Source organism: Acomys russatus, chromosome 10 (genome assembly GCF_903995435.1).
Source record: "Acomys russatus chromosome 10, mAcoRus1.1, whole genome shotgun sequence".
Lineage (NCBI taxonomy): Eukaryota > Metazoa > Chordata > Mammalia > Rodentia > Muridae > Acomys > Acomys russatus.
Genome location: NC_067146.1, coordinates 65,659,983 through 65,804,161, shown reverse-complemented (window position 1 = coordinate 65,804,161; position 144,179 = coordinate 65,659,983). Strand labels below are relative to the sequence as shown.

At 41.2% G+C, this 144,179-nt stretch overlaps 3 protein-coding genes and 1 non-coding gene across 5 annotated transcripts; 1 reads left to right on the top strand and 3 right to left on the bottom strand.

Annotated features, from left to right (window-relative positions):
- Positions 1-33,124: 33,124 nt before the first annotated feature.
- Positions 33,125-36,089, bottom strand: Lsm5 (LSM5 homolog, U6 small nuclear RNA and mRNA degradation associated). The gene is made up of 5 exons (XM_051151599.1): positions 35,979-36,089; positions 34,898-34,993; positions 34,590-34,617; positions 33,722-33,794; positions 33,125-33,328 (listed from the first exon to the last, which is right to left on the bottom strand). The coding sequence occupies exons 1-5, from the start codon at positions 36,022-36,024 to the stop codon at positions 33,296-33,298; spliced, it is 276 nt and encodes a 91-aa protein (XP_051007556.1). The 5' UTR covers positions 36,025-36,089; the 3' UTR covers positions 33,125-33,295.
- Positions 36,090-43,879: 7,790 nt separating this feature from the next.
- On the top strand, positions 43,880-90,902 carry Avl9 (AVL9 cell migration associated). Of its 2 annotated transcripts, none has more exons than XM_051152302.1 (16): positions 43,880-44,108; positions 54,763-54,883; positions 56,195-56,280; positions 57,383-57,454; positions 60,422-60,511; positions 61,780-61,846; positions 62,851-62,891; positions 63,759-63,797; positions 68,278-68,347; positions 69,016-69,554; positions 79,168-79,302; positions 80,810-81,029; positions 83,264-83,381; positions 85,905-85,958; positions 86,563-86,651; positions 90,191-90,902. In XM_051152302.1, the coding sequence occupies exons 1-16, from the start codon at positions 44,016-44,018 to the stop codon at positions 90,304-90,306; spliced, it is 1,950 nt and encodes a 649-aa protein (XP_051008259.1). In that variant the 5' UTR covers positions 43,880-44,015; the 3' UTR covers positions 90,307-90,902. The 2 variants fall into 2 exon arrangements, with proteins under 2 accessions (XP_051008259.1, XP_051008258.1); XM_051152301.1 differs by having other exon boundaries at positions 79,168-79,317.
- LOC127194968 (U6 spliceosomal RNA) lies at positions 67,407-67,513 on the bottom strand. The gene has a single exon (XR_007831344.1). It is a non-coding gene; the product is annotated as a U6 spliceosomal RNA (small nuclear RNA).
- Positions 90,903-113,431: 22,529 nt separating the features above from the next.
- Kbtbd2 (kelch repeat and BTB domain containing 2) lies at positions 113,432-135,841 on the bottom strand. The gene is made up of 4 exons (XM_051152300.1): positions 135,677-135,841; positions 124,555-125,035; positions 116,210-116,375; positions 113,432-114,991 (listed from the first exon to the last, which is right to left on the bottom strand). The coding sequence occupies exons 2-4, from the start codon at positions 124,722-124,724 to the stop codon at positions 113,456-113,458; spliced, it is 1,872 nt and encodes a 623-aa protein (XP_051008257.1). The 5' UTR covers positions 124,725-125,035; positions 135,677-135,841; the 3' UTR covers positions 113,432-113,455.
- Between the last annotated feature and the right edge of the window lie 8,338 nt (positions 135,842-144,179).

The following is a 144,179-nucleotide window of genomic DNA, read 5'->3' as shown; positions in this document are numbered from 1 at the left end:
TGAATAAACCCTTTGCTCCCCAAGTTTCTTTGCTCATGATGTTTCATCACAGCAGTAATAACCCTAACTAAGACAAGTTGTACCCATAGAGAGCAGAAGAAGATACTGGATACCTGTAACTGAAGTCACAGATGATTGTGAGCCACCACATGGGTTCTGGGGTCTGGACCCAGGTCCTTTGCAAGAGCAGTCATCTCTCCAGCCCCTTTTGCTACCATGTCAATCAGTGTTCTCAAGGCTTACCCAGCAAAATGATAATCTAATTTCTTTTCTTCTAGACAGATCTATGAGGCCCAAGTCATCTTCTCCCACTCAGTTGCATGGGAAGCATTATCATTTCAGGCAGGGACCAGCATGCCCTGTCCCTTTTTTTTTTTTTTTTTTTTTTTAATGTATTGACAACTATTTTCTTTGGCTTACTGTTACTTCTGCTTCTATAAGTGAGAAAAAATGAAAATTCTATAGAAGTTGAATTAAACCAAGATGAAGCAGCTTCCTATAGCAAGTTTGATGGTTTTTTTAAAAAAATATTCTTATAGTTTTATTTGGGGGTAATGCATGTGGAAGTCAGTGGACACTTGGTAGGAGTCTCCTTTTACCTTGGTGGCTGTGGTCATCAGAGTTCAGGCCAGGTGCCTTTGCCTGCTGAGCCACTGCTCAGGCCCATTGATTGTGTGTCAGTGTGCGCGCACACTCGCACGCACACCTGTGTTTGTGTGTGTGTGTGTGTTCATTCTGCAGGTTCTGATTATTGATAATTAAAGTCAATCAACAATTGTTAATACCATAGATAACATTCCTTTCTATCTCAATATGATTATCTATATTTAATTCCCTGGAGCCCTGGTTCTCACTGTATTTCAAGTTCCCCTAGTTACCTTTCCTTTCTGAATCTCATACTTCTCTTGGTTCACTGAAGCATACATGCCAGTGGATGTCATTTATTCCTTATTCTTTTGCCCTAAAGAAGTCTCATAGTAAAACTCAAGTCAAGCATCAGAGAAGCAGGCCCCAGGCACATGGAAAACTGAAAAAATAGGACCAATGAGTGTACCACATGGTACCTACCTTTACTTATACATAAGATGGTCAACAAATTGCTCAGCTCTTAGGTCTTTAATTTTATTTGGTTCTATTAATCACATTACTCTAATAATGAAATTACATCTTTGTTTTCTAGAAGGTATAAATATTCTTCAGACAAGGGAAAAAATAATAGCACATCTCTTTGCTCCTTTTTGCACAGCTAAAAGAAACTCCATATCTCAAATTAGAACCCTTTTAAATAAAAAAGATTAAAAGTACAAGATTACGGATTAGATTTAATGACACTATCATTGTAAATATTGACTTGGCTAATTCATGAGTGAATGACTAAAAATAGCACATATAAATACATTTATTTATTGAGGGATGGCTGACAAAACCTCAACCAAGGCTTTTCCTTTTGCACAGTAGAATATAAACTCAAAGACTATACAACAGAGATGGTACCAATCCAAGTAGCCACCTTGGAGGTGGGGGAACAGGTGGAGGCAGGCCTTTAGACTGGAGCTCCTGTTTAAGGCTCTATAGAGTGGGAGCCAAAAAGAAAGCAAATATGGTGACCAGGAAACAATGGGAGAGTGATATACAGAAATGCCCTGACGATATACATGTAAGACATGTCTTCCCACAGGAAAGAAGGCTTTTCCCATGAACCCAAAATAACTTCATGAGTTTTTATTTGAATATGAACTATATTCCCCCCATAGGCTCATCTGTTCAACACTTGGTCCTTAGCTGGTGGCCCTATGTCGGTGACCTGGTTATGGTGTCCACCATGTTGTAAATATCCTCATCCCTATCCTCCCCCACCTCCTTCTCCATTACATGTTCCACTATAGACCAAACCCTCTCAAACCATGAGTTAAAAGAAACTCTCCCTCCCTTAAGTTATGTATGCCAGGTGTCTGGTCACAGTAATGTAGAAGTAACTAACATAAGGGCCAACAAGACAGCCCAGCAGGTAAATGTGCACACTGTCAAAGGTGTCGACCTGAGTTTAATCCCCAGAACCCATACAGTCAGAGGAAAGAACCAGCAACCATAAGCTGTCTACTCTGACCACTACACATAAACTATGACACTAATCTTTTTTACACATACATTTATATTACTACACACATATAAACTAAGCTACATACAGCAAGAAGAGCCATGAAACAATCAGGAATTATACTAATGTTACAGTCATAGTGTTTTGGCTATTTGAATTTGGCAATCTTGAAGAAAGGTGGCTATCTTGGTGCATCTAAAATTCTGAATATAAATCATTATCTATCATATCTCATCTCTGTCAACTGAAAACATCTATCTAGACATAAAAGCATCTTAACCCCTAAACAGCTAAGCTTGATTGTAAAACTAAACTATCTGGTCTTCAACTCCATCAGAGACTTGAGAAGGAATAAAATTAATTACCAGAGTAAACAGGAAGTAGAGTTTAGCAACTTAACTTACAGAAAAGTAATAGCAAAAAAGTAGGTTTGCTACTGTGACTAAATGTGACTATATGATTTGTAAATCTTCAAAATTTGGGGGGGGGGGTAAATTTAGAAAAGTCTGAAGAAGCAATGACTCACTGCAATGAATATTTACAAATAAAGATGTGGACAAAAAGGGTACACCAAAGGAAACAGTGTAACACACTACAGCCCCCATGATATTTGTTTTGTTTCGTTTATTTTGGTTTTGTTTTTTATTTCATTGAGGGGGCTGAGGGAAAATACAGAGGATGGGGAGATGAATGGGATTGGGGTGCATGATGTGAAACTCATAAAGAATCATTGGAAAGTTTTTTAAATTAAATAATTAATTAGGAAACATCAAAAAAACTAAACCTTATATCAGGTGAACTTGGGGTGGGCTTGACTCTTTGTTCCTCTCCCCACTGTGGCTATATTGAATACGTTTTTTTATTCTCTTCACTAAAAAAAAGTTTTTAAAGTGTCTCCCAGTATTGTTTTCAACCGACTCAGCTGCCTGGTACTCAGAGATCAAAGCCATCAATGGTCCAAATAGATCCAGTTATAGTTACTGCTCGAGCCACAGCCCTTGATTATGTCCATTTGACGTTAGTTTCAGGCATGCACAATAGAAGAATTTGTGGGCCATGGAGACTCAAGGAAAGGCATAGAAATCCAGGTAATGAGTTGCAAGATTGGCAAGAATGATGTATGAAACTGTCAGGATTTAACCTGAGCTATAATGGAGGCCCAAGTATGCTGGAGATGCCAAATATATGGACTGCCTATGAAGGAACACCCCAGGCAATGAGGCTGTCTGGACTACAGGCAGCAAGAACAGAGAGGGAGGGCTGCTCAAGACCACTGGAGATCATATCATGGTGTTACAGTCTCCAGGTGCTGGACAGGAAGCTTCAGGATTAAATGTTCATATTTATACTTCTCAGTCATGCTTGGATCAAATCTCCCTTGCTGTTCCCATGGCCTTCCCTTTTGGATGGGAATGTCTGTATTTGGTGATTTTTATATTGGAAGTGTGTAACTTGTTTCTTGTTTAACAGTAACTCACACTGAAGCATTTGCCTTGGCCTCATAGCAACCTTGAACTTTGATTTTTGAATAATGCTAATAAAACTTTGGTGACTCGTGTGTGTGTGTGTGTGTGTGTGTGTGTGTGTGTGTGTGTGTGTGTGTGTGTGTTAGACATGCATGTGACTGCAAGTTCATGAAGAAAGGAAGAGGGCATCTTCTATTAATGACTCCTCTGCCTCATTTCTTAGAGCAGGGTCTCTTCCCAAAACCAGAGCTCAGGGTGGGGTCATTATGGAATTAACCTCATTCAAATCAATGAACATTCTTAAATATTAACTTCAGCTAGACTGGCAGGCAGCAGGCCCCAGATATCCTCCTGTCTCTACCCTCCACATTACTGGGGTTACAGTACAAGAGAGACCATATCTGGATTATGTGGGTGCTGTTATCCAAAATCAGGTCCTCATGGTTTAGTAGTACGCTGGATAGGTCTTTTTCAACCTGACAAAAGCGAAAATCATCTTAGAGGAGGAGAGAACCTCAAGTGAAAAAAGACCTTTATAAGATTGAGCTGTATGCAAGCCTGGAAGGCATTTTCTAATTAGTGATGGATGGGATAAGGCCAGCTGATTGTAGGTGGCACTGTCCCTGGAATGGGAATCCTGGGTTCTATAAGAAAGCAGGCTGAGGAAGCCATGAGGAGCAAGCCACTAAGCAGCACCCCTTAATGGTTTCTGCATCAGCTCCTGCATCCAGGTTCCTATCTTGTTTGAGTTCCTGTCCTGACTTCCTCAATGATGAACAGTGATACGGAAGTGTGAGCCAAATAAATCCTTTCCTCCCCAAACCCTTTTGGCCATGGTGTATCATCCTCACAACTGTAACCCTGGCTAAGACAAGCAGCAACTATTCTTAATACATTAAACTGCCTCTCAAGCCCTAAAACTTTGGGAGCTCTCGAAGATTGACTAAATGTAGTTCGCATTATGAGACGGCCCTGAGCATTTGGGGGCTCCCGGACAGAATGCTGTGGTTTGAATATAAAATATCTTTTACCAGCTCTTGTGTTAAACACTTGGTCCTCATCAGGTACTGTTATTTTAGGAAGCACTGGAAACTTTAGGATGCGGCATTGAGTTGCAGAAATAGATAACAACTAGAGGTGTGCTGCTTCCTGTGCCGTAAGGTGAACAGAGTCCTCCTCTTCCTCTTTCTCACTCTCTTCTTTTCCTGCTCCTCTCTGCCTCCTCCCCTCCTCCTTACCCTTCTCTCCTCCCTCTTCTTTCTCCTCCCCTACTCCTACTCCTGCAACTGTGATGTTCTGCCCAAGCACATAGGACCACACAACCAAGTACTGAACCCTCTGAAATGGTGAGCTAAAAAAAAATAACCCTTTCCTTTCACATTACTCATGGCAGGCAATCACACTAATTTAATAGCATCAAGTTTCTTTGAATCTGCTAGCTTGAATCACTATTCTTTGGTCATCTTTGAATTTTTTTTAAAAAATTTTAACATATGTATCTAATGGTACTCCAGATTTATTGTATATTTATAAACAACACTAATCATATATAGCCTTTGCCAAGCACCTCTGAGGTGAACTTCAGCACTTGGCTTATTGGTTAGAGCAGAGCTTCTGGTAATCTATGCCCTGAATTTGAAGCCCATTTCATGGGGATTTTTGTTTTGGTTTGGTTTTTGTTTTGTATGATTCTGGAGTGTATCTTGTTTCTCTACTGTTCAGGTTCTTATTCTGTAAAACAAATGAGGATAGTTAAAGGTTTTCTACTGAACTCCATAAAAGGTTGGTCCATGATGAATATCCACAAACACTAATACATGGCTCATCTCCTCTTATAGGGTCTCCAATTCCCGTTACCCTTAGTAAAGCAATCCATGCAGCTAGATTTTTCCCTATGGGCCTCAACCAAGCTGGATCTGTGAACATTTCCAAATACAAGTTACTATGTTTAAGTTGTAGCCAAAATCACAGGCAGAAGTTAGCCCCAGCCTTGAACCAAATACCTGAAGCACTAACATGAACTCTGTAAGTAGACTCTCTCATTATAGACACACATCGGCAGAACTCTCTTGGTCTCACCATCCACTACAGGAAATGGCTGCTCTTTGAAAATAGTTTCCTCTAACTCATGGCTGGGAATGGTTTTCCTGGTGCCTAGTATTTTTCAAGCATCCCCATCCCAATGTTACAGAAACTCCAGTGTCACCATTTTTATAGTTATTCCTGACATTGGTTTGTGTTATCACCATAACACAGTGAGGTCAGTATGTGTTAACCTCATACTGATTGAAGAAGGTTCTTCTGCCTACCCAAGTTAACAGGGGTTCAAACCTAGGTCTTTCTGACTCAGACCCACGCATGTTCTTACCCACAGTGCTAAGCTAACCTCCCACCATTTATCAAGTCTGAAGCATTTTGAAGATGACAGGATTATTTTAGATCCATGTGCATTTATTCTTCTTGTTTTGTCTGCTTCTTAACTTTTTAAAAACTTTTTTGCCAGTTTATCTGTAAGCTACTAATCCAGAATGGAAGTAATATCAAGAGTGGTGGTCAGAAAAAAAAAAAATCATCACCAGTTTGGAGCTAAAAAGAGGAAGCTGGTTCCCAGTAATAGAGAAGAAGGGGCATTTCTTAGGACAGATCTCTGTTCTATATACAACTACTCTCTAGAATTCACCCAGCAAAAATCCATCTTCACATCTCCCTGGCCAGAACTAGGCCATATGGCTGGTTCCCTAAACGATAACACAGGACAATGGAATCCCCTAAGTAGTTTATGACAATCCCAGTTTCTCTCCAGGAGCTGGAATTTTCCAACCAGATGAATTTGGCTTCTCTTAAAAGAATTAGGTGAGTGCCTCCCCTGGATAGGGAGGCCTGGTGGCACTCAGAGGAAGGGTAGCAGGGTACCAAGAAGAGACTTAATACCCTATGAGCATATACAGGGGGAGGAGGTCCCCCTCAGACACAGTCATAGCAGAGGGGAGTAAGGGGAAAATGGAAGGCAGGGAGGAATGGGAGGATGCAAGGGATGGGATAACAATTGAGGTGTAATATGAATAAATTAATAAAATATATTTTAAAAAAGAATTAGGTGGGTGATAAGAGCCCCATTGCCTACCACTAGCCTCCCTCCCCATGAACTTGGCCCTTGATTTATCAGAGCCACTTAGTTTGCACATAGATGACAGAAGAACTCTTAAAGAGAAGGGTAGCTTTGTGTGGCTACCAGTTTCTACTAATTGTGCCACTAAACTTCTTGCCACAAACACTACCAACAGAATGCAGGAAGCATAGATCTCCTTAGAACATCTCCTAACACTCACACCCAGGACCCAATAACGCATCTCAAAAATGGAATCCTTTGCTGACAATTCCATAGGCATGGAAACAAAGAAGTGGAGACTTTCAGCACCTAGCCCTCCAATTCCAACCACTCTGCCTCGAACAACCCTTCAGATCTGTTCTTCTGACTCACTACCTCCTTTCCACACCCTCCACAAAGTTGCCCTGATTAATCTGCCCTTGCCATCAGCTTACTCTGCCCACTCATCCACGCAAAGGTAACACTTCATGGATCTGTAGCCAAATATTCCTCAAGCAAAGCAGCTAAAACTGTCATCCTATACCATAGATGTTGATAAGCAGGAAAGCCAGAGACAGAAGTAGACACTGAAGTAATGGTTTCCAGTAGGGAATACTGCAAGGGGACAGTTGAGTGCAATGCCTTTGGATGGGCAGCCATCTTGGGGGTCACTCAAGAGGTAAATAACTTTTATAAGTAAAAGTCTTACCTTCTAGGATTAAAAGGGGAGAAGGGAGGAAGGAGGATGGGAGGGAAGGAGGGAGGAGACAAAGACAGAGAGAGAGAGAGAGAGAGAGAGAGAGAGAGAGAGAGAGAGAGAGAGAGAGAGATGTCTAGATGGTGCAATAGATAAGGTTCTGACTGCCAAGTCTAACAGCCTGAGTTCAATCCTTGGGTCTAACATGGTAGAAGAGAACTGACTCCTGCAAGTTGTCCTCCACATGCACACACAAACACACACACACAACAACAGCAACCAATTGATACAATTTTTAAAATGCATCTAAAGAGAGAAAATGATAAAATAATTTTGGCTTGACATATCCTATTTTTGTCAACTCTAATTTCTTGTTTAAACCTTTTTCTCTATGGATGTGAGCATTAACGATCAAGACTAATTGGATGACCAGACCTAATGCTTTAAACCTTGTGAAGTTTTGCTAAAATGAAACCAACTGTATAGGCTTCTGTCTAATAAGGACCGCCAGGTGTTGGCATTTTTGTAGAACCTGCTGTTCTTCGGGGCTTGCTGTGCTGCCTTCATCTCCAATGAGATCTGGCCAGAACAAGCAGTGATTAAAATAAACAAAGCACTGACGGATTTACTAGCACCATGTGCTGAGAGCTGGCCCAGAAGCCATTCACACGGAAGGAGCTCTTGCTACCTTCCCAGAGCCAGGAACTGTGGTTGAATGGCCTCTGTGAGAAGACTGACTGGGAAGTAAACTCACATGGGTATCCCTCCTGCTTCCCGCAGGCCCTGTGCTCCCACCCTGTGTGTCTTGCTATATTACACACACACACACACACACAGACACACACACACACACACACACACACACACACACACGCACACACACACACACACGCACACACACGCACACACACACACGCACACACACACACAAGCACGCACACACACACTCATACACATATGCGCCAAAACATTGCAACTTAAAGTGTTGGCGATTTCTCCTGCCCGTGGGTTCTTCTGCTCCGTGCTGTGTTGGCTGCTTCAGTCAGGCAGTTTACATGCCACAAGGAATTCAAGCAGTGCCTCACAGTCTCCTTCCCACTGGCTTTCTTTTCATCTGGTGTCTCCAGTTGTGGCTTCTCTCTCTGATCTCTCTCCAGTAGGGTAACCTTGATATCACAGCAGCATGACAGCTGGGCTCCAGCCACCGTGCCAGCAGACGGCACAGTGTACAACTGTGTACACAGCCTATGCTTATGTCCTGTCTGCTGATGTTCCATTAGCCAAAAATGGTCATGTAGCCAATATGGGGGATACTTCACAAGAGGCTGACTGGGACCCCACCATAAGGTCTATCATGACCTTCAAGCACTATTCGCTTTACTTATCTTCTGGGGAGCAAAACATGAAACCTGCAGACTAAACACTCTCTGAGTCAGTTAAAGTCTAAGATTGACAATGAACATTGATTTAAATTTAAATTCTTTTAAATGTATTTATTTATTTATGTATTCAGTTTACATCCTGATAGGAGCCCCCCCTCCTCTTCTCCCAGTCCCACCTTCGCTCCCTCCCTTTCCCTCATGCCCGGTCCCTGTTCCTCAGAAAAAGGGAGCCCCACGCCCACCAACTCACTTCAGCTCATCAAGTTACATCAGGACTCTTCCCCTGTGGCAGCCCTACTAGGGAGAAATGATTTTTTTTTTTAAAAAGCTGGTGACAGACTCCATGTCAGAGACAGTCCCCACTCCCTTACTAGGGCGCCCTCATGAAGCCCCAGCTACCTATTGGTTACATCCATGTAGGGGGCCTAGGTCAAGTCCATGTATGGTCCTTGGTTGGTGCTTCAGTCTCTGCAAGCACCTATGGACCCTTGTATTTATTTCTGGGGGTCTTCCTGTGGAGATCCTGTCACTTCTAGGTCCTTCTAGCCTTCCCCCAACTTTTCCACAAGACTCCCTATGCTTTGCCTTAGATGCCACAGGCATGATGGTACACACCTTTAAACCCAGCACTCAGGAGGCAGAGACAGGTATATCTCTGTGAGTTCCAGGCCAGTCGGGGCTGCCTGAGGACCTAGTTCAAACAAAAACAAACAAAAATACTTGTACTTAAATCCTGGCTGTGAACTTAGAGCGTGGTAGGCAATTTTTTTGGATTTTAGTTTTCTTCTTTGTAAAGCGGAAACACTAAAAACTTCAAAATATTGTCCAGTAGCAGAGACCTTGTGAGAGCATGGCACAATCCCTACTGCATACCATGTGCTCAACATGCACTGTGACAAGCTTACAAGACACAGCTACTTTTGCCTGGACAAGAAAGATTACCCAGAATATTGTGACATATTCTTGTGGTATCCATTAGCTATGAAGGTTTGCTGGGAGGGGGAAGTTTTTGTCCATTTGGTTGATTGTTTTTTCTGTGTTTGTTTCATGTGGTGGTTGCAGTTGTGTTGCCCTTTATTTTAGTATTGGCCTTAGTAAGATTTCAGGAATAGAAAAATAGAAGAACAGCATCAGCCAGATGTGGTGTAATCCCAGCCCTTGGGAGGCAGATGGACTAAGATCAGGAATTGAAGGTGGTCCTCCGCTGTATAACAAGTCAGAGGGCAGTAGCCTGGGCTGCATAACAACCTGTGTTATATTGTCCAAAGACTTAGAACTTCTTGACACACCCCAGTGCCAGCGGGGAAAAGGCCAAATATTCTCTTTTTTGTAGCTCCTATCTCTAAATCTTTAAATGTGAGCATACAACCTGAAGTAACTGCACAACCAAGACAGGAAAGAGGGAGAGAAGATGCTCTGGAGAGGGACAATCGAACACAGGTGCTATGAGGGGGGCATTGGATAAAAGGGAGGATGGGACAGGAAAGAGGAACTATTGGGAGAGAAGATGCTCTGGAGAGGGGATAATTGAACACAGGTGCTATGAGGGGGGCATTGGATAAAAGGGAGGAAGGGACTTTAGCTGAGGTGGGAAATGAAGGATAATAAAAGAAAGGAGAAAGGGAACAAACAACACTGAGGACTTTTGAAAATGCCACTGGGAAACATGATTTTATGTTTACATAATTACATGTGCATATGTACTCATATATACCTGAGTACTCAAAAATTAAATTCAAAGTGAAATTTGCATTTTAGAGTCCTTTAATAAAAGGCCTGAGGGAAGATCTTGCTTTGCTTTGGCTTACTAAAAACAAGACCCAGGAAAAGGAGCATGCTCTTGTTGGGCACCATGGATCCCAGAGCAGACTCTAGGAGCCAGGCCTGCTGGAAATGTTCCTCGCTCTTTCCACAGGATTAATTAGGCCCCAGAAGGGCTCTGTGACAAACAGGAACTGTGAAGTTCTTTTATTACAGGAGAAACACAACAGCAAAGCCCTAAAGCTGCTTGAAGTAGCATGGATAGAAACTTTAGACTCCTACCACCACCCTCCCCCCACCCCCACCTCGCCTCCCTCCTCCACCTCCCCCACCCCTCGCATGCACCCCCACCGACCCACAGCCTTCTCTGAAGCCCACGCACATGCACAGGTTCCCTCGCAGCCATAAAACAGGTGACATCGGTCTCCATCCGGAGGAAGGTAAGTATACTTCACTTTCCCCTAGACAGAGCCCTAATTTGTCTCCACTTTGCCACATAGCTCAGGACACACGCTTTTGAAATCAGTGGTGCTGCATTGTTTCCTGCTACTCACAAGCTCACCATGAAGACTGCCAGAGGAATAGTCAGCCTTGTAGGCCTGAGTTCTCTGCCGAGCTCCCACCGCGCTGCCTTCTATGGCGTCAAGAACTCTCCTAAGGAATCTCTCACCCAAATGAACGGTCTCGGACCTGACAAGAAGCAGTAAGCACACTACTGCTGTGGACAACTACGACTCAGGAGCACTAGGGATCCTGTGTGAGACTGGGAAGAGTGCAACTTAGAGGCGACCTTCATCAAGAAACGAAGATGGACTCCCTATCCACCAACCTCTGGACCCTTAGGAGTGGCTCCTAGGGATATCAGTTCCATAGCATCTCAGGCATCACATGCTTACAAGGCCAGAGAAAAGCTTTAAACAGAATAGTGTGCTTAAGGAAACAGCCCACCCAAGGCACAAATGGCCTACAGGGTAGGCCAAGAGAACATTGCAGGGAACAGTGACAGCATCCAGCACCATGCCCAGAATCCACGCCATAGGCAGACCCTTCCCCCCCAGTTTCCATGCCTTCAATATATCCTCTCCATGGTCAATGTGCGTGCACGGATGTCTTCTTTACATAGATGCTATCTAGATGCAAACAGGAGCACGTGAGGATCAGCTACTCCACAGCATACACTGAGCTGCCCCCAGTAATGCATCTGGAATGCAGGAGATCCATATCAATGTGTGACCTACAACACGTCAGATGATATACATGTCTTATTTCATGCTCAGAGCAGTCGTATAATGCTGACAGAGGAAGGTAGCAAGAAACTCAGGCCAAAGGGTAGCATCTGGTTCAGATTGCACTACTTTCACCCAGAGGCAAAAGGGTAGGAGGGAGGAATAGGGTCCCATTCCCATCCTTATTCCCACAGAAGATGATGAGAAAGAGCTTCGTCTTCCTTGTCAACCTTGGGCATGTGCCCTCCCCCCACCCCTTGTGCTTGTGAGAACACAGAAACTCGAAGTGTGACCGTAAATGGGAAATCAACTTTATTTCCCTGGTCCAACCTCAGAACTTCTGGTGACACTTCCTACTGCTGGCCACCGTTATGACCTGAACCCCTCTAAAGACTGTTGCCTTGCTTATAGACCTACTTTCACCACCAGTGATTTAGATGGTACAGATCTGCATGTTTCTGGGGAGGTGGAAGAGGAGTGTCCTCAAGATGGGCTATACTCAAACCTCAAGAGAATATGTTCCCTTCCCATCACCAATTTGAGGGCTCTTCTGTTTGGCTCCATCAGACCCGAAGCAATGCCCAATTAGCAATGCAACATGCCCCCAAATTACTCATTGAGCACAAGAAACCATGTTCAATGCTATGTGCCCTGCATGCTGTTTCCCTGTGGCAATCTCTGGGGCAGACTACGTCCATCAGTTGTCCTCTCTGACTATGAGAAAACAAACAGAAAAACAAACAAACAGAGGTTTCCAGAAATAATCAGTGGTCTGTTTCCTCTTCCCCAGGAATTTAGATCCTCACCCTCAGTGGACTTATCAGTGCCGTCACCAGGTCTCACATTATCTACATATGGAAGCTGAGAGCTAAAGAGGGAATCACACTCCTGTCTCAGACAGCTAAGGACAGCAAGCAACAAGTACAGAGTTAAATTCAAAACCCCACATCCTTCCCTCTAACACATGAAGAGATGTCACTGCATCTTCACCAGCTGTAAAGAATATTTCACACAAGGTTTGGAAGTTCCTAGGGAATTCACAAAGACATGCAGAGTGATATAAATCTGAGAATTGATAGAGCATATTTCACTAGTGACTAGAACAGCCCTGTTTGTGTATTAGTGAGTCCTTAATGCCTTAATATACCTGCCTACTGCAAACCCTTTTGCACGAGAGGCAGATCATTCGCTGCTTTAAGTTTACCTGAGGACAGTGAGGTGTGAAACAAGTCACAGGCAAAAGCCTTTACATGTTAGCTCTCAGCACAGGGCAGAGAAGAGAACTCAGAATTTGTTTTTGTTTTTTGCTTTTTTTTTTTTTTTTTTTGAGAACTCAGAATTTGTGTTTGCCTATCAGCGGAGCAGGTTCTATGACGCAGTGATCTCTTGTAAGAAAACTGTCCTGCACAAAAGATCTGGGTAATTTTAGCAAGATCACCGGCAGGTGATTTCCCCAGTGAGCCACTCTCTGGAGAAGACTCTGGCGTCCTTTCCCTGGGCACCACTTTTTCAGCTCCTGGAAGATAAAGGGGCCCTCGCATCATAAAATCTTTTTCCCTACTCAAGAAGCTTCTAGAATTAGCAGTTGTTACATTTCCAGGGTTACACGCCATTCATACTCCTCTCAGCCCTATGAAAAGCATCAGGCAACTAAAATGGTTATGAGTTTGTCCAGCAATCCAAGGACTTCAAGGGATGGATGATTGGCATTTCCTATGTGTGTTAAGTCTGACAAATATGGACATTTCTGCCATTGTGTTCGATACATATAGGTACCAAGAGAATGTCTGTTTCCTTCCCCTTAACATCTTCTGAAACACTCACTGTCTTAATTTCTCATATCTTCTCCAAACCCAACTTGGAATGAGACAGAATATGTTTTTAGATCAAGATAGATGTTTTAAGTTAATAGAGATGAGATATGATAGATATTGATTTTCATCCAGAAATTTAGACCCAACAAGATAGTCTAGAGGAAGACAGCTTCTAGCCTGAAAAAAAAAACCAGGAGGGAGAAGGGGGAGAGAAGGAGGGACAGAAGGGAGGGAGGGAGGGAGAAAAAGAGGGAGGGAGGGAAGAAGGGAAGGAAGGAAGGAAGGAGGGAGCAAGGAGAGAAGAAAGAAATTTTCTGTGGAGCATAGCTGGGCCAACTAGGTACCTTGCATTTGTATCTGGAGCCTCATCCATGCATTGACCAGGCCTGGAATGACACTCCGTAATTCCTAAGAGCATCTTGTTACTCTGCAACATCCACTTGTAACTTATTACCTGTACCTGAATTGGCCAGAATCTTGTGATGGGATACATAACCAACCACATTCGCCTGAAACAAGGGCTTTGAAATGTAGCCTTGGTGTGGTGTCCCATCATGACTTTGTAGTTACAGCTACCCAGAAACCAAGCAGAAAAATCATCTGAGCCCAGAAAGTCAAGGCTAGTCTGAGGAATTTTTTGACAAATTATCTCAAAAGAAGAAAAAAAAAAAAAGGAAAGGAGAGAGGGAGGGAGGGAGAAAGGGTGAAGTTCATTTGATAGAGTACTTTTCTTTTGGTTTTTTGTTTGTTTGTTTGTTTGTTTTGTCATTGTTGTTTTCATTTTTTGAGACAGGGTATCTCTGTGTAACCTTGGCTGTCCTGGACTCAGTTTGTAAACCAGGTTGGCCTCTAACGCACAGAAATCTGCTTGCCTCTGCCTCCCTAGTACTGGGAATAAAGGCATGCACCACCACCGCCGGTGGTAGAGTACCTTTGTACCATGCAAAAAGCCCTGGATTTAAGCCTTAACTTTAACCAGGCACAGAAGCAGAAATCAGTAATCTTAAAAATAAGGACTTGGAAGCAGAAGGATTAGGAATTCAAGGTCTCCTTAGATACATCATGAATTCGAGGCCAGCCTGGTCTTCATGTGACCATGTCTCCAAAAAAAAAAAAAAAGAAAGAAAGAAAGAAAGAAAAAGAAAAAGAAAAAAGAAAAAAGAAAAGAAAAAGAAAATGAAAAAAAAAAGGGAAATCTTTAGTTGAGCAACAATGCAAAAAGAGGGCAAAAACCAGGGGCAATGAGTCATTACTGCCTCCATGCCGAAGGAATAAAAGATTTTTGTTATTTTGTGTGTATACATGTTTCTTGGGATCCTTGGAATGAATTGATTGCTCAAAGGTAAAATTTTGCCATGGCTTTCTACAAAAAACACAGTGTTACTTTAACATCAGTATTATTGGTTTCTGCTGGTGATCTTTTACTGAGGTTTTATGGACATCAGAACATGGGTATGCACCTCAGCAAATACATTATCTCACCTCATCCCCATGTAACTTTAAAGTGCATGTCATTGGTGCACTTTACAGAGCAGATATTAAGGCTTAGAAATGTTAAATGACTTCCAGAATCACAGCACTGATAAGAGAAAGAAAAAATTCAAAGGCAGAGGCCCACTTCAACCCTTTACATTCCTTCCTAAGCTAGGCTCCTCCTCTTCCTGGTCCTCCCACACCAGTTGGCTCCAAAGCATCAACTTTTCTCAAAGTTCCAAGAGCTTGGGGATGGGAGAGACATCACTCCAAGGAGAACTGCTCCTTCAGGCAAGAGAAGGCTCTTTGAAAATAACCATGTTCATAGCTGCTTTATACATAATAGCCAGAACATGGAAACAACCTAAGTGTCCCTCAGTAGAAGAATGGACTAAGAAACTGTGGTACATTTACACTATGGAATACTACTCAGCTATTAAAAACAAGGAATTCCAGAAATTTGTGGACAAATGGATTGATCTAGAAATTATCATATTGAGTGAGTTCACCCAGAAGCAAAAAGAGACAAACGGTATATACTCACTTATATCAAAACACTAGTCCAAGGGATACTTACCATGAAAAACTTTACTTACCAAGAAAGTGGGTCAGAGGAGAGGACATTCTGTTGAGACTTTAGGAGAGAGTAGCATGGAAGAATGGGGAAATAGTAGGATCCACAGGGTCCTGGAAACCTACAAGAAGAACTTTATGACAGGCAGATCTGTGTCCTGGGGTCCTCCTCAAACTAAGGCACCAGCCAAGAAGAATATAGGCAGTAAACTTCGAACCCCTACCAAGACCTAGCCAACGAACAGGATATTCTCCACTGTTGAGTGGAGAGTGAGATCTGACTCTCACACGAACTCTGGTGCCCCTTTTCTGACCACGTCCCCTGGATGAGGAGGCCTGGCGGCACTCAGAGGAAGGATAGCAAGTTACCAAGAAGAGACTCAATATTCTAATAGCATATATAGGGGGAGGAGGTCTCCCTCAATCACAGACATAGGGGAGGGGAGAAGGGAGGAAGTAGGAGGGAGGGAGGAATGGGAGGAAACAGGGGAAGGGCTAACAATCTAGATGTAATATGAATAAATTAATAAAAAACAGTAAAAAAAAAAAAAAAAGAAAAGAAAAGAAACTGTGAGGGCACCTCTAGGATTCCATAGAGAAGCATAATCAGTTGCTCTTAGATACAAGTGGCTTTAGTCAGTTGCTGAAAAGGAAGAGATAATTTTCTCCAGGGCAACTCAGCCACTACCAACCACACTGCCATTACCAGGACACACTCCCCGGGCAACACAACCATAGAAATAGAGCTGCAGAGGAGGCTCCAGTGGCCTCAGCAATTGTCCAGCACAACCCATGAATTCCTTCAGCAAGGAAAACTCCCTCTCTGGCCTCTTATCTCTAAAGTAAGAAACTGGACATGAAGCTGTTGTGAGCTCCCTTCAACTCATCATGTGCTTCCTTTTGTTCCAGAAGCCACAGGTCCAGTGTGCTTGGTCCTGGTTGTCAAATTGGTTGGATCAAAAGACATCTAGCAATGTGGGGGACACAGTTCTATGCATCTCCACAAGACACTTGGAGAAAGATTCATCTGTGGGGAGGTGAGAGGGGTGTACAGACCCACTCTGACTGTGAGTGCCTCTTTTCCCAGGTTGGCATACTGATGAAAAGAAATTGGAGGAAAATGGTGTGAGCATCTCCAAAAGTAGCTCTCTGCTCAATGAGTGTTTCTGTCACTGTGCCACCATCATTCAATGAGGTCAAACACTAGATTTTTCAGTCTCTCACCATGCACTCAATATCAGCAACTCTCCAGAGAGCCTGCAGGCCTACAGTGATTGCAGAAATGGGACTATTGAAGAATCTTGGTGCAGGCAGTCTTGTTATCTGTCTCACCAGCATGCAGATAGCCAATGTTAGATGACCCAGCAAATCTGATAAATACCTTTTCATAATATGTTCATATGTTCTATTGGTTTTGTTCCTCTAGATAACACTGAACAAATGATATAATCCTCAAGCCCTAGTCACTAGAATATCAGAAGCCAGAATTCCTTGGATAAAGTGTTCCTCTCTCAGACTTACCATTTACTTTGCGCGATGTCAAGTATACAGGAGAAATTATGTACCCATAGTGGCTTTCTTCACAGTGGCCACCCCCTTCTTCTACAATCCCTGTCTTGATGATGTGCAGTCATTCTTGGTCACTCTGTCGGTGACAATATGTCTCTTGTCTGACTCAGTGTTCTCTAATAATTAAATATCACACTTCCAACTGCAATTACCAAGAGAAATTCTCCAGGCAATTCTGTAGAAGAATAAATAAGGCCCTTCCCGTTTCTCACTGCCCTCATGAGATGCTGATCGTGAAGCTAGTTAAAACCAATGACAAATCACAGAGTTCTAAAAGGAAGCATTAATGAGCTTATGAAGTCCAGGTTGGCCTTGGATTCATTACACAGCTCAGGCTGGTCTGAACTCTGATGATACCCCTACTGTAACCAATATGACAGAAATGAAGATATGCTAAAGAGACACTCAGGCCTCTCCATCAGATGATTAGAACAATGACCTCCACAGAATGGAAAATTTCCACAGGAATATCATTCTGGAAGAAGAGAAAGGTACCCTCCAGAAAGGAAACTTATTCCTCTGAAAGACATTTCATAAAGTTCTAGCATCTTGGCAGACTATCTTATAGGATAAGACTGGAGCTCAGACAATGAAGGGTCATTAGTGTAAGGACCACACCTCACCTGACACTGCTTAGATCAGCATATCTTTGACCCTCTAAACTTTGATCTTACCTCAAGATAGGCTTGGTCGTTCTCTAGATCTCGTTCCTCTACTCCATGTGACAGCATTGAATAAATCTTTCAACTTTTAATTTGGCTCTTTCAATTATCTTATTGAAGATGGGTTGCCATCTCTGACTTGGACAAAAGTTCAAGTATACTACCTTTGCCTCCCTGGTGAGGCAGGCTCCAGTGGCCTCAGCAATGGTCCAGCACAACCCATGAATTCCTTCAGTGAGGAAAACTCCCTCTCTGGTCTCTTATCTCTAAAATAAGAAACTGGACATGAAGCTGTTATGAGCTCCCTTCAACTCATCATGTGCTTCCTTTTGCTCCAGAAGCCACAGGTCCAGTGTGTTGTGCTTGGTCCTGGTGGGTGTCCACCAAACCAAATGTCTGCCAATTTCAGTTAGACATACATTTCTAATCTTAAACTGTCTACTCATTCTGGGGCTGCCTGAAAGGAACCAGGTCAAATGGAGATTGAAGGTCAGGCATTTAAGAACCATGATGGTGGCTGCTAATTGAGACTATCATGACAAGATACCCTGGTTATAAGATGAGGGTAGAAATTAGCCAGTGCCAGACACAAGAAAATGCATGTGGGGCTGGAGAGATGGCTCAGAGGTTAAGAGCACTGTCTGCTCTTCCAAAGGTCTTGAGTTCAATTCCCAGCAACCACATGGTGGCTCACAACCATCTATAATGAGATCTGGTGCCCTCTTCTGGCCTGCAGGGGTACATGCAAGCAGAACACTGTATAAATAATAAATAAATAAATCTTTTTTTAAAAAAAGAAAGAAAATGCATGTGCATCACGACTCATTAAAGGTATGCACTGTCCTCCTTCACAGCAACTCCCCAGAGAGGACTAATAACCTTAGAGGAGCCTGGAATGCTTTCCTTCTCTCTTTAACTGGCTCTGTATCAGCTACCACTGACTCTATCCCTTCCTTCTTTTCCTCTTCCTTTCACTCCTCATGGGTCTCAGGGACATTGAACTTGGGTGCAGGACACCAAGTTAATTCATGATGAGGGATAGGTTTCCCTGGCATTTATTGCTGGCCAGCTACCAAGAGTTCAGGCCATAGTGGCCCTCTCCCATAGTGACATGTAGCTAGGCATCTTGCTAGCTGGATCCACCAGCAGTGGTGGCCATTGTTTGATTGGCTGAGGGAGACAGACCTCTAGGAAAGCAGGTTGTCCTTTCTTAAAATAACGAAGAGCAGCAGTCTCTCTGTGAGAGTGGAGACTTCATGCTGCTGCACAAGGGACTTGGAGGGTTTATAGGAGAGAATATGGAACTTTGGGATCGACGATTCCATCTGCAGTTCTTGCAGATCTTTAACCTTGCAGTCTCAAAGTTATAACACCAGCAACGATATTTGTAAGCATCAGCACTTACTTACCTAGCCAGGGTTACTGATTGTGGTCAGAAGGAATCTTGACCAGGCAGGTTCTGAGTGGTCTCAGCAAGACTAAGGCTGAAGCAAGTTTATTCCAAGCAATCAGACTTTTTATACACTTATCAAAACATAACTCAATGATGGTTGCTATATATAAAAGCAGCTGCAAGATACACAGGGTATACAAAATTAATGTCTAAAGCTAATTGTTTAGCCAATTGTTCTCTATGCTTCACTGATTTCTAGGGAACACAGAGATACATGGGTGGTCTGAATGCTTCACTGCCCGAGAGAGTGCTTTCATTTCTCGGGAACTGAAAGGCCACGAGCCATGGATTCTAACCTGGAAAACCTATGAAGCTAGACCAGGTCTACTCCATGATTCCCTGCAGGTAGGTATGTTGACCTTCTTATGAGGAGCATCCCAGATCCTAATTCCTTGTAAGTATTATCAGTATGCCAATTTTCCTCACCTGGGGCTTTGGGTCATTAGCCCTTATCCATGCTATTGGGGCCATGACACTGCAGCCATAAAGAGATGACCACAGGTTCAAGACATATGCAGCTGTTGTTTCCTACAACGCCACCACTTCCTCAGGCTTTCCTCACTGCCAGGACTTTGAACACCTATCTTTATTTTCTTTCTTCTTCACACTCCTATTAACTTTGCTCTACACCTACCCACCACCATTCTGTTCACTTCTGAATAACCATATCTTTCCTGCTCTCATGTGCTTCCTTTTTACTTATTGGAGGTAGTTCCATCCCTAAAAGTAAGGACTTTTTCTACCATGAATAAAATACAACCATCTTCCCATTAACTGGTTTTTTGTTTGTTTGTTTTGCTTTGTTTTTTGAGACAGGGTGTCTCTGTGGAACTTGGCTGTCCTAGGACTCACTCTGTAGACCAGGCTGTCCTTGAACTCACAGAGATATGCCTGCCTCTGCCTCCCGAGTGCTGGGACTAAAGGCTGGCACAACCTCTACCCATTAGCACTTTTAATACAGAATACAGTCAAGAAAATGACAAGAATTGTTAATGTGACAGGCCTCTTTTTTAAAGCCAAACCTAACAGGGCCTTTGTAGAGTATCTAAAGAAAGATGCCTCTTTTTCACTAAAGTGAAAAGAAAGGACTTCAGAGATGTCCATAGTAGGGTCTTGCATCCCAGTGTTGCCAGACTTGGTCCACAGAAAGACAGCACAGCAATGAGCTCAGACCCAGGCATGAGTAAGACTAGAAGGGGTAAGATCTCTCTGCAGTGTTTCTAACCCTCCTATAGGTGACATTTGGTTCATTGAGGACAGCTGATAGTGTGACAGTGTTAGGGAAATTCCCCAACTGTAAAGCTTTCCTGAGGGCTCTGCATATGGACACAAGGTACGCCTCCCCTGCTTCAGATCCTCCACGTCCTGTCTTTCTCCTAGGAGGCAGTTCCCCTGGACCCGCCACTACAGTGCAGCAAGGATTTGGATACATTCGACCCCAATTTAAAAATAACTAACATGTTACTATGACACTGTCTGGCTCCAATGGAGGCTGGATGAAGAGAGATTTGGTCAAAGGATGAAAGGACTCACACTGGATCCTACTGCTTACACCTGTAAGGAGAAACAGAGACTCTTGGAGAAAGTTAGAAGGTCTGTAGTTCAGGGGGTTTTGTTGTTGTTGTTTTCCTTTTTCTTTTCTTTTCTTTCTTTTTTTTTTTTTTTTTTTTTTTTTTTTTTTTTTTTTTTTTTTTTCCTTTCAAAATTCTATTGGCTGCCTATCTGGAGCACTGCTTGGAATTATAACACCCTATCCGGAACCCATATCTCTAAGCTAATGGCAGAAAGCCACTTATGAGAGATGTAAAACTATATGGGAAAAAAAACCCCGTTAACTGTGTTATCATCAAAGAGGTTACTCAAGTGAGGGAAATAAACCCTGCTCTATTTCTCAGAAAGCCTTTAGAAAACTGAGGTTATCTCTGCTGACCTCCTTCTACAGTTTATCTTTCTTAAAAAGAGAAAGTCATATACTTAAGTCAAATAACACACTTTGTGTTTTCACCTTTTAAGGTAGCCTCAAGAGTGACCTTTAACTCCTGATCCTCCTGCCTCTACCTCTACAATGCTATAATTATGTGTGCATGCCACCATACAGAGTTTTGTTTTTAAGGGGTGTGTGTGTGTGTGTGTGTATGTGTGTGTGTGTGTGTGTGTGTGTGTGTGTGTTGGTTGGAGCATGCTGTAGTGCATGTATATAGGTTAGAGGACAGCTTTCCCCCTTGTTGAGGCAGGGTTACTTTTTCCACTGCTGTGCAGCGCGCTCTAGTCTGGACCATTCTCTTATATCCACGTCCCATCTCTTTTACAGGAGCACTTGAATTACAGACACATCCCACCTCATGAGAGTTTTTATATGAATTTTAGGGATCAGACTCAGGTTGTCAGATTTTCCGAGAAGCCTCTTTGACATATTTAGCCATCTCCTGGGTTGTGCTCAGGTTTAAGGAGTGCAGGTTCCTCTTTCCAGATGGCTCTATCTTGAATCGTGTTGACAAAAAATAAACAAACAAACACAAATTCCCAACATATATAAAGAAAACATACACAGATACATGTGTCTATAACTCCAGCACCAAGTAGGGATGGACTGCTGGGACTGGCTGGCCACCAGCCCAGCTCCAGGCTCAGTGAGATACCATGTCGTAAGAATAAGGTGAAGTGAAAAGTAGTACAGCAGGACACCTGACATTCTCCTCTGGCTTCCTACATACTCGTGTGCATGTACACACACACATACACACACATACACATGATAGACAGATAGATAGATAGATAGATAGATAGATAGATAGATAGATAATAGATCTACTTTGAAATTCAGCTTCAATGTAAGGATGGCTACCATCTAGACAAGTGGTACTGAGAATGTGGGGAACAAAGAAGCCTTACCTCTTCCCTCTTGGTGAAAGTATTAACTTGTGCAGCCACTATGCAAATCAGTAAGGAGTTTTTTGTTTGTTTGTTTGTTTTAAAAAGCAAAACTACCATATTACCCAGCTGTGTATGTATGTGTGATATATACATGTATGTAAAGGACTCTGCATCCCAGCCCCCACAGAGATCCTTGTTCCTCCATGTCTATTGCTTCCCTACACAATAACAAGAGAAGGGAGCAGCCTACATGCTCTCAGTAGAGAAGTGGGGTGAAAGCGAGGAATGTATAGATAATAGAATTGTTTTCACTGATAAGGAAAAATGAAAATTGTAGGGAAAATGGATATGGGTGGAAAATATTAATAGTTAACACGGGTGCAGAAGGACATGCACTGCATATTTTCTCTCAGATGCAGATCTTAGTTTCTCATCTTTGTAGGTGTGATGGCTCAGCAGGTGGTGGTGTAGGTCACTAAGCCTGAGCCCCTGAGTTCTACCCCAGGGACTGCCTAGGACGGAGAGAACTAATTCCTACATGCTTCCTCACACAAAGAAATAATGGAATAACATGTACTTATGTGAGTGAGTGTGGGTAGAGGTCAGGAAACTAGAAAGGCCCATGAGAGGGGGGAACAAAGAGGCCCTAAGGGAGTCAGTAAGGAGAGCAATAGAACACGTGGTGTTATTGATCACTCCAGAAAGTTAGAGAGCACCATGCTTATTAAGCCAATTAAGAGTATAGAGAGACCTTTATTCTGAAAGCCAGTGAATGAGAGCAAACAGGCTCCTGCCACAAAGAACTCCTGCCACAAAGCCAGGCAGGGGAGGGACTTTAAAGTCAAAAAGACTATAATCATATCACACCAGGTGCAGGCTGCAATGACTTTGTGTTCTTTTGTTTTGTTTTGTTTTTTTAATCACATAGTCAAAATTTATCTCAAGGCCTGTGAAAGCATTCAAACTAATCAAAATAGTAATGTACTTTTTAATAATACATGAACAATAGTTTTTCAAGTTTAGACAATTAACTAATCCCTGAACCACACACCATGTATTTCCAAAAGCAATGACTGTTTAACAAAATGTATGAACTCTCATACGTTTAATGAAGACATACTTAACAGCAAGCTATCCCACTAAACAAACACATTATCTATTTTTGCGTTTTTCATTTTTGTTTTTAGTTTACTTTAAATGGCCACTGATATTTAAGGTGTCTTCTATGTACAGGATTTTCAAATATAAAAAGTATATTTTCAAGGCTAGAGATGTAGCTCCGTGGCAGAGCACTTACCTAACATTTATAAGACTGAGTTCCATCCCTCACCACACCCCACAGGCACACACACACACACACACACACACACACACACACACACACACACATGCTCCATATATGTATGTGTGTTTGAAAAATTCCCTTCTACATATTTTAATATCTACCCTCCCACTAGGCAGTGCCTCCTCACCTGCAATCTGCTCCTAAACAGTGAAAAATGATTCAATGTGCTGCTGGTCGCAAAGCAAGCTATAATCCAATTTTAGAGGTGACTAATTTTAATTTTCTGCCAATATAAACAAAAGAACTCAAGCAGCCAAAAGTTAGAGCAAGAAGAAAACAAGGAAGTATAAATATATATAATTAACACTTTCTACATTTTGGAGTTACAGGGACTATTTAGAGGACATTAAATTATATTTAAGTAGCTATACACACAGGGATACACAAGCTTCTATTTGTTTTGATAACAAAGGTCCACATCAAGAAACAAGTCCTTCTCCTTCATCATTTAGTTATTAAATAGTTTTCCTAAGGGGAAAACAAGTAGTTATGGGTTTTCTTTAAGGCACTGGTATATTTAAGCATAGTGGTACACTCCTTTAATGCCAGCACAGACAGGTGGAACTCTATGAGCTTGAGAAATTCCAAAGCTATATAATGAAACACTATCTCAAAAATAAAAAGGAGGAGAAAAAGAAGGAAGGAAGGAAGGAAGGAAGGAAGGAAGGAAGGAAGGAAGGAACTATTGTATACAAAATAAGTAGCTATGCTCAGTTCGGTCTCACAGAAGCCTACAGATACAATTTCTTGGTTTATTATTTTCCTAAAGATGCAGTGTAGATCTTCACATGACCACTGTTCACACAATGATGAGGAGAATGACAAAGCTCACGAAAATTTTTATGTCTAGGCACAAAACAATACAAATACGGTGTGGATTTTCCTCCGTAGGTACTTTCTGTGTGGTGGCTTCCTGCAAAAGCCCTCTCTGTTCAGCCGAGCATGCTCACCCAGCGCACAAGCTTCTAACCCTGAGCGCTGAAATCCTCATTTCTCTCCAGCGACTTCCTCTTCTATCCACACTCACAAAGACTCCATTTCCGTTTTAAGATACTGGTTTTCTAGCACTTCATTCTAAGTTAACATTACATAAAAGAGTCTTGGTTTCTCAATGGATTTTTTTTTTTTTTTTTAGTACTATAGCTCAGTAGGATAGCCACCTTGTACTGTCAAAGTAATTCACAGCTACGACTAAGTACAACTTGAAGTGCAACTAAGATGAGACGTGGACGGATAAATACGGTGCCTTTCATCAGTGGCAATTCACAAATTTGTCCTTAGAAACATGGAAGAAATGGCCATCTTTGGGGTTTCAAATCCAGTCTTTGCTGTTGTTTTGAGTCCTCCTTCTCCTCTTCTTCGTCTGTATCGCCTGGAATCGCTGAGGTAACCAACAATGGCCACATTGACAATTTCCTCATAGAAGTCCTCTTTCAAGGGTGTATGATGTGAACTTTTCCACATTTTTGTAGGATGATTTCAACCTAATGCTCACCACCATCTTACGAACATCTCCACTCCCGACTTTCGGCCAACTATAATAAATGCCAGTGGACACGTTAGCTGGAAGATTGTCCAGTGCATGTTCAGGGAAATTGGCTGGGGGAGGCCACCGCGCTTGGAGCTGGGCCCAAGCCATTTAGTACTTGGGTGCACTAAAAGAGCACCTCCCCCTGACACTGTCAGCGGAGGCTGGGCTTCTGCACCTGCGGCGCCCAGTAAGTGAGGCCCCCAGGGCAGCAGGGACCAGCAGAAGCTGGGTGGTGGGTGTGGGACACCCTCAGGAGGAGTGCCTGCTTATAGACCTTACACCAGCCGCCAGAACTCTGTCTATGGAGGGGGTGGGTCTTTAACTACTGTGCTCTTTTTCCCAGCAGAAAAGGGAGAACCTTTGATCTCAGAAGCATCAGTTTTCAGGAGTGAGAAATCGTTTGTTTACATTCAGATTGTGGCTTCAGTGGGAAGAGGTGTAGGCTCAAGGTAACCTGACCCTCCTAAGCCATTTCAATGTGATCTGAAAGTGGAAAGGGGAACGGGAACACTGGAGGAAGAATAAAAGAGAGCGTGGGGAAGGCAAGGAAAAGGGCCTACCTAGGAGCAGGTGTGGGGGAGCTCAGCCAAAACTAAGTGTGTTTGAAAATGCTGTAAGGAAAGCCTTTACTATGTGTACTAGCCCTGTGTACGTGTTATTCTAAATAAAAAATATGACTACATTTTAATAAAAGGGGCTCTTTAACGGTAAAAAGCCCACACTGAGAGTTTTCTGTATACCTAAACTATTATGGATGTTATATAGTCTCTATCATCACAAGCTTTATTTTTCCCCAATTTGCAACTTAGAGAATCAAAGCCAGTAAGGTTAAGTGTGTAACCTGTCCAAAGCCATACGACTGGCAAGAGTTAAGATCTGAGTCACAACACCACATTCAGGCTGGAGTGAGGGCACTGAAAGTTCAGGACCAGCTTGGGATAAAAAGTGAGTTCAACCACCAACCAAAGAGCATGCATGGGCTAGACCTAGACCTCCTACACGTATGTAGCACATGTGCAGCCTGGTCAACATGTGGGCCCCTAACAAAGGAGTAGGGGCTCTCTCAGATTCTGTTGCCTGCCTCTGGATCCATTTCCCTTAGCTGGGCTGCCCTGTCAGGCCTCAGTGGGAGAGGATGTGCTTAGTCCTGGTGTGAGTTGAGGTGCCAGGGTGGGTTGGTACCCCTTGGGGGCCTCCTTTTCTCTGAGAAGCAGAGGGGGGATGGGGGAAGGGGACTAGGATGAGAGGAGGGGGCTAGGATCAAGCTGTAAAGTGATTTAATTAATTAATTAAGTAGTGAGTTCAAGACCAACCTCAATAACTTAGCAGTATCTTGTCCCTAAATTTAAACATATGGAATATAGTTCATTAATAGAGCACTTGCCTAGCAGGAAATACGGATACATGAATGAAAATTTGATTTTTCTTCTCTAAGAAGTGTATGCAGGGTATAGTGGTGCCTGCCTGGAATACCACAGCTCATGAGATAGAACTATGAGTTCAGGGTCAACCTGGTCAACATAGTGAGTTCCAGGTAGGCAAGGGCTACTTAATGAGACCTTGTCCAGGAAAAGAGAAAAAAAATGTGAAACAGTAGCATGAGTTAAATCTTTCCCTGGACTTATCTTGTGATCCAACAGTACAGAGTGGGTAGCCAGAAATCAATCAGGTTCCCCAGAGCTTCTGGGGGCCTGAAAAGTCCCAGGCTCCAGTTACTAACAGGCTAGTGCTATAGTGCCCTCTAGTGGTCAGTTGATGTCATGGATGATTTTGTTTTGTTTTGTTTGTCACTCACCTAAGACTGGCCTGGAACTCGCCTTTTTTGTGCCGGGATTAGAGGCAGAAGCCACCACCGCTGTGCTTGGCCTCATTTTTTTTTTTTTTTTAATTTGAAAATAAAACCTTGATAACCAGTTCAGTCAGTTTCACCCTCAGATAAGTAGATTTAGTCTGCTTTCCACCCACCTTGTTCCAGCAAATGTCCCCTGGCCTCACAGTTCTTGAGGCTGGGTTCACAGGACATGAACTGGGGGCATCAGGCTACCATGAGATCACTAGCTAAAGACCTCAGGTAATGTCTTCCTAAAGTGAGGTTCACAGGGCACAAGATCTGAACTGCTGACCTTCAGTTTACCCCAGAGGCAGCATCTTGATAACTGTGCCTCCCTGCACTGAAGGTCCATCAACCATGCCCGCAAGCTATGCAAATGCTGGTACTGCTAAGAGCGGCTTAACCTCTGAATTATAACCCAATAAGGGAAGAAGATTCATCTCCCTTGAGACCAGGACTTTGTGTGGATCCATGCTGGATGCTACTTTCCCAGAAGTGAACAGCTGTACAAGATTGGAAAAGCCCTTTGAAGTCTCCATGACCCCTCCATGTAAGCAATGAGTAGTAGTGGGAAGGGATCTTGAGGGACTTCCTGGAGGAGGGGATACCACAGCCAGTCATGAATAGAACAAGACCATTCCCCCAGAGGTATGATATGGATTAAGCCAAACCATGTGGAAAAAGCCAGCAAATTCTGTTAGTGGGTCGGCAGGTTCTGGAATCCTATTGGAAAGCCTGGGTTCATTTATAGATGATTGGTGACTGAAGGGTTGAAAAGCCAAAGTTACATGACTGCACTCTTCATTTCAGACCAACTATCCCCATGGCGGAGGGCAGTGGAAGACACGCAAGGTAAGGGCTCAGCCAGGAGCCTTCTGGCTTATAGTGCAGCAGAGACGAGGGCTATTGGTGTCTTGCAGGAACACAGAACTGGTAGTTTCTACCAATGAACTGTAATTAACTTCTTGGTATGAACTTTAGAAATTCTCAGATTTGCCCAACCTCAGATTCTTGTGTAGAAACAGATAGCCATGAAACAGCGAAGAACAGACCAGAATTCACACAACCTCCAAGCAACTCAATCCCAAGAGGAAAATGGAGTAAGTACGCCTACATTTCTTCTTTCTATATTTAATCAAATCAATCTGTGAAAGCAGAGAGCACCCAGGTGTGTCAACTAATCTTCCTTCACACAAAAGAAAACAGCGGAAGCGGCAAAGCAGCATTCCTCCCTTAGTTCTTGGGCTTTTGTTCTCTTCACATGCTGGACTGAACCTCTGATGACAAACAAGAAGAGGGAGCATGGTCTAGCATGAATCACTCCCAAACACCAGCTACCATTCGCTCAGTTTTCATGGGATCACTGCGATCACTGGAAGCAGTTCGTATTTTGTCTCAAGAGGCTTTGAAAGGGGTCAAAACATTACATGAAATTAAAGTAACTTTCAGGCTTCCAAACATTTCACTCCATTTCCTGTGCTGGGTTGTGCCCAGCTGGCTACATCATCTAAATTGGCATATCTGAGAATTTAGACCCATTAATAACAACAATAATGTGCCCGGCCTATATGATACCCTCTCAAGTTTATAAGGAGAAATTTTAAAATTGAATCTTGAAAAACAAAATCCAAAAATGTTAAATTTAACAAAACTAAAAATCTAAATGAAATGTCTTTTTTTCAGTGAGTTATAAATGCAACATTCTGCTTAGTGTGGTGGCTTGTGATTTTAATCCCAGCACTCTGGAGGCAAAAACAGGCAGACTTCAAGGCCAACCTCATCTACACAGAAAGTTCCAGAGCTAGATAGGAAGTCCTTGTTTACCCCCACGCCACCAAAAAGTTTTAAAATTCCAAAGTTCTTAGGCTAATGGCCAAAAACAGTATTCCTTGAATTCTTACTCTGTCACAGCGTAACCAGAAGGGCCTTTAAAAATATTTTTATTTACTCATTCATTTCTTCATTTGTTTATTTAATCAGTACTGTATACATGGGTTTGCATGTGGAGAAAAGAGGACAACTTACAAAAGCTGCTTCTTTCCTTCCCACCATATGAGCCTTGAGGATCAAACTCAGGTCAGACTTCTCAGACAGTGTCTTTACCCATTGAGCCATCCTACTCAAGGATTTTCATCTTCAGAAAGAGTTCAGCCCCTTGCAGTCCCAGCCTGAGTGGCACTCACTGACAGAGTAGATTCTTTTAGAGTCTCATTAAGTTACAGATCTCACATGTTCCAGAGTTTTAAAGTTGAGATATAATTATCATCTCACCTGAGTACAGTGAGTTTTCATACGTTCGCCAAGTTTTTTGGCTATCACCACTGATTCCGTGTTTGCACCACCCACAAATAAACACTGTACCCTTTAACAGTCACTTTCCTTGGCAGCCAACTACTGTTTTCCTTCTATGGATCTGCCGGCGCTGGAAACTTCACACAGATGAAATTAATTGCTCAAAACGAGTTGTTGCTTGACAGGACTCCATCCTTTTCAGAGCTGACGGTGGTATGGAAACAGGTTGCTCACACTTGGGGGGTTAGAACTAATGCTCCTATAGACATTCATGTGGCTCTGTTGTCAGTTAGCTCTGTCACGTACTCACTTTTTAACTCTGTGGCCTTGTCAAATAGCTTTTCATAGCGGCAGCAGCATTTTACCACAGCAATATAGTAGGGTCCAATTTCTTCCATTCCTCAACAATGTTTTTTGCTTTTCTGTTTTATCATAGCATGTACAAAGTAGTATCTCATGTGGCTTCTGAAGGAATTGGTATCGGCTCAGAACCCCCAAGACCAGGTTCTTAGCACAAAGGAGATTTATTTGTTCCAGCGGGACAGAGGGCAGGAAATAAGAGACACTGACAGGAGATGGAGGATGAGGGAGAAGGGGAAGAAAACAAGGGAGTGAAGGTGGGGGTATCTGTCCCAAAGGAGGACAGAGGACTGCCTTTGGAAAGGAGATAGACATGGCCCATACACAAATGGGGCTTATACAGGAAAAGGGGAAAACCCCACGTTAGGATAAGGTGTTTAGTTTTAGTTGGGTTGATAATTGAGCTAAAGGGTCTTTTGATCACTGGACTTCAATACTTTGATAGCTGGTCCTTGGAAACCTGCCTCAGAGGAAGAACTGGCACATACAGAAGAGCTCTTGGTGACTAGCTTTAGGAACGTAATCTAATGGCTTAGCAAGGTGGAGGGACTAGGAGACAAGGGCAGGGCTTGCCGGAGCCATGTCTGTCATGCTGGGACGGGCTGGCATCCCTTCAGCTTCAGTCTGCATTTCTGTAAGGGCGACACTGCCAAACATCTTTTTGTTTATTCATCACTTGGTGTGCTCGCTAGTTTTATGCTGATTTGTCATAAACTAGAGTCATTTGGGAAAAGGAAATCTTTACTGAGAAAATGCCTCACCAGATTTGCCTGTGGGCAAACCTGTGGTGCATTTTCTTAATTAATAACTGATGTGGAATGGCCCAGCCTAGTGTGAGTGGTGCTACTGTGGGCAGGAACAAGCCGTGGGAAGCAAGCCAGTAAGCAAGCAGTAAGCAATGGCTCTGGAGACCCCTAATACACATTGCAGGTTTTGATACCAGAAGGCAGGTGTGGTAGTTTGAATGAGAATAGCCCCGTAGGTTCATATATTTGAATGCTTGATTCCCAGTTAGTGGACTATTGGGAAGGATTAGGTGTGGTCTTGTTGGAGTAGATATGGCTTTCTTAGAGAAGGCATATCACTGGAGCAGGGCCTTGACTTTCCAAAGCCCATGCTCAATCCAGTGTCTGCCTCTGTCTGTCTGTCTGTCTGTCTGTCTGTCTAACTCTCTCTCTCTCTCTTCCTCCCTCCCTCCCTGTGCCTGCCGGATGTAAGATCTCAGCCCTAGGCCTGCCTGATTTCTGCCAAGATGATAATAGATTAATGTTCTAAAACTGTAAGCAAGGCCCCAATTAAATGCTTTAGTTTTATAAGTCGGCTTGGTCATGGTGTCTCTTCACAGCAACAGAACAATAATGAGGACATGGGGTGTTGCTGTGACAGACGTGACCATGTTGTTTGGGGAAGGATTGTGGCAGCACTTTGAAACTTTGGGCTAGAAAAGCCATTGAGTGTCCAAAGCTTGGTGAGATGTTCTGTGGAAGCTTGGAAGATAAAAGTGTTGAAAGAAATGCAAATGATGCAGGCCTGGCTTATGAAGCTCCAGAGGGAAGTCTGAGAGCCATTTATAGATTCTATTGGGACTGTCCTGTAGGCTTTCAACTTTTTCAAACCTACTTTATTTGGGGCTCTTTAATGCTTACACCTCCCTTCTAATCCACTTACCCTAGATAGGACAGAAAAGAGGTTAATAGGAACAGAAGAGAGATACCTTTTTTTATACTCAGTTCCTTGAAGCCATTCCACTGGCACAGATGGCAGGATTCCAAAAGACCAGTTAAACAGTAAATCAGCAATTCAAAACCATGTTTTCATCCACTACACTGTTGCATATTTGAGTCAAGATTCTGTGGTCCTTGTTAGATGGGGCTTAAGAATCAGCTGTGGGGAAGATTGAAGACGGCAACACCGATCACACACTGCATCTGATGAGCAGGCCAGCAGTGACTGCACAGCGACCAAAGGACCAAATTGAGAGCTCCAAAATACCAGTGCTAGTGTTTCCCATGTGAGAAGAGACAACACAGTGTGGAACACAGGTCTGGCCTTGGGCCACCCGGCTAATCACAGAAAAGTCCCTAGGTTGCTGTAGGTATGTGCACAGTCTCCAAAGTCTAGGCATCCTCCTGCTTGTGCACAGCACCTGCACTCTGTATATTACACTGAACTGTGGGCCATAAAACACCAGTGTCTGGGTCTTCTGGCCTGGAGGAGACCCCACAGTCTGGAACACAAGTGGATCTGACCTCAGGTTACCCAGCCAATCCAGAAACAGTTCCTGGGTCCACACAGGTGCAGGCATGGTCTCCAAAGTCTAGCCACCTGCCTGCCTGTGTGTAGCACCTGTGCTCTGTGTATCAGACTGAACTGTGGGCCACAAAACACCGGCGTCTGAATCTTCTGGCCCAGAGGAGGCCTCAGGTCACCCAGCCCATCAACAGAAAGTTACTGGATCCATGCAGGAGCAGGTGCAATATCCAAGGTCTAGATGCATGCCGGCCTAATTGCTGCATCTGTGCTCTGTATCTCAGACTGAATTCTGGGCCACAGAACGCATGTTTGGGACTTCTGGCGCAAAGGAAAGCTCATGGTCTGGAGCACAGGTGAATCTGACCTCACGTCAACAACCAATCCATGAAGAGTTTCCTGGTCCATGAAGGTGCAAGTGCAGTCTCCAGGATCTAGACACAGGCCTGCATGCACATTGCATCTGCTCTCTATATTTCAGACTGAACTGGGAGCCACACAACACCAGTGTCTTCTAGCCCAGAGGAGACCCCACAGTCTGGAACACATGTGGATCTGACCTCAGGTCACCCACCTGATCCATGGAAGATTCTCTGATCTCTGCAGGTGAGGGGGTACCAACCTATAACCACTCACCTACGAGCTGCTATCAAAGCCAGTGAAGGACACCAGAAACTACCACACAACACCAGAGACAGCAGATGGCTAAAGGGCAATGTAGAAACATGAATAACAAAAGCCAAAGTAACATGGCATCTCAGAACCCAGTTATCCCAAAACAATAAGGCCTGGACACTCGAACACAACTGAAACAAAAGAAAAGGACCTTGAATAAATCTTTCCTTATGAAGATGATAATGGAAGAAATGAATAAAATCTGTAAAGGAATACAAGAAGATGCAGCCAAAAAGACTGTGGCCCTTAGAGAGGCCATGACAGAAGTTTATAGAGAGGAAAAGAATAAGTCACTGGATGAAATTCAGGAAAATGCAATCAGGTGAAGGAAATCAATAAAATGGTTCAAGATCTGAAGATGAAAATGGAAACAATAATAAAAACACAACCTGAGGAAACCCTGGAAAGAGAAAACTTAGAAAAGAAAACAAGAGATACAGAGTTCATGTCTGGCAAAGGAACTGGGAAAAACAGCCATTGGAGGACATCAGATCAAACAGACTTCTTCCATCCCTCCTACTCTCAAGCCTCTGAGTAAAATGACTTACCCTGCCCCAATCAAATTAATATAAATGAGGAAGAAAATAAGCAGAAATCAATATGAAACAAAGTATCAAAATAACTATATTTGTTCCACTAGCTATTTCAACATAAAAAAATGAAATCACAGTTAACAAAAAAAAAACTTTATTTTTTAGTCTTAAAAAAAAAAAAAGACAAAACTCTCTCTTTCCCAAAATAACCATAATTAGCTTATAAAATTGGATTATAATTTCAAAGTGTTTCCCTTTAAAGGAAACTTCAACATATAGAATCTAAACATTAAAGGTTTAAGGGAAAAAAGACAGAATCTAGCATGAGACAAGGAAATCCATTCATACTTCAGGCCCTTCTCCTCCAGGAACCAGCTGCATTGGAGGAAAAAAAAGTTTATTAATAAGACTATCATAGCACCTAAAGACCCCCAAGTGTTCCTCATCGACCAAAGCCAGCTTTGTCTCTCCCCCATACTCCAGTTGCCATCATCTCCAGTTCTGAATATGTTAGTAATTCCAACATCATTAATTGATGCTTAACAGTTTCAGCAATGCTTCCCGATGAACTAAAGGCCATAAAGATTAAGAAGCAAACTAATCTTAAGGACCCAATGGTCTTGGGGCACTGATCACCAAAGGCTCCATTCCCTTCCTCAGCATGTCTAGGCCATGAATACTATCAACTAAGAGGCAGTTTAAGTCAGTTCCGTAATCCTTTCACCATAAAAGTAAGGTGATTTCAAAATAAAAGTTTTAATGTCTTACCATTGTTATATTATTTCCATTTAGTAAAATCTGATCTAATTTTGTAATCCTTCTTCCTTCTGGTGTAATTTCACTAAATAAATAGATAAAACGGAGTCAAGATGAACAAGTAATCAAAGGCAGTATTTTGGAAACACTTTCCCTCCTAACAGTTATCCCCGGGCTAAATCTCTAGCACCAAAGCTGTTATTCCTACCTATAAATGTGAACTTATATAATGAAAATAATTTTCAGAAATACAAACTGCCCCCTGGGTAGTGTTCATGTAAATATAACTTACTGTAAAGCTTGTTCACTAGGATTTCTTAGAATTTCAGGAATAATACTAAGATAATAAGCCTCTAACTCAAACCTGACAAATACCAGTAAATCAAGGTTCAGTTTTAAGGTGTTTCCAATAAGTAATTTTCTTTAGTCAATCATACTACAGTGGTTTAAATGAGAACGGTGAGAATGGCCCCCAACAGGCTCATATATTTGAATAACTTGGTGCTCAGTCGGTTGACTATCTGGGAATGATTAGGGGGCGTGGCCGTGTTGGAGGAGGTGTGTCACTAGTAACTTTGACATTTCAAAAAGTCTTAGGTATACCCACTTAGCTCTCTCTAGCTCATGGTTTGTCCCAACATATAAACGCTTAGCTAGTGCTTCAGCCCCACGCCTGCTTGCCTACTGCCATGCTCCACACCACGAACGTCATGGGCTGTAACCCTCTCAAACTGTCAGCAAGGCCCCAGTTAAATACCTCCTTTTATAAGATGCCCTTGGTCATGCTGTCTGGTCACAGTAGTAGAAAAGTTAACCAAAGCCCCTGTCTTTAATTAAAAAGAGATCCGCCCCCAACTCTTTAATTCCTAACTCTACTCACAATTCTGTGACGTCTTCCAACACCATATCTGAAATTTGACGTTAAGAAAATAAACAAGATCGGATTTATTCCTGCTTATGTTTTTGTTTGGTTTCAAATGTTTTCAACACAATGGTGCAAATTCAAAATGTTTGTTGTTGGCAAGAACCCCATCTTCTCTTAGCAAACACACTTAAAGATGCTACCAGGTTCCTGGGAAACAAGATTATTCTTAATGTAATAACCAGAAATACATCATCTGTCCACAGTTCTTACTTGTATAGTACGTCTTCAAAAGCCTGTACCATCGCCGCTTTTTCAAAGGATACTGACAAAGTCATCAAATCCCAGAAGCGTACCAACAATTTCTTTATCGCTCTTCATCACAATGTGAATTCTTGATCCTATACACTTGTCCACGAGCTCTGTGGGAGGGGAAGGGTTGTTTTATCCACTCAGCAGTTCAACAAACATCTGATTGCCTACTTGCCCTTGTCCTATCATTAAAGATAAGCAAACAGCAGTCACTCAATAACTCCATCATACACAAATCTCTGTCCAACCATTAACACAAATGTTTGTCCTACTCTCCACTTAGCTCTATTTTGCTGCGATTAATATGACTGATTTTATTTAATTAGTTGATTAATACACGAACACACACACACACACACACACACACACACACACACACACACACACACACACACACACACACACACACACACCCCTTGAGGTCGAGCCCATGGCTGTTTTTCCTCACTCGTGTTTCTACCGATGAACAGTATCTAGCATATACTGGACTTATCACTGCAAAAACTTTCAACCACCGCCACATGCACTATCGTCACCAGCCCCGAAAAACTACCGAGAAAAACTACACGGTTAGACACCAGCTTCGCTGCCACTTCTTCTCTCTCCTAACCTTCACCCTCTGTGATCAGAGACCAACGTGAACATCTCAGCACTGTTCAGCACGATGGCTGCCGGTGTGCTATGTGAAAACGGCGGCTGTAATTTAACTTCATTATTCAATAGTAGCTTGGCCCTACGCGGGAACTGCTGGCTGAGTTTATGAATAACGGGGCTAGTTTCCAGATTTCTCTTTTTAAGATTCACTGTAGACCTTGGCGCTCTGCTCACCCCACCAGGAACACTACAGGGTCTACCTAATCTGGAGAGCGAAAAGGCCAAGCTGAGAGTCTGGACTGGTCGCAGTGACATCTTAACTGGCGAGCTCAAAAAGGAGGCCGAGCATGTCTTTTCGCTAAATGGGAACTTCGCAGGCCATCAAAAGACAAAACTGTCGGTCTTCCAGCGACGCGGCCGGGCCGGGAACGGCGGCGACCCAGCCTCGGCCCCCAGCGTGGAACTGCAGCAACCCGCCCGCTCCCCAGGGAAGACGTTTACCTAGTGGCAGGAGCTGAGACGGGTTAGTGGTCGCGTTAGCCGCCATGGCCACGCCGGAAGTGGCATGAGGACACCCGCGCAGACTTTAAAAGAGCGCGCTTCCGCCCTTCTCCACAGCCAGCTCAGACGAGACTAATCGGAGGCCGATTCTGCGATAGAGAGGTAACTAATGGATCGCAGAGAGAGTCGGTAGAATGAATAGTTAGGACCTCTAATGGTGCCACCTATGGGACACACCCCTATGGTGCCCCTGAAATTTTGTTGAACTTCTGAGATTGTTTGCCTCCGGAAGACCACAACATATAAGATCTCTGAGTCAGATACTTTTCCCCCCAAGAAGGTTGCATCTCAACCTGGCATCTTTCTTCAGAGCAATAAAATCAATTCATATGTCTCACTATCAACTGGTTATGCGTTTTCCTCAACAACTACTCATTTTCTTAAGGAATCTGGTACTTTTAAGGCTAGAGAACTGAAAACCCCATAAGCAGCATTATTTTAAAAAATATTCCATACCAGATATTCACAAGTTTGGGCTTTTTTTTTTCTTTTAATTTTTACTACTTATTTAATTTCTTCTTGTCGTTTCTAGGAGTCGAATTTATTACAGGCTTTTTCTTTTCTTTTCTTTTCTTTTTTTTTTTTTTTTTTTTTTTTTTTTTTTTTTTTTTGTTTGTTTTTTGCTTTTTTTCAAGACAAGGTTTCTCTGTCTAGCCTTGGCTGTCCTAGACTAGCTTTGTAGACCAGGGTAGGCTCGAACTCACAGCAATCCCCCTGCCTTTCCCTCCCGAGTGCTGGGATTAAAGGAGTGGGCCACTACGCCCAGCTTTATTACAAGCTTTTAATGTCATGATCAGTTATTGATTTACAGGCAGCCGCAAGATATCATCACTCAATTTCAACCATATGTTGACATTATCACGTTTGGAAACCACGCTGTCACACTTCTGTTTTGGAAAAGGTTAAAAACTGCTGTGTGGCGTGTCCAGCAATCCCTGTGCTTGAGAGACAGAAAGAGGCCTCTAAGATGGACATCTTAGACCCTAACACAAAATAAGAAATAAACACAAGAGGGCTGGCATGTACTTCGCAGTAGAGTGCTTTCCTAGCATTCATGAGGCCCTGAGTTTGGGCACTAGTTGTTGAGGTTTTGATTTTTTTCTTTTGGGGTTTTTTTGACAGATAAATTATTTGCCTTTGTCTGACTCAAACAGTCTAAATATAGTATTTGCTAAGTACCTGTCATTCCTTCACTGAACAAACATATCCATCAAATACTGTTCCACTAGCACCTTGCTGGGTATTTAAAACAATGTACAGAAAAGTCTTCTACCATGTGAGTGGGTAGAAGGACAAATAATAAATTTTATGTACATAGAACTATGGGATTTAATTTATAAATCAATGCCTCCAAGTATCCTGGAAAATTCAATTCAATTCTCAATTTCAAGCCAGTAGTGGCTTTTCTCCCGCCACCAACACCCTATTCCATAAGTATTGTGCATCTACTAGGTGCCAAGGCAAAAGGAGAGAAAGAGCAAAAGTAGCTCTAGAGGAATTTTAATTCAGAACATGGCTGCTCTGGCAAGAGATCTCATCCAAAGACCTTCTAGGTCTATGTGATCCAGCTGGGACACCAACATGTCTTTAATCCAGGAGACAGAAGCAAGCACATCTGAGTTCAAGTCCAGTCTGGTATAGAGCGAGTTTAAGGTAAAGAGAAGCTGAGATCCAGGCATGGTGGTACATGCCTTTAATACCTAAACAATGAAGGTATAGTTAGCTTTTAGAGGGGAACACCAATGTTTGGAAGTGATGTTTAACTAGGTGGCAGAAAAGGTGATGAATCAGAGGACGATTTGGCAGAGTAGGATGCACCCAACTCTCACAAGCAGAGAGAAGAAAGGAAAGCTACTTAAGGGGCAACATGGAGAAATAGAGACAGGGGAGGCATTTTTACCCAGGCAAAAATACGTTGCTGAGAAAAAACATCCAGAGAGAGCTAGATTCAAGTGAAGACTGAATGAGCCAGAGAATGAGGAGCCAGAAGGTTATAAAAGATGCCTAGAGTTTGGTTTGAGGCTGAGCAGAGCAGTTCCGGGGGCCGAGGGAGAAGCCAGATTGAATAAGTCAGCTGGGGGAGAAGCATGAGCCAGAACAACTGGGTTGAGCCAGCCAGCACAGCACTCAAAAAGACAAGAAAGGGTGAGCCTACTAAGCAGTAACATTCTAGGCCTAAGTTAAATTGTATGGAGGCTAGAAGCTTCCAAGACTAGGCCTGGGTTAGCAGAGGTGGTAAGCATCCTGGACAACAGTTCAAACAGGTAAATAAAAGTTTCTTTTACAAGTAGCATTCCAAGTAAAGGAAATATTGTGTGCAGTTAGCATGTGTCACTTCCAATGTTCTCTTGTGATCTCGTCTTTAAACCATACACATTTCTCCTACATTTAGCATAAAATACTTGTCTTTTCAAGCACATTTTCTTAATAACCCCAGTTGACTGATTTTTTTTTTAATTTAGCTTTATGATTTTCCTCAATGTCCTGGTAAAGCTGTTGCTCATTTTCAAGACCCTGCTCAGAGATGATCAACTCTCCTGACTTTTGCAGTCTTGTTGGAGTCTATCACTGGCTGGCAGCCCTGTTAATAGGTGTCAAAGTTATTTGGGCATATTTTTATATAATTATTCAACAAAGCTCCCTCCCTTTAAAAGACTGAGTTCCTCAAGACTAAGAACATTGGTACATAGTGTAGTGATTAAATCCATTGGTTCTGAACTCAGTGACTTTTTCTTTTGTTTTGTTTTGGTTTTGATTTTGGTTTTTCTAGACAGGGTTTCTGTGTGTAGCCCTGGCTGCCCTGGACTCACAAAGAGCCACCTGACTCTACCTCCCTGAGTGCTGGGATTACAGGCGTGCTCTACTTTGCCCAGCTGAATTCAGTGACTTTTATTCAAATTCAACCTTAACAACTCTTAAAAGCTTTAAAAATGCTTTTAAAATTTCATTTATTTGTGTACACCATATGAGTGGACACATGCCTTTGTGGTGTGTGTGTGTGTGTACATGTATGTGTGTGTGTGCATGTGCATGTACACAAATGTGTGTAATAGAAGACAATTTAAGGGAATATGTTTTTTCCTTCTAGCATGTGAGTTCTGGTGCTCAACTTCAGGTCAACAAATTTGGCAGGATGCACATGAGCCATCTCACTAGCCCCACCACAATTTCTGCTAACTATTTGACTCATTGGTACATTATTTAAGCTTTTTAAATCTCAATTTATCTATTAAAACAGTGGCAAATACAATATTATCTTTAATTAATTATGTATATGGGTGTTTTATTTACATATACTTATGTCTTTGTCATTTCTGTGATGAGGCAACATGACTAAGGCAACAATTAAAGAAAATTTACACTCAGGAGACAGAGGCAGGAGGATCTCTGTGAGTTTGAGGCCAGCCTATTTTACAAAGTGAGTTCCAGGATAGCACCCCTCCCCCCCCAAAAAAGGATGGAAACATTTAATTGGGAATTTGCTTAAAGTTTCAGAGGCTTAGTTCATTATTATCATTTTTGTGGAAGAACATGGCAGCGTGTATGGCACTGGAGCATCAGGTGAGAGCTCCATCCCAGTAGCACACTTCCTCGAAGGCCACACCTTCTAATCCTTTCAAACAGTTCCACTCCCTGGTAACTAAACATTCAGACATATGAACCTATGAAGTCCATTCTTAGTCAAAGCACCCTACTGTCTGTATACTTCATGAGTGCCTGGGTGTCCAAGGAGGCCAGGGAGGACATCAGATCCCCTGGGACTTATGTTAGACAGTTATGACTCCCATATGGATGCTGGGAATCAAATCCAGGTCTTCTGGAAGGGGAGTCAATACTCTTAGCCATGCAAATCTCTCTCTCTCTCTCTCTCTCTCTCTCTCTCTCTCTCTCTCTCTCTCTCTCTCTCATGCACTTAAAAGATTATTTTAATGATTAAATGAAATAACTTTTGAAAATTGGTTAGGAAAAAATCTAGTACATAGCAAACTGTATTATATTTGATATATTATTACTCATTGATCTTTGTTTCTTAATACAGGTAATATTATTAATTGCTTGCAACTTTGTTATGGGGGGAGCAGCTAGTGAGACGGCTCAATGGATGCATGGTGCCAAGCTGGATAACCTGGGTTCAACCTCCGGAATTCGCCAGGTAGAAGTAAACCCACTCTCAAAAACTGTCCTCCTACTCCAACCTATGCACTCCTGCAGGCAAAATAAATGTAAAAGAAAAGCTATTTTATAACCGTAAAGCACGTGAAAGCAACAATTTGTCTGGTTTAGTGCACTAAAACAATACCACATTCCCAGGTGTACTATAGGTTCTAATCAATGCTCTTTAAATTTATTCTACCTCACTTTTGCCCATTGGCACACTCCTTAATCTTTGTAAGGTTCTAAATACAGAGTAAGGCCAAACTCATTTATGAAGTCCCTTTCTTTTCTGGCTTTTCTTTTCTATCTTTATTCCTGTTTTATTCTCATGATCAGAAAAAGACCAATGCATTCAATGCCTTAAGCCTCCCATGATGTGATTGAAATGAGAACTAGCAATTATCTCCTCACAGTGCTGAGGATACGTGCATACGGGGACACTCCTCTACCAGTGACCCACTAACATTTTGTTGCTGCTGCTTGTTTTTGCTTTTGTTTTGAGACAGGCTCTCTTTAAGCTACCTGGGCTGGCCTTGAACTCACTCCGTAGCCCAGACAGTCTTTGAACTTTCTCCTCTCCTGCTGCAGTCTCCCAATTAACTGGACTTAAAGGCCTGCACCACTGGGCTTGCTTGGCAACGGTAGCAATTTTTCATGCCGCAAAAAGGAATAAAATATTTTTATATGCTGAGAAGCAAGCTCGTAGCATTTGCAAGGTAGAACGAGCAAGATTGCTGGGTGGGAGCAGTTTTACTACACAATCTTCTTTCCTGAGGCAAGAAGCAGCCAGCCAATTTCAGTCAGCTTCAGAGATTTGGAAAGTATGCCAGAACTCCTTGTCTCAAGTGCATCCTCACTTTGGTGCTTCCTTACAGAGCAGGAATAAATGGTATTTATGAATCATCATTATCAAGTGTGTGCATCTAGAAAAAGCATCTCAAGATGTTATATATTCAGAAAGGTATTTTGAATTTCCTTTGAATTTAAATGTCATTATATAAACATAAGCAAAATTTCCTTTCAAAACCAAGTATAGAAATTACTTGGTTATCTCAGTCCTCTACCAGTAATCCCACTGAGTTGTGCACTCCTAACATTTTGTTGTTGTTATATTTTTGTTTTTTTTTAATTTTGTTTTTACTTTTTTTTGTTTGATTTTTTTATTTCTTCTCAGACTTGGGATTTCCTCCCCAAAACTTTTGAAAACATGAGACATTTTCAGTGAGGCATTTGTCCTTGTGAATAATATCCTGTTAAGGAATTTATTCTGTAGAAATGCAATTCACTTGAAAATTAATGCAGAGTCTGGAAAAATGGCTTAATTGGTAAAGTGTCTATCACCCAAGTGGGAAGACCTGAGTCATTACCTAGCACCTACATAAAAATAGCTGAGAGTAAGGACTCATGTCTGTAGTCCCAGTGCTGGGGAGGCAGACACAGGAGGAACCCTAAGACTTGCTGGTCCTCTTAGTCCAGCCAAATTGCTGAGCTCCAGGTTTAGTGAAAGACCCTGTGGATAATAAAGTGGGGAAGCAATTGAAAAAAGATATCTAATATTGACCTATGGCTTCCAGACACATGTGCACATACACATGAACATGTACATATCCACACAAAAATTAATATATAGTGGAGGTGCTATTAAATCACCAATTTGAAGACCATGATGTCTTCCATGTCTCTCTCTGCTTTGGTGTATTGTATCTTCTCAAACCCTGAGCTGTTCCTCCGTTAAGTCATTTCCTGTCAAGTATTTGGTCAAGTAGTAATTGAATACAGCATGACTTTAAATGATACATCTTTAAAACCTTTATAGTAGTTATAAATAGATGATTTAATCTCACATGATAACTCTAGGCATGCCTAGCTATGCCTCCTGAACAGTGATTTAAATATTGATGTTTACTGGAGACAAAGATCTACCCACACATTTCAACTAAAGGTGTGAAGTTAGACTTAATTTTAGCTCTGCCAACTGTGGAAAATATTAACACAAGTTACATTTTTTTTTAAAAAAGTAAGAGTCAACTAGTTAACATAAAAGGGTAACATGAGAAAGTGTTAATGTACTCTGTATACTGGAAACAGTATAGTTTTCATGAAGCTATGAGCACTGCCAAGAATTTTGTAATATAAAAAAGATACGAGTAGTAACATATTTAAAATGTTGAGTAATTTTAGAAGCATTTAAACAATTTATTGCTTTTAAATTAGAGTAGTACACACACACACACACACACACACACACACAATCACAGCATTGGAATAATCCTTTCACAGGTACAATGTATATCTTTATTGTTAATGATATTATGGCTCAAGGCTTAAATTCCTTCCAAACGCTTATATATAATCTGTGTATTTATTTTTTTTTTTTGGGGGTATGAGAAGGATCCCCCTGTTCACCTAGACTGACCTTAAACTCTGCTTTGTGAGAAATTTGTCTTTTCTTCCCAACAGTTTTAATAACCGTGTGCTTTCTTTGGCTCCTGTCCCTGCCCCATGTCCTTCATTAGATGAGTTCAGCCAGGTGTACTCAGTTTAAACACTGCCTGCTGTGCACTCTCCCGTCGTTCTCCGTTTCCAGCCACATTCTAAATTAATCTGATCAGGAGTAAACTGTGAGATTGGGATAGAAAAGTCCCCGCCCCCCCCCCTCCCCCGCCCTATCACCACCACCTGGTCATCCTGAACAGGTGTGCTTTCTCCTATGATTTTTGGACTATGGCCCTTCTGAAGTGATTGTTTTTATTTATTGTTGTTGTTTTTCGAGACAGGGTTTCTCTGTGTATCCCTGACTGTCCCGGAACTTGCTCTGTAGGCCAGGCTAGTCTCGAACTCAGAAATCTGCCTGCCTCTGCCTCTGCCTCTGGAGTGCTTGGGATTAAAGGCATTCAAAACCATGCCTGGCCTGACTTGAAGTTAAAAGCTTTGCTGGGTCACTATACTTGGAGTAGAGACCTTTTACAGTGTGAGCTCAGTTCTAACCAGTATGTAGCCCGGGTAGGCTTGAATCTTGCGATCCTCCTACCTCAAGTCCTTCAAATTCTGGCATTATACACATGCGGCCGGCTACTATATGGGACTGTATATGAAAAATTAAATGGAAAAAAAAATCTAGAGCAAAACCAAAGAAAAATTACGCAATTTAATTTAGACGTTGAATACAGAAGATAGCTAACGTCATTAATAGGGCGCCTTGTTAAACATTTGAAACACAGATTTTAGAAGGAAGTGATTTGACAAAGAACACAGGGAGAAAGGAGCATGTGTAACTTTTAGGCACAGAGGCTCCCTGGCCTCTTCTCTACCACTGCAGAGAGTCCCTGTGGTCTGCAGCTATCCTATCCTGCCCCGCCCCGCCCTGCCTGCCCCGGTCCCGCCCCGCTGGTCCTGTAGACCCCGCCTTCGTCCAGGGGCCTATTCCGGTAGTCCTACTCCTTGGTAGGCCACGCCCACTGCCGTACAGCCCCGCCCCGCCCCGCCTTCTTTCCCTTTAGTTCCGCCTCCTGGCCTGACCCCGCCTATGCCGCCTCGGGTCCCGCCTCGTACGGGTGCCTCCGGGTGCCTCCGGGTCCCGCCCCGCCCTGCCCGAGGCAGCAGTAGCGTCAGGTGACAGCCCGGAAGCTGCGGAAGCGGATGAAACAGACTGGTGGAGGCCCCGTGGGGGCTTCGCGGAGGTGAGGGAACTGGTCGGCGGCCCCGAGCCCGTGGCGCAGCACTCATGCGGCGCTCGGGTTGACATCTGAAGGGCGCCGCTCTGGGTCCTGCGGCCCGGCCTCGGCGTTTGGAGTCGCGGTGCGGGCCCTGCGGTGGAAGCCCATGGAGAAGGCTGGGCGTGAAGGGGACGGCGCCCCCTGTGGGCCTGTGCTGCACATCGTGGTGGTCGGCTTTCACCATAAGAAGGGCTGCCAGGTGAGGACCGGCCTTCCGCGCCTACCCGGTGCCCCGCGGCCTCCCGTGCGGCGTGCCCCTGAGAATTGCATGACGAGCAACGGGGTTTCGAGTTTAAAGCGTGACGGTCGCGCCTTCTGTTCCCATGTCAGTCTCCGCTGGGTGTCTGCCTATAAAGGAAATCTTAAGGAAAAACTCGGCGTTTGAACGCCAGGATGTGGTGAGCTGTGGGTTTCCACGCGAGCGTTCAAGTAGGCTGACGCACTCGTAGGCGCCGCTCGGGAGAATCAGCTTCCTTTGTTTATCTCTTGCAAGCCTTAGCGTCTGTAGTTTAGGGTTGGCGATCGGCCCCGCCCCCCTTCTCTTTCTGCTATTTAAGATTTGATCCTGTCCAGAGCTATTCTTTTGGTTAGGCTGACCCTCCAAATCAGTTGTAATAAAGAAAAATGTAATTTGCCAAGCAGATAGTGCAAATGGAACCAGCTTCTTAGTTGGCTCTTCAACCCACAGTCTGAAAGGAGCGTTTGCTTTGTGCTGAAGGCAGAAGAGCAAAATAGAACAGGGTTGTTCACTCTGAACAAACACTGGAAGGCAATGATGTCATAATGTGCTAATGGATGTATATTGAATACTTAAGGTGTTGAAAAAACCGTGACTACTAATTGATAAGGAAGCAGTTTTTTTTCCTTTCACAGAGAATATAACATTAGAAGACTTATTGACAGAAGTTCAGTTCGTTAGAAAATAACAAAAGTAATGAAGACAATGAAGAGGGTGTGTGTGTGTGTGTGTGTGTGTGTGTGTGTGTAGACTGTTACTTCAAGCCAAATGTGTTGGTACATTGCACATCCCAGCAAAGGGGAGGCCTAGGCAAGAGGATTATCTTAAGTTGGACGGGTTTTTAGACCCTGTCTCAAAAAAGAGACTTTAAGATACTATATTCCTTGATATTATATTCCCTTATCTCTGATTAGAATAACACTAAAGAGAAAGTAGCATTATTGTATGTGATACTAAGTTGGGGTTTTTGTTTTGTTTTGTTTTTTGTTTTTAGTATTTCACCACTGTAGCTTTTGAACTAACTACTTGCTTTATAAGATTAAGAGTAAAACCACAAGATGACAAAAATCTTACTGAAAAAAAGAAAGATTGCTGCGATCATACTAAAAAACATCGCTGGAATCAGTCAGCAGTAGTAACCGTGCTTCCTGTGCTGTGTGCTCATGTGTGTGTGGTACTAGAGTCATTCTGGGTAAAGACCGATGTGATACACTGAATGGAACTCTGGAAAAGAAAATGTCAGTATTGATAGGAGATAGAATCTCCTAATTCTTGCTATCATTTGAAACTCAACATTCTTTATGTTTTCTGCCTTTTACTGGTTTTACCGATGCGATATATCTGTACAGCAAGCAGGATGTAGCGCTGCATAAAGATTAGAGAACAGTGAACTCATTATAAAAGCAACGAGGTAAGAGCACCCTGCGTGCTCCGTCAGTTCTTTGTTTTGGCTTTTGGTTTCAGCACACAGGTAAAAGTGACTGCTTTTGTAAACTAAGTTCTGTGAGAAGTCAGGAGGCCTGTGTAACATTACTCCAGGACCAGCAAATCCACATAGCTTCCTAACTTGTCCTCCTTAGCTTTTTTTGCCAGGCAATATATAATTGCAATGGAATAAAAAGATCCTGGTTGAGGGTGTGGTGGGAACACAGTGCTAAGAACCTAACCCTGGACAGGAGGAATGTAGCTCAGTGGTAGACCGCTTGCCTAGTGGCACAGCGCCCTGAGTTCAGGGTGGGCCTCTCAGTTCAAGGCCAGGCTGATCCACAGAACAACCAGGGCTACAAAATAGAGAGACACTATCTTAAAACAAGAATAAAGATTTATTTGCTGCCATGCCCTGCTTTCTTTTTTTTTTTTTTTTTGTCATGAATGAATACTTAATTACATAATTTCTTTACCTCTTCCAATTCCTCTTGTGTCCCTTCCTCTCATCATTTCATCTTTGTTATTGCTACACACATGCAAGCATGTGTGCATGGGAGTCATTGTATACACACACACACACACACACACACACACACACACACACACAAATGTAATCTGCTGAGTCTGTTTAGTGTTCCTGGTATGTAAATGTTTAGAGTTGACCAGTTGGAATGGATAACCATAGGGACTTGTTCCTGCAGTAGATTGAGTCTCCATCTCTCAGCTCTATTTCCTGTAGTTCTTCATCTTGGGATGGGGGCTTGTGAGATTTCTTCCCATCTGCTTGGCCATATCTACTGTTCATGTATGCAGCTTACCTGTTTTATGCAGAAGATACTGTCTCACACGTGTCCTTGTCGTCTAACTCTTAGAATCTTTCCACCCCCTCTTCTACCAATGTTCCCTGAGCTTTAGGTGTAGGAATTGTGTTGTAGATATATCAGCTGAGGTTGGGTATGTTATGGTCAATTTTTGATCAGTTGTGGATTTCTTTAAAAAAAAAAAAAAAAGCTTCTTGGAGGAGAGCAATACTTAGCAGGCTGGGCCAACTTACAAATAAGATTGCCAAAATCCTTTGATAAATAATCAAGTATGTATCAGTCAAGTTCTTTGATTTTGTTCGTAGTTTTCAATTTTTAAACATTCAATAGAAAACAGTTATTTTCCAAACCTTAATTTGTGTGTGTGTGTGTGTGTGTGTGTGTGTGTGTGTGTGTGTGTGTGAGATGTGTGTGTGTGATGTGTGTGGAATGGGGGCATCGCCCATGTGTGGAAGTCACAAGACAGTTTTGTGGTGTCAATTCTCTCCTTCAACATTTACGTGAATTTATGTCTTCCTGCTTAAATTGTCAGGCTGCAGGCAGCTTTACCCACTAGGCCATCTCACCACCGTAAATTTTTGCTTTTGGCCTCTTTTCTGATAGAGCTCCTCGTCTGTTTATGTAGCTGGCAACTTCAGTTCTTGAGTAAACTTTTTACCAAACTGTGTTTCTTTTCATTATTCTTTGACAGTATCATACAAGTATGTAATGTCTGTATGTCATTTTCATCCCCTATTTGTCTCCTCTACTCCTGCTGAACCCTTTCTTCTCAACAACTCTTCCTTCTATCTTTATGTTTGTTTGTTTATTTGTTTTTGGGTATGACCAACTGCACAAGCGTGGTTGGGGAAGTTATTTGCTGGAACGTGGGCAGCTTAATGGCTACAGGCTTTCTCTGTGTAGCCGTATCTGTGTGTCCTGGAACTCACTCTGTACACCAGGCTGGCCTCGAACTCAGAGATCCACACTATATTTCTTCCCCCTCCCCCAAGATTTATTTGTTTGTTTGTTTTGTGGGTGTGTGTGTATATCTGAGTGTATATGTGTTAACCATACATTTGCAGGTGCCTGTGGGATCCAGAAGAGAGTTAGCTTTCCTGGAGTGGGAGTTACAGAGCTGTGAGCTGCTTGATGCTGGAAATGGAACCTGAGCTGTTTGTAAGAGCAGCAAGTGCTCTAAGCAGCCATCTCTCTAGCCCCACTCTACTTTTCCGGGAGAAGAAAAGCAGAATTGAAAGACAGTTGGAAGTTTGCCAGGGAAGTTGGAGTTTCTTCTTATGGGCTTTTAGACTGCTAATAAAACAAATTAGAAATTGACTCAAAAGTAAGTTTAAAGAACATTTGGAGCACAGCCAGGGCTACACAGAGAAACCCTATCTTGAGAAACCAAAACAAACAACAACAAAACCAAAAAGCCCAGCATCAATAAACTATAAGTTTTGGCAGGTGTCAGGGAATGGAGATGGAGAAGAAGCAGAGAGAAAGTTATCCCTTGTATTTTAACTAAATTCAATTTTATTTTGTATATGCATGGAAGTTTTGCTTTCCTTTTGCAATCAAGAGTCACAGGCAACTAATGGGTGCTTAGAGAGGGAGAGTCTGTGTTCTCCGGGAACAAGCCCTGATACTCTTCCAAGTACTCAGTCCTGAGCACATATATATCAGCAACACATATAAATAGATTGGTCATATTTATATGTATGTGAGCATGTGTGTGTTAATAATAAAGACAAAGCCTGTGTAGGCTTTGAACTTTTTCAAACCTACTTTATTTAGGGTTCTTTAATGCTTATAACTCCCTTCCAACCCACCTAACTTAGATATGAGAGAAAAGAAGTCAGTGGTAACAGAAGTAGACTCAGTTCCTTGGAGCCATTCCACTCTTACACACACACACACACACACACACACACACACACACACACACACACACACACACACACACCCCTCCCCCCCCCCCTTCCCAGAGTACGTTTATCAATTAGTAAACACCATGCCCCCACAAGAGGCAGTTCCTCATCTTCTGGACAAACATCACCTGTTCTCTCACAAGTCTGTTTCACACCCCACACTTGGGATCAAACAGAAAACATACTTACATCAACTACAACCCTGAGAGGGAAGGACATGGGAGGAACTAGAGTGGAGAGAAAAGATTAAAATTATGTGATTATAGTACACATGCATGACTTTGTTTGTTTGTTTGTTTGTTTGTTTTGGTTTTTAAGAGCTGGGCATGGTGGCACAAGACTTTAATTCCAGCACTTGGGAGGCACAGGCAGGTGGATCTTGAGATAAAGGCCAGTCTGTTCTACATAGTGAGTTCCAGGCCAGCTAAGACTACATAGTAAGACCTTGTCTCAAAGATGAATAAATAATAGTTTTAATAAATGGCAATCTGACAATTAGAGTTTATATACTGGAACAAATAAAAGTCTGGGATTTATAACCTGCGAATTTACTATAGAAATACATACATAAATTATTTCATGTCCAATAGTCTTAATTTCAAGCAACTTTCTTAAAAGAAACAACTTGGAAATAGTTCTGGAGATGTAAACCCAGGTCATTAGGTTTGAGGCCTTTGATCCTCTGAGTCATTTTATAGGTCCTGAAAGTCCTCCCTTTAGAACTAAAGTCCAAGAAACCAGGATGGTTCAGCTCTGGCAGTCAGCAAACAGCTATAAATGGGAGGGGAGGAGACTGCATAGAAAGTGAAAAGGCCCAGAGAGTCTGAGCAGGTGTGCTTATGCTTAGGGTTTTATACTACATCCAAGGAGGAAATAGAAAGGTAGAAAAGGAAAAGTTACGCTGATCGGGTTAGAACTCAGAAAAGCTGGCAGACTTACTAGTGCTGCTTGATGGAAGGGCTGTAAGCTGCTTTGCAGTGGGGCTTCTGGGAGATGAGTACATGATCTCATTAAGGGGATCATTTTTCCCATCTCCATAGCATGCCTTCAGGTGAACCAGGTGTTCTAAGGAACCGTCTTCTGGCCAGGTGATTGACAGACCAGGCACACAAGTGGAGGTTAGAAGACCGCTTGGGGAGTCAGGTCTCTCCTTCCACTACATGGACTTCAGGTTCTGGATTAATTCTTAAGAGAGAATAGTATATAATGTTCTAATCTTTGGAGCATATCAGAGTGCCATGTCTCCACCTAGGACCAGAGGCATAATTTAGATTCCATTATTTTGACCCAGAGAAAGTAGCTTTCCCTTAATGGGCCTCAACATAGCCTTCACCTTTTCATTTATTATTTTAAACCCTAAGGCATGGCAGTTGTGATGTTTCCTGTTAGGTAGCTAGATAGGAATTAACAGGCTTGGAGGCCACTGAGGATGGATCCCTCCCTTGTGCTCAGCTTTGAGCCCCACCTCCTGTTTCTTTTGTGACCACTAGAAAAAGGCACCTCCATGGTGTACTTATGTACATGCAGGCAAAACACCTGTACACATAAAATAAGAAGGAAAAATTATTCCTTGTGATTTAGAGCATCACTATTGTCTCCACTGTTTAAAAGTCAGCCAGTGTTGCCTTCTTTCCTGCCAACACCACTTCATTATAAATTTGTAAAATAATTGGAATCAGGGTAGATCTGCCCACACTAATTGGTTATTTAAAGAGAGATACGTGAAAGTTTCTTGGCTTAGCTTTATCCTTTAAGGGGATATTAATATCTCCTTCACACTCGGATGTGTTAATGCCTTACCCTATTTTTTGATCCCTAAATTTCACTTAGATTTTGATCCATGAACTTCTAATACTTACTAGTAGATCATAATCAGTGTTTTGTTTTTTTAATCTTTGGAAGCTTACTGTGTATGTTTGATCTCAGATTCTTACCTGTTCTTGAGACTCATTATTAACTACCTTGAGTTTACATCAGACCCTATAGTTGAAGGGCTTGATTCCATAAGACTTATTACCTAGATGTCCCTCAACTGAAGAATGGATAAAGGAAATGTGGTATATTTACACAGTGGAATACTACTCAGCTATTAAAAAAAAAGAAGTCTTGAAATTTTTGGGAAATGGATGGAACTAGAAAAAAAAGAATTATCCTGAGTGAGGTAACCAAGATCCAAAAAGACATGCATGTTATGTACTCACTTATAAGTGGATATTAGCTGTAAAGTACAGGATAATCATACCACGGTCCACAGATCCAAAGAAGCTAAGTTATAAAGAAGCTGAAGGGAGGATGCTAAATTTCACTCAGAAAGGAAAAATAAAATAGGCATTGGAGGTGGGGGAGGAGAAGGGATGGGGAGGGGTCAGGGGTACAGATTAGAGTAAGGAGGCAGGGCACTGGGTGAGAGAATGCAAATTGGAGGTGGGGGCATCTCTAGGGTTTGCTAGAAACATGAGATAGGGGAGGTCCCAGGAAGTCTGTGGGGGTCACCCTAGTTGACACTTCTTCCTAGTACCAGGGACTATGGAGCCTGAAGTGGCCACTTCTTGTATCCAGGCAGGACTTCCAGTAGAAGGATAAAGACATCAATCCACTACAGAACCTTTGACCCAAAATATATCCTGCCTATAAGATGTGCAGGGACAAAGATGGAGCAGCAATTGAGGGAATAGCCAACCAAACACTGGCCCTACTTGAGATGTATCCCATGAAAGAGAACCAGTCCTTGATACTATTAATGTTACTCTGCTATGCTTATAGATAGCAGCCTAGCACAACTCCTCTGGGAGGCTTTACCCAGCACCTGATGGAAACAGATGCAGAGACCCACAGCCAAACATTAGACAGAGCTCAGGGAGTCCTGTGGAAGAGTTGGGCGAATGATTGAGGAAGCCGGAGGGGTCAAGGGCTCCACAAGAAAACCTACAGAGTCAACTAACCTGGGCCCATAGGATCTTATAAAAACTGGACCACCAACCAAAGATCATATGCACAAATGTAGCACCTTGGTCTTCATGCAAATCCCCCAACAACTGGAGGGGTGGCCCTATTTGACTCAGATGCCTCCCTTTGGAACTGGGCTGCCTTGTCTGGCTTCAGTGGGAAAGGATGCACCTAGTTCTGTAGGGACTTAATGTTCCACAGTGGGTTGGAACCCATGGGGGACCTCCCCCTTTTCTGAGGAGTATGAGAGCGGAGGCTCAGGAGAGGGGTGTGCAGGGGCGGGGACTGGAAGGAGAGAAGGGAGGCTCAATCAGGATGTAAAGTGAACAAATAATATTTAAAAAACAAAAACATAACACTTATTAGAAATGTCAGTTACAGGGGCCAAGGTTCCAGGCCGCCTGAACTTCTGTTCAACTTTCCCAACAACCCTCCACTGTAGGATAGCTAGGTGAAGAGAGTGGTACATAAAGCAGAATATGACAAATAGACAGGGAACATTCATCCCTCCCTGCATCTTCAGGTACTTAGCAACTTAGGAGCTCTCCTAACCCCACTGATAAGGGATTTAAAGGTGTCATTACATAGGCGCGATTGATTAACGCGTTGGCCGTCAAGGCATGGTCTTTCTGGTAACCAGCCCTTATCCTAAATATAGCTTTAAAATAAGCTTGGATGTGTTAAGACCTATTGCAGATAAGTTATGACTCAGAAGTTCCAAGGGTTTTAGTATCTTTGTAGGAACCAGTAGTATTTTTATTTGATAACAATAGCTCATTTATCTGCTGAGTGTTTCTTCACCACTTTTCACTCCTTTGAATGCTTATTATATATAAAACACACATATATATCATATAGCATACACAAATAGTGATTAGTCTTAAACACTGTACTGTTTTTATATACTTTTACCCTTTTAATTCTTCTAGGGATACAGCAAAGAAAGTTCCTGTTTGTGGTGAGGAAACACATCCCAGAGATTGAGAACACTCTTGGCATTCCATAATGTGTAGCTTTGCTCTAGGAGTAGAACCTGAGCTCAGTCAGGCACTCTTGTTTTCTCAGCTGGTGTGATGGATGGGTCCGCTGCCCAGTGTGGTGAGAAGTTCAATCAACTCCAGGAAGTTCAATCAGCTCCAGGAAAGGCCCCCTGGTACACCGTCCAGGAATTTGGATTTTCACCTTCTTAAATTTGCCCTAGATGTTTCACCTCATGTAAAGTTAAGGTTCTGCTAATTGTAGCTGCATAGATAATGCTTAAAACCACCTCACCTATCAGATCCATAGCTTATGGCTTCCCCATCTGTTTCAGGAGTTCTATTCTAAACATAAAATAATAAGAGGATTGACTAAACAAACAAATAGTACCGTGTAGCTATTAACATTGTGTGTGTCCATGTAGAAAGGAGGTAAACTGTTTTGAAATTAATTAGCAAATTCAACTAATTTTCAAGTACAGATATCCATTGATAATAACTGTACCACCAGGAAACAAGAATTCTAAAACTGCCAACATAAAGCAGACAGGTTTCAATTTATGAAAGAGTTGTGTTTCCAAAATTATTTATAGCTATTTAAAGTGTGAACCACCTAACTGGAGGTCTGTGTGTAAAAAAATGCAACTGGACCCATATTTGTCACCTTGCACAAAACTCAAATCCAAGTAGATTAAAGACCTCAACATAAAACCAGAGACACTAAGTCACTTAGAAGAAAAAGTGGGAAAGAGCCTGGAACATATTGGCACAGGAAACAACTTCCTGAACAGAACACCAATGGCCCAGGCCTTAATGTCAACAATTAATAAATGGGACCTCATGAGGCTGAGAAGCTTCTGTAAGGCAGGAGACACTGTCAGTAGAACAAAGCGACACCCTACAGACTGGGAAAAGATCTTCACCAACCCTTCATCTGACAAGGGTCTAATATCCAAAATATATAAAGAACTCAAGAAATTAAACACCACAAAACCAAATAACCCAATTGAGAAATGGGGCTTGGAACTAAACAGAGAATTCTCAACAGAGGAATATCAAATGGCTGAGAAACACTTAAAGAAATGCTCAACCTCCTTAGTCATCAGGGAAATGCAAATCAAAACAACTCTGAGATTCCATCTTACACCCATCAGAATGGCTAAGATCAAAAATTCAAGTGACACCACATGCTGGTGAGGATGTGGGGAGAGAGGAACACTCCTTCATTGCTGGTGGGAATGCAAACTAGTACAGCCACTTTGGAAATCTATCTGGTGCTATCTCAGAAAAATGGGAATAGGGCTTCCTCAAGACCCAGCTATTCCACTCCTTGGAATATACCCAGAAGATGCTCCAGCACACAACAAGAAAATTTGCTCAACCATGTTCATAGCAGCCTTATTCATAATAGCCAGAACATGGAAACAGCCTAAGTGTCCCTCAGTAGAAGAATGGATAAAGAAACTGTAGTACATTTACACTATGGAATACTACTCAGCTATTAAAAACAAAGAATTCCCAAAATTTGTGGATAAATGGATTGAGCTAGAAATGATCATAATGAGTGAGTTAACCCAGAAGCAGAAAGACTCAAATGGTATATACTCACTTATATCTGCATACTAGCCCAAGGGGCATGTCCCACAAAAGCCTTCACTTACCAGGAAACTGGGACAGAGGGGAGGACATCCTATTGGGACTCTAGATGAGAGAAGCATGGGAGAATAGCAAAGTAGAAGGATCCAGAGGGTCCTAGAAACCTACAAGTAGAACATTATGATAGGCAGATTTGGGCCCAGGGGTCCCACTCAAACTAAGGCACCAGCCAAGGACAATACAGGTGGTAAACTTTAAACCCCTACCCAGATCTAGCCAACGGTCAGAACATTCTCCACAGTTGAGTGGAGAGTGGGATATGACTTTCTCACGTACTCTGGTGCCTCACATTTGACCATGTCCCCTGGAGGAGGAGACCTGGTGGCACTCAGAGGAAGGATAGCAGGTTACCGAGAAAAGACTTGATACCCTATGAGCATATACAGAGGGAGGGAATCCCCCTCAGGAACAGTCATAGGGGAGGGGAATAATGGGAAAATGGGAGGGAGGGAAGAATGGGAGGATACAAGGGATGGAATAACCCATTGAGATGTAACAAGAATAAATTAATAAAAAAAAAAAAGAAAAAAAAGTAAAAAAATAAAAATAAAATAAAGTGTGGACCACATTTTCCCATAAAAACTGTTACAAACACTGTGAACCCAAGTCATCCTAGCATAGCTTTAATTTCTCTTAACAGAATTCTTGAGAATATGTAGCGTCTAAGCTCTACTTAAACATGCTTATGAGTAGACATCTCTTTGAATTACAGTTAGACCCTTTAAAGCAGCTGTGGTTGTCTATAAACCTTCCCATCTTTCTCCACTTCTGTGCATGAGTTTGCTGATGGCATCCTTCGGGACTCAAGAGAATTACTGTTTGTCGGTATAAAATCCTTCCTTTGATGCCATTTGGCTAACATTCTTTTCCATTTTAGGTTGAATTCTCTTACCCACCACTGATTCCAGGAGATGGACATGACAGCCACACCTTACCTGAAGAATGGAAGTATTTGCCTTTCCTTGCCTTACCAGACGGGGCACATAACTATCAGGAAGGTATGCTGTCAACGAGTAGACCAATGACTAGGTGCAGTTTTGGAATTATTTTAACAACAGTCTTGAATGCTTGGTAAATGAAAGCCCTTGGACCTGCTGTGATTATTTCCAAGATGTCTGTGTGGTGTCTGGAGGTGAGGCCTGCGTAAGAGAAGCTTCAGGGAATGCTGGCCCTATTTCCATGATCAGTGACCCCTTGGCTCCCCTCCTGCCCTGACCTGTCAGGTATAGCCAGAGCAGGACAGCTGCCATGGGGGCATGCCTTCAATTATATCACGCTTGAGACTCTACTCAGCGGCAGAAGCCTGCGCCAACCACACATGGATTGGAACACTATAGTTTCAGACTTACAAGGTTGTCCTCTAGTCCTACAATGTCTGGATACAGTTGAGATTGTCTCTCTGACTCTGTAGCCATGGCTGTAGCCCTGTACTTGCGGAGGTGCCTGCTTACATGAGAGTGTTTGTGTCTTCAGAGAAGAGCTGGTGATATTTTCACTGAGTCTTCTCCCACCATATGAGAGTGCTTTGCCAGACTTAATGAAGGACTATTTTACTTTGATTAAACCAAATTAAACACAATTTGCTACTTGTTTTCCTAACTCATTATTTAATATTTCCCTTATAAAATAAATCAAATATCACCATGAAGCTTAAAATAGGTTTTATCACAGGATTTATAACCTCAGAAATTTGTTTCTTCCTAACTTTTTTTTATTATGAATGTTTTCAACCTGGTGAAAAAGTTAAATTAAGATTATATGGAATATTTTGCAAGTTTCTTTTATGTTCATGTGTATGTTCAGTTTTGACAACTTTTTGTTTTAAAGTCATTTGGAATTATAACAGACACTTGTCTTCTAAATAGTTAAGTACATGCACCCTCTAAGAATATAACCATTCCCCAGCATCTGGTTGTATTATCACAGCTAAAATATTTAACAGTTGTTCCATAATATCATCTCACATCCAGTCCATGTTCAAATTTCCCCAGTTTTTCCCAAAATTGTTTGAATCCACTCAATTCGCATGTTGCCATCAGTTTTTATGACCATACTTTCCTTTAACTGAAATAGTTCCTTATATATTTCTATAATTGTACAGTCTATTTGACCTGTTATCTTTGACATGCTTAGGTTCTGTGACAGACATGTGCTTTAAGGACTGGAAAAAGTCTGATGCTAGAAATAAGTGTCACATGGTTCCTGGATGTCATCATTTTTGTGTTAATGACTACATTAAGACTTCACATTTGATTGTTCAGTAATGAGTAGTTAGCATCACTATTTATATTTTTCTGTGTATCTCTTAGATACTGTGTTTTTTCACTTGCCACCCAGAAATGGAAATGGAGCCACAGTATATGGTATCTCTTGCTATCGACAAATTGAAGCCAAGGTATGGTATTTGGTGATGAGTAATATCAGGAAAAGCTCCTCAAACCCATTCTTAGGTGTTGGTCATTTGGGGAATCACAGTCTTCACCTCTCATGTGGTACATGTGTGCCTGGGAGGTGAAAAGAGCGTGTGGAGTTCCTTAGAACTAGAGTGATAGGTCAATGTGAGCCACCTGACATGGGTTCTGGAAATAGAACTGGGGTCCTCTGCTGAAGCATGTGCCTTCCTAACTGCTGAGCCATTGTTTCAGGTCCTAGTTTTTAGGTTTTTGAGGAACGTCCATACCGATTTCTATAAAGGCTCTAACAATCTGCACCTTTACTACCAGTTAGTAAAGATTCTTATTCTTCAACATAAGAATCAGCATTTGTTATGATTTGTTTGGTTTTTGTCATGCATTATTTTTATTAGCAAATTTAAATTTACATATGAGAACTAATGAAAGATAGAAGGCATAAACATCACAGTAAAAATTAAATTCAGTAGCAGTAGTTAAATGTATAGAAATGTACAAAGAATTTTACAGCATTTTCAGTAGCATTACTAGTGAAAATAGGAAATATATCCAGAGTTAAATTTATTGTTCATCAGTTCCTAACAACACATTTGTGGTGGCCTTCTTTGTCTCTCCTGACTAGTTTTAAAGTCTACTTTAACAGCTATGAATCTACCAACATTAGTTTTTTGAAGACTCCTATTTGTTTGGTAGATTGATTTCTATCCTTGTGACTCTCAGTTTTTGGATGTCTGACAGTTATGTTTTTTAGGAGACAGCAAACCTTGTTTTTTAATCCAGTCAGTTTTTGTTGGTTGGGTCTCACTGAATGGTTAGTCTGGTGTGTGCCTTGTACATAAAGTGCTTTGCATCAGCCTGTAGACTCTGGGAGAGCAGGAACTGTCCCTTCACTATTCTACCTAGTGTCTAGCTTCTGATGCTCAGTGCAAGGCTGCTAGGTACTTGTTCAACTAGCATATCTGAGGTACACTGTAATGTTCTTTAACTGAATGCAAGACATTTTTTATTTGTTATGTTCATATAGAAAACTGTTTTGTAAATGCTGCTATGATGTATTTCTAATAAATAACTCTTTGCTCATATTAGGCATTAAAAGTAAGGCAAGCTGACATCACCAGAGAGACTGTTCAGAAAAGTGTCTGTGTCTTGAGCAAGCTGGTAAGAGATCTACTAACTTACTTCCACATAAACATTCAAGGCTGAACCTTTTTAGAATATGAACTGTGTGAGAATAAAGACTTGCTAACATTAGTCAGGGGCTTCCTGATATGCTTTGTGTCCTCTGCTTCCAGCAGTTTGCTTTCATTTGTACTCACTGAAGACTCTAAGATGAGCAAGTTGACATTTGACCCAAATGATGCAGCTGTTGTATTTCATTTATCTATTTTTGTTTGTTCCCAAGACCTTGCATAAATGCTATTTTAATAACTTAAATATATCCCAGTTGTTCCAGTTTTATTGATAATATAGAAATTCATGACTATTGTAGTGAAGAAATTTAGTCTTACTATGTACTTTACATTTCAGAATGTTTGAAAAAGCCAATGACATGGTACAACTGTACTAAAACAATATTTCAGACTTGTGTTTCTTCTTGGTGCATAGTTTTCAAGTTGATATTAACAATTACACATTTAAATATATATTTTATTTTTAAATTGTACTGTTAGAGTGGAGAGAGGAGTACATGCCACAGTGCACAGATGGAAGTCAGAGAACAATTTTGGGGGGGATCACTTTTCTCCCTCTGCCTTTATGCAGGTTCCAGGGATCAAACTCAGATCATCGTGGTTGAATCAAGTTACAAGTACCTGTATCAGCTGGACCAATGCCATGGCCCTATTTTAACATCATTTTGTTTTAAAGACAGGGTCTCGCATGGCCCAGTTTGGCCTGGAACTTTTTATATAAGCTAAGATCTTGAAGTCCTGATCCTTCTGCTTCCACTTCTAGAATTACATGTTTGTATGATCACACTTACTTTAATTTGCTTTTTAAAGAGAAAACAAGTGACTAGGGCATTTATCATATGCAAGTCCTAGTATTGATCCCCAGCACCATGAAGGAAGAATTGGGGTGAGGGGTCAGAGGGGAAGGAAGGAAAATACAAAATACAGTCATGTTTTTTGGTTTCGTAGCCTCAATTGAATAATTTACAATATTTCATGTCCATGATAATGAATGAGATAGTGACTTCTTTATATCAAATGCCTAATTCTACAGTAAAATTTAGTCCCCTTCCCCCAAATCTTCATTGTATGGAATAGTCTATATCAGTATCATATTATCTATATTTTATGATTATTATCTTAGTCATTCAATAGTTCCAAGCAAAAATTGAGAATGTTTTACTGATCCAATTACCAGATATATGTAGGTTTCATCTGATTATTTCTTGGGTACTTACCTAATTACCTTATCCACAGGCTGTTTAAATACTATATGTATATCCAGACATGGTGGCACACACTTTGAATGTCAGTATTTGAAACAGAGGCAAGCAGATCTCTTTGAGTTTAAGTGCTCTCTGGTTTGCATGATGATTTCAGGCAACCAGAGTTACATAGCGTGACCCTGTCTCAAAACAAACAAAAAGCTTTGCAGAATGTAAGTCAAGATTTGCAAGATAGCATTTACTTGGGATTTTATAGCCAAAAAGAGCAAGAGGAGAAAGAAGAGGAAAAGAGAATGGAGAAATGGTAGAGAGAAACTTTGAATAGTAATAATTTTTAATAATATATAATATACATTTTCTTCTTGCATAGGCAAACAGGGTCTAACAATTGTACCTCTGGCTGGCCTTGAACTCACAGAGCTCCTTAATCCACCTGCCTCTGCCTCGTGAATACTGGGATTAAAGGTATGTACCACCATGCCATGTCATATCATAATAACTCTAATCATAATTTATAATAATAGCACATATTTTTAGAAGGATAGCCTGAATAATATACCTCAGTTAATTTGTATACAAGGCCAGTTAACCAGAATAATATCACACGTGTAAGTACATAACCTGATGAGAGGCTTCCTGCTGGGAATAAAGGCATGTGCCCCCATGCCAGGGCAAACTCTACCTACCTTGCCCCCTAAAACAGGGTTTCTGTGTAGCCTTGGCTGTGCTGAGATTTTAGGTGTGCACCACCTCACCCAGCTCAGGTATTAACTCTTAATTTTATATAGCATTGTCATTTTCATTTTACTATCATTGTTGAGATATTTTTGCTAGTCTCATTTTGCAAACAGATATAGTTTAAAGTATCAATATCTAATTCTCATATATGTGATACTACTAAAGATAAAAATAGGGTAAAAATCCAGTTTTGTCTATATCTAAAACAAACTGAGGATTGAGAACAGCTTATGTAATCAGAAAAGTTCAGTTGTTCCTTGTGTATTATAATGGATGCTGTACTTAATGAATGATTATCTTCTTCACAGGGATGGGGACGAGTTTAGTATTAATTAGTTGCACTCAAGTGACACATAAATGAGAAAATGTCTCAAGAATGTAAATAAAAGGGTGGATATGATCCATCTTGGGTAGAAGAAATAAGGAATCGCTTTATTCAAGTATACAAAATAATACGGTATAGGGCATAGACTAGGTACTCTCACCCTCCAGAGATAATAGGAGAGGACGTGAGTTTTAAATCAAATCATGAGTGTTCAGCTTCAGGTAAGAACCACACCATTTAAGGATGATTAAATGTTACCACAACAGAATGAAATCCACTAGCTCTTGACATTCTTGCTATGTGTCAAAGACTGTTAAGCTCTTTATCTATTATTTAGTCCTTAACACAGCCATAGAAGTTGAACATTTTGTGTACAGGGTCAGCCTGCTGAGGAGGTGTGGAAAGGTTAAGGGCCCTTAATTAAGCAGCTGAAAGATGGAGCTGGGCCCAGAGTCTGGGCCTGACTCACAGTCTTGCCAAGATAGCTTTCACTTGCTGCCAAAGAGTGAGGATAGGTGCTCTCCCAGCCTCTGGTTCTGAATGTGGGCCCTGCACTTGGCAGTTACTAACTTTCTTCCCTGATAGCTTCAAATTAAAACCTATATGGATTTGGTTGTTGCTCTTGCTTACTGTGATCAACCTAAGGATGATTTCTCTTTTTCTTTAGCCTCTTTATGGCTTACTTCAAGCAAAACTTCAACTCATTACACATGCATATTTTGAAGAGAAGGATTTTTCCCAAATTTCCATTCTAAAGGTAACTAATTTCTGTACAGATGTGTTTGGCAGCTGGTAGCTTGTTGTAGAAAATAAAAATTGGCTATTAAAGTTTATTACTAAATCCCTATAGTTATTACAGCGGTTATTATTAACCTGCTACCATGTTAATAAAAGACACAGACACTTGATAGAATTTTAAGTAAGCCTTATTTCACCTAGGGCTGGGCAGATATTACCCGCTAAGCTACCTTGTTAGCTCTCAGCCCCACGTCCCATGCCATTTGCTTTAATCATTCCTATCTGGGCTGCTTCCCATCCAGTGTCCCCATAAATACTTGCACATGCTTTCTGTTTGAGCTGTTTTTCTCCAACACCACCTCAGAGTGTAAGACTGTCATCAGGAGAGTCTATTCCGGCAAGCATCAAATGAGAGAGACAAAGACCGGGTAGATGCAAAAGCTAGAGGTTTATTGTTCCAGCGCGCTGGGGTCTACCTGCACACAGGAGTCAAGTGACCCCGAACAGAAGAATTTTAGGGTTTTTATATTCTTAGGCTGGGCAGATTTTGGTCACAGTTCCTGGAGAGGTGGGATAGGTGAGGCTGTGGAAACTTCACAGTTCCTAAGGCAGGTTGGGTGGAGACTGAGTCTCCAGGGAAGTTGTTTTATTTCAGCTAATCACTCCAGTGGAGATTCTGCAAACTGCTAGCAGGTCTAGTTTATGGCAGTGTGTGGTCATTCCTGGAACATAGGAAGAAGTAAAGTCACCTGGAGACAAGTTATCATACAGAACATGGTATTAAATGCAGAATATAAATTACATGTAGGATATGGCATTGATTTTGCCCCTATAGTAAATTTCTTCCAGCCATGTGGTTCTCTCCATGCTAACCTATGGCTGTTCTACTTCCTCTTTGTCCCATACCTGTCCCTGGAACCTTGGCTAATTAATTTCTGCCCTGCCCAGGTTTGTAGGCCTTTTATTTAGCCAATCAGGGATAAATTTAGAGGCAAGGTTACAGTATTACTTGGAGTACCACTGTTAAAGCGCTGAAATGGAGTGAAAAAGAATGAATATCCTGAATAGCTTTGTGTGCAGTTTGCTCAGATACTCTCCTGATACTGTTCCTGTCTACAAGAGAAGCAGTGAGTTGAGTGCTGGGAACTAGCAGGTTCAGACACCATGGTTGCTTACTTTCATTGGTGCCAGAATAGCCTACATAGCCCTTTTCTGATCATTGTATTTCTGGGAGCTCAGTGTCTAAAGTGACAGTGAAAGGTTCTAAACTCGGTCTGCATTCCACAGGAGCTCTATGAGCATATGAACAGTTCCTTGGGAGGGGCCTCATTAGAAGGATCACAGGTGTATCTTGGTAAGTAACTTGCAGGTCAGAGGCTATGTCCTCAAGTTGTCTGTTGCTAAAACTGAGTTGCGTTTAACTCTTCATGATCAGAACTGTTAAACCTATGTGCAATTCATTGAATATTATACAAATATTTAAGTGTTCATACAATTTTTGTATGGGATCTAAGCTATTAAGATAGTAAAGTTAGCCAGCATTCATACTGAGATGGATCATTATTTTATACTGGTAGTGATATTTACAGGTATTTCCCAGGTGAGTTTCAGCTCTTTAGAATAGTACTAGCCTTCTGTCCATTAATGCTGATCTATTCAATTCCCGACAGAAAAAAAGGAGAGCAGAATACTGCTTAGCTCTTAACTGAGATTCTTCAACTTGGGGAATTGTTAAATGTACACTATTTTGACAGCTCAAAAAAAATCCATTGTTAGCTGTGAAAGTCAATAAATACTCTCTTATGATAAAAGTTGTAATGATGTGGTGATTTGTGCTTCCTCGGTTTCCATTTCAATGTAAGGTAGCCAAGTTGTGGTTTACTAGTACAGTCTTAGAAAATTTTCTCTTTTACTGTGGTGATTGGGAAACACTGTGATTCAGAAATAATAGTATATGTAATGAAGCAGCCAGAAGTCACATTTAGATGACTGACTGCCACTGTGGTATGAGCTTTCTGATATTTAAACATGTGGTTTCTGTGTGTAGAATAGAAGAAGCATTAGACCCAGTATGTAAAACTGTGTCCACTAATTGTGTATAGATATAAGTGTATTATATCACAGCTAAAAAAATTTAAAAGTCACATTTGAAGTGCTCAGTGACTACATGACTAATGTGCCTAACAAGGCATATTTTAAACATTTTCATCTTTGGGAAAGAGTCTATTAGATAGTGCTCTTTCTGAGTTATATGTATTTCACCCGATATTGCATAAATGTTTGCACATGTACATATTCTCATTTGCTCTTTTAAACGTTCTCTTCCTTTCACATTTAGCTCTCCTGTTTACATTGTAGGTCTGTCTCCTCGAGATCTTGTCCTTCATTTTCGACACAAGGTATGATCAATATCCTTCAACTTGTGATGTCCTGAAATGGGAGAGGCTGTTCTTATGTTCCTTTGCCTACAACTTCAGTGGGCAGCATCCCAATCAGCTGATGCCATAATTGTGGTTTTGCTCTTCTGAGACAGCTTCTTAACTATATACAAAGCTGGAGGATCAGGAGTATTTGTGTGGTAAAAGTCTGGGAGTACCTCTTGCTCAGTAGGGTTTGCTTTTGATTTCTTTATTCTGCAGTCTTTGCAACTTCGCTTAGTATGGGTGGAAAGAAATGTGTTTCCCTGAAAGTGGAACATGTTTCTACATAAGTTATTATTTTTCTTTTGTTGTGGTTTTTGGTGCTTGAGGATGTTTATTGTTAAAGCATAAGTTATTGAGGACATACACACATTAGTCACTTACTAAACCTTTATTTAATATCCATGTAAATCATGCTTCCCAGATTAGTCTTGAACTCACTGTGTAGCTAAGGGTGACCTTGAATTTCTGATCCTCCCACCTCTACTGAGTGCTAAGATTGCAAGTATGGGCCACCACACCTCCCTCACATGGTTCTGGGATTCTGAACACCAGCTGTTCTGTTCACCAGCTGAGCCACTTTCCAGCCTCAAATCTCAGCTTTAAAGGAGAAATAATACTACCCTTTCTTAAAAAAGACTATTTCAATTACAGGTTAAATGATTCATTTTTAGAGAACATAAGTAATACTTAATTTCTTGGTTCAAGTTCATAGTTTCTCATGTATCTTAAGTACTGTAATTATTTAATATCATATAACATGATTATATTTGAGAAAAGAAAATAACAAATGATTAATATACCCGAGTTCTTGCTTTAACACAGCATTTCTTTTTCTCTCTGCAGGTCTTGATCCTGTTTAAGCTAATTCTTCTTGAAAAAAAGGTGAGATACAGAAGGATGCAAAGAACAAGTGTTTCACCTTTTACATTTTTACATATTCTGTATTATGGAAATTAATTAAGTATTAAGACATTTTGTCTTGTGTGCTCTTTTTGGAGGCAGTTTGATAGTGTATTCAATTACACTTTCACCGTAAGCAGTCTGAACTAACCTAAATAGAAAAGGAAATGTGTTGGCTCACGCATACTTCAGGGTTGGTGGTTGAGTTGGTGCTTCCAGGGTATCTCATCCTTGTCCCACTAGTTTTCCTCAGAGCTGATCTCCCTTGTATATAGTAAACTGACAACAGTAATTTAGCTATTTGCTTCCTCAGACATAATACTGCTTCCCAAACTATTGAATATGAATTTGTCCCTTCAATTCATTTGGGCCTATCAGGCAACATGCCCACTAAATTCAGAACTGTTAACAAAAGTCTGCCTACACTAATTGCCTTAAATTTGTGTTCTAGATCACTCTGTGTTGTGGTCATTGTAGCCCTCAGGTCTATGAACTAGGCCTCATAGCCAATTCTAGCTGACCACTTTCTTTTACAGAAGTTTGTTTTTAAGACATTTTGTTTGCATTTATGTGTATCTTTGTGTCTTTGTGTGGGTATGTGCATGTGCAAACAGGTACCTACAGAAGGCAAAAACAGGATATCAGATACTCTGTGGTTATGGTTACACGGTACCTAAAGTAGGTGCTAGGAACTGAACTCAGGTCTTTTGCAAGAGCAGCAGGTATTCTGAACTGTTGACCCATGGTAAGAGTTTTATTGGAAAACAGGCAGACCTACTATTTGCTTATTGTTTGTAGCTGTTTTCACCCTGTAGGAGCAGAGTTGAGTAGCTTTGAGTGAAAAAGTTTGCTGAAATTCCGGTTTAGACTAATCAGAAGCTAGCCTTGAAATACAACCAGTTTTATATCCCTTATTAGTGGTATTTAGTGTAACTAAGGTAGAAGGGATGTTGAGGGACCAGCCATGCAAGATGTTCATTATAGTTCATTACTTTAAGCCAATTAATTGTTCCTTTGCCCCAATACATTCTCCCTTTAGGGATTTCTTTTTCCAGAATTAATCTGAGTTGAATGCAAAACTACCTGAAAGAGTCCATCACAGAATCGTTTAAAATGAGTTATAAATTATTAGCTAACTGTTTCGTATGTTGCATATAACTCCAAACAATAAAAAATGCCAACTACTTTTTATTGTCAAGATGTCTCGTGGCACATTAGATTAAAAGTTTTCCAACTATCAAGGCTGTGATCCAGTTTTAAAATGTCTTTTTTATCTACTGACTATGAGTGCCCTGCCTGTATGTGTGTATGTACTACCTATGGGCCTGGTGCCCTCAGAGGCCAGAAGAAGGCATCAGATCCCCTGCAACTGGAGTCACGTACAGATGGTTGTGAACTGCTGTGTGCATGCTGGGAACTGAACCTCTGTCATCTGCAAAAGCAGTGAGTGTGCTTAATCTTGAGCCACTTCTCCAGTTCCTGTGACTCCACTTTAAAAACAAATACAGATTCACTAAAACAAGGCTGGATAACAGTATCTACAGTTTGTTTTCAAGTTTCCCTAGATATTATAATTTCCTTTTCTTTCTTTTTTCCTTTTTTGGACAGGATCTCTAATGTAGCTGAGGGTGTTTGAAAAGTTATAATTCCCCCATCTCTAACCTCTGAATACTGGGATTACAGCATACATTACCACTTCTAGCTATAATAATGTCCTTGATAGCGGATTTCTTTTTCTTTCAACCTTAATTTTTAAAAAAAATTTAATGTGCATTGGTGTTCAGTCTGCATGTATGTCTGTGTGAAGGAATCATATCTTGGAGTTAACATTTGTGAGCCACCAAGTGGGTGCTGGGAATTGAACCCAGGTCCTCTGGAAGAGCAGTCTGAACTGCTGAGCCATCTCTCCATCCCCTCAACCTTAAATTTTTAATTCAATTTGTCCAGAAATATTATAATTATAATACATTATATGAAGTAGAGAGGGTCTTTTGGTTTTGTTTGTTTGTTTTTTGTCACTGGAAGTGTTTCATTATGGGGACTTAGGAGAGTGGATTTTTATTTTAAATAGAATATTAGGTGTTGGAGAAACAGCTCAGTAAGTGAAGTTCAGATTTTCAGCGTCCATGTAGTGCTCCTGTAGTCTCTGCACTGGAGAAGCAGAGATCAAGATCTCTGTGAGTTGCTGACTAGCCCATTTAGCCAGTCCTGGAGCTCCAGATTCAGTGTGAGATTCTGTCTCAAAATAAGGTGGAGAAGCAATTGGCAAAGATACAGTTTGATGACTCAGCAGTTAAGAGCACTGACCGTTCTTCCAAAGCCACCAGGCTTGATTCCGAGTACTCACATGGTAGCACTTAACCGTCTATAACTAGTACCAGGGTATCTGATGTCCTCTTCTAGCCCTTCTGTGAGCACCAGCCACCCGCATTGTTCATAGACGTACATGCAGGTACACATACACATATAAAATATTTTTTTAAATTCTGGTCACCTATAAAATTAAAATAAAATAAAATAAAATAAAAAAGAAACCCTGACATATATCACAGGGTTGTAACCTCAGCTCTTAAGAGGCTCAGGCTGTAGAATTGCAGCAGGTTTCAGACCAGCCTGGGCTACATAGTAACTACCTGGCATTCACACTGTAAATTTTATTTCTATTGCACTTTAGGCTTTGCGTTTATTTCTCTGATATCTCTGGCCTGTCCCGTCAGTCTCCTAGTACTTGATCTTTTATAAAAATGGCAGCTTTAAAGAATGGTAAGGAGCTGAGTTTTCAGTGTGTTTAATAGAAAGATAAATAAACAAGAGTGTCTCTATTAGTGTTACAGATAAAATGTCCAGGCAATTGTTCTTTTCCATCTAGGAATGACTCAAGAATCCCATATTACATTTCTAGCTCCCTCTAATTTCAAATTATTCTATCAGGAGACCTCATAGCATAATGATAGCACACGTAACTCCAAATCAAATTGTATCATTATCACCTCATAATTTTTATTCATTTTTAAAAAGATCTACTTTATTTTTAACTGTCTGACTATATGTGTTTCTATGTAAGTATCTGTACTTATGAGTAAAAGTACACTCAGAGTCCAGAAGAGCTTTGGATTCCCTGATGGAATTATAAGCATTTGTAAGTCACCTGATGTGGGTGTTGGGAACTTAACTCAGCTCCTCTGCTAAAATAGTGAGTGTGCTTTCTTAATCACTGCGCCATCTTCCCAGTCCTGCCTCTTTCCCCCTTTTTAAGTTTCATGGCATTGACACTTTTTAAATTATCTATGAATATATGTCTGTGTGGGTGTGTGTTCACTTATGTGCAGATGTGAGCGTCAGTGCCTGCATGCTGAGGCTAGCAGAGAGCATTGGATATTCTCATCTGTCAATCAGCCTACTCATTTTCAGTCAGGGTCTCTCTTAACATGGGACTTGTATTCTTCAGCCATACAAGAACCCAGCAAGCCTCAGCAAGCCCTTAGGCTCTATCTGCCTCAGAGCTGGAATTACAAGCTTGTAAAAGGTGCTGCCCAGCACGTTACCTGGGCGTTGGAACCTGAACTCTAGTCCTCCTGATGGGCACTTTTTAAAAATATGAAGTGCTTCATGAATTCGCGCATCATCTTTGCAAGGGGCCATGCTTTATCTTCTTTGTATAGTTCCAATTTTAGTATCTGTGGTGTTGGAGTGAGTGCAATTGGCACTTTTTAAAAGAATCTAGTCAAGTGTTACGCAATAAAATGTGTGATTGTTATCGTGTGGTTAGTTTCAGTTAAACATTTTTATCAAGGTGCTAGATCAATGACAATGTGGCCTCAGAATATGACACAACTGTACTGTTCTTGGTAATATGACGTTCGATCATTTGGTTAAGGTGACAGACTACCTTCACCAATAATTTGTAGAACAATAAATCTAACATGTTGTGAATAGTCTGTTGCCCAACAATCTACCATGGTAATTTAGTGTCTATTTGCAGTGCTTTTTAAATTACATTTGTTTTTTATTTATTGAAACACTGTTATAAAGAACTTGAAAATTTTTAAAAATCATGAAATTTACCAGGCCCAAAGTCTAGTTAATTCAGTATGAATATTTGTGCGTTTGCGTGTGTGTGTGTGTGTGTGTGTGTGTGTGTGTTTGCATTCACACAGTCACCAGAGCATATGTGTAACGGTCAGAGAACAACTTTTAAAGGTAGTTTTTCTCCAGATTAAACTGAGGTCATCCAGTTTGGCAGGCACTTTTATCCTTTGAAACATCACCAGACCTCATTGACAAATTTTACCTGAATTGTGGTGGGTGGGAAAGCTGATTTTGTTTTTCTTCTTGTTTTAAATTATGAATTTTATTTTGTTTTGTTTTTTAAGTGTTACTCATATGCGAAGAATCCTTTCCTTATATATTAGTACCGTTTTGTGTGAATTTTCTAATTTTATTTCATTTGAATCCATTTCAGGTTCTTTTTTACATTTCTCCAGTGAATAGATTGGTGGGTGCACTAATGACTGTGTTATCCCTTTTTCCAGGTAAGAGGATAGTCATAGCTATTTTTGTTTAATGTTATTGGAATTTAGACTTTTTGTAATAAAGTATGCAAAAATAAACTCATTAGGGTTAACATTTTCTGTTTTAATTTTTCTTTTGGCAATATTTTTTTTCCTTTAGCATGGTTCTCTTTCCTTATTTTATTTTGATTTTTAACATTTATTGTGTGCAAGTCATGATACACTAGTGGTCAGAGGACAACCTGTGAGACTGTTCCTTCCTTCTGTGTGTGTCTGTTGTAGTTTTGAACTTAGGTGTGTAGGCTTGGCAGCAGGTACCCTTACCTATCTTACCTATTTGTCAGTTCCATCCCCCAACCTTTTTGTTTGTTTGTTTGTTTTTTGTTTTTCAAGTTAAGGTTTCTCTGTATAGCCCTGGCTGTCCTGGAACTCAATCTGTAGACCAGGCTAGCCTCAAACTCACCGATCTGCCTGCCTCTACCTCCCAAGTGCTGGGATTAATTCATGTGCTACCACATCAAGATTTCCTAGCTTCCTTTTTCTTTTAAATATAAATTTTCATTAAAACAGGTACAAATATAACTCTTGAAAATTTTTATAGGAAATTTCCACTATATAAAAAAGAATATAGATCTCTTATTTTCTTCCATATTATAAACTAAGCTCTTCTTTAATATTTTGTATTTTAGGGATGATTGAGCATGGCCTTAGTGACTGTTCTCAGTATAGACCACGAAAGAGTATGTCTGAGGATGCTGGGCTTCAGGAAAGTAATCTCCATGCAGATGACTTTACTTCTGAGTCTGCTGTTGATATCTCAAATAACAGCTTGGGAACTGCCTTCAAAGTCATGGCCGGAAACCATGGAGGAGATGCTGTCCTCCAGACGGAGAAGCCTTGCTTTCAAGTGGAAGATAACAACAACGCAGGACAAGAACCTAGAGATCCTAGCCGCTATTTGAAACTCCCACCCCGTCCATCACCAGAGTCTTCAGAAAGTGACTGGGAAACTTTGGATCCTAGTGTCTTAGAGGACGCCAGCTTGAAAGAAAGGGAACAGATAGGGTCAGACAAGACAAACTTATATCAAAAAGACTCCATACCCTCTGACAGTCCTCCAATTACTGTACAGCCTCAAGCTAATACCAGGCAGGTGGTCCTGATACCAGGCCTCATTTCTGGTTTGGAAGAAGACCAATATGGCATGCCTCTGGCCATCTTTACAAAGGTAAAATGCAATATCCTTTACTCAGGATATTAATTGTAACTTTTAAGCGTTTGAACACATTTTGGGGTCTGAAAATTGTCCTTGAAAACTGAAAAATACAGGCCGGGTATGGTGGTGTACACCTTTAATCCCGGCACTTGGTAGGCAGAGGTAGGTGGATCTCTGGGAGTTCGAGGCCAACCTGGTCTACAGAGAGAGTTCCAGGATAGACAGAGCATTAAACAAAGAAACCCTGTCTCAAAACAAAACAAAAACAAAAACAAAAAACAAACAAACAAACCTGAAAAACACATAATGAATAGTGCTGTTAGATCTGTGACCACATTTAAAACTAGGAAAATAACCCAGAGGGTTTTAGGTAGGAAGAGTGTTTTGAAGCTAATAGGTAATAAGGCTACCAATCACTGCCTTAGGTCTGGTTTTTACTATTCACACTTCTCTTTGAAAATAGTGAACTGAAGTCCATGGACAGGAAGCCTACACAATCCTGACTGAACTTGTATCTTATATTCTCAGCTAGGTAGGAGGCTAGGCAGGAAAATCACTAGAACCTAGAAGTTCAAGGCTAACCTAGACAACAGAGAGAGACTGGTTTTTTGTTATTTTTTTAAAGTAATAGAATTCTAAGGAGTCCAACCATTTTAGTACAAAAATGCTTAAAATGTCTAACTTATACTGTATACATATTTATGCTTATTAAGAATATATATTTTATATACTTAATTTTGCTATAATTTAGTATAAATTGTATCCTAAAACTATAATTTAGTATATAATTGTATCCTAAAACTACTTTATTGTGTAACAATCCATTTAATCCAGGTGTCATGGAATATACTTATAATACTAGAAGTTAGGAGGAGCCCAAGTTGTAGTCCAGTTTGGGTTCCATAGTAAGATCCTATCTCAGAAAACAAACAAACAAACAAAATAAATAAATAAACAAAAAAACAACCAAAGTGTAACTTTGAAATAACTAAACACTATGTAATAAATCAAATTGAGCCTATCAGTGTGACCCTGGCTATCCTGGAATTCATTCTATAGAACAGGCTATCCTCAAACTCAGAGAGCCGCCTGTCTCTGCCTCTTGAGTGCTGGTATTAAAGGTGTGTTCCACTGCCTGGCTACGATATTATTTTTTAACATCAGCGATACATGAAGATGGTGCAATAAACCAGTAACAATGATACTAAGACATATTCTGGGGCTGCTTCATTTGAAATGTTTTTGTCTTTGTTTTTCAAATTATTCAGAAATTTTTTTCCATTGCTATTTGTGAATTATTTTTCAAAGTGAAACAAAAAAAGTTTCATCCCATTTTTTTTTCTAAGATTTATTTATTTATTATTACATATACAATGCTCTGCCTGCCTGTACACCTGCAGGCCAGAAGAGGGCATCAGATCACATTATAGATGGTTGTGAGCCACCATGTGATTGCTGGGAATTGAGCTCACGACCTCTGGAGGAGCAGTCAGTCAGTGAGTGCTCTTAACCTCTGAGCCATCTCTCCAGCCTCCATTTTTTTAACTCTTCATGTATTTATTGTCCTGTGCTGTGGGTATCATCCTCAAAAGACAAATACGCCTTCCAGGTAGTTAGAGCAAAGTCTTATTTGTCTGTATACATTATCCATCTTTTATTCATGAAATAAAGCTTTATATAGAAGACAAAGAAGGATGGGTGTAGTGATATGAATGAAAATCAAACCCAAGATTCTCAGGTATTTGAACATGTGGTCCCCAGTTGGCAGTTCTGTGTGAGGAAGTTGAGGTGAGCTTTGCTGGAAGAAGTATGTAAATAGTGGTGGGCTTTGAGGTTGAAAGTCTCATATTCTCTCTCTCTCTCTCTCTCTCTCCCCCCCTCCCTCCCTCTCCCCCTCCCTCCCTCCCTCTCTCTCTCCTTGCCATAGAATTTGTGAGCTTTCAGGGTGTTTTTTTTTTATATTTATTTATTATTTATATACTATTCTGTCTGCATATGTGCCCACATGCCAGGAGAGGGCACCAGATTTCATTATAAATGGTTGTGAGTTACCATGTAGTTTCTGGGAATTGAACTCAGGACCTTTGGAAGAACAGCCAGTGCTCTTAACCTCTGAGCCATCTCTCCAGCCCTGAGCTTTCATGTTTTTGCTCCTTCCACCTGCTTTTGTCATGGTGTTGTATCACAACAGAAAAGTTGTCCAAATCAACTTACTTGAGGCTAAATTTAAAGTAATGGACTAATTTCTTTGACAGGAGAAAATTTTTAAAAATACATTTTAAAGAGAACCAAGAAGCTAATTGATGCAGCCAAGACTTGTGCTGAAAGAGTTAAGGAGATTAATGGCATTAAGGAGAAGCTAGCTCCGCTCTGCAATAAAGGAAAGAGTGCCCTTGGGGCAAGACTCTACCCAGCTAAGTTTCTGACTTGTGAAAGAGAAGGCCTTTCCTGCTTTTCAAAAGATCTGCTCCTAACATAATGGGGGCTGCAGGCAAGGTCCATCCTAAGCTGGCAGTCAGACTTGGCAATGATGTCCATGGGGTGCTGACTTTAGAGGCATGAAGGATTCTAGAGAGAAGGTCATACATTCTTCAGAGAGCTTTTGAAGCCAGGCAGAATATGACCTGCATGAAGCTGTCAAAGTGAAGTCTGATTTGGAGTGGAGACTCCAGGCTGTTGGAGATGCTAGAGCCATAGGATATGGGCCAAGGGAGAACTGCATACAGAGAGTGGAACTAGCCCTGAGAGATGTGTATTAACTGGCAGCAAAGCTGTCAGCACAAAGCTATCTACGTCCTTTGAAATCGAAGTCTACAGCATCAGACTTAGAGCTTCAGGACTTGGAGTTTGCCCTGCTGGGTTTCAGTCTTGCTTTGGTCCAGTATTTCCTAACTACGGCCCCCTTTCCTCCCTTTTGGAATGGTAATATATATTCTGTGACAATGTATGTCAAAAGTTGTTTTGATTATACAAGTGGTTGAGAGATTCCCTTGATACCTTATAAGAGACCTTAAACTTCTAAATGTTGAGGCATTAAAAGACTATAGGGACTTTTAAAATTGGGTTAAATGCAATTTTGCTTTATGGTGTGGTGGTGAGCCCTTATAGGTCAGAGAGTCGTAGTGTCTTTTGAACAAGAAATGCTCTAATTTGAGTCTCTCTGCTTCTGGGTTAGCTCACTCATTATGATCATTTGTGCCCCATATTTGGCCATGTCCCCTTGATGGGGAGGCCCGATTGCACCCAGAGGAAGGATAGCAGGCTACCAAGAAGAGACTTTATACCCTAGCATCATATTCAGGGGGAGGAGGTCTCCCTCAGTCACAGTCATAAGGAAGGGGAATGGGGTGAAAGCGGGAGGGAGGGAGGAATTGGAGGATGCACGGGATGGGATAGCAATTGAGATGTAATATGAATGATTTTATTTTTCAATTAAAAGAAAAAAAGAAATGCTCCCAATAGTCTCAAGTATTTGAGTACTTGGTCCCCAGTTGGTGATGCTGCTTTGTGGAAGTTTAGGTAGTGTAGCCTGTCACTTGGGGCAGATTTTTAGAGTAAAAAGCCTCACAGCATTGCAATTTGTTCTTTCTGCTTCCTGCTTGACATTGAAGAGTTGAGCTCTTAGCTTCCTGCTCCTACCATAAGGCTTGCCATGTACTGTAATGCCTCCCACTGTAACGGATACTCATCAGAGTCTGGATAAAATTCAGTCTGAACCCTAAGCCAAAACAAAAAACCTTTTCCTTTCACAAGGTGCCTTGCACAACAACACAAAAGTAACACAGTGGGTACTATTGACTTGAACATTGAATATCTTCCTATGTTATATATTTCCTGGAAACTCTGAGTTATTCAGCATCCTCAAAAAGCTTGCCTTGATTCAGTATTGCAGAGTTAACAGGGAATGCCATCTTTATTCATTCTGTGGCCTCTCCAGGATTCTGAAATTATCCTAATTGGTTTCTTGACTAAGATAGTATCTTAATACTGAAATTTGAGAATTTTGGGAGAAAACTCATGTCTCAGTAAGTTCAACAAGTACTCACAAATTGTGTTTTGTTTTTACAAAAGTTTTTTTGTTTTTTGTTTTGTTGTTGTTGTTGTTGTTGTTGTTTTGTTTGATTTTTAGTGAATGTGTCATGTGGATCTGAGGATGACTGTAGAAGTGTAGTCTTTGACCTGTGGTTGTCAGGAATCAAACACAGCTCATTAAACTAGGCAGCAGATGCCATCTCCCCAGCTCTACAAGTTGCATTTGTTGTCATTTTGGTTTGTTTGCTTTTGTTGTTTTTGGTTTTTCCAGACAGGGTTTCTCTGTGTAGCCTTGGCTGTCCTGGCCTCACTTTGTAGATCAGGCTGTCCACAAACTCACAGAGATCCACCTGCCACTGGCTCCTAGAGTGCTGGGATTACAGGAGTGTGCCACCTCACCCAGTCAGCCCCACAAATTGCAACCTTAATTTTGTATATGTCTCTTACCTACATATATTGGTTGGTTTTTGTCAACTTGAAAAAAAAAAACCTAGATGTATCTGGGACATGGGAATCTTAGCTAAAATAAAAGATTGGCCTGTCAGTCAGCAAATCTGAAGAGCACTCTCTTGATAAGTGATTGATGTGGCCAACCCACTTGGGATGGTGCCACCATCGGTCAGGTGGTTGGGGTTCTATAAGAAGGTAGGTGGGACAAGCCATGAGGACTAAGCCAATAAGCAGCATTCTTCCATGGCTTTTTCTTCAGTTCCTGCCTCCAAGTTCTCATCCTGGCTTCCTTCAGTGATGGATTGTGACCTGAGAATTGTAAGGTGAAATGAACTGAAGTGGCTGTAGAAACCCTAAATAATACAGAAATTGGTACGAGGTTCATGGGATTTTACTGTGACAGACCCGACCATGTTCTGAGAGGAAACAGAAGGACTTTGGAACGTTAGGCTAGAAAAGCTATTGAGTGTTTAGATGCTAATGATCTGTTATGGGAATTTAGAAACTGATACTGAGAGCAATGGCAGCCTAGCTTGTGAAGTTTCAAGAGCAAGTTTGAAGAAGAGTCCCTTAAAAACTGTCAGGGCCATTTGTTATTTTAGTTAGGAGATGTAGATCTGGTCATCTGGGGTGAAAGAATCTGCTACAATTGATGAGAAACCAGAGCTACTAAAGTGAAACCTTTACTTTGCTGGAACCACTGATAATGGTCAGCCCTGGGCTAAAGAATCAACTGTGGTTAGAAAGAGACCAACTTTGAAAGCGGGGTGTGCTGGTGCATGCCTCTGAGCCCTCAGTCAAAGAGGCACTCAAGAGGCGGAGGCAGGTGGTTCTCTAAATTCAAGGTGAGCATGGTCTACGGAGTGAGTTTCAGGACAGCCAGGGTTGTTACATAAAGAAACTGAGAAAGGGGGGGGGGGCGCACCAGTTTTATGTTTAAAGATTAGAGTACACCAATGTTATATATAAAATTAAAGGCAGGTGATAGAATACAAGGTACCAGGTAGCAGATATTATGTTATACTAAGTTTATTAGATGAGCATGGGGGGAGAAGGAAAAGGGGAAAGGGGTACCCCAGAAAGAGAGAGAAGAGAGAGGGGGAGGTAGAGGTAGAAGTAGAGAGATAAAGAGAAAGAAATAAAGAGGTAGATAGAGAAGTAGAGAAAGGTAGAGCTAGAGAGAGAGAAAGCCACATGGAGGGTGTCTTTTATATGGCCAGGGGCAAGGCCACGCCCCCATGGCAGGTAAGCAGTGACATCACAGGTAGGCTGACTAAAGCAGAATCCTAACAACCAGTATCAAGGTAAAAATGTGGGACGTGTTTCTTCTGGGTCAGCATACAAGCTGTGGTCCAGAGAGGCCGACACTGTTGTCTGTTGTGCTGGCCACTGAACTTGGTAAGGGTAGGTAAGAATCTCCTAGGTGGTACTGATTTTGAAATCATGTAAGGACATGGAGAGTAGCTGAGGCTTGGCATGATGAGAGGCCAGGAGAGACCACTGGTGAATGTGCAGCCTGAGATAAAGAAGCCTCAAAATTGAAGAGGTTATGGAGAGCAGTTGAGACTTACCATCATATGGCAGGGTCACAGTATTCAAGGAGAGCCAAGAGATGCTATGGGTAAAGGTACAATCCATTTGCAGGAGCATACCAGCATTTTGGAGATTCCAGTAACATGTAATGAGCATCAAAGACCACTGTGGAGAGGAGCAATCATGAGCGTATGGATATGTAAATATGTATACTTTGGATGGCAGAGCCATCATATCAGATATTTACATTACAGTTGATAAGGGCAGCAAAATTAGAGTAACAGAATAGCAATGAAATAGTTATATGGTTGAAGAGCACCACAAGAGAACTGAATTAAAGGGTCACAGCATTAGGAAGGTTGAGAACCGCTGTTTTAGAGAGACTGAACTTTTAAAAGGATGTTGGACTTAAAGAAAACCTGAATTTTAAAGTATGTTTTAAAGACTGAAGAAGTTTTAAATTATTGTGTTGGTATTGTGATTATTAATATGAGGTCTTGAGGATGAACAAGAAAGGAAAGGTTATGATTAATAAGTGATGTGTTTGTGTGTAGTTGACAAGAAGTTAAACAAACTTACACTCGGAAGAGAAAATCTTAATTGAGAAAAGCCTCCATAAGATTGGCTGGTGGGCAGTCTATAGGGCATTTTCTTGATTAAATATTGACATGGGAAGGCCCAGCCCCTATGGTTGATGCCATCCCTGGGCAGGTGGTTTTGGGTTGTGTGAGATCAGGCTGAGCAAGTCATGGGGAGGAAGCCAGTGGTACTATTCTCCCATGGTGTGTGCCCTAACTTCACTCAGTCATGGGTCATGACCCCTATTGTTATAAGGAGACATAAGCCCTTTCCTCCCCAACTTGCTTTTGGTCATGGTATGTTATCACAGCAATAGAAACCCAAACTAAGAAAATATATGCACCTGGTGTCTAAGAGGTGCCAGGTTTCTGGGAAGTGGAGTGGCAGCTGTGACCTGCCATTAGTGTGCTGGGAGCTGGACCCAAGTGCTATTATTAGTCACGAAACTGTCCCTCCAGCCCCAGTAACAGAAGGGCCAAGGAAATGATGTCCAGAAGCCACTATCAAGCAGGATACCCATGGAGTGATAGGAAGTGGATTGTGGAGATCAATTAGGAAATGTAAAACAAATCATGAACTCATGTTTTGCTGCTTTCCAACCGAAGGAACAGAGGAGCACTGAAAGTGGGGAGGAGTGAGGGAGACTGGAAAAGAGAGAAGAGTGTTTGGGGGTATGAAAATCCAGTACTGAGGGCCTCCCTTCCATTTCCCCTGATTGTGTACTGGAATTGAGCACACTCTGGCGTTGTTAGTGTTGTTCATGTATCAGCTTTCCTCTCCAGTTACAAGTCATAGTCAAATCATCAGTCGATGTACCATAAAAACTACAATTATTCCTTCGTTATAATTGCTATGTGTCAACTTAAAATGAATTCTTTTTTGTTTTGGTTTGGCTTTTTGGTTTTTCAAGACAGAGTTTCTCTGTGTAACCTTGGCTGTCCTGGACTCAATTTGTAGACCAAGTTGGCCTCGAGGTCACAGAGATCCACCTGTCTCCTGCCTCCCTGCCCCGCCCCCCCCCCCAAGAGTTCTGGGATTATAGGCATGCACCAATGTGCCAAGCTAAAAATGACATTTTAAGTAATGAAATTTAATTATGTCAGGCATATATGGTGGCACATGACTGTGACCCAGCACTTTGGTAGCTGAGGCACAAGGATCCTGAGTTTGACGCCAGCCCCAAGATACTTAGGAAGATCCTGTCTTCATAAAATAAAAATAAAGTCACTTAACTTCTCAACTTGTAACTAGATATATAGAATATATTTCTTTGGTGTTTGTATATTTGAAGGAGAAAAGAATAATATTCCATTATGATATTCCATTATATTATTCTACTGTACTTTTTGTTTAGTTCACTCATCCACTGGTCATGGCCTCCAACTCGTGGCTGTTATGAGAATCTCAGTGATATTTTCTTGGGATTTTTTTGTAATTTTTTATTAGTGTATGTTAATCACATATGATAATTGTTCTGTGTATTTTATCTGGTTTTATTAGTATATGCTGTTATTTCAAATACGGACATTAAGTTGTCCTAGATAAGTGGGAGCCAGGAGTAGGTTTGGGTATGAAATCTACTTTTTGGGGAAAAAAACCTATATTCTTCTGCAACCATATTTCCAGCACCTTCCAAAGATTTTAGATAAATTGAACATGATGAAAAGAAAAATAGTGACCCCATATTAAAACTGTTTTGAACAGAGGTATCAATATATAATATTTCCACACAGTTCAGTAGTAAAAGGTTCAGAGCACCTGTCACAGAACTGTCTATGGACGGAAGGCGTAGAATGTATTCCTGGCATATGCACAGCCCTGGATTCAATCCCTAGAACCAAAAAGGAAATGTTTCCTAATCCACCCTTCTACCCATCTGCCTCCTCTAATAGCTGTGAGTATTTCCTTCTGCTGGTACTTTGTAGCATAAGGAAATGCATAGATTTTTCTCTACCCCTTTACATAAATGATACCAGTCTGTGCCTATCTTTTTTTCTACCCCTTAATCACTTTTACATTACATTCCTGAGAGTTGAACTTCATCACTTTTTACAGTTTTAGAGTGTTCCATTATATGGCTAGAAATTTATCTACTACACTCTTCATGAAGTTATGAATCTTGTTTATGATTAGAAAGTGCTGTATTAAATAACTTAAAAATATATCCGCATGAGCAGGCATGTCTGTAAGATACATTTAGGTAAACTACTGGGCAGAAGGATGCATGTGTTTTTTCAAGACAAGGTTCTTTTAAGTAGGCCAGTTGAAATAGTTACAGAAAGGAAAATAGAAATTGTTGTTGAAAGATTCTGAGTCAGAATAGGTTTTCTGTAAGTGTGATGATATACACAGCCTGAGGCTACAAACAGGGTCAGGAAGTCAACAGCCCTGCCCTGCCTTCATGCACAAACCATTACCACTGACCACACCTTTAACTCTGGTTGGGCTTGCTTTTGCTTGATTGGTTTACAGACTTAAATGCCTGCTAAGGGTTAGTGATTCAACTATAATTTTAAGACAGTGCTATTTCAGATGGAAATTAAACAGACACTGGCAGTATAACTTTTGTTTTACTAATTTATATCAAATATTTTTGCAGTTTCTAACAGCCGGACAGTAAACCAGATGCTTTGCAATTCTCATTGCATGTTGGTGACAGTGTGCAAATGCATGCTTTAAAATTCTTAACTGCTTCCTGTTAGACAACATACTTTTTAATGGATTAATGCTTTTAATTCCATAAATTAAAAATTCAAACTTTAAATTGAACCGAGAATAAAGTGATCAAGTAAGACAGCCTTGTAGATGTTTGACCATTTGTGAAGAAAATTAGCTAATCAGTAACTGGACTTATTGCAGTCAAGGCAAGACATTCCTCTGTGAATATTATTTTAATGAGTCAAAGATTAACTGGGCAGGCAGGAAAGAGTGGACATTTCTTTCACTCTCTGCTCTATTGCTTTTAGCTTGAAAAGAGAAATAGCTGATTGTTCACTTTTCTGTTATTTTCTGTTGTTCTTATAATCCGTAGGGATATCTGTGTTTGCCTTACATGGCATTGCAGCAGCATCATCTTCTCTCCGATGTCACTGTTCGGGGATTTGTGGCTGGAGCTACTAACATCCTTTTCCGACAACAGAAGCACCTCAGTGATGCCATTGTGGAAGTATGTTATGTCCGAGTGAGTGAACTTGGCCTCCTGGTTCACTTACTCTTTTCATAAATATAATTAGTTATAAAGCTGAAGTAACACCAAATATCACGTTTACTGTGGACCAGTCATTTTAATTATATATATGTGTTTGTCTGGGTTTTTGGGTTTTTTCAGACAGTCTCTCTCTATGTAGTCCTGGCTGTCCTGCAACTTAGGCTCTGGACCAGGCTGGCCTTGAACTTACAGATCTGCTTGCCTCTGCCTCCCAAGCATTGGGATTAAAGGCATACCTCACCATGCCCACCTACTTGATATATATTAGCTGATCTGATTAACTGGTAAATGATTGAGCAAGTATTGTAGCCTGAGTAAACCAGACCTCATGATCTCAGTGCCTTATTAAAATGTGATTTTTTTTTTTAGAATAATTTAAACACAGTCTGCTTAATATGTTCCTGATGTTAAGGAAGTTCATTGTAGATATTCAATATCGTATCAATATATTTAAAATGTTTAATCGTTCCTTTAATTTACTTGAAAATGTTAGAAGCATTTTTAATTACACTAAATTTTTTATAATTACAGAAAGTTAATGATTTATGAGGAAATGGTTGAAATATAGCAGATTAAAAATCTAAGATTCAAAATTATATTTATTATTATCCCCAATCTAAGTGAGGGAAAACAGTTTATATACTGGATTGGAAGGTACAAGTAGGAAAACCATACAGTGCGTTAGCATTCAGAAGTTGTTTGATAGATGTTTTATTATTTCACCTAAAACTAACTTTTGGGGTGAGTTTACTAGGAGAGCAGTTGCTAAGTATGCATAAGGGTCTGAGTTTAATCACCAGCAGCTAGGGAATAAAACAAAACCTTGCAAGTTAAAATTTTTGCATGTAAAATGCACAAACTTAAAAATATTCTGAAGTATGCATGTCCTCAAAATGGAAACATTTTAAGAAATTATAACTAATCTTGTTCTTTTCTGTGTTAATATAAGGGCAAGTTTCATTGTGTATGTATCTAAATTTCCCAAAGTATTTATACTACCAAATATTTTTAAAAGCATGAGTTACTTTTATAGTTCCAAGTCATGTTCTTAGTTACATGTGTTTTTTTTTCTTTAAGTCATTCTTTTTTTTTAAAAGACTTTTTTATATGTGTGCTTATTTTGCTTGCATGTATGTATGTGTGTGTACTATGTGCACACGGTGCTCACAGAGGTCAGAAGAGGGTGCCAGATCCCCTGGAACGGAAGCTTTGCATGGATAGAAGCAGCCATGTAGGGCTGGGAGCCAAGCCAATCCTCCAAGAGCAGCAAGTGCTTGTAACCCCTAAGTCAACTAAAAATAAAAGGATATAGAAACTTCAGTGTAAAAACCTGCCTCTTTCTTAACCTCATGTTTTGAGAATAATGCTACTCATATTTTTTATTTCCAGCTTCAATTCCCCAATAGTTCTTTTTTAAAATGTCTGTCTGAGTGCATAGCTTTCACTTGTACTTGGGTTCTCTTAGGTAGAAGAAGCGCTGATCCAGATCCATGATCCAGAACTTAGGAAGTTGCTTAACCCAACCACTGCAGACCTAAGGTTCGCAGATTACCTAGTGAGGCATGTGACTGAAAACCGGGATGATGTCTTCCTGGATGGCACAGGCTGGGAGGGAGGTGACGAATGGATCCGGGCCCAGTTTGCAGTCTACATCCACGCTCTGCTGGCTGCTACATTGCAGTTAGGTAAGAAGCACTCAGCCACATTTCTTCTGTAAATGTTCATGTTCTTACGTTTATGCATGTTTGAGTTGCATAAGAAAGAGATACCATTGTAGAAAATCACCTGTTATTCATACAGACATACTGACTCTTTGACATTTTGAGTACTTTATATCCTCCCAAACCTTTTTCATTATATATGTTTTAGAGTATGGTTTTGTGATTTGGGGTAGTCTTTGTAAAATTGAATCTATGTAAGCATTTTTTCTGACCATTACTGTTTTCTTTATGATAGAAATATGAACATATGTTAAGACAACACTGGTCGTTTTCACTGCAGCTTGGCTGATGATGATCTTGCATCAAAGGAAATGCCAGTGTTTGGTAACTCCTTATAAAGACTGCTTACATATTTTCAAGTTACCAAAACATTTTGAGTAATTAAACCCTCAGAGTTTTATCCATTGTAAATATTACTTTCCTGTTAAATGGCTAAAATGGGGCAGGTGAACATACATTCCTAATTAAAACAGCTTCATTCTACTTAGAAAACCGTATGAACTAGAAGTAGAGCTTTGCAATGAGCGTTTCTACCTTCAGACTCTGGCAAATACTTGTCAACTTGTAGCAAAAGTAGATTTTAGAATAATTTTTAGTTCTTATTACTGAAAAATTACATTGCTTTTTTAATAGCGATAAAATATATACAACATGAAGTTTACCTTCTCTTAATATTCTGTAAAAGTGCATGTCCACAGTATCATGAAACCTTTTATGTCTGCAGGGTTTTAAATCATTACTACCATTTCTTCCTGCCAGGGTAGTTTTAATCCAGCTCTCAGGGATGCTCTTCACTATAAAGGGAGACTGATGACCAAGTCCTCATTTACTAGTTGGATATTGTTAAATGTCTGTCACCTCTACAAAGACAGCAGCAGAGGCATCAAAATTAAATCTGTAACCCAAATTTACCTACTCATCTAGAAAAGAAGCCCAGATATCCACCAGTTATTTAGTTGGTTTTTTGGGGACAGGGTTTCTCTGTATAGCCATAGCTGTCCTGGAACTCACTGTGTCACCCAGGCTGGCCTCCTCAGAGATCTGCCTGCCTCTGCTTTCCGAGTGCTGGGATTAAAGGCATGTGTTCATAATTGCCTGCTTGGAATTCAGCTTCTTTAAAATTAAGAAAAAAATTAATACATGGAAGGTCAGTTCTGAACACTTTATAGATAGTGATTAGTTTTGACCTTAATAAATAATCTCAGAAATTCCAATTTACAGAAGACAGAATGAGGAAAAGCACTCAAACTTAGGCATCTACCTGGTTGAGAGACTGCCACAGTCTGGCTTATGCCAATTCTTAAGCATGATCAGGAGAGAGTGAGCTGCAGGAATATCTTGAGGAAGCATACTTTTATGCTGTAGATGAAACTGCGTGTCTCCTAGTCTTTCCTAGCAGCAAAAGCTACTTGGATTATACTTTCAAAAAAAGCAACATAGCCGAACATGGTGGCACACTCCTCAGATACCTCCTGAAGGAAACCAAGACAGAAGGTCACAAGAGTTCAAAACCAGCCTGAGACTTTATGTCAAAAGCAAAATAGCAAACCTGCATTGTGATAAATGTGAGGCAATAGCTACTTAAATCAGTTTCCCACCTTTTCTATCTCTCCAAGCAAAGGAAATGCTCATTGACACTTCCCCACAGTATCTTTAAAGTCAAGAGAGACTTAGCATTACTGTGAAAATCCTGTGTTAAGTATTTTGACAGTACAGTGCTTGGATACTCAAGTATGAAGCAGTAAATAATGAGACAAAGCCCAAAGAAAACATGGTAAAAGAGGCAGTTTATCTGCTCGTTCTTAACCTCTTCTGATATTTGTGAAGAGATTCTAAGGCCCCACTTTATGCTTAATCCAGTAGGTCTGCGTACTGTCAAGTCTAGTTTTTGTTTAATAAGTAATATGATCCTTGTCATGGTAAGGAAAACATGGAAACATTTTGGCATTGTAGAGAGCCTTTGCCTTAGTCCTCTTATTTTCCAGTTAAGAAAATGAAGTTCTGCGAGATTAAGTGACATGCCAAAGACTACATAGCTTCTTAACAGGCTTTCTGGAACTAGACCCACATGTGCTGACATCTGTAGGCTGTGTCCCCTGGGCGTGGGACTTAAAGCTATGCTTTTACCCTTTATGGTTATTAATCTGCATGCCCAGATGACCATGATCCAGCTTAACGTTTTTCAACCTACTTGGCAGATAATGAAAAGATGTTATCAGACTATGGAACAACTTTTGTTGCTGCCTGGAAGAATACTCACAACTACAGGGTATGGAACAGCAATAAGCACCCAGCGCTTTCCGAGATAAATCCAAAGTAAGCACGTCCTCTAGACTGATGGGATGAAAAATGGTCATTTTACAAAGAAAGTCTCACTATGTAGCCCGCGCCTAACCTGGAACTCACTGTGTAGATCAGAGCCACTGCCTCTGCCTTCCCAGTGCTTAGATTAAAGATGTTTACTACCATTCCATGACAAGGTTCCCCTGTGTATCCTTGGCTGCCTTGAACTCCCTTTGACCATGCTGGCCTCAAACTCACAGAGATCTGCATACCTCTGCCTCCCAGGGTGCTGGGATTACAGACGTGCACCACTGCACCCGGCTTGAAATATTATCTTTAATGATACAAACATACATTGTTTATTTTCATGATATGAGCATACATTGTCTATTTTCACTGTACTTTGAACTTTTATTTTTTGGTGAGAAATGGACAGTCAACTTTGCATTCAACACCAAGTTATTTGTGGGCTATAGTTTATTGCTTTTATCTAAAGTGGAAATGTAATTTATGTTAGAAAGGATAAACATCCCCCCCACCCACACATACACTGTCCAATGTACAGATTAAACAGTACCAATTTTTAGATGCATTTGTGTAGGGGAGGTGGTTTCAGGACAATTTGTTGGACAAGTCTATTATCTTTATATTATTTCTCAAAGAAAATGAATAGGTTCAACCCCAACTACATTGTCATATGAATATATTAAAAACATTTATTTATTATACATACAGTATTCTGCTTACATGTACACCTGCAGGCCAGAAGAGGGTACCAGATCTCATTATAGATGGTTGTGAGCCACCGTGTGGTTGCTGGGAATTGAACTCAGGACCTTTTGAAGAGCAGACAGTGCTCTTAACCTCTGAGCCATCTCTCCAGCCCTATTAAAACCAATTTTAAAGTAGACTACATTTTAATGCCATTAAAGGAAAGAACTAAGAGTTTGAAGTAGTCTGCCTTGCCAGGTACAAGGTCTGTATACTGAGCCATATAGAGGGAAACATATGGAAACTGGTTGCCAGGGATACTTGAAATGGCTCTACTTACAAGCTGGGTCACCCTAATTCTCAGCTGTCGAGTATATGAACCATCTCAAGCATTGCACCTGACGCTGTTCACTTGAACCCACTCTACAGATCTTAATGCTGTTGCATAGGCTTAGCTAGAACAGATTCAAAAGAAAATGGTATCTTTATAAAATGTGTAAAGAAACTAAGGTAAGGGTCTAGGGGTTGACAAGCAGACTGGAGTATAGCTAGGTGTTATAGCACATGCTAAAGGGAGAAGAGCATGTCGAAGAGACCAGTTAGAGTAGTAATTAGGCAGTGATGATAGTAGATTTTAAACATTTTTACCATGTTAAATAAGAAATTGGGCTGGAGAGATAGCTCGGTGGTTAAGAGCATTGTCTGCTCTTTCAGAGGTCCTGAGTTCAGTTCCCAGCAACCATGTGATGGCTCACAACCATCTGTAATGAGATCTGGTGTCCTCTTCTGGCCTAAAGGTATACACACAGGCAGAGTACTGTATGTATAATAATAAATAAATAAAAACAAGAAATTGTAGTCTTCACTGATGATCAGGACGTATAATTTGAAACAGTCCAAACTAATCCCCTTGAGATCTGTCTAATTACCTTAGAATCCTCTAAATTACCAAACACCAAACATATCCTAACCCTGAAATCACACCTTTTTGGGAACAGGAAAGATGATTGACTGGGGATGTTTTTGTGATTTTTCAGTGTTTGATACTGAACTTGGAGCTTTGAACATGTTAGACAGGCAACACACCACCTACAACCACAGCATGATTGTATGATTTATTAGATTAATCCTCCTATGCTTACTTTGACCCAGAGCACTTTGCTGTCATTCATAAAAACTAGGACTTTGTAAGTAGCTATGGATTTCTCTTACTTTGTAGCACTGGACAGAGGGACCCGGAGTATAAGACAAGAACTGTTTATAGACCTGTCTTCTAATCATAACTCTGCTTAGTCATGTACTTGGTTTGGTTTGGTTTTAATAAACTATTTTTCCTTTGATGTGGTAGAAATTCTTAGAAAACTATAGTGTTATTTTAAGTTCTGCATTCTGAGTTGCTTTTCTAATAAACTACAGACTTTGCTGATTCACTAGCAAATTTTTATGGCCAATGACACATACTTACAGGGTGACCAGGATCAAGGTTCAGTCAGGACTGTAGTCTAAAGCAGTTACTCATGTGATTCCCTGATGCTCTTCTAAGTTGGGTTGATGCTTGGTTCTTACCCTATATCAGGGCAGGACTAGCACTTCTATCCCCTGATGCATGTGTGTCCAGTTCTAACTATCTTCGTTCATTGCACAAGGAAAGAAGACAGAACTCAGAACTGTTGAGTCACTTCTAGAGTTCAGATTTGGAATGATGCGTGGGACCCCACTGTCAGTTTCAGAGCACTGTCTACTTGTGTCTTCCAAAAGGTTTATTAACAGTTCAGTTCATGTGACTGTTCTTTACAGCTTTTTTGATGACGTATTCATAATCTAATCTTAAGGTTTATTTTACAGCCATCCTTTTCAAGGCCAGTACTCCGTGTCAGACATGAAACTCAGATTCTCACAGTGAGTACTTACAGAAAATAAGAAATTATTCTGAGTATGTGCTATATATTGCCAATTGGGTATTTTGTTTCTCTATTTGATGGACTTGTGTTTCAAATAGTAATCCAATATGTACAGCATTCTGTAGTTCAACAGTCTGTATTTCAAAATGAAAACACTCTATCCATATTCAGTAATATAAAATAATACCAGGACATGCCATCCTTATGTTGATGACATCCTCTCAGCAAGCCATGTCTGTCAAGGAGATGTAACCATACATCTTTGTATACTCAGATCTTAGCTCACTTCTGTGTTCTTTCAGTACGTTCTAAAATTTATTCAGAATAATTTTGCTTTTTATTTTCTCAGTACTAAATTGGAATGGTAATAGAGTGAAGCTGGGTGTAGTAGAGCTGGGCGTGGTGGCGCATGCCTTTAATCCCAGGCAGAGGCAGGCAGACCACTGTAAGTTCGAGTCCAGCCTGGTCTACAAAGCAAATCTGGAACAGCCAAGGCTACACAGAGAAACCCTGTCTCAAAAAAAAAATAAATAAATAAACTGGCTTGGTTGTGGGTGCTCTCAAACATTTGAGATTTTTAAAAATTGTATTTCTTTTCTTAGTTCTGTTCAGAACAGTGAACGTGGCAAAAAAATTGGCAATGTCATGGTCACAACCAGCCGGAATGTGGTGCAAACAGGAAAAGCTGTCGGTAAGGCACGCCCTCAGCAAGAGCTGCTTGTCATATGTATCCATTTTCTGTCTTCAGTGTGCAGTTCATTAAAGTGAAGTTGTAGAGGTTTGTGAATCACATAATATTACAAAGGGCTTTTTATGTTTTCAGTTTTAAAAATAAGAAAGTAATTTGTGTTTTCTAAGTAAGTAGAAGAGTAAAAAGCACCACAGATAACTAGCGTTGGGAGTGAAATCAGTGATAACTGCTGCAGACTTACAGCAGCTGAAAGGACAAAGGAAGCTGGTGAATAATTTTATGTCAACAGACTTAACAACATAGATGGACAAATTCTTTGAAAGACACAAACTAATAAATAAGGAATTTAAAATCAGAATGGCTCTGGATCTGCTGAGGAAATTAAAACCTTCTAATTTAATCCACATCCATGTTGGTTTGCTTTTTAATTCTCTCCCTTCTCTTCTTCCTCCTTCCTTCACCTCCCCCTTCTTCCTATCTTCTCTTATTTGGCCCTCCCTCTTTTTTTTTTTTTTTTTTTTTTGTCAAGATAGGATCTCACTTTGTAGCCCAGATTAGCCTTAAACTCTGAACCCTCATGACTCTCAGTGTCCCAGGTGCTAAGGTTACAAACTTCTCTCTGAAGTTCTATTAGATATTTAATGAAGAAAGAACATAAATTTTGTACAAACCTTTCAGAAAGTAGTGAGTGAGGTAATACTTTTCAACTCATCTTAAGCCAGTACTAGTCAGATACCCAAAGCTTGATAAATACAGCATGTACATATATTCTTCTGCACATACCACTTTTTTCACTCAAAAATTTTTGAAGATTTTTTCCATGTTGAAATAAATTCTTTATTTTCTCTTCAACCTTTTTTTTTTTTTTTCTTTGTATTAGTTGGTGGGTTTGTTTTGAGACAGTCTCATTTTTACTCCCGACTACTCGGGAACTTGTTATGTAGACCAGGCTGTCCTTGTACTCAAAGATATCTGCCTGCTTCTACCTCCCAAATACTGGGGGTAAAGGTGTGCACCACCGTGCCCAGACCCTCTGTTCTGTATTTTTTTAACTTCTTGTTTTGTTCTAGTTTCAAGCCTAGAGACCATATTGGTTACTTTTCTCAACTCTGAGACCATACCTAACAGAAGCAGCTGAAGGGAGAACTTTGCTTTGGCTTTCAGTTTTAAGAGGTACAGTTCATCAGGTTGGCAAAGTCATGGTGGAATTCATAACAGTGTGAGCATGTAGCTGCTGTTCCTTATATCCTAGTAGATCAGGAGGCAGAGAGCTGGAGCTAGAACCGGAACCAGAAATAGATACAACATGAAAGGCCCATGCAGCATTTCATAAATCCATGGGGGACATTTTATGTTTGACCATAACAGAAATAACTATTAACTAACCCTTTTTGAACAAAACTCGAACGCCTCAGTATAACAGTGCTTCATAGCACTCTTGGTAGCTAACATTCCTTACATCTGTAGTAAGGTGGTGAAAGAACTCTCTGGACTCATTTTAAAAGACACAGAACACATAGCCCTACCTCTAGGTTCATTGTATTGCCAGAGAAATGGAATTTGATATATAAGCATTTATTTCTGTACGGTTATACATTTGATTTATTTTGAATTATTTTTAATAGCATATTTGATTTATTTTAAGTTCTTATTTTTAATAGAAAAGTTTAGCTTCATTGGAGACATGAATCATTACAGTAGTGTTCCCCCTACCCAAAAGAAATCTATTCCAAGAACCACAAAAAATACTCAAAAGCATTGGCATGCCATAGTATTTCTTTACATGTTCAACCTGTGATAAAACATTTACATGTTAATTAACCACAGAAATAATAGCCACAATCAAATGAGAGTTATAACAGTGTATTTTAGTAAAAGTTATATGAATTTATTCTATCCCTCAAAAGACTCACTTTCATTTAAAGAAATCACTTTACAGCTCTTCTTTGGCAAGTTCAAATTGCCAGCTCCGCTGCTGTTGCTCTTAGGGTTATTGGAACATTGATTCTGCAATACCAGGAATCTAACTTAGAGCTATATTGCTGTGATGACCGTGACCAAAAACAACTTGGAGTTGGAGGGGTTGGTTTGCCTTACGTGTCCTGAGACATATTCATTGTGAGAAGCCAAGGCAGGAATTGAAGGCGGCCTGAAGACCAAGGAGGAACACTGCTTACTGGTTTGCTCAGTGCCTTGCTCAGCCTGCTTTCTTATACCATCAGGGCCATTTGCCCAGGGGTGGAGTCACCCACAGTGGCTGGGCCCTACAAATTTACGTACAGGCCAATCTACTAGTAGCATTTTCTCAATTAAGATTCCCTCTTTCCAGATATGTGTAGATTTGTGTCAAGTTAATAAAAATCAACCAGCATACCACGAGAGTCAGTCTGATAACCAGCTGTCTACCAGATGACTAGTAGGCAGGAATGTAAGCATGTATATGTTAGACAAAAGGAGATGTGAGTAGGAACAGAGCTGGAAAGTGTGATGTGCCATCACTACTCAGCACAGCCTAAAATTTAAAACTTACGAATGATTCATTTCTAACGTACTCCATTGAACACCTAACACCTGAATATTATTCAGAGGGAAGGGAAGTCAAATGTAGGAAGTGACACCATAGATAGGACGACAGCTACATTATGCTTCAGTGTTGTTGCTGCCACTAATTAAACCACAATACAAGTCTCTTCAGCCCTTTCTCTAATAACAGGGACTCAGGTAATTTTACACTCACAACAACTTCTGAGAAAATATTCTTTAAAACAACAAAGGTGTGAGACCTACATGGCTCTATTATTTCTTTGTTTGATGCAGCGGTTTTAGATCCTCTTCCAGTGTGCTGCTATTCTTCTAGTTACTTAGCATTTAAGGTAGAGAGAGAGAGTGTGTGTGTGTGAGTGTGTGTGTGTGTGTGTGTGTGTGTGTGTGTGTGTGTGTGTGTTCTGTCTGCCTGCCTGCCTATGTGCATGTGTGTGGGTATATGCATATATGTATGGGTACTCATGGAAGCCAAAGGCATTGACTCCCCTCACTTAGAGTGAAAAGCAGTTGAGAGTCTCCTGATAGGGATGCTAGGAAGTGAACTTGGGTCTTCTGGAAGAACAGTAAACAGTCTCAATTCCTGAGGCATCGCTGCAGCCCCATATTTGACTTCTTAAGCTCTCCAGATAATTCTGATTTGCAGTTAGGTTTGCTAGCGCTGTAATTATAAAATTGTATTATTAACTCCCAGAGAGTGCCTAGTGTGGGCTCCTATGGTAAGACATTACTCAGTTTTCTTTAAGATATTCCCATGGAAAAAAATTATTTTGAACTAAAATTTTAAGTGTTGTGTTAGTAACTACATTTTACTGTGCTTTAGTGAGTCAGCCCTCTTCATGTTTGTTGGGTTTTCATTGTCTAACAAAATATTAACTATAGGTTGGAGGTGTGGCTAATTATTAAAAGACCTGCCTAAGTTCCATTCCCATCATGCAAAAAATTAAACCTTTTGTTAAACTCATACATTTTTCCTTTTGTTTTTCTTTCTCACACAGGCCAATCAGTGGGAGGAGCTTTTTCCAGTGCAAAGACAGCCATGTCTTCATGGCTATCTACTTTTACCACGTCTACCCCTCAGAGTCTTCCTGAGCCACCCATCGGGAAGCCCTGAGTCCAGTGGCAGAAGCTGCTTTGTTTTCTATGGTGTAATGTTCCCTCCCATCTGCTGCTCCTAGGGTCTCCTCTAACCATGGGTCCATACCCAGGGACCAAGACAACAAACTGTTTACATGGACGGTTGCACTCTGTCTAAATGAATGTTGCAGGATGCTGAAAAGATGAAATCACAACGATAGCAGAAATAGCTTTCCAGGTTGGGGGTTAAATTGACTACTTTTACTTCATTCTGAGCCTAATTAATGTACACAATGAACCTAGAGAATATTAAGTTCTGAGACTGTACATTTGTTTACGTAGAAGAATTTTTACATATGTATATTTTGTTCTATTTTGCTGTTTAAACACTTAGTCATTGTAATATATATTGACTAAAATTAAGTTATATTACTATTTTACTTTCTCTGGAGTTAGCCCTAAAATGTACTTATAAAGTGTAGGGACTATGCATTTCTGTGTATATTATTTGCTGAGTTCTAAGGTGAACTTCTACGGGGGCGTGGAGGGGACTTCTACCCACTAAACATATTTCCCAGCTCATTTCTTCCCAGAGCTGTGAAAGTCAGGAGGGGAAAGCTCTGAGGATAAGATGAATTTCTTCCTGACAAAATTGGTGTGAAGCAGCAGAGGTGCCATGTGCGTCCCTCCTACTGGCAGTGAGCACGCAGGGAAGCAGCATTGGTCACTCAGTAGTACTGAAGGGTTGGCACATGTGTAGAGCAGTTCTTCAATGACCCACATGCTAGCTTGATCAACTCCAATTATGTTGCAGTCTCAGTCAGCACTTTGTTACCTAAAAGATGTGCCTTGTTTCTTCGTGTGAATGATTGTTCATTAGATATGCACAGATCTACAGGCCTTTTCTTAGTCTTGTTCTGCATAGAGCCTTTTTAAAGCATTTGGCCTTTCTACTTCCCTGATTGAAAATTCTCCTTTAGTCAGTTCTACTACCTTCTAAAGAAAAACAAAGTGATCAATAAAGGCTAAATATAAACCTCAACTTAGCTCACATTTAGAAAACCAAGAAGTGGGCCAAGGAGATGATTTAGAGAGGAAAAGTGCTAACTGTGCAAGCATTGACAACCTGGGTCCAGTTGTGGAATGCACATAAAAAGCAAGGCAGAGTCAGGAGAATATTCTAGAGCCTTGTAAGCCAGCTAGCCTGGGGTGTGCAGTGAATTGGCAAAAACAAGAAAGACCTGCCTCAAAACAAGGTGGAAGGCAAGAACCAACTCTTAAAAATTATACTCCAACCTCCACATGGGCAGTATGTCATGCACATGCTTTTACACACACACACACACACACACACACACACACACACACACACACACACACACACACACACACACATACACACACCTCTGATGAAAGAACAGTAAGAAGCAAGAGAATGAGCTCACACCCATGCTATGAGTCACTTGTTTGGTGAAGGACAGCTGGTTTCATGTTTCTGCAGGCATGAATTTGCCAATATCTCATTTGTGCACAGCTAGAGTTCATGTGTTTGTCATGTATAACTGCCATTTGCTTTTCATGGGATCCTGAATGCGTGTTCTCAGGGAGTACATGTGGGGAACACTGTCTTTTCAGTAGCAGAAGGCATGTGGAGTGACCATTATATCTACATAAGATTTAACAAGCATTGGGAAGATAAGGGGCCTAATTAAGGACATTGATTATATTTCATTTATCCCTAATGAGATGCCCTAAGGACTATGAAAAGAACATAGGGCGTAACCTCTTTTTTTTTTTAACTTTGCAAGTTGGATTTTCACACAAAACCACAAAAGAGGAACTACTTCCAATTGAGCATAATAACTTGAGAGAATCTAGTAATTATAAATTGATTGGGTAAAGGGAGAATATCATTAATTTGCTTCAGCCAAGAAGTATTTGAAAAGAGAAGAAAGTAAAGCCACAAAAACTGTGAAAGGCAGTTTAATCAATGTTGTACTAAGACTGTTGAGAATTCATTCTTAGATATCATTCCATGTGGCTGCAGATGATGATATACCCATGGTAGTTGACATTGCTGGGAACCCTGCTTGCATTAGCCAGTAATTTTAAAGATTTCTTCTTTAGTTTACACCAGGTTTATATGACTTGGGGAAATGTCTGCTGTCAGTCACTTAAACAGAAGCAATGCAACACTTACCTTGAAATATACTTGGGGAAAAAAGTTAGATGAAATTTAACTCTACTTTTGTATCACATTCCCCATTTGAGTGTGTATGAGTCCACCTGCGTAGGGTCTCACAGTCTTACCACACCACACAAGTCTCTAAATTGCCAGCCTCCTGCCTCTGTCTCAATAGCTGGGATTATAAGAGCACATCACTGTGCCAGGCTTGAGCATATATATTTAACTGAACCTACTCTTAATGTAACTAAAAACTTAACTCTTAAAATGATTACTTAATTGTCTTTCAGCATAAAATAACTTATTTTGGAATGTAAAACATCTTAGAATGATCAAAGACCATACACCTACTTCCTTCAGGTTCGGGGAAAGCTTGCCTTTTCAAGACTATAGACTGTTTTGTTGTTGGCAGGGCCACTGCAGCAACCAGTGTCATGGAGAACAGAAGATAAAGCTCTAGCCCAGAGAACCCACACCACATGTAAAGTCTATATTTTAGGCTCCAGTGAGACAGACTGACTCTGGCCTTTCGACTACCACCAGCAGAGTTGTGGCTGTTGGAGACCATACTTTCTCTAGTGAGCATCAGTGCTTTTGTTTCTAAGATCTGAGTGTTTATAATTTGACCTGAGAGAGTGAAAGTCAACCACTGTTTCTCAGCTTTAGATGATGCAGACATTGACAATAGCTACACTGCTGTCCAGGTGGTTTTGAGGAAGCCCATTATTTTCCTAGCATGACAACAGTGACTCGGGTGAAAACGAAAGCTGTGAGTCTGGACTAGATGGGTATAAATTCTGAAGCTGCATGGGACAGAGGTGAAGAAGAATTGAACATGCATACCTGATTCATAGCCAATATGAACTATCCATCCCCAGATCCATTCATGACTCACTAGCTCAGAAGCCTGAAAACAATCCTCTCCTTTTGCTTTAAAAACAGTTGGCTTTCTTGGGCAGCAAAGTAGAGCGCATGACAGGACTTCGTCGGCCCTTCTGCTTTCCAAGTTTTGTACTGTTTACGGTTTTTTAGAATAGCTTTCTTTGGAAATTCAAATAAAAAGAAAATTAGGAAAAACAAAAATGAGAAAGTGTTACATGGCTGAAACAGGACATGTAGAGTCTGAATGTGAGTATTCTGACATCAGTATTTAACCTACCAAAGGCATGAGTTTAGAAAGAAGTTAGAATTGTAATCTGTTACTTACATTTCTAAGTGAAGCTATAACAATCTTTTCCTGGTAGGCAGGTTATAGTGAAGCTATATATTCTGTGGAGAAAGTTTTGTGAGAAGTAACAGCCAGTGGCCCTACTTCTTCCTGTGGTAATAAGTTTGGAAGTCTGCAGGCCAGCATCCTGACCTACACACAGAGGGCAGCCTGTTAGCACAGAAGCTGCTAGCTCTGCCTGTGGTGCTAGTGCACCCGCCTGCTAATGTATTGGGCAATGCTTGTGGTTCCTGAACTGGCAACATTTACACACTCTGATTCTTTAATGAGAAATGGCCCTACATTTGTGGCTCTCCACGCCATCTCTTGTAGCTTTAACTGACAGAATGCTCCCCGAATCAAGTGAAAATGACCATCATTCCTCATAACACAATGTGCCGCTACGACTTTCTCATTCCAAGTCTTTTGACTTCATTACTTTAGAATTGTTTTTCCATAATGTCCAACATTCCACAAACTTTTTTCAGAAACAAAAGCAATGTGTGTCTTTATTTTTTCATATAAAATAACTTCATAAAAATGACTTCCTATCTACATTATGAAAAAGAAACTGGCTCCCTTGTGTAGTATAACACTCGGATATTAAAAGATTGTGCATGTCTAAGGGGTTGGATATATTTTGTAAAACTCTTAACTACATTTGTATTTCTGTGCTGTTCAGAAATTTACCTTTTTACTTGTACTAATTAAAGATATAGAAAACTATATATTTAAATCATGTAAATGGAACAAAATTTAAGAGGGTTTCCAATCTTATTTTTCATCAGCTTCTCACGCACATAGTATGCTGCTCAAGTTTCTTTTATGTGCAATATAAACATTTGAACATTTCAAGTCAGGTACTGAGCCAGAAGAGGTCATTGAAGTTTTCAGAAAACTGCTTAGAAAATATTTTATTTTCTTGAAATGCTGTGATTTTACAGCTGGAAAAACAAGTTTAAGCATTACATGTTTCAGTCCACTTGATCATCAGTTTCTAAATTTTGCAATCATTTGGTTAATGACTTGGTGAAGGCACCTAATGGTTTGAAAATAGTTTTGAAGGAAGTTTAGCTATAGCACATATTTGATCAGAAATGTGGCTTCTCTTTCCTCTAGTAGCTTTGTAGCTTGTGCTGGTTCGTTTCTGTTGTCATTTGTTTTTGGTTTTTTAAAACATATTCAAGCTATAAATCATGCCTAATCATGCTGAACTGTAGAGCTTCTATTGTACCTTTATTTTAAACAAAACCTGATAATAAAATTATCCTGTTTTCTCTTGCACACATGCTGTTGATCTCCTAGACTTATCTGCGTATTGTCTATGTAATTTCTGGCCTTCACAAGTGGGCAACAGTGCATTCTTCATTGTCAAGAAAGCAGCACATAGGTGAGCTGAAGGACTGGACACCCAATTTAGCGCCCTCCAGACATTGCTTATGATGGACCCTCAGCTTTCCAGCTGTGACCTCTGCAGGAAAAGTCCCTCCCGTATAGCATCTGTGGAACTCTGAAGGCATGATGCCACACAACTGCTAAGGAGGTTGGTCATGTAATCCCCCGTGGACAAAGCCAGGGAAGTAGGACACTGCACCAAGGTGGTCTGTGTCTCCATTTGGACTGGTAAGGTTCAAAACTTACACTGAGGATTCCAAGCACGTTTTCTGCGGACCATGGTTTCCTTATAACTGTTGTACAAAGTAAGACCTTTGTGATACAGTTCTTGGAATAACAGATAAATGTCGCTTCCTTGGGGACATGGGAGTGATGGTATAAGGCTAAGTGTTCTTTCATGTGACTTGTAAGGGTTTTGGAAATGTCAAGATGACCACCACTGTCTTTCTCTTCCTTATGACTTGCTCAATCTGAGTCCTTGTCCCCACCCAGATAAGAGCTGCCTAGTCTAGCCAGCCTGTAATCCCAACACTCGAGGAGGCAGAGGCAGATGATCTCTGAGTTTGAGGCCAGTCTGGTCTTGAGACTTGTTATTTTTTCCATTTAATTATTTTTAATTATGCTGGGCGTGGTGGTGCACGCCTTTAATCCCAGCACTCAGGAGGTAGAGGCAGGAGGATTGCTGTGAGTTCGAGGCCAGCCTGGTCTCCAAAGCGAGTCCAGGACAGCCAAGGCTACACAGAGAGACCTTGTCTCAAAAAACCAAAAAAAAATATATATATATATATACATATATATATATATATATATATTTTTTTAATTATGTGTATGTTGAGGGGCAGTGTTCACAGTGCCGTGTCCATGAAGGCCAGAAGAGAGAATCCAATCCTGCAGAGCTGGAGTCACAGGTGGTTATCTGAATCAGATGCTGAGAACTGAACTCTGCTCCTCTGCAAGTGTAATGTGTCCTAACTGCTAAGCCCACTGATAGAGCTCTTAATCTAGTCACATTTACCCACTTACATTTAAGAGACTTTGTATTCTACTTACGAAACTGCTTGTCCCCAAGATGGTGAAGTTACTTAGTCTTGTCTTCCCCATTCAGTACTACCTCTAATTTCTTATTTAGAGCCATGTGAATACAAGATGTACACGGATAGTGTATCTTGTTGCTTCGTATTTCTCCAGGTAAGAACTGTGGAGCTCACTTCTCACTACTGTGCATTGATGCAAAAGCATGAGAGCCGGATAGGATTGGAGTAAGAGTTAAAGAGAACCCTTTAAGTAAAACAATAGATTTACAGTAGTAAGTATTAGCTGAGGGTTCACATTTAACTTAGCCATATTCTTATTTTGTTTCAGGTCTTGTCAGCTCCACTTCTTGGAAATGAGTGAAGGAACCCTGTTTTGGTGCTCTGAGTGGCTGATTCCTCAAAGTCAGACAACTGGCCACAAAAATAGTCACACAACTGGCCAGCGCTTCCAAAACTGTCCTGGGCTGCCACAAACCTTGAGGACCTTTTAACTGTACTAGAGACTCAATTTTCCCCAGGAATCTGGCATTTACATTTACAGTCTATAGCCACATAATGAGTCCCTCAGGCTGCATACTAACTTCTGCCTTCTTTGTGGAGTTTTGAGGATCTGCTGTGCGCCTTGCATATTGCATGGTAACATGCACTATCTCTGGCTGAAGATAGCTTGCAGCCTTAGGCTGCCAGTTACCAGAGAGTGGAGCATACCGACTTGTGAGCCAGGGTACTGAGCCAAAAACCTTCCAGTGGGTGGGAACTGTTGGTCAGGCCCGAGTCAACCTAAAGGCTGTGAGTTTCTGCATGGAGGAAGTTGAAGATGGACTTGGAATACACTCAGGACCCCAGAGCTATGAGACCACCACAAATGAAGACTAGGGAGCAGTGTGTCCTGGACAATTCAAATGTTCAGGGGAACCGTGGTCGGATAGGAAAGGAAACTAGAAAATAAAGCCAGGTCAGAGCAAGCAGAGTCCCATCAGCCTGGTGAATAGGAGCAATTTGAAAGGTAACAATGCAGGGGCAGGCAACATCTCCCGGAGCTTCTTCAGGAGCTGGTCACCACCATCTCTGCTTTCACCAAATTACCAGCCTCAGTGCTTCTCTGCTGCCCGCCTCTAACTCATCCACTACCCTAGCCTTTCTCACTGGCCCAATCTCAGCTTCCCACCAACCAAGTCAAATCACCTGTGTCCCCAACACAATAAGCCCAAGAACGAAACTTCCATGACTCTGTTCTCAGTCAAAATCCAGTCACTTTGAGAACCCCGCTCTTTCAATTTCACCATGGTTAGAAGGTAAGGCTGCTAATGAAAAGGTGCTATAAGCCATTGTAGGCATGGGGGACATCATAGTGAGGACCAAAGCATCTGGTCCAGCTACTGTCTCCAGCAGACCAGAGATCCCAGAGATGTGGCTCTGCCACATACTGATAGGCTCAAATGGAGAAACTTACTCTGCATGCTTTACACCAGCAGGGGGTGGGGGTGGGGGGGCTAGTTCCATCGTGAAAAGTCCATCTACAGCTAGCATCTGGATTCTTCTATCCAACCTAATCCATAGCCTATTTTAAGCAGGGATAAAGTGAGAAGTGGACAAAAGAACAGTAGCCTTCCCACCTTCCTGAGCCAGCTCTGCCCCAGAAAGCAGTCACTGAGCACTTTGTAGAGCCCCAAGGCAATTCTGTTGCATCACTCCCAACCGCCATGGCCTGAATTGGTTCTTTGTGCAATAGCATCCGTCCATTTAGAAACTGAAACTTCTGCCCTGGATAAATATCTGTTCTCGCCATGTGCCTGTGAGATGGAAATTCCCAGGTAGACTTTGGACACCACAATTGGTACTTTTATTTAAACCACAAGGCGAAAGCCAGGTGTAGTAATATAAACCAATAACCTCAGCGCAGCAGAGTCATTAGAATAGTTGAAGGCTAGCCTGGGCTACATAATGAGATACTGTCTCACAAAATAAAAACTACAGGACTAACAGGAATTAAAATGGAAAATTTTAATCTCAGATGTGCACACATGCATGTGTGTGTTTCAACAACCTTTAAAGTACATTTATTCCCCACTTCAGACATTGTGGACACTCTGTAGGTGTACAAAAGCATAAGCATTCCTTAGTGCTCAGCAGTGTGGCCTTGGGTGTATGTCCCAGGACCTTGGTCCCCTACATAGGAAGGATGAGAAGTGAAACTTATGAGATGGGCATGGTGGGGACGTTAGGTCACTGTGCCCCTCTGCCAAGTGACCTTACACGTCTGCCATTGTGATAACATCCATAGACTCAGCAAAGTGAAGCTGATGTCGGTGCCTTGTCACTGAACTAAAATGGCAAGCTCTGCTTTCTAAAGTGTCTTTAAAATTGATAATTTCCTCACTTTCATCCTTAACATTGAAAATGGTTTGGGTTCAATTAATTTCATACTCTTCAGCATCGAGGCTTAATCCAGGATAGCCAGGGATACATATGCCCTGTCTCAAAAAAAAAAAAAAGACATAAATAAGCTGGTCATAAAAACTACTGTGTACAAGGTTCCTGGAGCTGTCAAATCCATGGTACCTGTCAGTAGAATGATGCTGCCAGGGTCTTTGGGAAAGGGATGTGAGGCATTATTAGTACATATGGTACAGAGCTTCATTTAGTTGGGGAAGCTGCAAGATCTATAGAGATGGTTAGTGATGGCTATAAAATGGTACAAATGTGCTAATGCTGCTAACAGCATTGTAAAGTAACAAAGAAAAAGTAGGTTGGGCAGTGGTGGAGCACACCCCAGCACTCAGGAGGCAGAGGCAGGCAGACGTTTGAGTGTGAGGCCAGCCTGGTCTACAGAGTGAGTTCCAGGACAGCCAGGAAAAAAAACAACAACAACAACAACAACAAAACAAACAAACAAACCTCAAGGCCTAATTCCACAGAGCTTTGTTCAATGGCTAAAAAATTCCAAATTTCGTTTCTTCTACTTTTACTGTGAGCATTATATAAGTACATATTAATTTTGAGCATATGAGGGGCTTTGTCATATCCCATTAAAAGGCCTGTTTATCAGATACAAAGGCATATAAAATAGGTATATAAATCAAATACTGATAAAAAAAACAAACTTATTTTATAACATTTTTTGGTATATGTCTTAGTTTGCCTTCTATTTTAATAAAACACCATGACCAAAAACGAGTAGGGGAGGAAAGGGTTTATTTCAGCTAAGTATGAGGTGCAGTGTGGAGGGCCATCAGGACAGGCCTTGGAGGAATGCTGCTTCCTGCCTTTGCTGTCTATGACTTGCTCAGCTTATACTGCCTAGGGCCAGCTGCCTGGGCATTTTCTCAAAGTTTTCTCTTCCTAGACGACCCTAGCTTGTTTCAACTTGAGGGGGAAAACTAATCATGCAGTATATAATTGTACCACAGAATATAATTAAATTATAGTTTAATTGCGACACTAGTTAAATATGAAACAGAACTGAACTTGCATACTAATGAGAAGGATATGCCTTTAATGTTGTTTGTTTGTTGTTTTTTGGGTTTTTTTGTGTGTTTTTTTTGTTTGTTTTTGTTTTTCAAGACAGTGTTTCTCTATGTATACCTGGCTATTCTGAAACTACCTCCGTAGATGAGGCTGTCCCCAAACTCAAAGATTTGCCTGCCTCTGCCTTGAACGCTGGGATTAAAGGCATGTCTCACTGCTGCCCAGCTCAGGAATGCTTATTTTTAAATAAATCTTGGCTTATTAGGTAACACTACAAGACACTGAACATCTTAAATGTTTTTCAAAGATGATTGATGAGAACAGATGCAGAGTGCAAATTTCACAAGTGTGTTTAGGGCCGTTTTGGAAACTGTTGGGAATTCTGTCCTAAGCTCAGGTCATTTAATTATTTTTTAAAAAAATTTTTTTAGTGTGTGTGTGTGTGTGTGTGTGTGTGTGTGTGTGTGTGTGTGTGTGTGTGTGTGATTATGTGTATCCCAATGCATGCATGTGAAGGTCAGAAGACAAACTGGAGAAGTTGGTTCTCTTCATCCATCATGTGAGTTCTTGTGATCACACTCAGAAGGTCATCAGACTTGGCTGCAAGTACTTTTACCTGCTGAACCATCATGCTGGCCCTCAAATATAATATTTTTATTGATTATTTTAGAATTTCACATTATGTACCCTTACCTCCCAGGTCCTTGCCCCTACCTTGTGACCACCTGCTGCCAACACCCCCATCCCTTGCCCCCTCCCCTGCCAAAAAAAGAAAAAAAAAAAGGAAACAAAAAACGTTTAATTTGTGTTAATCATATACTCAGTAGAACATGTTCAAACTCCTGGTGACCAGCCCTTCAGATAAAACTGAGTCCTTCCCCATCCACCCCCAATCCAGAAGCCATCAGTTGTACAGAGCTATATTTCAGTGTCCTTATCACAATTTTTGAGAGCTCTCTTTGATGGCTTTCTATTTATGCTGTTCCTTTTTGGGGGTGGCAGTGGGTTGCCACAGGAGCCTTCTATGTCTCTCTTTCTCAACTGTGAGTCTGAAGTCGCCAATGCCATGGCAGAAGTAGCTTCCTTGTCCTTTACAGTCAGTGGGAGACTGGATCATGGACTTACACATGGTTTCCGGCAACAGCACTGATGTCAGCACATGCCGTGGACCTCAGCATGGTATCTGGTAGCACACACACAGCCTTCTGCTGCTGCATTGGGCTACAGACACCATCATAGCCCTGGGCAGCATAGGCCAAGGACAGCAACATGAGTTTAGGTAGCCACAGATAACAATATGGCTTCAGGCTGTAACATGAACTATGGATATCCTCATGGCCTTCAGTGGTAACACAGGCTACAGATGTCAACAAAGACCCCAGCTGAAAGAACCATGGACCCAGACATGGCTACTAGAGACAGGGTGGATCTGTCACAGCCTCATATGGCAGTGCAGATCACTCACATCAATATGACCCCTGGTGTCAACATCAAATAGCAATTTTAAGAATCAAACATTCTGGGCTAAATATATCTCAATTGCTAGAATTTTTGCCTAGTGAAGTCCTGAGTTTGATCCCCAGTGTCACATAAAATTTGAAGTATAGTCACATATACCTCTAATCCCAGCACTTGGGAGATGGGAGGAGGGAGAAGTTTGAGACCATCATAGACTACATGAGATCCTACTTCAAAAACAAAAGCAAAGCAAAACAAAACAGGATCAGCAAGATAGCCAAGCCTGATGCCCTGAGTTGTCTTCACAGCTCACATGATAAAAGTAGAGAACTGACTCCCACATGTGACTCTGACATGCCACAGCATGAGAACAGGGGTGTACATATACACGCTAAAATGAACTACTAAACTGTATTTTTTAGAACAATACAATAACCCACATTCTAACACAACACAGTCCAAAGTCTAATATCGATACATGCTGAAGCATGCAGGTGGGAGATATTTAGAATATTTGCCTCCTATAGTGAAAAACTACCATGTTTCTATATGTGCAAAGAAGTCTTTGCATGAACGGTAAATCACTGCAGTTTATAACACACAGTGGTCCCCAAATGACCCAGGGTGTTTTAGGAAGTGTAAGGATGAGTACGAATTAAGTTTTTATGAATAAAAGATGGGACTTAGATGACTTGGAACAGCTAAAGCTGCCTTTATTTAATGACAGATAAGTGGGGGTCTCTAGCTCTGGCCATGCCATGAGCAGGGTGTAGGACCCATTCGTTCAGTGAGCAGAGTTTAGGAGATCACAGATTGCATGCTTCAAGCTGAGGATGGGAAAGGAGGTTCATTAGGGGTAGCGTTGGCTGAGTGCAGGGTCTATCGTTTTTCGGCAGCCACCAGGTATCTGGGATGGGGAGCAGCTACTTTGCTTCTCCACCCCCCAAAGAGCTGTTTCCTGGGGGCTCTGAGCTCAGTTTCACTCTGACATTTATATGGGACTGGTTTGTTTGTTTTTTTGAGACAGTGTTTCACATAGTCCATGGTGGATTTTGAATTTATTCCTGCTTCCATGACCCAGGTGCTTGGAATAGAGGTGTATGCCACTATACCAAGGTACAGGGAAGCCATGAGATGAGACTTGAAACAGGGTTCTCTGATCGAGCCATCTCTCCAGCACCAAAAATGAAAGGTTTTCTTTGTTTTGGTTTTTTCCTTTTTGTTTTTCAAAACAGAATTTCTCTATGTATCAGCCCTGGGTATTATGGAACTCACTTTGTAGACCAGGTTGGACTTAAACTCACAAAGATCCATCTGTTTCTGCCTCCTGAGTGCTGAGATTAAAAAGATGTGCACCACCACTCCCAGTTTAAGATGAAGGTTTTTTTTTTTTAATGTTTTTACATTTCAAAATGGAAATTTCCGAATGTTATCAAGCAACAAAATATCAAACTGCTAGTCTTATGATGCCCTATCTTATTGCAATATAATTTACATGCCACAAAGTTTACATACAGTATGCACTTTTTATCTTTTTAAAATACAGGAGTGTATAAGATAGCTTGGCTGAAAGGGCTCTCTGGAACCCACATAGGAGAGAACCTACCCTTGTCATTCAGTGACTGGTAGGTGACCTGGGTTCCATGTCCAGTGGGTAAGTCCAGGTGCTGCTTGCTTCTGAAGGAGAGCAGACGGACCTTGAGATCAAAGGTTTCAAGGTTCTGTTTCCCCGTTAAGCGTGGCTTAGATGCTCAGGGTGAGGCCCAAAGCCTGGGCACTAGGCCAGGTTTCTGATCTCACCAGGGAGAGGTGGAAAATGAGTTTTCTACCAGAGTGTTACACTTTAGCTCTTTTAGAATGAGACTGCAATTATCAGAAGGCAGTGGAGACTCAGGAGCTCCACAAGCCCATGGTGATATCTAAAGTGTTAACAGCCCTTTCTTAAGCTGCTGTGCTAACTGGATGTCCAAAACCAGCCAGCAGGCAGGTGTGGTGAGACCGAGGCTCAAGCGAGTGCTTCACTGGTGGTCAGCACTGAGCTAGTGGTGGCAAGGGAGCAGGCTCCAGTGGCTGCTGAGGCAGTCCTGCTATCGCTGCCTGACCACTGGGCATCGAGCAGTGGCTCTTCCCTATTATAAATGCAGTCTCAGAAATGGTGAAGGAATGATGAGCACCTGAGAAAGCATGCCAGCCTTTCTTTATAAACCTGGGACAGTGGGTAGGGGTTTGTGGATGAATGTGTCTGAATTGATGGGGCTAGGAGTGCCAGGATACTTAATCTACATGCAGTGGTACAGAGCCTCATATGCATGCAGTCACAGTGAGTCCTATCACAAGAGGGAAACCCAGTACTTAATTATCCTATGGGTGGCGGACCTAGATACAACTAGAGGTCAGTAAAGGTCTAGATGCAATTGAGGTTAGGATCTCCTTAGCATAGGGTGGGGTACTCCAGGAATCCCCAAATGTTTGCTAAACCAGTTTCAATCATGAAAGGGTCTATCCTATAATCTAAGGGCTATGTGATGCTCTTTAGAGAACCTAGGGTTACCAGATCAGCTGGAGTCAGAACCGCACTAAGAAAAGGGAGTCAATCCAACAACAGAGACCGAGCACAAATGGCTATACGGAGATGTCAGACGTCAACTTTATCCAGTAGAATTCCACACACCCCATAAATAAGTAAACATAATTTTAAAAAATTAAGATCATTTATAGGATATTCACAAAGATGTACAACTATCACTGTTGTCACTTTCTGCCACTCCAAAAGGAAACTGTGTCCACTACCAGCCGCTCCCTCCCAGCAGCCCTGCCAGCCACCGGTGCTGACTATTCTGCAGACGGCTCCTTTTGGATGCTTCCTTTAAGTGGAATTGCATTGTTGTGGAATGAATCAGAAATGCTGCCACAGGTTCTTGTTGTGAATGAACATTGTTCCCAGTTGATACCGCTATATTGGGAGACCATAGAAATTCCACTTCAAGTGGTGTGGGCCCAGATGATGAGGGTTCATAGGGGGTGGACTTCTGTCGGCCATGGCCTGGCCTCAGTTCCTGTGACACACTCTGGATACAGGGAGTGCCCACCACAGGTCCAGCTGCTGTGCCTTCCCTGCTGTGAGGAACAGAGAAAGTCTCTTCTGAAGCTGGGCCAAAGCAAAGTTCCCTGTCATCTGTTGGGTCTGATGAGCACGCTCATTTCCTGCTAGTTCCTTTTTAGCCTTTTAACTACTTCTTAAAGATTTGTCTTTTGTGGCTGTTCACCCAATGTTAAGGCAGACTTTCTGGTTTTGCCAACTCAAAGCATATATGATTACTCAGGGATGGGGATGTATTCTTAAAAATGACTCTGTTACCATGCCAGCAGCAGAGGGTTTTTACATAAACCTGATGGTACAGCCTACTACCCTCTCAGTGTGTGTAATCATACTGCTGTGCTGTTATATTTGTGGTTTGTTTGTTTGTTTGTTTGAGACACTTTGTGGTTTAAACTTAGACTCTTCCTCTTCAGCCTCCAGAGTGCTGGACTTAGCTGGCTCTGTGCTGTGTTTTCATGACTGACGTTGTAGTATGTTTGCATTGGCATCATCATAACCACGTCATAGTGTACTGCAGCATCTCTAAGGCTTCAGTGTTCCTCAGGCTGGAGTTGTTTTAGCTCCATTATACATGTGTTGGAAACATGGCCCACTGATGTAAGAAATAGAATTTCAGAACTGTTTTCTACTTGGTGGGAGGTGCTCACATATGACCCAACACACATGTGGAGGTCAGAGGATAACTCCTGGGAGTGGAATCCAGGAATCGGACTCCAGATCATCACCCCTATATGCTCTACCTGCTGAACCACCCTGGTGGGGCCTCCTTGTCAACTTTTTATTGACATCTGTTGATTTTATGCGCTGGGATTATATATATTCCTGCATAGGCATACAGCATGGAATTGATGACATCCAGACATTGGTGCTACCCTATTCTTGCCCCATATCTCAGGCCCAACAATTACAGCTTTACCTTCAGATTGATTTTCAAAATTTGTTCTGACATACAAAAGAACATGTAATATTTATCTTTCTGAGTCTAGCTTGTTTTGCTTGATATAATATCTTCTAGTCTGTGCATTTTGCTGCAAGTCATGGGATTCTGTTTTCCTATATGGCCAAATAATACTAAATTGTGTATATATGTAATGTTTTCCTTAGTCGCTTACCTGTTTGTTTGTACCTAGGCTGACCCTGCATCTTAGCTGTCATGAAATAGTGCACGGGTGGGGATGTAGAGCCTCAGCAGCTCCTCTGTCTTCAGGTTCAATAGTATGTGTACATTTGTGTGTTCTGGCATTTGGTCCATATTGATTTATAACTGTTATATCTGTGTTTCCTATATTTAGGGACAGCGTCTCATTATCTAGTCCAGGTTAGCTTCTGCCCTGAGGTCATTCTCCACTGCTTCTTGAACATTGGCATTACAAGTCTGAACCACCATGCTCTGCTCCTACTATCTTTGATCAACTTATTCCTTGTTTGTTATCCAGTGCCTTTGTCTCTCACTTATTTTGTGTTAAGATCTGTTTGGTCAGATAAAAGTGCAACCTCTCTGTTGGCTTTAGGAGTTCACTGCCATGTGCCTGGGATATCATTTTCCATTCTTTCTAGTTGTGTCTTTTCACTATTGAATTGAGTTCTTTATAGGAAACACACTGTTGGGTCTTGGCAGCTTTTTGTTTTATGGTTTCTTTGAGATGGTATTTCAGGCTGCCCTTTAACTCCCAGAAACCCTCTTGGCAAGTGTGGAGGTTACAGCTGTTTTGCTTTGTGGTCCTGGAGAGCCAAACCATGCTCTCAGGGCAAGCACTCTGCTCAATGAACTAGCTCCAACTCGGCGTTTGTTGTAATCCACTCAAATGATCTGTATCTTTCCTTTGGAGAATTCAATTCACTTACCAAATGATATTGTCTTTATTGCTGTTCTATTGCTGTAAGGAGAAACATGACCAAGACAACTCTTACAAAGAAAGCATTTAGTTGGGGTTTGGCTTACAGTTTCAGAGGGTGAGTCCATGGCCATCATGGTGGGGAGAGAAGCAGGCAGTAGGTAGGTGCTGGAGCAATAGCTGCCTGAAGTTGCAGGCGGGGGGGGGGGAAGGAGAGAGAGAGAGAGTGCAAGATTGTACCTGTCATGGCTTCTGAAACCTCAAAACCTACCAATGGGCTCCTCCAACAAGGCCATACTCCCTAATCTTTCCCTAACAGTTCCACTAACCTGAGACCAATCATTCAAATACATGAGTCTGTGAGGTCTACTCTCATTCAAACCACAAGAGGTATGGGCTCAGAGCGTCATTGCTTGTTACCTTCTAGCTGCTTTGCATATTGTATATTCTTTTTTTTTTTTTTTCCCGAGACAGGGTTTCTCTGTGTAGCCTTGGCCATCCTGGACTCACTTTGTAGACCAGGCTGGCCTCGAACTCACAGAGATCTGCCTGCCTCTGCCTCCCGAGTGCTGGGATTAAAGACGTGCGCCACCACGCCCGGCTCATGTTGTATATTCTTTATTCTTTTCCTTGTTTGTTAAGCTCCATGGTTTGATAGTTTACTGTGCTGATGTTTGATTCTTCTCTATTTGTTTTTGTATCTATTTCTGTAGCAGGATTTGTACTCTCAGGTTATGGTTATATTTTTTACTTCTGGATCTAGGGCTCGCTTAAGCATAGTTTGTAATCATAGTTTTTTTCTTTTTTTTTTTTTTTTTTGTTTGTTTGTTTGTTTGTTTGTTTGAGACAGGGTTTCTCTGTGTAGCGTTGGCTGTCCTGGACTCACTTTGTAGACTAGGCTGGCCTCGAACTCACATCAATCCACCTGCCTCTACCTTCCCGAGTGTTTGGATTAAAGGTGTGCGCCACTATGCCCGGCTTGTAAGGGTGGTCTTAATTCCCCTGGGGTTTTTTGCTTGTTTGGTTGGTTGGTTTTAATCTTAGAAGGTCTTTTCCTCCCCTCAACCCCCCATGGTTTTATGAGACAGGGTTTCTCTGTGTACCCCTGGCTGTCCTGGAACTCTGAGAGATCCACCTGTCTCTGTCTCCCTAGTGCTTGGTTTAAAGCTGTGTGCCACCACATCCAGCTGTTGCCTTCATTTCTTTTCTTTTTTCTTATTTTTTTCCCCCCAAGACAGAGTTTCTCTGTGTAGCCTTGGCTATCCTGGACTGGCTTTGTAGACCAGGCTGACTTCGAACTCCCAGTGATCCGCCTGCCTCTGTCTCCCAAGTGCTAATATTAAAGGCGTGTGTCACCACACCCAGCTATGTATCTTTCATTTTTCAGTTAACCTTGCTGGGTAATTATTTATGGATGTGAATCTTTCTCATTCCTTCTAGGACTGTAGGGTTCCAGCTGAGAAATTTCATTAGTCTGACAGTGTTGCCTTTAAATATGACTTGGTGCTTTTTGAGATTTTAAAATTCTTCCTTTCCTTTTTTTTTCAAGACAGGGTTTCTATTTGTAGTCCTGGCTATCCTAGACTTGCTTTGTAAACCAGGCTGGCTAGAGAGATTCACCTGCCTCTGCCTCTCGGTTGCTGGGATTAAAGGTGTGCACCACCACGCCCAACAAAATTCTTGTTTTATACTAACTTTCAGGCAGTTTGATTATGTCTTGGTGAGCATCTTTTCTAGTCATGTGTATTTGGATTTTTATAATCTTTACATGAATGTCCATTTTTTCCTTTGAACTTAAAAAAAAATGTTTCTTTGAATCTTCTTCTAACATTTCATTCACTTAAATGTCTCTGGAGTCCCTTGCCAAAGAGCTTAGACTCTTGTGAGGGTGTCACACTACCTTGTGTCCTATATAGGACAGGCTTTTTTTTTTTTTTAATTTATTCATATTACATCTCAATTGTTATCCCATCCCTTGTATCCTCCCATTCCTCCCTCCCATTTTCCCCTTACTCCCCTCCCCTGTGACTGTGACTGAGGGGGACCTCCTCCCCCTGTATATGCTCATAGGTTATCAAGTCTCTTCTTGGTAGCCTGCTATTCTTCCTCTGAGTGCCCACCAGGCCTCCCCATCCAGGGGACGTGGTCAAATATGGGGCACCAGAGTACGTGTGAAAGTCAGACCCCACTCTCCACTCAACTGTGAAGAATGCCCTGTCCATTGGCTAGATCTGGGTAGGGGTTCAAAGTTTACTGCACGTTTTGTCCTTGGCTGGTGAGGACAGGCTTTTTATAAGAATACATACACACACACACAAAAAAAAACGTAAATCACTTTCTTCATGAGTGTTTTGTTGTACAGTTGTGTGACTGGTGCCCAGTAGAGGACATCGGATCCACTAGAACTAGAGATACAGATCGTTACTGGAGCTCCAGATGGGTGCTGGAAATCAAAGCCAGGTCCTCTCCAAGAGTAGTTAAGTGCTCTTAACTGTTGAGCCATCTTTCCTGCCCCATCTTTAACATTTTTTGCTATTTTTGTGTGGGTACACATGTCACAGCATACATGGTGGAGGTCAAAGGACACCTTTTCAAAAGTCAGTTCTTTCCTTCCACTATGGGTTTCTGAAAATAATCTCAGGTCATCAAGCATGCATGGTGGCAAGCACTTTCACCTGTGACCCATCTGGCTGTCCCTGGGAGGGCCTTTTAGTTATTTGGTCTTCTTAGATGTGTCTTGACATATCAGTTTATTACATAATGTCTAGAAATAAAGACCTTGTAGCTTTTGGGGGGAGGCAGAGGTGTCTGTGGCTAGTAGGTTTGGACACAGTGGATTCTATATCTTCACCAATTCCTTCTAAACCAGTGGTTCTCAACCTTCCTAATGCTACAACCTTTTAATACAGTTCCTCATGTGTAATGACACCGAACCATAGTATCATTTTTATTGCTACTTCATAACTGTAATTTTGGATGGTCTTATGTGACCCCTGAGAAAAGGTCATTTGACCCCCAAAGGGGTTGTGACCCACAGATCAAGAAATGCTGTTCTAAACCATGTGCCTTTTCTTTTTCTTGTCCTATTACCCCATTTAGGCCAAAGTAGACATCCTGTGTAGTTCCTGATTTTTTAAATTATTATTATTAATTATTATTATTATTATTTAGATAGGATAGTATAAGCTTTTCAATGTTCCACCATTTCCTATTCGTACTTTGCTGAAACTTTGTTTTGGATTTTTTTCTGTGTTCCTGAAACAAAGTTTCACTGTGTAGCCCAGGCTGGCCTGTTACTCAAGAGCCTTCTGGCCACTGGGGATTACAGACATGTGCCACCATGTCCATATTAAACTGTTTTATCACAAAAGAACTTGGGATTTGTCAAGCTACTTTCTGTGCTATAATTGGAATTACATGGCTTTTCTTTTACTTTTAATATGGTTCCCACAGGATTTTCAGATGTTTAACTAACCTTTCATTTCTGAAATAAAATGTAGTTATATCCTTTATGTTGAGAAGGTTAGAGGATTTTAATGTTTTTTTTTTTAACTTTATGTGTTGGTTGGGGTGTTTCTTTTCTGCATGTGTATGTTTGTACACTATGTGTGTCCTGGGACTGGAGTTACAGAGGTTGTGAGTCACCATGTGGGTGCTGGGAATCAAACTGACACTCTCTGGAAGAGCAGCTAATGCTCCTCATAACTGCTGAGCCAGCGAATGCACCTCATAACTCTTGAGTCAGCTAATGCTCCTCCTAACTGCTGGGTCAGTTCTCTCGGCCCCGTGTTTCATTCTAATGCCAGCTCATCTAACGGCAATTTGAACCCTCTTTTCATACTGTCAGACACATCTCAATACTAAGTTCTAATTTCAAAACAGAAAATAACTAGGTTAGACACAAATCCATTTTACTTGTAGTGAAGACAACTCAAACAAGTAATGATAACAGCTTGGTGAATGTTAGATAATTTTGTGGGGCATTCGAAATGTAAATGAAGGTAATAGACATCCCTACCCCGAGTCCTGGAGATTAAATTCACATGACCACTTAACCACTGAGCTATACAGGTGGCTAATAAACAAGATTTTTTTTTTAGTGCCTCCTTGAGTAAGTTAGCCAAACGTAAACTGAACTTAATCAGTCTTACCACACAATTTGCCAACTGAACCAGGACATTTTGGGGCGTGAAAGTGAATGCAAGCATAAATTCGGTTATCTGATTATCTAAGATTTAATTGGAGTTTAAGACAAAAACAAAACAGTAATAAAACTATATGAAAGAAATAAGGCCCAATAAACAAAACATTTGATGTGGTGAGCCAACATACTTTAGAGAAGAAACTAGGCCAGAAAAACAGAGGCAAAACTTCACGCCTTGTAAGCTGGAAACAAACCCTGGCTTTATTCCAAAGATACAAAGATCCAGAGCAAAAGCATGACTTCCGTTTAGACAATCTGGCTCAATGTGGTGAAAGACCAATAAGGGGCCCTTTGGAGGGGGACTGCTGGGATGAGGCCATGAGCCCCTTACAACTGTCTGTGGTAATGGCTGTACAACTCTAAGTATTCTTAAAACCATTCAACTGTTTGTGCTTTTAAATGGATGAATTATATGGCATATAGATTGTAGTCCCCAAAATTATTTGCCAAACAAGAATTTACAAAGTTGTTTTGTTTTTTAGACAGGATGTCACTATGAAGCCCTGGCTGTCCTAGAACTCATTATGGAGACCACACTGGCTTCAAACTCAGAGGTTCGCCTGCCACTGCTGTTATTAAAGACACGACCACTACACCCAGCTAGCAAATAGTTAAATTTTCCAAGAGACAATGGTGTGCTGGTTAGTTTTTTGTCAAACTGATAGTCATCTGGGAAGATGCACCCCCACTCCACTGGCCTGCAGAGCTTTCTGTTGACTGGTAGATTGATGTGGGAGGGACCAGCTTACTCCTGGGCAATGATCTTGAGTTGTATAAGAAAGCAGGCTGAGCAAGCCATGAACAAGCCAGTAAGCAGCACTCCTCCATGACCTCTGCTTTAGTCTCTGTCCTGACTTACCTACATGATAGACTTAAAAACTGTAAACTGAAGTTGCTTTAGGTCATGGTGTTTTACCATGCCAATAGAAACTCTAGCTAAAATAGGCCTTAAATATGTTGTACTGAATGATTTTGTGTGTCAACCTGGGACAAGCTTGAGTCATAAGGAGCCTCAGCTGTAAAGCATTTTTCCCAATTAGTGATCAGTGGGGGCTAATTGTGGCTGATGGTCCTAGGTTCTATAAAATGGAAGGCTGAGTAAGCCACGAGGAGCAAGCTCTACAGCACTTGCATCAGCTCCTGCTTCTAGGTTTCTGCCTTGAGTTCCTGTCCTGACTTCCTTCAGTAAAGAACAGCAATGTCGAAATGTAAGCTGAATAAACCTTTTCCTCCCCAACTTTTTTTTCACGGTGTTTTGTTGTAGCAATAAAAATCCTAAGACATATGCTAAGGAATGGGTGTGGAATTTCAGTGGTTAGATGCCTTCCTAGCATATGCAGACCTCCTGGGTTCAATCTCCAGCACTGTAAGTACACCATGGAGCTGGTCATCCTTTAGTAAGATCTGTAAACGTGACCAATGATGTTCTCTGCAAAGACTGATCATCTATTAAATCTTTATGTAAGGCCTGAACTAATATAATAGCACTCAAGTACAATGCTTTATTTTCCCCAAGATGTGTGACTATAGGCCTCCCTGACTATCTCAAGCTTTTAAAAGAACATCTCAAGATGATTCTAATAATTCTCTTTATCTGCAGACATATCCTAAGACTCCTATGCCTCAAGCTGGGCATTGTATCAAATTCTACATATACTCTCTTTTCACATGACTTTATTATATTTATAAAAGCTTATTTCATAAATCAGGAACTAGATCAACAATTATGATGGTGTAAGTTATCTAAGTGTGGCGCCTCCATGCCATAGCAAACCTGGAGTGAATTGGTTTCTAAGTGACTAACAGTTATGTTATCTTACTTGGTACAAACATGCAGCTTAAAGGGACAATTTGCATCAATTTCAAACTGTTCATTTCTACAATTCTCTACTTAGTATTTCCAAACCAAAACTTATGTTGGATAACGGGGACTGCAGAAAGTGAAACAGCAGAAAGTGACGGGGGATCAGCCTCAGTTTCTCTCTCTCTCTCTCTCTCTTCCTCCCTCCCTCCCTCCCTCTGTGTGTGTGTGTGTGTGTGTGTGTCAACACATTTTTTGAGAACCCACCTGCAAGTACCTAAGCTGGCCTGGCAAAACCTCAACTGCAAGCATAGCTAGAGCACTCCATTCACAAAAGAAAAAACCAAACCAGATACTGATTATATACAATTTATTTAATAAATTAATGTCATTCAAAATACAGTGCCAGAGCATTATGCAGTTGAACATGCCAGCCATGTTTGTCATGAGGCCCCTGTGCTCATGTGACATTGGTGGCGCCCCACTACTGCTAGTGGTTCCTGGGATTAATGCCAGAGCAGCACGAGTATCTGCTCTTCTGCACAGTCAGTGCAGGCAATCCTGCACGGTGCACCTTTCTAACCCTACCCCCCAAACATACACACATCAGGTTAAAAAACACACCTAATAGATACCTACACACAATCACTCTACAGTAATGCTCGTTATTAAATTAAGATGTAATGACCTGGTTAATCCACTCTAAGTCTTTTTAAGATGGAGAACTACATCAGCAGCAGGTGGTTATATGCATGAGCCAACGTTAATGTAATATAGAAAGTGGAGACATTTACTGATTAAAGCTCCACATAGACCCGCACAATGAGGGACCAGCAATTCATTTGCAAGCCCAGCAACTTAAGTCCACACCTGGTAAGTGACCAGCTGACTGGACAACCTGTATTCTAGAAAGACAAGTATGTCAGTGGGAAGGGAACACATGCACCTATAGAATAGTGAGACTGATCCTGCAGTCACAGCTTTCCCTGTGTAATACCATAGACGTATAGGAGATCTTCCTCCATACTAGCATAGGATTTAAAAGACATTTCTATACCAACATGAACATTAGTGTTAAGTGCAGCGGAATTATACTAGAAAAACTATATTCCAGGACTTTAGAAGTACAGGAATTCAATACATATACTAAAATAATCTCGGCACAATTTTGATATACCACACTAGGAACAAGAAATTACTTTTAAAAGTGAAGTTCAGGAGTGTACATACACAGGGCTGACAATGTTGGTAATCCAGACTCTTATGCTCACATGATACACATAGAAGTTTCTCAATTATCAAATAACCTATTTCATATTACAGAAGCATATCTTTCTGTATGACACACTGATATATATTATACTGATGCAAATATTAAGTAGGGCATAAAAATAAAATGTATCAAAGATAGATTTTTATGTACTCATACGCAGTCCTTTTATATCCTCTGGCTTAGCAAAGGAAATCATGAGTCCGGTGTGTCCACTCTCTCAGCTCCCCTATACAGGGGGAAGTGCAACCATTTCTCCATCCAGTTCAAACTCCTCTGTTCCATCTGGTGAAAAAAGGTAAGTTGGTGGTTTCCATGGAGATTCTTCAAGACAAGATGGATAAAGTTTGCCCACAGTGCACCGAAAATCTCTCCCTAGGTCCCACAGTACACGTTCAGATATGTGCTGCCGCAGAGACCACCGGTCAAGTTCCAGATCATACTGGTAGGTGACGTATTTAGCTCGTTCATTTAAATGGGTTTCTCGCATAAACACACAAAGAGAATTTGAGATCACAACAGCTCTAACACAGGGATCAGAGTACCTTTTAGCAGGGATGTTGGCTGCCATCTTCCATTCATTTTTATTCACATCATAAATTTCCACAGTTACTGAAGACCCATCTACAGTGCCAGAGGGGAGTCTTATGCCAGAATTGGTAGCAATATGCAACCCTCCGATATAGAAAATTTTATCACCAAAAGCTGCAGCTGAAGCAAAAGATCTGCTAGTCTGCCTCATGGCCATTTCTACCCACGAGTCAGATCTTGGAAAGTAACAGTACATGAGGTTTAATGTCATCACATAAATGCAGTCATGAACCACAACTGCTGCACTCCACTGCCAAGCACAAGGCAAGGGGCTCACCATTGTCCACTCATCCTTCTCAGTGTCATATCTCTCTACAGTCCTCCGATTAAGTTCTCCTCCGACACTATCTCCTCCGATTGCATAGATATAGCCTTCACAGCAAACCAAAGATGGCTTCACACGCACAAAAAGCATCGATGTCTTTGGAAACCAGGTATTTTGTTGTGCATCAAACCAGTAAAAGCAATTCACAGTTCTGAAGGCAGTCTGCAGTTTACTTGTTTTACTGTGATTTGTTTTTGTGTTTTTCAGGGGCACTTGGCCCCCTGCTATGTAAATATCATTATCAGGGGTTACAACTGTCCCAACCTTATGCAAGTCAGCTGGTGGGCTGCATAACTTGTAAACTTTTTCTGCCTGGGGGCTATAACAGACAGAAGAGTAAAGACTACAAGGATTTTCTGATGATGCTTCAATGAAAATCATCATCTCCTCCTTAGTCATCCCAAGTCTTGGTTTGAAAAACTTGGGCATGGACTTATAAAGACCTTGAACCACAACGGACTTATCGTTGGGTGGGAGGCCTTGAAACCACGCTCTCTGTGTGACTTCTGAAAGTGCATCAATTCTGATCTGGCTAAGAACTGAAGACAGATACTGGGACCGTGACTCTGTGTTGTACTCCAGCCACAGCATGGCAGCTTCCCGAACCGTTTCTTCCTTCTCCACGTTTAGGTTGTCACTACTGAGGATGTCTATGAGCAGATCATGGGACAGCTGCATGAAGGCTTCCTGGTGGTACACGGCAGTGAACTTGTGCTCCACCATTCTCTTAGCACTCTGCTTCAATTCTTCACAACTGAAGAGGTCAGCAAAACTCAACAACCGCACACAGTTCTCTGCATTAATTTTTTTAATTAAATATTCTCGACAACGCTGTAACACATCTTCTACCTAAAATAAGAGGAAAAATATTAAAATGAAAAAGTTGCTGAGAAATTGAACTCAGAACCCTGCACTGAAAGCTACATCCCATCCTCAAGTTTACTTTTAGCTAAGATACAGCTTTCCCATAGCACTCTCCCGTAGTATCAATTTTTACCTCCAGATTTATATGTTCCGGGTAAGAAAGTTTCCTGCAATAATACAATTAGACTTCTAGACTATACAGCTTTCCACTTCTTTCTCTTGCCTAATGGCCTAGTTTAACTCTTCCAATCAGGCTAAGTGTGAGTGGCACACACTGGTAATCTCAGATGTCTAAAAGTTCTCCCTTGGTTGAAACTCTGTTTCTTTGGTTGGTTTTTGTAGACAGGGTCTTGTAACATGCAGCTGTGTTGCCCTCCAACCCTCAGTCCTTCACTCACTTCCACCTCCCAATTGCTGAGCTTCTGGCTGAAAAGACCAGTTTCTAAAGGACACAGTATTATTCCAAAGCAGGGAAAGGGATGATGAAAATACCCATATTCTTATTAAAATCTGAAGAGGGAATTTGAGAACTACAGAGTTCATATTAAAATGCATTAATCATCAATTTTACCTATTTAATAGCTCGATATAGTCCACAACCATTACAAATACTAAATGAGAATTCTATCAAACACTAATGAATTTTACACTTTAACCACCAACACTCTTGAAATCTAAATTCTTAAGTATATTAGGCAAAGCATGAAAATTAATTTGTCTCTCTCTTTAGAGATAGGGTCTCACTGTATATGTAGAGCTTAGAGTGCCCTAGAATTTAAGATCTTCCTGCCTCAGGTTCCCCAGCACTGTGATATGTGTGTGTGCCATCATGTATACCCAGCTTAGTTATTTTTAATTTACTAGTATCTGTAATCGAACCCACACAGATAAGTCCTTGTGTTTAATACAGTGTTACCACTGGAAAAATTGGGGAGGGGGAGTGGGGGGACAGGAGAGAAGCAAACATGTTTCTACACCAATATGGCTGTTACTCTGCCACACACTTAACTTTTTAAAATTATATGCCTGTCATAAAACTACTTACCAACTGAGAAAAACCTATTTTTTCATTTTACATTTTATAAACAAAATTTGACCCATATAAAATCTTCAAAAAGACTATACAAATAAAGATATCATCAACGAGAATCTGTTTGACAAAATAAGCTAACGCTCAACATCAGGGAGTAGGCCTGGCGTTACCTGTAGGAAGCAAGCTGTTTCATAGAGTTGCTCTACAGTGCTGTCGTTTACTGCCAAGTTTCCTGTGTATGCATAAGTTATTATCATCTGCAAGGCAGCAGCATCCACATTCCTCAGGTGTACATGTGTCTGCTTGCTTTCACTTAGTCCACTCATGAACATGGCCCTAAAGCAGACAGGGAAAAACAAGCTGATGTTGTGGAAAACACAAAACAAACCTGGTACCATAGGATGTTGCTTTACTTAATACATTTTTAATTCAATTTACTTATAGAGAAGACTTTCAAAGACAATGAGAAAAATCATATATATTCCAGGGCTGATGATAAGCCAGACAATAACTACTATGCCATGCTGATGGAGGACATTAACATTAATTTATTCCTCACAGTTGCACAATGGAATACTATTCAGCAATAAAACAGAAGTATTGATAAACAAATGAACCTCAAAAACATTATGCTCAGAGAAAAAGCCAGATCAAAGATCCCATATTGTATGAGTTGATTTACATGTAATGTCAAAAAAACTGTCAAGTCTATACAGACAGAAAGCTAGCTGGTAGTTACCCCAAGTTGCAGGAGAGACTGAGAAGTGACTATAAAAATGAATACAAAACAACAGAAATGTTTTAAATTAGACCATGGGAATGGTAGTACAATTCTGTCATCCTCAGCATCTAAGATGGTTCCTAGATACCTTCAGCACACAAAAACAAAGATAGTCTTTTTTAAGTATAAGGCATACTTGCTTAAAACCTGTGCACATCTTTATCTATCTATCTATCTATCTATCTATCTATCTATCTATCTATCTGCCTGCCTGCCTGCCTGCCTGCCTTTATAGGCTGGCCTTGAACATCTGGGGTATCCTGCCTCCCCCTGCAGTGCTGAGATTATGGATACTCATTATCATGCTTGATCTACGTATGCTGGGAATAAAATCCAGGACATTTCATGCATGGAAGGCACACCAGTGAACTACACCCCCATCCAGCCCGTTACAGGCGACTTGTCATATCTCAAACAATGTAAATACATGTAAGTAGCTGGACTGTAAGGTTTTCTTTCTTACAATAGTTTCTATTTGCAATAGAGTATGTGGAAAGAAAGCTGCAGATGACTGACTGCACATTAAGAATGGGTAGATTTTATGGTATATAAATTTTACCGTTAAAAAGCTTACAAATCACCAAATAATCGCCTAAAACCATGCAGCTCCATTACAAAAAGTATGCAGGAAACTATGCTAGAAAGACTACTGAAACTGTGGGAATACAAACTACAACTCTTTTGAGACAGTGTCTCACTGTGTACCTCTGGCTGTCCTGGAACTTACTATGTAGACTAGGCTGTTGATTTCAGAGATCCGGCTGCTTCTGCCTCTTGAGTGCTGAATTAAAGGCATGTGTGCCACTACACCCAGCTTGGGCTGCAACTTTTAAAAATCTACTTAGAACAAAAAAAAAACCCCAAAATTTGTTACTTTTCCTTATTGTGCATGTCTACAGTGTGTGGGGGATAGGGTGCAGGGCATTGTGCATGTGTGGAGGTCAGAGAACAGCTTCTGGGAGTGAGTTCTGTCCCTCCACTGTGGATCTAACTCAAGTTGTCACTCTTGACGGCAAGTGCTGAACCATCATGCCGGCTCACCTACTAGAATAGTTAACTGCACATGAGAACAAAAGCCTCCATATGCAGTGACTTAAGGGTGATTCCCAAAAACATACTAGCTTGAATCCCTCAAAGAGACGAGGAAGGCATTCGGTTTGTATAACCTAGTATGGGACACAACCCCTCAGAGGCATAGCTGAATAAAGTCCATGCTGCATAACAGAACATGAACTGAAAAGATAAGTGGCAGGTTGCAGGTCTTTAAACGGGCAAGGCTGGAAAGGCAGTGAGGCCTTGAGCTCAATCCCAGCCTCCCCTGCTGTCTCTGAGTGACCTGGTGCACACTGAAGGAGATACTGTTTGGAACTTACATTAACCATGATGAATTGTTCTCTAAGATGAATTCTCTATACACAGACAGAGCTCAAGAGCCAAAGGCTGGAAACTAGAAAAGTGGTTATGAAACTAGAACAAGCATCTAGCTGGGGCTAGACTATGTCAGGAGTGAATACAAAGAGCGGATAAAGCTAGCTACTTTCTGAACACAGAAAAGGACATGGCAGAGAAGAGACAAAGCTACCTGTTTGCCGTCAGTAAAATACCTGGAAAAAATGTTAACCATTAACCAATTGTAAGGTGAAGAAGAAAAGTTCATAACTGGACAAAGGTGAGTCAAGCTGTGCATAGGAGAAGACCAGTTAGGTCAAAAGGAATATAATCTAATCCGTAAAGAGTAAGAGTAGAGGAAACGGGAGGCCAGGAATTAATGCAGGAGTCATGACTCAGCTACTAAGTGGCTGGTTATGTAAGGAAGGACCTCCCCTTCTCCCTCCCCCCCACAAAAAGAGACCCCCAAGAAAACTGTACCTAAGAATCCCAGTTTTGAAAACACACAACACACATCCAACAATGAAGTAGAACTCACGCAGGTTTTTTGTTTTTCTTTTTAATTTTTTTGGGGTGGGGGGATTGAAAAGGTCCTGGAAAAAAGAAAAGATCCATGGAATGCATGCACTATCACTCAGCATATCCACTACAATGTGGATATCGAACAGTGGAGTCAGGTACCTGAGAGGCTGAAGCAAATAAAGCAGGAGAACCACAAGTTCAAAGCCAGCCTAAACTAAAAAATTCTAAAAGGGCAGGAAAATCTCAGGGGAAAACTCTTGCCTTGCCTATCTGATACTCTGGACTTAATCTCCAGTAACTATAAAACATCTTCTACTCCTACTAATAATAAAAATAAAAACACCTGTAGCCAAGCACCGTGGCTTGCACCTGTAATCCCAGCACTTGTGAGGCTAAGGGAAGTGCATCACTGTGCGTTCAAAGCTGGTCTATATCAGTTCTAACAAATAAACAGCAGCTGTGAAGTCGAGGGAAGCCCTGCATTTGGCTTCTGCTTCAGCTTCTGTCTCCAAGTCCCTTGCCTTCCCTTCATCATAGGCTGTAGCCTATAAGAAGAAATAGCACTACCTGCAACTCCAACCCAAAGAGAAAAACACTGCAAAATGAACTAAAGTAACTGGTAATTCCTAAAAAAGTGCAAAATGAGTAACCAGGACAGACACTAAAATCCAGGCAAGCAAGGAGATAACACAGGCACCAATAATCTCAATCAGGGTGGCTCCTAAGTTTCTCCTAAGGCGAAAAGATGAATACAAATGAACATGACTGAGTCAGGAGAGTGCTCTTAGAGAAAGACACCCAGAGCATCTACTGCTACCATTTTCACCTGGAGATAGAGAGAGATACACACACACACACACACACACACACACACACACACACAGAGAGAGAGAGAGAGAGAGAGAGAGAGAGAGAGAGAGAGAATGAATATATGTGAATGATACTAAAAGAACTGCAAGAACTCTTGAAAAGACGTGCGTGCAAGATAAGTGGTTTTTTGTTTTGTTTGGTTTTGTTTTTGTAAACAGTGTCTCTCTATAGAGCCTTGGCTGTCCTGGACTTGCTTTGTAGGGCAGGCTGGCCTCTGCCTCCCGAGTGCTGGGATTAAAGGCGTGCGCCACCACACCCGGCTGATAAGTGGTTTTTACATTCACTCCATTAGAAGATAGTATCATTGGAAAGAGGCATAAAAAGCAAGGAACGTTGACTATACAGATGACTGTGAGGATGGTTATTTGATACCATTAGTTGATGCCTTAGTAATATATTTTTCTCACGTATTCTTAGTTGGATTCTGCCTTCAGAATTCAGGGTTGTTACATAAAACACTCAATGTCTATAAAGTGACTGACTGCTTTAACACCAAAAATAACAGAAGCCTAGCCAATGTAACCATGGATATTTAAAAAAGTTTACATTTGTTGACTGATGGACTGTGTGTGTGTGTGTGTGTGTGTGTGTGTGTGTGTGTGTGTGTATGATGGCAAGTATGTGGAGGTCAAAAGAAGACTTGTGGGAGCCAGTTTTCTCCTTCCACTATATGGAAGTGGCAAATATCCTGACCCACTGAAATATATTCAATGCCTTTGCCAAAGTTTTAACCTGCCTTTTTAAAAATAATACTTTTAAAAAATTACATAATGATGTAATAAGCTTAAGTACCATAAAATTGCTGAGTAATTCTAAAGTAGTAACTCAATCATTTTGAGTATAAAAGAATCAGTAAATTTTAACAAGATACAATTACTATTTGGGTAACAAACTACAAGGAAAAAACACAACTAGTTTAAAGGTACAATTTTGGTACTTGGGAGATGGCATAGTGGGTAAAATGCTTGCTGCACAAATATTGAGGATCTTAGTTCAATTTTCCAGAATCCACCTAACAGCAGACCCAGTATCATCTGTAATCTCAGTTTTCTACAACAAAATGGAGAATGCCCATCAAGGCTCGTAGCAAACAGGAAGATACCGTCTCAAACAAAATGGGAGGTTAAGTCTGACACCCGAGGTTTGTGCTCTGACCTAAACACACATAGTAGCACATACCACCAACACATACCACACATAAAAACAATAGGAAAATGAACAACATAATTAGTTGTATATGTAGCAACCCTGAATTCTGAAGGCAAAATCCAGCTAAGAATACTTGATATTACTAAGGCATATGCCATAATCCACTCAGTACAAAGAAAAGACACATGAAAACTAGTATATTTTCTTCTTGTTGCCAGAAAACTATTCCATCACAAGATCTTAATATGAAGCTTTAATTATACGCATGTGCTGAACTATTCTATATACTCAAAAAATATCAAGTAGTTGCTTTAGGAAAATCATGTTTTCCCATAAAATCATGGAAGCTACAGAAGAGAACTCAGGGTGGAGCAATGGCTCGGCCGTTAAGAGTGCTTGTTGCTCTTCTAGAGGATTGGGTTCTGTTCCCAGCATCTGTATGATGGCTCACAACCACGTGCAACTCAAGTTCCAGAGGACCCAACAACCTCTTCTGGCCTCCACGGGCACTTCATGCAGCTAAAGATACATATAAAATTAAAACTTTTAAAAGATGGCTCAACAGAACTGGCTGCTCTTCCAGGACCTGGGTTCAATTACCAGCACCTACATGGTGGCTCGCAACTATCTACAACTTCAGTTCCAGGGGATCTAAACCCTCTTCTGGCCTCTACACACAGCAAGCACATACCTTGTACAGACTTACATGCAGGCGAAACCCCTGTATACACAAAATAAACCAATAAATAGAAGGAACTAGCTACTAATAAATAATGGAAGCCTTAAAAAAAAAGTGTTGTCTTTAAACTTGTAATATTATAGTATTATTGAAATTTTTAAGTTGCCCCGTCTTCAAAAATCTCAACTTAGGTAAATAACTTAATAAAAACCAACTCCTCCAAGTTGTACTCTGGCTTCCATATATGGACTGTTCAGCACACATGAGCACACATACACACACACTAAACAGATATGATTAAAATTTACATTAACATGAATCATGTTATTTTTTAAAGATTTATTGATTTATGATTTATATAGTCTTATGCCTGCACACCAGAAGAGGGCATTAGATCTCATTATAGATGGTTGTGAGCCACCATATGGTTACTGGGAATTGAACTCTGGACCTTTGGAAGAGCAGTCAGTGCTCTTAACCTCTGAGCCATCTCTCCAGCCCAAATCATGTTATTTTTTACAACCACAAACTTAAGATAAAATGAAATGGTAACAGAAAAATTAATAGAATTTCTCTTGGCATAGTTTTAATACTCTACTAAATGACTGCTAAGGTAACTAACACTAAATATCCTACTCTATTATTATTAATAATACTGAACCAGGAGACTCATACAAGTTCACAAAGTAGATACCAATCTGGGCAACAAAAACAACTATAACTATGCAGATGTCAATCTGTAACAAAAGCATAGAATTCTTTCCATTAACGACTAATCAATTTGCAACTAACAACCATTAAAAAGAGAGAGCTTATGAACTCAGATGTCCATTCACTGAAAATATGACCCTGAATTTCTACCACCAGCTAAGACAATGGGTCTGAAAAACAAGTGACATCACAGCCAAGTGCAAAGAAAGCTCTCTAATAAGTCGCTTCTGAGTCTGCCCTTGAGAGGCAGCAAAGCAGAGCTTCTGGGGTTGAAATTCAGTAACTTCCGTTTCTAAAAAGCACCTGATTATTGCAAACAGGCTTTGTAATAGAGAAGAAAATCAGTGTCTGAAACTGCATAAACTGAAAGCAAAGCAACTGGCACTGCATAGGCAACTGGCACTGGTGATGACAGCTGAGGAATGTGCCATCTCTACACTTTTTTTGTAAATCAACCTTCAAAGTCAATTTAGTCTGTGTTGCTTACAGCTGCCACAAATAGGCAGCAGAAACAGCTTTTTTATTTATAACAGGACTACACTTAGTATATACTTATTTTCTCTCATCTACGCAGTCTTTTTTGAATGTTGAGCAAAACTTACTTTAAAGACTTACAATAAAGACTTTAATGAAAGCAACTTCTTTACTTTAGCTTCTATTCTCAAGAACCTTAAAGATGGAAAACATCCTGGAAGCTCAAAGTTTTATTACTTGTCTCTGATGGACTATCACCTGGAACTGTGAGCTAAAATAAACCTTTCTCCTCTAAAAATGAGCATAACTAAATAGACTTCCAAATTCTGAGACACAGAGCGCACCAACACTGCATGGAGTCTGGAAAGGCTAAGTGGGTACCATAAGCATAATAGTAACCAAATTATTTCCCTTAAGGCAGTACCTATTTTTGTTGTTTTTGTTATTGTTGAAGCTAGTATCTAAATAGCATCAATTATCCCCTATAAATTGTTTGAGTCTGTTGCATAACTCTTCAGTTTACAATGACCGTGAGTTTCTAAAATAAGAATTATCATTTTTTTCAAAAAACAGTATTTTGAATTGTTCATATATATTTATTTTATTACACATGCATAAAACAAACTACATACAGCAGGGAGAACCATGTGGCTATTTGTATTTGTCAAACTTGAAGTAAACATCTTTCCTGTCTTGTTGGGTCTAAATTTCTGAATGAAATTAAGTATCTATCATATCTCATCTCTATTAACTTAACTCCTTTATCTTGATCTAAAAAGATCTTATCCCCTAACCAACTAAACTTGATTGTAGAACTAAACTATGTGATCTTCAACACCCCTCAGAGACTTGAGAAGGAATAAGACTTAAATTCCTGAGTGAACCAGAAGTGCAGGTTAGTAGCTTCTACAATGAACAAAATGACTGAGACAGTTTACTTCCTGAACAGTCACCCAACACTCTCTACAACACTGGAGCCTCATCTTCGGCCTTCTGGTCCAGTATCTCTGACAGACTTATTAGCAAGGCAGGAAGTACTAAGGACTTGCTTACTCAGTCTTGGCAGAGTTCGGCCACCCCACAGTAAAACTTTTTTAGTCAATTTCAACAATTTTTCTGTATTTAATACTTTTGTGAAAGTATTTTTACAAAATTTGTGAAGTTTTGTGAAAATTTCATCTGTACTTTACACATATAAAGAAATGCTTTGACAAATACTGCATCTTCTGAGTTAAAAACTTAAAAATAAACCCTGAGATATGTGTTTTAGAAACTTTAACATTTAGCTGGACGCAGTGGCGCACACTTGTAATCCTGGCACTCAGGGAGGCAGAGGTAGGTGGATCTCTGTGAGTTTGAGGCCAGTCTGGTCTACCAAATGAGTCTAGGACAGCCAGGGCTATAACACAAGAGAAACCCTGTCTTAAAATATCAAAAACAAAAACAAACAACCCCCCTCCCCAAAAAAGAAAAAAAAAAAAAAAACTTTAACATTTAAGGTGGGCCTTTAAGGTGCATGCCTTTAATCCCAGGACCCAGGAGGCAGAGGCAGGCAGATCTCTGTGAGTTAGAGGCCAGCCTGGTCCACATAGTAAGTTCAAGGAAGATAAAAGCTACACAGTAAGACTCTGTCTATAAAAAAAAAGAACAAAAGAAAGAAACCCATAACCATTAGCAATTACAATAATTCCTATGGATAGCACATCATCCCACTCAGGGAGATGATCAGTGTGGCTCTGGTGCTTTTGGGGGAAGCCTGGTGACAAGAGTTCTTTCTCAGAATCCACATAAAGGTGGAAGGAGAGAACCAACTCTGGCAAGCAAGCTGCCCTCTGATCTGCACCATGAGTTCAGGCATGAGTGTGCAACACACACACACACACAGTATTAAAGAAAATTCAATGGCCCTTTTATCAAACTAAACAAGATAAACTACTTACCTGAAATAGGCGCTACATGTTGCAAGAACCATCTTATGACACGGGAATTCAGTGCCCTCAACAATTAGCACTATGTCAGTAAACAACTGCTGTTCGTAAAACAGCTTCAACTGCTCCAACAAGGACACAGCGTATTCGGTATTGATCTGCCTTTCCTCTTGAGTGGACATGACTGCATTCCATTAGTATCTCCCAGAACAGATTTTAAAAGTCCGTCTTGATGGAAGGTCAAATGAATACTTCAGAAATAATGGAGGGAGGCCCCTTGCTGTTATCTGCAGCATTCAGAACCAGGACGGCCACTTCCAGTATCTTGTTACAGGCTTACAGTCTTTGCTAGGTCATCCTGTGCTACAGTTTTTCAACAGATTCTCCAGACATCCTGCTCAAAATTGCAACTGGGCAGCTCATGAATAAAAGTGAAAAATACAGGAGGTAGATTTTGTTCCAACATCTTATGTTCAGTAGGTTTTCTGCAGAACTAAAAAGAAAAAAGTCCTGTTAGAATAAGCTTTTAGAATACAATGTTTAAATCAACAGCTTTTGATAAGCATTGCTTTTATGTGAAATTCTAATCAACTTTAGATATTAGTACAAAAAAATGAAACAGAAGAAAAGGAATTGTTCAAGTCTGTAACATTTAAAATAACTAGGCTGCAGAAAACTAACAGTTGTATTTTAAACATTTTGCCTTCCAAACAAGATCCTAAACATACTAGGAAATAAGCAAATAAATAAATAAAAAATAAATAAATAAATAAGAAGACAATTTTAAGGTTCTTTAAAGAATTTAAACACAAAACTAGATCTAGCTATTTAATAGTAACACGTGACTATGACGTAAGGGAAAACCAAAATGTAAACAGAAGCCCTCTTCTGTGGTAGTTGCCACTTTTCAGACATATTCATATGTTCATAAAGACTACACAGCAACTAGATTCAAACTGTGTTATTTCTAAGTTCCAATGTATACACATGTCTGCATGTGTAGGTATCACAAATGTATTTTGTTTTAAGGAGCTGGGCAAGCCCTTGTCCACTGAGTGCTAACCTATACACAAGAAGAAAGTATAATTTACTTCTTTGTAGTGTGTTCTTAGAAATATTTATGAGAATAACATGTTACAGAAAAACACTACTACTATATTTCCAAATTAATGTATGAACTTAAGTTGTCAGAATATTTGAACAAAGTTACAGGCAGTTCTCCCCAAGACTCTATCTCTTTAAAATGCACTATAAGCTACCAATAAGCCCAAGTACACATATGAAGTTAGACATTGTCAAATGGGTCTAGAAATCAAGAGGGCTCACTTATTCCAACAAAATTGGAACAACTAGCCAACCACTAATGATGACTAACTAATCGTGGCTGTCATTTTACAAGACTTAGAATCATCATGAAAACAAATCTCTGGGCACGTTTGTGAAGGAGTTTCTAGGTTAGACTAGTTAATGAAATTGCCTACTGTAAATACGGTTCCCAGACTGAACAGAAAGGAGAAAGGTCTCTGGGAAGCAGTACTTGCTTTTTCCTGACTGTGGGGTGATGTGACAGCTTCCATAACCCTTGCCCCCATGAACCAGACTCTCAAATTGCAAGCCAAAATAAAAACCCTTCCTTAAGCTGTTTTTCCATGCATTTTGTTACCTCAAGAAATAGCACCGTTCACTGGGGGAACCCACCTCCACATTCTACGACAGAACGTTCACGTCATAAAAGAAGCAGCGGCTGGAGCTAGAATAATGATTCAGTAGTTAAGAGCACTGGCTGCTCTTTCTAGGGCCAGTGTTTGGTTTTTTGTCCCCCTCTCTCTTTTTTGTAAAATTTATTTTGTTTTCTTTTTTTTACATATACATTTATATTATTACACATATATACAATAAACTACCTACAGAAAGAAGAACCATGAAATCATCAAGAATTATATAAATGTTACATCCATAGTGTTTTGACTATTTGTATTTGGCAGCCTTGAAGAGAACATCTTTCCTATCTTGGTGCATCTAAAATTCTGTATGTAAGTAAACCAGTATCTATCATATCTCGTCATTATCAACTTAGACCTAAAAACATCTTAACCCTAAAACAACTAAGCTTAATTGTAAAACTAAACTATCTGGTCTTCAACCCCATCAGAACCTCCTTATGGAGTTAGCTTCAAATGTGGCAATCCAGCCACTAGGAAAAATGTCCTCATTTCTGCCACAGACAGAATTCTGCCTAAAAACGGGCAAGCTTGGTTGCAGGCAGAGTCAATGGCCAAACTCTGCCAAGACAGAGTAATAAGTCCTCAGTAATTCCTGCCTCACCAATGTCTGTCAGATATATTGTGCCAGAGAGCTGAAGATGATGCTCCAACATTATAGAGTATTGGATAACTCTTCAGGTATCAAACTGTCCTTGTCATTTTCTCATTTTGGAAGTGGCTTACCCACATTTCCTATCTACTTAGATAATTAATTTTATTCCTTCTCAGTCTTTGGTTCCAGGGCACTGGAGCCCTTTTCTGGATGAAGTACTACCTACACATGGTACAACATACATGCAGGCAAAACAAGTAATAATGAACATCTAAACACAAAATCCCAAATGAATTTTAAGTTTAACTTCAAAAATATTTGGAACTCAGTATTTCTAACATGTGGTACCAAAGGAATTGTAAGCCAGAAAATGATGAGAGAAATAAAAATAGGTGGCTACCTATAAACTAAACCCCCAAACTACCTCAATCTTAGATTAGATAACCCTGAGCTCCAAAATTGGGAAGGGAAGTCATTTTACCATAAAGCCTGTATGTATGCTCATTACTGGAACCACTGCTTTTTCCTCACAAAGTATCAACCATTCAGGGTAACAAAGAGATCACACTGTGTCTTCTGGCCAGAAGCAAGCAACTGCCGTAACTGCTAATCTAATACAGATGGTCAGCCTTCCAGTGAGTTAACTATGGAAATAAGAAAAACAGGTATAAAGGCAAAGTGAGCCTGGGTCCTTTACTTTCTTAGTTTATCTAGATCTGAAAGGTAAAGTTCTACCCTACAGTTCTGAGGTTAATACCTAAGATCACTGGCTGCTACCAAGTATAATGCAAGACACACGTTAGTGAAAGCTTGGGAAAACTCACATTTAAAAAAAGTTATGTATCTATCTTATGTTTATGAGTGCTCTTTTTGCATATATGCCTGCATGCCGGACCAGGCATCAGATCCCAGTATAGATGGCTGTGAGCCACCATGTGGTTGCTGGGAGTGAACTCAGGACCCCTAGGAAGAGCAGACAATGCTCTTAACCACTGAACCATCTTTCCAGCCCAAATTCACATTCTTAACACATACCCACAACCCTTTATTCAAATGAGGTATGTTTTAGTATTTGAAGTTACATATCGTATAGAGGTAATGGGATATAGATTAACATATATTAAAACTCTCAAGAAATCTAGGGCAGCATTTCATAATTGAACACATCATCTTTATCAATGGCAACATGAGCAGTTGTCCTGTGACTTCCATACCTGAGCTGTGCATATACAAAGTTGAGGATGGTTAACAGAGATGCCCAACAATGCCAAAAGTCCTTGCTCTTAAAAGAAAAACACTCTATATACCCCAAGCCTGTACATGATGGCCCATTTTGACCTTTGCCTTGATTGGAGTAAGAACCACTTATATTAAGTATATAACGGAAGAGAGTCTGTGAGGGTAGTTCCTGAGGCATCCATCACCAAAGCTGAGGGAAGTAGGACCTGATTGAAGGACTAGGTCACAGGGATGGGATGTCCCTGGGGTGCTTTTTCTTGCCCTAGCCCCTTCCTGTTGCCATGATATGAACTGCTTTACTCTATTCCCTGCTCACTGTGATGTGAGCTACTCTGCTACCACATCCTCCAGCCATGACGGACCAAACCTCCCCTCCTTTGAGCTGTTCTCTCAAACATTTGATCACAACAGCAAGTCTCAACACTGTCCTATATTATTCACCGTGTAACAGCACATATTACTTGTTTTTTCTTCAACAGCTTATTTGCGTATTATTCTATATTATATCTTAAATTAAATATTTTGGATGGTAATAAAGTGCATACCTGGCATATTCGAGTCCCTAGTCTCAATTCCCAGCATAGCAATAACAATAAATCATGTCTTCTTATCAATAGTTGGCATCCTTTATTGCACAGTATTGAAGAAACTGCTTAGTTTTTAAAGATATATTACTTGAATTGAATTCAACTATTGTTTTTGAGTATTTACTATATGTCAATAATTACACTTAAAGTGCTGAGAAAGTTGACAATCACTAGAGCTCTCAAAAGCAAAGTACATTTACTGTTAACTACAAATCACAGCCAAAACTACAGCTGACTGAGACACATCAGGGGTAGGCAAATGAGTGCTAAACAGGCAACTGTAAGAAAGCTGCAACTGAAACACTTGCCCTGAAATACAGCTTTCCTTCCCTGTTAAGTAGTTTTGGATCCCATTATTATAAGTAATGGTTGTATTCTTTTTCTTTTTTGATTTGTTCTTAAACAGGGTCTCACTACATAGCCCTGGCTAGATGGGAACTCCTTATATAGACCAGGCTGGCCTCAAACTCACAGAGCTCCTCCTACCTTTGCCTCTAGCATATTGAGGTTTAAAAATGTGCACTGCTATACCTGGCTTTTCTAAGGGGCAATAAGGATAAACCTAAGGCCCTACAGCTGCTAAACAAAGCTGCTAAGGGCACTTCCAGACCAAGGTTGTTTTATTGAGAGGCAGGGTCATCTTAAGCTCCAAATTTGGCCATTGATTCGCTAAGGTTTTTGGGCTATCTCTTTATCTATCTAATGTATGCTTGGTTGTTACAGAGAGATCTCTACATACAGCCAAGGCTGGCCACTAAGTTGAAATTCTCTTACTTCAACCTCCCTAGTACTGGGACTGCAGGCCCATGCCACGTGTCCCACTCAAACTACAAATTATTGGCAGAGACATGGGGCTTTTGTCTTAAGAAATACTGTAGAGCAAGTAAAATGTCCTGACTAGCAAGCACTTTCCACTGCAAAGAGGGGCTCACAGTGGGAAGGGAAATTTTATTCAGTATCTATTTAAATATTCTAGCTTTTTGTTAACATTCAGAATAGTTCCTCTATTTTAAAACATACATTTTCATAATCCCAGCACTCAAGGCTGAGGCAGGAGGATTAAGAAACCATTTACCAAATACAAGGACTCCTAAAATGAAGCCAGTACAAGAGGTTGTAAAGTCACTCTACATGCCATACATAGTTCCTGGTTAGACCCAAAGGTTTATGTTTGTTGTCAGAAATGTCCATTTCACTTTACTCTAAGACTATAATAAAGCCTCTGCAGACGGTTCAGTGGTGCAATGATTGCCTAGCATGCATAAGCACGCATCTTCCAAGTGTGTAAGTCTTCAGACTGCCTTAAAGTTATCTGCCAATCTACATAAAGTTATTACTGAAACACCCATAAAGTGGTAAAAATAACTGTGAATTTGTTCTATAGATGCAAAATACTGACATTAAATAAAGAACTAATATAAATTAAAGAAAGGTATGAAATATGATAGCCGTGGGAATGGCTATATAATTCGACTTTAATACCTAGTTTTCATTCCTACAGTTTTCTCAGTAAACCTGTAACTGTACAACTATAAACAGGAGTAAAGCAAACTTTCAGATGTTAACCAGGCAAGACAAAGGATTATTGTTTTTTAAATTATCTGTATTATCTATAGGCCCAGCTAGGAATCAATCAAGACACAGACACTTGATATATTTTAAAGTAGCCTTGGTTATCCTGGGGCAGGGCAGATATCAATCCTCTAAACTACTTTCCATAGTGGAACAGGCATGGGATCCCTGTCTCAATCTCATGCCATCTGCTTCCAATAACTTCTATCAAGCTACCTCCCATCTATAAACCCTAAATATTTGTTAACGTTCTTAATCTGGGCTGGATTCTCCATCCACACCGTCGGCCATGTGCTTCTCCTCCAACTAACCCATGGTAGCCTTCCTCTCTTCCCTTCAGGTCTCTCTCCTTTCTCTCCTCCTGGCAGTGCTTCTTCCCAGAACTCCTCTCTCTCCAAGCCCCACCTATCTCCTTTGCCCTGCCCAGGTGGGATGGCTTTTTAAGCAAAAGGTGGGTCAGACAGCAAGCAGTAATTAGCATCAAAATACATCAGACCATCCTCCAACGGAGGATAAGGTTCTGAATAAAACTGAATGTGAAAATGAGACCTAAGAAAAATGAAGTGTAAAGAGGCAGGAAGAGCAGGCTTGGTGACAACTGCCTGAAATCCCCAAACTTGGGAGGCTGAGGCAAGAGGACGACTATCACAAGCTTGAGACCACTTGGGCTACGCAAAGACTTCCATGCCAGCTGGAGCTAAGAATGAGACCGTGTTTTTTAAAGATAAATGATGGAGGAAGAAAATGTGAACAAGGCTTGCAGTTGCTACACTACCAAATTTTAGACAGGAAAAATAAGTTTCAACAATCTATTACACAGCAAGACATTCCCCAGTAATAATGTTATTATATAAAAAATCTGGGAGTTGGACCTCTAGACATGCCTGCTGAGTCAGAACTACCTTGATATGTTATTTCGTGCAATCCATTAAGACCCATCTGAGTTTTGAGACCATTTTCTAGGCAGGGGGTCCTAACAGAGAAGGAGGCTGAGAATCAGCAATTCTCTCTCTTGAATGTAGATACAACATAACCAGCTCACTAACCTGCTGCTGGAGCTTTTCATCCAGGATGGACCTATAACCTGGAACGAGGAGCCTTTCTCTCCTAAATTGCTTTGGCCAGGGCACTTAATCACAGCAAGAGGAAGAGAAACCAAGACACTGAGCTACACACTGAGACCCCGTCTCAAACAGCGAAATTAAAAACTGCTATGGGTAGATTTTACATGTCTTACTCCCACTGCCCCCGTAGGGGAGGTGATGAGCATATGCAATAACTTGGTTTAGTCATCCTACAATGTACACATCAAACATTAAATTGGGTTGGAGAGATTCAGGAGATGACGAGTATATTGCTCTTGTAGGGACCTAGGCACAGTTGGCAGCACCTACATCAGCTCACAACAGCCTCTGGTCTCTGACAATTTTGACCTACACCATGTGCACAAACAGGCATTCAGACATAATTAAAAAATAAATCTCTGAAAAATATTGCATTGTATCCCACAAATATACACAATTACTTGTCTGTCAAAAGTAAAACAAAAGCTGCAAGTGCAGCTGAGTGATAGAGCATTGGCCTAGACTGCATGAAGTTGTGTATAGTCTTGGCTTCTATCCCAGCCTTGGAAAAACAACTGAAAAACAGAAAGAGACTGGGAGGGAGGGAAAAGGGGGAGGGGGCTGGGTCCGGGCACAAACTACTCAGGATAATAAAGCAAGAGAACACAAGTTCTTAACCTGAGTTACATACTAAGACAGCATCCGCAATTTTCTCAAAGAAATGATACAGTGATGAAGGTCTTCCTCTAAGAATCAGGCTATAAGTCACTGAACTGTAGGAAGCACTATCTCCTGCTGCCAAGTGCCACTACAGAAGGATGAAAGCTCGTTAGAAAGACTCTGAGGCATTCTTGAGACAAATATGCTGTGTGTGTGTTTGCGTGCGTGCACATGTGGTAGAGGACTTAAAAGCACATAAGCTCAAACTACTTTGGGGGAAAGCTCGCTTCTGCAGCACACTAGCTCGGCACCTTAGTTTGCTCATATATAAAATGGGAATAAAAATAGAACTCTTCTGTGGCTTTTTCGGGAACTGAGCCTCATCCTTGACAATTCCTTAAACAGAGCCCTGCATGCACTGTACAACAATATTTATTAGTCCAATCACTGGCAAAACTTCCCAAAGGCCAAATCTCCACAGTATGAAAGGCCTAGAGATCCCAGTTATACAGTAACTCCCTGTATTTGATAAAACTTGTGGTATTTTTGAGACAGGGGCTCGCCCTGTAGGGCAGGCTGTCCCAGAGCACCCTATATAATCCAAGCTTGTCTTGAACTCTGATCTTTCTGCCTTAGCTGCTCCAATGCTAACAGTTCACAAATGAGCCACCATGCTCACCTCTAACAGGTATTAAATTAGTTTTTTTCTAATGTACAGACTTTTATGATGGATTGAATTATGAATTTATCAGCCCAACAAAATTAATCTTGGAATGGCTGATGTCGGCACAGAAGAACGAAAGCCAGAGCCACGACAGCACAGTCATTAAACAAGCCTCTGGAAGAGAGATCACTCCTTTGGGAGGACTGCATGGGTCGCCAGAAGCAGCTTGCATTCAAGTTACCAAAACAACCAAAAAACTGAGAATGTTTAGAAAAGAGACTTGATCTTTTGTTTAATTTTGTTTTGAGACAGTGTCTCACTATGTAGCTCTGGCTGTCCTAGAACCATGTAGACCAGGTTGGCCTCCAACTCAGAGATCTGCCAGCCACTGCCTCCCCAAGTGCTGGGATTAAAGGCGTGGCACCACGCCCAGTTTACCACTCCATCTTTAAATGGCAAATGCTATACAAATTAAATATTTTGGAGTCACAAGAAACAAATGTAAGGGGAAATAGGCTGTTTAGTTTAGAATTTATCAAATCTGATAAATTTCAGTACTTTTCCCTACTTTAATAAAACTTGGAGTTCAAGTCTGTTCCCAAATGTCCCTTCCTTCCCAAACTGAAGAGCACACAGCTCAGTCAGGGTAATGATATGCACTTACGTGAAGTCCAGCAAAAGGACACACTCCGACACTATGTGATGATGATCAAGTTACCAGCAGCTTATGGCAGAATAGCCGAGCCCAGGACGGCGTTTTGGATCATCACTCCCGTGCCTCTCCATTTACTCAGTCTCAGGAGTGGGAAGGGAGCTTGGCTGATGCAAAACTGACCCAAACTTTTCCATTAACACTGTTTTCTTGGGTCAGTTTCTCCAACCACAACACAAGACAATTTCTGACGAGAGAACCAAGAACTATTTTTCATAAACCTAATACTGCTTAAATCAACTTGTCATTCCTAATACCCCAAGTTATGTAAGCATCATCTTAGATACTCAACTACTCTTCTACAGGGCTGTAAGGGGCAGAGTCCCCTAATACTGTAACTACAAAAACATGTTTCTACACACACACACACACACACACACACACACACACACACACACACACACACACACACCATGACGCCAAGTGTGCCCCCATCCCCTGCAGGCAGGGAGGAAAGGTGAATCTTGCTTGCTTGGACCAACCGGCAAGATCTGTAACTTAAACAAACCAAGGGCTAGGGATGTATAGCTCAGCAATATTAAGTAGGGTGCTTGTTTAGCTTACAGAACAAGTCAGTCAACCAAAAAGGCAAAGCTCTTGGGAGCCCCTGATGGCAACAGAAGGCACCACAAGTCACTGTCATTGATAATGAAGTAGAGAAAGATGGCTTCATGACATTGCAGTCAAATCTCCCACGACAATCTCTCTTTCCCAAAAAAGGAACTAAGAACTCGAAATTCCTTACAAAAGCATCAGGAACACCCTTCATACACGTAAGACTGCTTGAAACCAACCTCCCAGTCCTAGCACCTCAAGTTACGTAAGTATTTTATTCAAACTGCAAAACTGGGAAAGACTGGTGTGTAACAGACGTTTCAGGGCAGCAAAACCCATTTTCTCAGCCCCAACTGTCTTAGAAATGTGTCTGGGAAAGGGAGGGGGTGGTGGGTGTCAGTTATTTTTCTAAATAGCAAGCAAATCTATGGCAAGTCAGGTATCTTTTGGCTTTAAAGACTTCATCCAACAGGGCATGGCAGGTTAATGCTAGTCAGCAAGCCCAGGTTGAAGCAGGGTTTCAAGGCAAGCCTAGGTTACCCCGGAACACTTCAAGAGAGAACTGAAGTCTCTAGGAATTTAACAGACATCTGAAACACATACAATACTCAAGACTCATTACTTCTATTAGCTAAGGCAACAAAACAAAAAGAACAACAAAAACAACAACAAACTATGGTGACCACACTAAATACTATGACTCATTTTATTTCTTTATGGTATCTGTAAATACAGTTAACAGATTTTACAGTACTGCACTTATGGGGAAAATAGGGAGAATGACCCCAGTATTTAACTCACAGAGAAAATAACACTGCGCAAACAACGGGGCGACTACAAAGCATGCTTAGCAGAAGCGCCACAGCTGCCAAGACTTAGACCCTCTTTAAGATTTCTGGCCCTGATCTAAAAGATCCTGAAAAAGAACTAAACAGAAGAGCAAAGCAAAAAAAAAAAAAAAAAAAAAAAAAAAGACATACTTTTACCAGATAGACGAAAAGAACAGCAAAATTCCACATTAGAGAGATTGGTAAAAACAAGTAACTGACTGACTTGACTTTTCAAACGGTCCGTAGATTACAAATAAGAGCTTTATCCCAACGCCCACTAAACGAAGGCATTTTTCGCAACTGCAAAAGACCTGGTGGTCTACACTACTCAAATTTGAGGAAGAATTCACAACCCAAAAGAAACCAAGAGAAAATAATTAAATAAAACGTATTGCTTCACAGAAGGAAAATATAATTTCACTCTGAGCACACTGCTGATAAAGCTTTTCCTCGGTGTCTGCTCAGTGAGCCAGACTTACAGATTCATTTATAAACAACACGTGACCAGCGCGGAACGGTCTTTCCCCCTGTTTTTACAAAGCTGATGTAGTTGTTCACAAAGCAAAGTCTTCCCAATTTTACCATCTTAATTTCTTGTTTTAACTTAGAGGAGCCACTAAGGAAATTCTAGAGATCCGCAGCTCCGAAAATGCATATTCCTTTTCCTTTAAGTGGCTATAAAAAATAAAAGGAATTTTAAACTACTAGGCCTGGGGCTTGGGGAGGGGGGCGAGGGGAAAGCACAGGTTAACTCAAAACAACTGCACTACAGCAGCGCATAGTCTACTCCACGATCTTCCGGCTTTTCGGGATAAGTCGAGAGTTGAGTTCAAATGCACGATTTCCGTCTATAGCAAACAGGTTCCAAAGGGTAGTAGCATCCCCTTCCCACCGCAGAGCACAAGCAGGCCGAAGACAACAGGACCTCGGCTAACCTGGGTCTCTCCTGGTTATTGCAGATGTGCCAAGGAGGGGAGGAAAAAAGCAGGGACCCGGTCGTCCTTCGTCGGCTGCCGCGACATGCACGGGGCAAAACAGCTCTGCCTCGGAAGGACGCCGCCCCGAGCCCCGCATCCCCACGCAGGCCGCGCCGGAAACACCGCGCTAAGGGCGGAAGCGCCTGAGTTTGAAAGCAGCAGCTGCCGCCGCTGCCGCCGCCGCCGCCACCGCCGCCACCGCCCACAAAGGGCCGCCCGCCTTGCGCCAGGCCCGAATCCCCCTCCCCTCGGCCCCGGCCTCCCAGCTCACCGCGCCACTCCGCGGGCTGCACTCACGCGGCCGCACGCACGGCGGGGGCGTGGCGCTGCGGGGACCCGGGGCCGCTCGCTTCCGCCCCCGCTTTCGCTTCTTTGCACCTCCTGGGCTAGGCCGTCGTCACGGCCCGCCGCCCGCGCCCTGGCCCGCTCCAGCCGCGGCTCTGCGGGCTCCCAGGTGCCGGCGGCTCGATCCCGCCTTCATCTAGCTCACCGCGCCCTTTTCCTCTGCCCCACCGGAAAGCCAAAACAATTGGAGCCGCGCAGGCGCGGGAAGGAAACGGAAAGCAGGAAGGGCGGAGGCGGCGCGCGGGGTGACGCTAGCGTCTGTCCCGGGGCTTCCCGGGCCGTCGCCGGGCAGCCAGGGCGCGTGCGCGGAGCTGGGGTCGCCGGGCCACCCGGCTGGAACTCTGAGGAGTGGCCTGGAAAAAGGTGTTCTGAAAGCTCTGTTCAGCTGCACTTGGGATTGTGTGCTGCTGCAGTTATCACTCCTTAAGGTGTCTCCCAGAGATACCGATATTTGGAGGACGTTGGGCCGTTTGCAGAATGGGCTCTGTTTCTTTAGTTTAGATTTTCAAATCACGTTCAGTTTGCTAAGGCCTGGGAAGTATTGTCAGCACGGAGATAACCCGCATTTTAGAAGCAAATGGGTGCAGAGGACGGTCACCACAAGTGACGCCTCCAGTCAGTTTTTACTGCAATGCAGCGGCCTCCATGCCCCAAGTTTCAAAGCAAAGCCGTGGAGCAGCAAATGCTTGTGGTCTGCGCCTGTTTTGTAACTTGCCATGGCTTGTTAGCAAAGCAAAAAAAAAAAAAAAAAAAAAAAAAAAAAAAAAAAAATCAGAATTCCCTACTTCCTAACTTCCAGTGTTGAAACAAATCCAGTCAGACAATAGGGATGGCTACAAGAAAAAACATTACGCAAAGTTACAGCAGCCTCTAATCCCAGCTGGCAGGAGGCTGGAGAAAGGGTATCAGGAGTTGAAGGCTACCCTTGGCTAAATAGTGAATTCAAAGTTTAATGGGAGCGCATGAGTGCATTCCAGAGCTCGGTACAATGTATCTACTCACGTTTGCTTCCCTGAAATGATAAAAGAAAATTTACCAGAGCTCATATAGAATGTATCTATCCATTTGCTTTCCTGTAATGATACAAAGAAAATACAGTTAACTGAGCTCATATACAATTTATCTACCCACTCCTTTTGCTTCCCTGCGGTAATCAAAACAAAACAAAACAAACCCTAGTTAATGGTCCTCATCATGAACACCTAGTAAGTAGCATAAGGAACGTCTTTGTAGTTACAGTACTACTCCGCATCTTGATTGTGTGTGTGTAGGAGTCATAGATCATAAGCCTATAATTATAAATACACACTTTTTAAAAATAGTTAAACTTTACAAAGATACAAAATTTCACCTGAACGTAGAGGCACAGGCCTGTCATCTCAGCGTTACAGAGTCAGGCAGGCAGGCCTTTAAATTCAAGGCCAGCCTCGTCTAAATAGCAAGTTGTTCCTTGTAAGCCAGCCAGGAGTGCTTAGTGAGTTTTTGCCTCAAAAACCAACACAAACAAAAGAAAAATGAGTTTATACAAAAGTTGTTGTTGCCCAAATGAGGTTATGAGGTTTGTAGTCCAATTAATTGCTTTGTGCCAATGACAGCTTCCTAGTCTTGATTATATACTGTAGTTATCTAAGATGGAGAAGTCATATGAGAGGTTTTCAGGGAATTTTCTATGTTGGGGGGGGATGGTCTGATGTATTTTGATGCTAATTACTTCTTGCTGTCTCTGTGAACCACCTTTTGCTTAATAAAAAGCCATCCCACCTGGGCAGGACAAAGGAGGCTAGAAGAGAGAGGAATTCTGGGAAGAAGAAAGACCCAAGGAGGAGAGAAGGCCGCTATGGGTTAGATGGAGGAGAAGCACATGGCCGGCGTGGATGGAGAATCCAGCCCAGATGAAGAACATTAGCAAGTATTTGGGATTATGGATGGGAGGTAGCTTGAGAGAAGTTATTGGAAGCAGGTGGCCTGGGATTGAGACAGGGATCCCATGCCTTTCCCACTATGGGAGGTAGTTTAGAGGATTGATATCTGCCCTGCCCAAGGCTGACTAAGGCTATTTTAAAATATAACAAGTGTCTGTGTCTTGATTGATTGCTAGCCAGGCCTACTGATAATACTGGTAATACAGGTAATTTTAAAAAACAGTATTTCTACTTCTGTTACTTTTTATGCTATAACACACACACACACACACACACACACACACACACACACACACACACACACACACCCCGGGGGGGGGGGCAGAGAGAGAGAGAGAGGCAGATGTTGATTCTTGAGGAGTCAGTGTTCATGCCACAGCTCTTGCGTGGGGGTCAGAGGACCACTTTGCGGAGTCAGTTCTCTGCTGCCACCTTTATGTGGCTTCCAGCGATGGCTCCTTTGCATGCTAAGCCATCATGGGTTCATATTTTTGCTTTTTTTTTTTTTTTTTTTTTTTTTTTTTTTTTTTTTTTGACTCTGTAATCATCAAGATAAAAAGTTCTTCAAAATGTGGGAATAGAGAGATGGCTCCCCAGTTAAGAATACTGACTGCTCTTCCAGAGGCCTGGGTTCAGTTCCCAGCACCCACATTGTTAGGGGCCACAAATGTCCTTGTTTTCACAGATAAACACTTGGGAGACCAGGGATGATTAATATGCAGGGATGGTTCCGCCATGGAGGAAGCTGAGAGTGGGTGTTGTTGACTGACCTGGTCATCTTTTGCTATCTGTAGAGACAGACCTCATCTAAATCCCCCAGAATGATCATCCCAGACTCGCCATCCCTAGACCTTTACCTTTAGCTCTCACTTAATAGAACCTATCCTTAGGAGTGTTACATTAAAAATGTGTCATTTTGGCCTAAGATTGCTAATAAAAGATACAGAGTCTGAAGCATACTTTAAGGCTGCCAGTACAATGCTGGGCAGAATCTAAACTAATACAAATCTTCTCCTAAACCATGGTAAACAAACTACTCTAAACTGATATATAATACATATACCCCAAGCATTTGCCACTAAAATGCTCTTCCCGCCGTTCTCCCCTTCGTCCTCCTATCAGTCAACTGACACTCTCCCCCAACTGACAATCTACCTCCTCTCCTCCAGTGTAGACTTACTTTAAAAAATCCATTCTTTTAATTTTGGTTTCTTATATCTCTTTCTTCCTTCTCCACACCAATCCCTTCCAACACCCCACCATCAGGTGGGAGAGAAAGGTTAGTTGGGAGAAGGGTTATAGATCTCTTTGGTTACTTCCTCCTGTTTAGGGTCATAGGATTCTTTGGGGGAAATACCAATCTCCATTGTGAGGATATTTAGGCAGCAACAGCAAATGCAGCACCAGACTTCTCTTCCTCCTCGGGCCTTCTCCTCAAAGAATTCTTGCAGCCTTCGTTCCTCTTTATATCTGGGCTCTCATATTTTTTCCAACTGGTAAAGACCACACCGCCACACCACGCATTTCCTGTTGACACTTGCCCTCTTAAGAGGCTGCTATCGGCTGCAGACAATCTGGAACAGACCCCATATCCCACACCTGAGATTAAAATAAAAATATGTTTACATAATGTAACTGAGTTTTTAAAAGAAACCAAAACTTCCACAACATGCCTGGATGATTTTCTTTTTCAAGTTCTCGGAAGTGAACATTATGCATTCAACAAATATTTAATACCCTGGGAACCAAAAAAAAAAAAAAAAAAAAAGGAAGTGTCATACATGAATAGAAGTGTTGGGAGGAAAGATCCAATTAAGCCAACAGTAGGACAAGTTCTGTGGAATCAGCATGTAAAGGAAGCTCTGAAAGTGCAAAAGAGTAAGTCAGTTAGAATATGCTTTACAATAGGTATGTGTTAGTTTACATTTGTAATCCCAGCCTTTGGGTGCCTGAGGCAAGAGAATTATCCCAAAATCAAGGTCCTACTGAATTCTAGGTAGCCCAGGGCTGCAGTTCAATAGTCTTTAAAAGGGGGGGGGGGAAGGTATACAAGCAGGCAGAGTGGAACATTCTTCTCTCCCTTCTCCTCTGGAGAGTAAAATGGGAGCACAGCTTGAGCATAGGAGCTTGAAGCATGCACAGGCAACATAGAACTTAGAACCAGCAGAACACAGCGGGAATCATAGAACACACATGGGTTTGTTTGAGAGGCAGGGCCTTCCTCTGAATAGTTTGGGGTATCTAGGCTGCCCTTAAACTCTGAATCCAATTGGCTTAGGCTCCCAAGGGCTGGAGTTTTAGGCAGGTGCCATCAATCCAGTTCACAGAAGAGGCTGGAGTGAGTCTGGATGGTTTGTTCTTGTTTTCATTTGTGTTTGTTCCACCACTCCACCCCCCCCCACACACACACACACATGCTTTTGCAATGTAAACTCCCTAACAGCAGAAACCATAATTTTGGGGTTGCATTACTGTCTGGATCAATGGGTTCTCAACATGTGGGTCGCATAGCTCTTGGGGGAGGTCAAATGACCTTTTAACAGGCATCACCGAAAACCACTAGCAAACACAAATTTTTTATTATAGTTCATAACAATAGCAAAATTACAGTTATGAAGTGGCAAGGAAAAGAATTTTATGGTTGAGGGTCACCACAACATGAGGAACTGTATTAAAAAGGGTTGCAGCATTAGAAAGGCTGAGAACCACTGGACCAGATGCTAGTACATATTTATTGAATGGATAAGGTCATTGTCTATTATGAGAATGACAAAATTTTAGGAAATGACACAATGGATTTAGGTCAGGAAATAGTTTGAAGTCTATACCTTATGATTCTATAATAACACTGTGTATTATCAACATAATGCAAATACAGTGCTTAGCAAGTAGTAAATGACTTCTTAATAGTTTTTCCCCCCTCACAGTCAGAGTTACCGTGTGATCCAACAATTTTGTTAGCAGTCATCTGCTGGGGTCCCCTTGTTCCAGCTGTATAAAAACCACAAGTATAAAGGAGAGGCTTGTCTGGAATTGAATGCCCAAAGCCCTAGAGACTGAGCCGACTCTGAAGATTGCAGCTCAGGGCAAAGAGAGCCAAGGGTCTTTTGCTCTTGGCTTCAGGAGCTAGAGACTCAGGGTTTGGGGACTGCAAGTTGAAGACTTATTTCTTTGGGCTTTAACTACATCCATCCCCAAACAGCAGTAATTCTAGGCTTCCAGCAGTTGGCTCGAAGCACCTGGAAATGCATGCTTACATTATAGCATCTAAATAAGGCTTAGGTGTTGGGACCCTTAGCTCCTTGTATTGCCGTTCAAAGACCTGGTTGCAGGGACTCTTCGCATTTAAGGCTTGGAAGGTTCTTTCTTGTCTTTAGCTTTTCATTTCTGCAGCCTCTACTCCCCATCCTGTTGATCTCTGCAGCTTCCTTCTCAATGCCACACTCCTGCCACTGCTGCCTTTATGGCTGCTTCCATTTTACTCCCATTTCTGCCTGTCTTGTCTTCATAGTATGAGCTCAAGATGATCTAATAATAAATATCCAAAGTAGGGCCTTAAAAGAGCACTCTTGGGGATGCTGGAGAGATAAATGAATGGGTAGGAGCACTTGCTCTTGAGAGAAGAGGACCTGAGTTTGAATCCCCAGACCCAGATAAAAAGCGGGCGCAGTGGCACACGCTTGTAACCCCAGCACTGAGAGGAAGAAGGAGGCACATCCTGGGAGCTTGCTGGCCAGAGAGTCTAGTCAGAAACACTGTGAGCCTCTGGCTCAGTAAGACACTCTTGTCTTGAGGAAATAGGACAGTGACAGAGGAATATACAAAGACACCTGGTGTCCCACTCTAGCCTCTGTATGCACATGCACACTCACATGCATGTGCCATACCCAACACACACACACACACATACACACACACACACACACACACTTCAACGGAAGCTTTTTAAGCCTTATTTTTATTTTTTTAAATTATGCATATGTGTGTGCACATACTCGCAGGTGCCTGGAGAGGCTAATTAGCTAGAATTGATTGGAGATGGAAGTATGGGTGATTGTGAGCCACCTAGTGCAGGTGCTGGTAAGTAAACTTGGGTGCTTTGGAAGAGTGCTATGCTTTCTTAACCGCAGAGCACTTCTCTAGCCCCAACAGAAGGCTTTCTGCAATGCTACACAGAAAGGGGCCCCCTAGCTGACTCTAAAAGATGTTCTGGAGAACTTGCTTATATGGCCAGAAAAGGTGTATGGGATTGGGAGCCCCTCATGCAAATAAAGGGTAGCATGTACCATTCACAAGCTTTCTCTTGATCCACCAAGGGAAGGGACCCTCTAGGTTTGTGGAGGCAGCTGTTCTGTACAAGTGATTTGAAATACTGTGTTTGATTAGTACCTTCAGCAACCAGATGTTTTGGCAATGCACAGATGTGGTCACACTATCTTTTTTTGTTTGTTTGTTTTGTTTTTGTTTTTTCTGTTTTTCAAGACAGGGTTTCTCTGTGTAATAGCCCTGGCTGTACTGGAACTCTCTTTGTACACCAAACTAGCCTTGAACTCAGTGATCCACCTGCCTCTGCCTCCTAAGTGTTGGGATTAAAGGAGTGTGCCACCACTCCCAGCTTAAACTCTTTATCTTTTTAAAGATATCTATGAAACATTCAAAGTAGCCAAACTGTATTTATGGCAGGCCAGAAACGGAGTGCTTGACTGACAAGACCTTCACACAAGGCAGAGGGGAGGCAGGGAAGGATCTAACATGTGTCAATTAGAGCCGAATTGCTCCATCACACCCCTTGCCAACATTTAAATTAATGAAAAAATAAACATTAAACGGAATGTTAACAATAAAGGCCTATTGAGCAGCATTTGTTTGTAATCCCAGTGCCAGGCTGAAGTAGGAAAGTCAATGACAGTTTAAAGCCAACTTGATTTGGTGTCAACACACACACACACACACACACACACACACACACACACACGCGCGCGCGCACACACACATACACACACACATATACACACACACACAAAACCGCAATAAACCCTGAAACATCAACAATGCTTTTACAGTATTTAATAATGTTTAGTACTGAGACAAAAAAGGTTCTGGAGAAAGTTAGGTAATTTTATCTGTCTTAGTTCTGGTGTGGTATATATACTAAAAATAACTGAAAGCAGGGATCTGAGGAGATTTTTGTGCACCAATATTCATAACAGCATTAGTCACAACTGTTGAAAGGTGGAAACAGATGGCAACTCACAGGTGGGAGGGTGAATAAAAAAGTTATAGACATCAGAATATCACTGCTATGGAATGGAATTTTTTTTCTCCAGGGTTTTTAAAAGGAAACAGACCCTCTACAGAAGACATTGTGCTGAGTGAACTAAACTACACACAAAAAGACAAACATCACATTATTCCACATACCTGAGCCACTTGGGGGAATCGAAGTCACAGTGACTATAGTGGCTTATCTTGTTGTTGTTGTTGTTTTTTTTTTTTTTTAACTTGATAAGATCTATTGTCACCTTGGAGACAAACTTCCAGGTATACCTGTGAGGGATTATTTAGATTGCTTTAGCCCCTGGCCATGCCTATGAAGGATTATTTTGGTTAGATTAATTGAAATGGGAACATCCACCCTAAAGGTAACAAACATAAGGGCTGGAGACAGACGCTCAGTGGTTAAGAACACTCGTTACTCTTGCAAAGGACATGGGTTCTGTTCCTAGCATCTGCCTTGTGAGTCACAGCAGTTCATAACTCCAATTCCTGGGATCCAGCACCTTCTAACCACTGTGGGTACCAGGCACACACATAGTACACATACATATTAGAATAAAAATGGCACCCAAAGTTTCATAGATTTGAATGCTTGGTCATTAGGGAGTGGTACTTTTAGGAGGTGTGGCCTTGTTGGAGGAAGTGTGTCACTGGGGGTGAGCTTTGAGGTTCTAAATGCTCAAGCCAATCCAGAGCTGCCCCCACCCCTGCCACCGCAACCCTTTCTCTCCAGCCTGCTGGTTGCAATGTAGTTCTCTCAGCTACTCTCCAGCAGTGTATCAGCCTGTGTGCCACTATGTTCCCTGCCATGATGAAAGCAGACTAAACCTCTGAACTACAAGCCAGCCACTACGAAAAGTTTTTCTTTATAGAAGTTGTCATGGTCATGGTGTCTTTTCACAGCCATAGGACACTGA

Excerpts from the sequence above, each read along its gene's own strand:
- Avl9 (XM_051152301.1), top strand. The coding sequence starts at position 44,016 with ATGGAGAAGGCTGGGCGTGAAGGGGACGGCGCCCCCTGTGGGCCTGTG. Across the intron at positions 83,382-85,904 it reads CTTTCCGAGATAAATCCAAA|CCATCCTTTTCAAGGCCAGT; the intron begins GTAAGCACGTCC and ends TTTATTTTACAG. Across the intron at positions 86,652-90,190 it reads GCAAACAGGAAAAGCTGTCG|GCCAATCAGTGGGAGGAGCT; the intron begins GTAAGGCACGCC and ends TTTCTCACACAG.
- Kbtbd2 (XM_051152300.1), bottom strand. The coding sequence starts at position 124,724 with ATGTCCACTCAAGAGGAAAGGCAGATCAATACCGAATACGCTGTGTCC. Across the intron at positions 116,376-124,554 it reads ACATGTAGCGCCTATTTCAG|GGCCATGTTCATGAGTGGAC; the intron begins GTAAGTAGTTTA and ends TGTCTGCTTTAG. Across the intron at positions 114,992-116,209 it reads AAACAGCTTGCTTCCTACAG|GTAGAAGATGTGTTACAGCG; the intron begins GTAACGCCAGGC and ends CTCTTATTTTAG.
- Lsm5 (XM_051151599.1), bottom strand. The coding sequence starts at position 36,024 with ATGGCGGCTAACGCGACCACTAACCCGTCTCAGCTCCTGCCACTAG. Across the intron at positions 34,618-34,897 it reads GGGATTTGATGACTTTGTCA|ATATGGTGTTGGAAGACGTC; the intron begins GTATCCTTTGAA and ends GTCAAATTTCAG. Across the intron at positions 33,329-33,721 it reads ATGGAAATAATATAACAATG|CTGGTTCCTGGAGGAGAAGG; the intron begins GTAAGACATTAA and ends CCTCCAATGCAG.